Raw genomic sequence first — 144,179 nt, forward strand, 5'->3', positions numbered from 1 at the left:
GCACCATACGGGGCATTATATGGAAGGAAGTGCAAATCGCCACTTTACTGGGATGAAGTTGGTGAAAGAAAGATGCTAGGTCCAGATTTGATAAATGACATGATTGAGATCGTGAAACAAATCCGATTGAGAATCAAGGAGGCACAAGATCGGCAAAAGTCGTATGTCGATGCACGTCGGACGGAGTTGAAGTTTAACATCAGAGATAAGTTGTTTTTGAAGGTATCTCCTTCTAAAGGGATGACTAGGTTTGGAATCAAAGGAAATTTGAAGCCACGTTTCATCAGGCCTTACGAGATTCTTGATGAAGTAGGTCCGGTGGCATATCGTTTGGCATTACCACCAAGCCTTGGGAATGTACACAACGTGTTTCATGTATCTCAACTCCGGAAATATGTTTATGACCCGAAGCACATAACCCACTATGAAGAGGTTAGTCTAACACCAGATTTAAACTATGAAGAGAAACCTATAGCTGTCCTTGATCAAAAGATACAACAGTTACGGAAAAAGTCAATATCAACAGTGAAAGTTTTGTGAAATCACCATGGACAAGAAGAGGCAACATGGGAGTTAGAGGAGAAAATGAGAGAACAATACCCAGAAATGTTTATGTAAGAAACAACAAATTTCGGGACGAAATTTTTTTTGAAGAAGGAGAGGATGTGACGACCCGAACTTTTGATATTATAAATGTAAGAAGTGACGGCTAAATGTGTATATGTCCCTCTTTTTCCCAACTTTTAAAAAAAATATATAATAAATATAAATAAACTAATTAATAAAAGAATATTAATTTATTCCAAGTACAGCTTTGATGAGTCAAGAGTAGGTTATATTAGTCATTTTGTTGACTAATCAAAGCTAAGAAAGTAGGCTTGGTTAGTAAATAGTACGTGTCATGAATTGTACATAAAGTTACCAATGAACACTTATATATATATGATCTTCTGTTACACCTCTTTGATGTTTTAAAAAAAAAGATATTACACCACTTCATAAAATTCACACCTACACTAAAACATACGCCGGGTTTTGAAGTGAAACAAAAAGCAACATAAAGAAGGGAGATTAACGAAGAAAGTAACGACGGAAAACGAAGGATCTTTTCCTAATAGTTGGAAAGTAAATAAGGTGAGCTTTCCATCCTACATATTAATGTGGATAAAAATCGCAAAGTAATTTCGAGATAAGTTATGTTGAAAATCCAAATTTATGTTCGTCAATATTATTGTCCCTTCATAAATGATTTATGCCTATCTGTCTTGGTTATGCCAAATATGTTATAATCGAATTCGGGTTCAAGTAAGGCCGCAAACCTTGCTTGGACTAGTGTACACAAATGGACCGTGAGCCGTTGGCCGGTCATGTGACCGTCGTGGAAGGTGGCCACCTTCCCGGTACACAAATGTTAAGATATGGTAAAGAAACTTAAACCGCGGTTGAACATAGAATTTTAGCAAGCTCGGGCCTTTTAAGTAAAAAAAATCCATGAGTGTTGCTGTAATGACGTGACAATATTTTCAAATGTATAATTGTATCTTTTGGCATTGTGTTCACTGAGTACTCCTGTACTCAGCTCTGTATGTATTTCTAAATGTGTAGGTTGAGCTGCATAACGGTGAAGCAAGGGTGTTGAGAGAAAGTTTTTTTGAGTTTGATCTAGTAAGACCTCCAAGGTTTATGTCTCTATACATGAAACTGTGTTGTTTACTTCCGCTGTGAAAGCTATAACTACTAATCCTATTTTGTATCATAACGCTATCTTTTGATCCTATATTACTCCTACTCAAGTATTCCAGGATGTATACATGATATTTTGATAATCTCCCGGTTGAATCTGTACTTGTTATTGCTCATCCCTATTTCTCATCCCCACTTCTCCTAACCCTTCCCTTTTAGTCACGTTTTCCATACTATACTATCCTTAGGTAGTGCGGGCGTGACAGCACAAGTTTTATAATTTTGGTTTAAAATCCTAAACCTAGAAGAATAACTTAACTTGTGGTAAATTAGAATGATTTAATTAAATTAATCAAGATTTCCAATTTGTAGAGAATTGGTGCCTTCTTTAAAATTGCCAATTAGAATAATTAGCTCAATAATTAATTTAATTTATTAATTAACTGATTTAGATGGATTCTTTCCATCTTGGTAAAGTCAAAATAATTACCATAAGGAAATTCAATATTTGATTGATCTAATTTTTGGCCTATCCATAAATGGATGGAATTTTAAAGAAATATTCTCTCAATTATGCTTTTATAATTTATTTTAATGCTTAATTGAAATTCTCTTTATTTTAATTGGTGGTTTGTGGATTTATTTCCTAGAAATATACCTTGGCAAAAGACATAAGTCTTTTAATTATTTAAAGGCCTTAAAATTTCAAAAATTACATGTTAATAATTGGATAGATTTTAATTGGAATTCAATTCCTAGATTAAAATTTGAATTTTATCTTTAATTTTGTATGAATGTGAATTTATTTCATATAAAGAACGTCAATTTAAATTAAAGCTGTGAGAAATTCATATAGCATTAATTTATTATTAAAATCCTTAATTATTTATTTAAGTTGAATTTTGTCTTTTAACTTTGGTGAAGGTGACTTTTATTTCATCTAGAAAACGTCATTATAAATTAAAGATGTAATAAAATTCTTCTTATCATGTGATTTTATGAAAGCTATGAGAATTTTAATTCTCGAATTTAGTTGGTGTTTTTAAATGGATTTAGTCTTAATTGGATAAATGCAAATTTATATATCCATGTGGACATTATCTTATTAAATTAAAGACTTGGCTAATCTTTTATGATATACACCTAGACATTAATTTATGATAATGATGGATTATTTCTATCAGAGTAAATCCTAAGTATATTAAAAGGTACTAATAATCAAGATACATTGTTTTAATTAATAATGTGTGATTATTTAAGATTAGACTTTAGGTCCTGATAATCTTGTTTATGTGAATGTAGAATTTTAATTCTATCTATATTAGATGTTTAATTAAATAATCAAGTTTTGTCATTATGTTTGTGTGAACTTCTTGTAAGTGTGTTTAAATGTTTTATGATGATTGATGGATATTTAATTGTTTGAGTTGTGATTTTATTTGTTAAAATCTAGTTTAACTTAAGCATTGCCTGTATACTTGTTGTATGATGTGGTTAATGTGCTTTCAATGCCTTAGAAACTTGCATGCATAGCTAGTACATGTGTAGTTATCATTTGAATGTGGATGTCTACCTAATATGCTTAAGTGATAATTGAACAGTAAAATCACAAAATTGATCAAAATACGAAGTAGTGACCGACCTGTCTTTATGGGAGGAACATTACCAGTTTGTAAGTTTAGATTTTTCTAAATAAAGGTTATTAGAATTGGTAAAAATTAGTTTTTCAGTAATATCGCGACTGGTCTTTACCGGAGCAATATTGCTACGAAATTATAAAGACTTGTATTTTAATAATGCTTGGTGAGAGCTATAGGAGGTAATAAGGATCCATGTATTCTGAGATCCATTTCCCAAGGAAAAACTCAAATTGATGGTTGATCTTTCTAATTTTTTGTGGTGATTTTCAATTTTCCAAGCAAACAAAAAGATAAAAATAGAGTCAACAAAATATATTGAATCTAAACTAAAAAGAAAGAAGATTAAGCAATGGATAATGTGGAAAGGGGGATAAATGTCATTGATGGAATAAGCTAAGGCACTTACACCATGCTAACAAGCATCCATGGATAAACCTTCAAGCAATCCACAAGCCTCAAAGTATACCTCTACTTGATTCATACTTGAACTAGCAATTGATGAAAATTTCATTCTTGAACTAGCAATTGATGGAAAAAGCAAACTAGAAAATAAGAAATTGGATTCAAACCCTCAACGGGGAAGAACAAAGCTCACAAGCTACAAATTTAATATTCAACAGAGGAATAAAATGGAAAATGTGCTATTTATAGTTTAGGCCCAAAATTTAAGGAAATGACCCACAAAATCTAAGTATGCGTGATTTCGCCTGGTCGGGCAAATTGTAAGGCGCAAAGTGACCGTCCGGGTGAACTTTTTGCCCAAATGTGCAAAACGCCCGCTCGGGCGATTTCCAAGCCTCATTTCACCCGGCCGCGCGTTTTCTCTAGACTCGTCCTCTCTTCTGCGCGGCTTTAGTAAATCGGCCATAACTCACTCTACCGGACTCCAATTGAGGCGTGCAAGGTACACACACGAAGCTCTTTCGAAGCCGAAGACATTGGTGGCATTTTTATTCAGAGCATTTGGACATCATCTTGATAGGCTGATCACTGGTTGAATGCAGCTGTATGTAAAATCCTCGATGCACGGCTTCCATGATTATATCAGGAGGAATTGCTTGTCCGGTTCGACCTTTCTTTAGAGGAGTTCACGCATAAGTAAGGAATCCTTAGTGCTTAATTTTATGGTTAAAACGCTTTAGCAATATTAGTCAGCCATGCCATTTTTTGTGGTCTCTGGACTATCTGTCGATATTGTGGCCAGTAAACCTAATCAATTTCTTGCATGAATATAACATTGCTTCCTAGTTGAAGACCGTTTGTGCTTGATTTTTATGGATGTAATATGTATGAATTGTTTTGTGGTTATTTACAATTCCATTATGTAAGGATCAGATCACTTAAGATTCACTAATTACCGGGACCTCTTTTGATTTTGTATCACCGCTGAGATGGCCAATCTCAGCAAGAACAATCCAGTTACAAACCCAAGTATTACACTAACACAAACTTGAGACAAATACAAGATTTACAGAAAACCCTAATCTATTGCCGAGTTTGAACCGAATGCAATAGCACCGGATTATTCCTCTGAAATCACCTGCACAACTAGTACACAAGTTAGTAACACAAGGAAATGGATCCCCACGGATATAAGCAACTAAACCGACAACAAATGAAATATTGGAACACAAGGATCAGAGAGTGGCTCAGGTCGCACACACGACTTCACTGGGCCAAGGACCTCCTCTATCTTATCCAACAAGTCACAAGAGAGCACCGTGAAACAATCGGACCCCGAGCTAGGGTTTCCCGATTACTACAACAAGATAAACCGCCCCATGCGTTCAAAGACTCACAACCATAGTCTTAAGCCTCAAGAACACTCAAAACCCACGGATCTATGAAATCAACCGAAGATCTCTCCAGAAAGAACCTGAAACGAACTCAACCGTTTGAATCTCACTCAAATCTCCAGATCAACGCAGGGGTTGAGAGATGACACTCGATCCTCACTAAAATAGAGAAATGAGCCACCGGAGAAGAAGATCGGAAGGCATTTCAAAGAGAGAGAGAAGAGAGTTTAGAGAGAAGCTGGGGCAAAGTCGAGAAGAGAGATAGAGAGTGTACATGAACATACTAAGGAGTCAAGGAGGCACCAGGGAGTGTATAGACTCCAAACAAACACACCTAAATCCAACGATCCAGCGTCATGATCCACGTGGGAGGGCACACGTGGCAGCCATCAGGACAACCATTTAAGTATTTGACCAAATCCGGATTAGATCAACACACAATTGCAAACGGGCCACCAAAATAAACCAACCCAGCTGATTTAATTTAGCAAAGCCCAAAAGTGCAGTCCATCATTTCACATACTCCACCTTGGACTACTTTTGGTAAATAAAGGAGAGCCTTTGTCCACGTGTTGCTTCATCACAACCTACAAGGTTAATTCAAGACACCAAAGAGCCAAGACTCATTAGTCAAGAAATTATCCAGCTTGCCTAACAAGACACCAAATGGCAAGCCAATTAGTCAAGTAGGTCTTTCAATTTTCCTGTGATTGCAGTAGGCCAGAGCCTAGAGAATCCACAAGGTCTTCCCCCGGGACATGCACATGCACATGCTAACCACAATAAAAATGCAATCTCTTAATGCAAGTGAGCAGTTTATCAGCAGGCAAACATTTGGTTCCCATATCAGCAGGGTTATTTTCAGTATGCACTTTATGCAGCAAAATATCTTGTTTTTCAACCACATCTCTAATGAAATGGAACCTAACATCTATATGCTTAGTTCTATCATGAAAGGCAGGATTTTTGCACAATTGTATAGCAGACTAACTATCAGAATACAAAGCTGTAACATATTTGAAGAATTTAAGTTCAGATAGAACTCCCTTTAACCAAATTGCTTTCTTCATAGCCTCTGTGATAGCTATATATTCTGATTTTTTTAGTAGAAAGGGCTACTATGTGTTGCAGTTGGGATTTCCAGCTTATACAAGAACCACAAACAGTAAACACATAAGAAGTGGTGGACTTTCTCATGTCCCTATCATTTGCATAATTTGAATCCACAAAACCACACCGGTTTATACCATCATCACTTTTTAAAAAACACAGACCATACTTAGATGTATGTTTCAGATATCTCAGGAGCCATTTCAAGGCCTCCCAGTGCACAGGTCCAGGGTTTGACATGTATCTACTCAAGCAAGAAACAACATAAGCAATGTCTGGCCTAGTACTAACCATCAAGTACATCACAGAACCTATATCATTAGCATAAGGGACCTTTTTCATAACATGTATATCAAACTCAGACTTAGGACACAAAACCTTACTCAACATAAAATGAACAGCTAAAGGCACAGAGGCAGTTTTAGCAGCAACCATGTTAAACTTATGCAGAATTTTAAGCGCATATGGTTCCTGGTGAAGCACAAGTACAGAATCCTTTCTGTTCCTATGGATATTAATACCCAAAATCTTTTGAGCATCACCAAGGTCCTTCATATCAAAGTTCTCTCATAAAGCAGATTGCACATACTTGATAGATTTAAGACAGGGTCCCATAATCAGCATATCATCAACATATAGCAACAGAAAGACAAGAACTTTATCAAGATTTTTCACATATAAGCAAGCATCAAAGGTACTTCTCATGAATCCAAGTTTTTGCATACAATAATTAAATTTGATATTCCATTGTCTATGGGATTGCTTTAAATCATACAAGGCCTTTTTCAACAGGCAAACATGATTGGGGAACTTAGGATCTACAAACCCTTCAGACTGCTTCATATAAATAGGCTTATCTAAATCACCATGCAAGAAAGCAGTTTTTACATCCATCTGTTTCAGTTCCCAATTAAAATGTGCACACAAAGCAAGCATAAGTCTAACAGTGGTAAATTTCACAACAGGAGCAAATATTTCAGTATAATCTACCCTTATTTCCTCTATAGTATGGGAGTTTATTTCCTCCTATCTATAGTATGAGGTATCGAGTTCGAGCCCTCTTGACTTCAGTTGTAATTTCCTCCTATCTATAGTATGAGAATTTATTTATAATTTTCTCCCTCATATAGGAGTTAATTTGGAAAAAAAATCTACCCCCTCTTGTTGAGTAAACCCTTTGGCCACAAGTCTGACCTTGTATCTCAGGACTTCTACCTCATTTTTTTATCTTATATAACCATCTACAGTCAACAATAGAATCACCAACAGGTAGAGGAACAAGTAGCCAAGAACAATTAACTTTCAAAGACAGTATCTCATCTTCCATGGCTTTCTGCCATTCATTCCAAAACTTAGATTTTACAGTCTGTTTATATGACTGAGGCTCATCACCATCAGATTCATGCACATTAAAAGCTAAAGCAATCAGATTGACCAAACCAGAATATCTATTAGGTTCATTAATGTGTCTTCTGACTCTATCTCTAGACAGGAGGTAATTACTCAAATCTGGACCAGGGTTAACAACAGGTTGATCTACAACAACTTGGTCATCATGATGGATCACATTTTGGTTATCAACTAAAGCAGGTTCAGGCTCAGTTTCAGGCACAGGCTCAGGGTCAGGGGTTATAGGGTTTGAATTCCAGAATTGCTCCACCTCACTTGGAGTATCCTTAGATACCTCCACATCAGTGAGATTATCAGTGGACTCCACCTCACTAAGAGGCTCATTTTCAACACTTGTCGGAGTGGAATCAGGGGCAGTTTTAAGACAGGGAAATTCATCCTCATTGAAGATAACATCTATACTTATAATGACCCTGAAACTAGGCTCACTCCTATTCTAAATCCTATAACCCTTGACACCCTCAGGATATCCAAGAAACACCCCTTTCTTGGATCTGGGGTCCAACTTATCAGTTTTGGTATGAACAAAGGCACTACAGCCAAACACTCTTAATTGTGACCGAGAAATCTTTCTACCAGTAAATACAGATTCATGACACTTTCCCTTCAAGGGGACAAAAGGAGATCTATTAACTAGGTAAGCTGAGGTCATCAAGGCTTCACCCCAAAATTTTTTAGACAAACCACTTTTAGACAAAATGCACCTAACTTTTTCTAGAAGGGTTCTGTTCATCCTTTCAGCAACTCCATTTTGCTGAGGAGTATAAGGGGTGGTGTTGTGTCTTTTAATCCCATACTGAGAACACATTGAATTCATTTGGGAATTACAAAACTCAAGACCATTATCTGTCCTAATTACCTTGATGGTTTTTCCAGTTTGATTTTCAACAAAATTTTTCCATGTTAAAAACTTTTCAAAGACCTTAGACTTGCTTTTCATTAGAAAACACCAAACTTTTCTGGAAAAATCATCAATTATAGACAGAAAATACACAGACCCTGAATGAGTTGAAACAAAGGATGGACTCCACATATCCATGTGTAGGTATTCAATAACACTGTAACTGATATTTTCCGTCACAGGTGTTGGGAAAGACGCTCTATGTTGTTTGCCCAAAACACAAGTGTCACAGAAGGGAAGGCCGTTTTGAAAATCATTTTCAGACAACAACTCATTTTTCTTTAAAATATTAAGACACTTCTCACCATATGACCAAGCCTATTATGCCACATCATGGCTTTATTAACCCTGACCACATTTGAGACATTATTTACACAGGCCAAAGACTGAGGATAACACACATAGAGATTACACTTTTTCACAGCTTTAAACAAGCACATAGCACCTTTACAGATCTTCATAACTCCCTTCCCCCACTTACCCTCTAGCCCATCTAGCTCTAAACATGTACAGGAAAGCAAGTTGTAGCACAGATCAGGCACATATCTCACATATTTCAAGTTTAGCACATAGTCATTACTAAATTTTAAACACACAGTACCAATGCCAAGTATTTGACATTTCTTATCATTTGCCATAGAAACAAAAGTATTTTCAACTGGTTTGAAATCAGAAAACACAGATTTGAATGGGGATATGTAATAGGTGCATCCAGAATCAATTAGTCAGTCATTTATAGTAAAAGAACAACCCAGGGAAGAGTTTACAGATAGAATATCATGGGTCATGAAGCAAACACCTTCAGGATCATTATTCTTGGCCAGGTTAACAATAGAATCCAGATGATTGTTACCATTTTTCTGCTTTTTAGGATTAGGACACTCCCTTTTATAGTTGACCAACCTCTCAACAGTTAAAACATTTCCCATTAGCCCTAGGATTTTTGCTCTTAGACCTGGACCTACTATTTCCTTTCTTTTTCCCATGGTCATTGGAATTACTGTCCTCATTACCCCCTTTTGTTTTAGACCTGCCCCTCACATACAAGGCCTTTGATTAAGCAGATTTAAAAGCATGATTTTCTTTAATTTCAATTTCCTTTGATTTTAAAGAACTGATAATCAGATCCAGAGAGACACTATCCCTACCATACTTTATAGCAGTTTTAACATCATTATAAGAATCAGGGATAGCATTAATCAGAGCAATACTAGTATACTCATCAATAGTTTTGTCACCAGATCTTTTAATATCTTGAACAAGTTTATGAAAAATGTCAATGTTGTCATCAATGTCCTTTGAAAGATCAAGTTTAAATTTAAAAAGCTTTTCCAGCAAATACATTCTTGAGGACATTGAAGTTTCAGTAAACAAGGTATCTAGTTTTGTCATCAATTGCTCCTACTTTCCTAATCACAGAGTCAGAAAGATTTAAAATTATAATTGATCTGGCCAATTCATTCATTTCTACAACCTTATCTTCAGTTTCAGTATCAGGAATGGTTCCTTCTACTTCCTTAAACACTTTTTGCTGAATAAAAATGCATTTTATTTTCTGTTTCCAGATTACAAAATCATTTTTCCAATTGAAGGGCACAATACCAACTGGCTGAGTCATTTTGAGAAAGATTTTTACACACACAAAGACACCAGCAACCCAGAAGGCACAACAAGCAACCCTACTATCACAGAGAGTGGACTTAAACACACAGCAATTAGAGAGTCCACTTAGAACAGTTATGTAGGGATTTTTCATGCAGATATCACAGATGCAAAAAACACAGCAAAGGTACACACACACACAAGAGAGCAATTCACAGAATTCAAAGTGATTCCAAACACAAGAATCAGGTCAGAACTAAGTTCCTCCCTATCTGTCACGTGTACCCCGATAAGAGGATTTGCCAGTTCGCAATCACCCAATGTATGGGGGCGCAGGGGGTCACTCAAGGAGGTTAAGGCACATGGTGGATAGGTAATTCACTCAAGACACAGAGACCAACCTCTGGAATGCACACTTTGAATCCAGAAAAGAAAAGAAAATCACCGAAGAGTCAACGAAAGCAAAGTAAGCAGTAATAGCATCAAGAAGCATGGGAGAAGACATGAGCACATAAACCCTAGGCCACGACCAGTGGCAACTACCAGCGACAACAGCCCAATCCTAGACTAGTAAGCGGTAAAAGTTTTTAGGGTTCACAACCAATATACCAGATCGGATACCCTTCGTTAAGGAATACCCGTCTTACCTCAGGTCCTATTCCGGAGGCCGAGCTTTACTCTGACGAGCCCACGTCCTAATTAATTTTGCGATCTGACGTGCCCAAGTGATCCCCCCGTGGCTCTGATACCACTGTAGGGATAAGATCACTTACGATTCACTAATTACCGGGACCTCTTTTGATTTTGTATCACCGCTGAGATGAGACAAATACAAGATTTACAGAAAACCCTAATCTATTGCCGAGTCTGAACCGACTGCAATAGCATCGGATTATTCCTCTGAAATCACCTGCATAACTAGTACACAAGTTAGTAACACAAGAAAATGGATCCTCTCGGATCTAAGAAACTAAACCGACAACAAATGAAATATTGGAACACAAGGATCAGAGAGTGGCTCAAGTCGCACACACGACTTCACTGGGCTAAGGACCTCATCTATCTTATCCAACAAGTCACAAGAGAGCACTGTGAAACAATCGGACCCCGAGCTAGGGTTTCCCAATTACTACAACATGATAAACCGCCCCACACGTTCAAAGACTCACAACCACAGTCTCAAGCCTCAAGAACACTCAAAACCCACGGATCTATGAAATCAACCGAAGATCTCTCCAGAAAGAACCAGAAACGAACTCAACCATTCGAATCTCACACAAATCTCCAGATCAACACAGGGGTTGAGTAATGACACTCGATCCTCACTAAAACAGAGAAAGGAGCCACCGGAGAAGAAGATCGGACGACATTTCAAAGAGAGAGAGAGTACATGAACAGACTAAGGAGTCAAAGAGGCACCAGGGAGTGTATAGACTCCAAACAAACACACCTCAAATCCAACGGTCCAGCGTCATGATCTGCGTGGGAGGGCACACGTGGCAGCCATCGGGACAGCCATTTAAGTATTGGGCCAAATCCGGATTGGATCAACACACAATTGCAAACGGGCCAACAAAATAAAACAGCCCAGCTGATTTAATTTAGCAAAGCCCAAAAGTGCAGTCCATCATTTCACACATTATATTTTACATGTTTATATTATTGGTGTTTTTTTTCAGATTGAACGAAATGTGCTTACAACTTGGCATATTGGTGTTAAGTAATCTTCCTTGAGAAGAGATAAAAGCATAGAGTAGGGAACCAAGAGAAAATCATCGGAGATTTAGAACATAATCGACAGGTCGCTAGAATAACATTGTTGGAACAAAAAACATCTAGTAGGGTCGTTGAGATTACAACCCTCATACATTTCTTTTGTATTGTGTTCATATCCATTTATGTCAGTTTGATCGTAATAAATTAGTATAGTATTGGCCTTAATTTTTTTTGGTTTGACCATAGGTGTACCGAGCACGCCTTTGGCGGAATCTGAGTATTCCTGCTCGACCGGGTTTGCGAGTTAAGACCGAAAGTCTCCCAGCAGGTGGGGATTTTGAACCCGTGAACTTAAGGTCACCACAGCTCCGCGCTACCGACTGCGCTGCGACCCATTGGTTGGTCTTTGATGAGGCTCATTTCACGCATGTGTTCTGTCATAAAACTACATCAAATTCTGTGAATTAACGTCTAATTTTGAGCCAGGTGTGTATGAAAGTCCGCCATTTTCAGAAAATGAGTTGATCAACTAGGCGAACGAATGGAGCAGAAGAAGGAGTCAAATTTATTTCGCAAACGGATCAAGTTGAATCAAATGGCATAAAGCAGGAGCACCCAATTAGAAGACTGATTCGTTGCACAAGAAAAATTCCCCAAGGGCTAAGGGTAAAACAGAATTTTCAGAGAATAAATGCCCTAAGGATCAAGACCTCACTCCTTCTTATAAATGGAAATAGAGAATGAGGAAGGAGGTAGCTTCCAACCCGTGACGATCATTAGTTTTCAGCTCTCTTTCAGACTTGAAATGGGGCTCCCAACACTCCACACTCCTAAATTCCGTTGCATACACGCTTGGTTCCAGCTTTAGTTTAGTTTAGAAGGTGTTTGGTGTTGGTTTTTGTCATCTTAATCATTTAGTTCTGTTATTCCGCTAAAAGAAGAGGTGATGAAACAATTTCTCTTTTGTTTTGTCTATTTTCCGTTTATGCTTGATGTTACCAACTCTTGTTGATTTAGTTAATTTAGAATTATGATTTCGAATCTCGTTGATCCGTTCTGTTTACCATGCATGATATTTCTGATCTACTTTTGATTTCTGATTTATGATGCAATATCTTAGCTCAAGTGTTTTGTTTCGTTTTGATTTGGCTTGATCTGAGTTTTCGATTTATGTTTCTGTCTAGTTAAGAAGAAAATTATGGATAAACTGTTTAGGAGGTTTAGATCTAGTAGCGGATGTCTTATTTTTGCATGATCATGGTTTAAGTTTCTTGTTCACGTAGGTATAGATTAGATCTTAGGAGTAGATTTAAGTTTACAAGTTGTTATGATGTTTCGTTGCTCGTAATTGTTTAGATCTGCTTTTACTCTGTTTTTCATGTTGATTCTGTGAAAAAGATGAAGTTGTTAGAAAAGTTTTACTTTACCGTACGCTTTGCAGGCGACTGACAGTCATTCACTTTTATTTTGTTTGTCTATTTCTGGAAATTGCATGATGAGTTGATCAAGTAGATTTTAGTTTTGTTTAGTAAGTGGATCAGTTTAATTAGTTTAACTTAACCCACCCCTGGAAAGCGCGGCCGCTGCCATTCCCAAATCGTGTCCGCAAACAAATGTAAAACACATCATCTCTGTGGGATCGATCATTACTTCCCTATTCTAGTGAATAGTATTATGGGTTAAGGTTTTGAAAACACGCTTTTGAACTCTTCTATTCAACTCACTCAAGGCAGATTAAGTCAAGTTGATCAGTCTGAATCTCCACCGGATCCACTCACCTGTGTTCACATGTAGAAGGCGTACAATTGGCCGGCCGGATCAGTTTGACAATCCAACTTGAGCAAGCCACAACGATGAAGCTGTAAAGAAGAAGGAGGGTGAAAGTAAAAAGCGAGCATCTTTCAAATGGCGCAGTTGCCGAGGATGATGGCGTTTATCATACATTTGTTGCATAACACTTTGGTGTGAATATTGTTAATATTTTCTGTTTATTTCTTTTGGTCGTAGTTGAGAGACAGCTCAGGGAAATAACAGTGAAGAATCATGACCTCATTTATGCGGATCGACTGCCTAACCCGCTGGTGTGAACCAAGGGGGCAACTGGAGCGGGGGAATACATAGATGGGCGGAGCGTCTCAGGTTTTGTTAAAGAATTTTAGTTTAAATTTTGTACATATACTCTTTGTTGTTTTTTGTTTACCACAATTTGAAAGCACCGAGTTCAAAAGGCGAACAGAGGAGGGAGTGAAGCCAAACATCGTCCAAGAAGAATCACCTTCCCACTCCACCAATTAACTCGGATGCCAGCAGCAAAGAAAGTCAAGACATCACCTTCGTGAGGCTGTTTGAATCGATAGCCACCCCAGACGAGCAGGAAACCATCATGGTTTGTAATCAGGTAGATGATCTGGAGATAGGTTCACTCTATGCTCACTCGGAGAATGAACCAACACCTGCCATATCTACCACTCAGGAGCAGGAAGCGGTGTATGTGAAACCAGAAGTACTTACCATCTTACCTACCTTTTCGGGAGCTAGTGATGACAGCCCAATTGAATTCCTCAATGAGTTCAACAAAATTTGCAAAGTGCAGAAAAGGCCAAAGAGTTCAAGTGAGAAGGATTTCAAGCTGAGAACTATTCCCCTCTCTTTGAAGGGAGAAGCAGAGATTTGGTTTAGAGGATTGGAACCCAACATCATCAAGACGTGGTCAAATTTCAAGGGGGAGTTCATAAACCAATTCTTTCCAACGGCGAAAATAAATGCACTCCAAAAGGAAATCAGAGAAGCTACCCAAGGGTATGATGAGAGTTTGAGCAAATATTGGCATAGATACAGAGGTCTTCTGGATGCTTGCCCAAATTACAACCTGATGGAAGTGGAGATCTACTCACGGTTCTACGAAGAGATGGATGCAAAGAGCAAGGACCTAGTGAACTCATCAAGGGGGGGAAGTTTCTACAAACTAAGGTTGAGTAAGGCTAAGATTGTCATGGAAAGGCTTCTAAGTGCAAAACGAGAGTACGATGATACATCGATCACCCCATCGCAAAGGAATGTGATGAGTACTCCCACGAAAGACAATGGTAATCTGCTGAAAAGCCGGATTAACAAGCTAGAGGAAACACTCCAGTCAGTGATTGAGTCAAGCTAACCGCAGTTCCTTCCAATCCAAACCCACATCCAGACTGATCAGGAGAGTCGTCGCCAGAATACAGGTGAGATCTGGAGTTTGAATAGGAGTTGGAATCCTGGAGGACAAGCAGGGGTGCAATAATATGAATACCTACACAGTGGAGAATGGGAGAACGGAAGAACCCTACCTCAATGGAATTGGGCAGAAGAGTCCCCACTTTTCCCATACCATACAGAACCTTATCCGACTTCCACCCAAATGCCCACTTGGCCAATGGGATATCCAGATTACCAACCTCACCCTGAATTTCAAAGCCATGAGTTCAGCCCACCGACATACCAGCCTGACTATTCCGGTCATTACCCTTCATTCCCAAGTCATCCTTATCAGGCATGTCCTCCCGATGCAGCAACTCACCTCCCGACATGGTCAAATGAGGATTGGCCAACTCAGGATCCTCAATATTACCAAAGCCAAGTTTATCCTAATCAGCATCAATATCAATCTCAGTCTCAACAGGATTTTGAACCACCCTCAAACAAGAATCAATGTGCAAATTTTGTAGAGGAGAAGAGGGAGGGATGGAACGCTTCACAGCATAATATGAGGAGCTGCATGAGGTTGAATGATGAACTGGTGATGGGGATGCAAACGGCTCACTATGAGCATAAATCCATAATAGCTGAAATGATCAAGCAAGCATCTCTATTAGCAGACATCATGAAGGGGATACAAGAGGACAGAGCAAGAGCTGAAGTGAATGAGAAAAGGGTAGATGAAGAAGGTGTTAGTGAATCCGAGGAAAAGGAACTGTCAAATGATGAGGACAAGTCAGAGGCACCACTGGAGAAGCAAGGAGAGATAGGAGTTGTTGAGGTAGAATCGGCTGAGAATGAGACACTAGCCGAAGAAGAGTTGATTACCACTCCTCTTGATGATAAAGCATCGCAGGAAATTCGGCAAAAGATGAACCTCAAGAGAAAGAAGGGGTAATCAAGCATGGTGTGGAATTCGGCAATACAATATTCTACCTCCAAACAAGAAAAGTGCATGTGCTCAAAAAGAATGTGGAGAAATTCACAGCTGCGGTGGAAGGAGATAATGCACCAGCAGAGAGACCGCCTCCAGTGATCGATAAGCATGATGGGTGTTGCGGAGAAGGAAAGCCAGAGCTGAAGGAGGAGAGACCCAAAAGAAGAGCTGCAAGATTTACCTACTGGGTGCAGCTACAGCCATAGCCTGAGCCGCTTAAGGAAGGAAAGCTTCTTGACCCTGGACTACGCCCCAAGGAAAATAAGAAAGTCCAAGGGACCTACAAGAATCATAAGAAAAAATGGGCACCCACGTTGGTGATGTACCCTAGGAAAAATTGATGGATATGAAGAAGAAGAATTAATTCAGGATCTCCAGTTGATGACCATTCCCCTGAAGGTTTGCCGATTTATGAGCTGATCAAGTTGGAAAAGAACTCAAAACCACTTGATCCACTTAATTGCCAAGGTGGCAACGAGAACCAGAGGATGGATGACCTTGAGGAGGAATGGAAGCTGCCAACCCACAAGCACAGAGGTGCATGGATGATCAACTGGGCAGAAAGTACTACCTCTCAAGTCTCGGTGGAAATTGAAGCAAGTCAAGCTCGGACAAGCATGAAGCGATTAGGAACTCAATTGATCCACCACATTTCGAGAATTACAAAGTTTCAGGGAGTATCCCGCCTTATAACTTTTTCTTTGTTAATCCATCTAAAAAGGAAGATAATAAATAAATCGGCAGTATGTGTAGCAAGAGAAATCCCACTATGCATACTCAGTCTGATCAAGTGAATAAATGGTCACTAGACAATTCTCATAGATTTACTTACTCAACTCAGTACACGTGTGTGAGTAGGGTACTTGATCAAGTGAATTTCGAGAGTTGCCTACAACCTAAAATAAAGATTTTATTGGTCTCTTGTTTTATTTTAAGAAAATTCCAAACAAATTTATTTTTAGAAAATAACAAAATTATTTTTCAAAATTTTTGGATGTATCTGGAAGAGAATTTTAAATTCAACGCAATACTCTTTCAGATCTTGAAAATCCTCTGCCAATTCTTCAAAGAATCATTTATTTTGTTTCTGGTGCTTTATTTTCAAATAAGGATTTGACTGAATAGGTAAGAGAGAGAGAATTACTGAAATTTTATTTTTAACCGGAAGAGGTAGAAAGAGGGGGAAGCTGGAAAAGTTTGAAATTCAAAATCTGGCACTGTAACGCCCGTACTTTTTATGGAAGATGACGCACGTAAATCGAGGAACGGTTGAAGGAATTATATTTGGAACAACACCAAATATTATAATTTTGCGTTGGGCGTTTTTAATCGTTGTGAAGACAAGATAACGAAATTTAATAAAGTTCCCGTGAATTTTTAATTGACGAGGGAAAATACGAAAAAAAATTATAATGTATGAATTTATTTTGGACTTTCCCAAAATAAATTTGAAGTCCAATTAAATACAAAATAATTGGATTCTTATTACTTTTTAAATCCACCAAATAATAGTATGTTATTAATTTGGGCTTCCCATTTATCTTTTAACCCAAACCAAAAATAAATTAATTGAGCCCACAACATAGAAGTGAATTACTTTTTTTTCCAAGCCCAAAAGTTTTCTTCTTCCTCTCTCTCACAAGGTGGCCGACGGTTTTTCCCACTTCATGGGGGGGGGGCTCCCCATTTCCTCCACCTTCTACTTCCACCACTCAAGAGACACCCACTACATCCTTAAACCATTCCCTAAACACTTCACATTACACAACAAAGAAAGGAAAAAAGAAGCGCCGAGAGGAAATTTGCCGAGAGAGAAGGAGGAAGCTTGCACCATCTTGTGTATTCTTCCACCATTTTCAACCATCTTGAGGTATATTATCTTTTCCACCCTCAAAGCATGAGTTTAATATAGCATTTCATATAGCCTTGTTTCATAATTCTTCCATAATCAATCCAAGTAAGAAAACAACTAAGAACTAACCGAACGATCGCCGTATATAACCGAAACTGGGAAAGAACGTAACTTTATAAATATAACGCGCGTAGCGTGACGAATCGGAGTGGTTTCGGTGGAGAAAGACCCGCCGCCGGCGACGAGCAACGGCGGACAGCCGTGCTCGACGATCCGGGGCAGGCGACGGCTCCTGGTGGCGACGGCGGTAGCTCCTCTTCCTCGCGGCAGCGGCGGCGTCGTGGCGATCCCGCAGCGGCGTCACGGCAGCAGCGGCGTCACGGTGACGCAGCAGCTTCCCGACAGCGACTCCGCGACGGCACAGCAACCCCGGCGACGCCAGCTGCGGCGGCAGACGGCTCAAGCAGCGACGGGGGCGAGCCGGAGGGAGAACGACGGTGACGGCAGTGGTGGCGGTCGGATGGCCGAGACAGAGAGAGAACGACGGGAAGAGAGAAAGGGGGGGGGGAGAGAGAGAGAAAGTATGTTGGAGGAAGAAGATAAAGTTGGGCCTCTTTTGTTTTTTTTTTTGTGAAGTGGGCCTTGATTTAAATTTTGTAGTTTGGCCTTTTAATAATTAATTGGAACTTTAATTAATTTTTGGGCTCTTCTTTTAATTTGATGGGCTCACTAATTAATTTTGGAGAAATAAAGTGGCTAAGGAATTTAATCTCTTGGGCCGATAAATAAAATTTAATCGGGGGAAATTATTTCATTAATTTCCGGAAGACCTTTTGAAGAAGAATAATTTACCTAAGTATGAAGTGATACTTTTTCAACGGTAAATAATTACGAAAAGTTAAGCATGCGCTTGAATAATTTTTTAGAAATTATTCCGACGACATGGAAAATACGAGGAGCCAACGAAGGAAAAGAACGAGCGTAAGCGGCCGACCGGCGTCGCACGCGACGCCTTGGGTGGCCGCCGAATAACTGAAAATGTACGAAAACCGAGAAAACGAATTAAAAGATTTAATTAGAGTGCATGCATTCTAAAATGGTTTTTGTTACCGAGATTGATATGAATTTTATGTATTTTCCGAGAAGGTGGTTTGCACGCACGCTAAAAGTCAGAACGAGGAACTTTTTACGGAAATCCTAAGCTTTTGAGGTGGGCTTTATTACTTAAACTCTTTTATTTGAAATGATATGTTATGGTGAAATAAGGGCGGTTTAAAATAGTATGTCATGCCGTATTTTATGTTTTGAATTGCCTATCTGATTGTCTACTAGGATAATGTCCTACTAGACTTTGATGGTTAACGAATTCGGGTCTGACTAGGGAGTGAGTCCCTACTCGGACTAGTGCACTGATGGGGATCGTGAGCCGTCCTTTGTGGTCGGCCGGTCCAGTGATCGAGTTTGTGGCCACATTCTCGTTTCACATGATGGTTCAGATATGGTATATGATGGAGGATGATAATGATATGTGTCTGCAGACACCTTTTAAGGAATGATTTAGTGTTTCTCGGCCTTTTAAAGTAAAACCCGAGTTTCACTCAATGATGGCTTGACACATCTTAACGATGAATGTATTCCGGGCATGAGTTCACTGAGTGCATCAAGTACTCAGCCCCTGCATATGTTTTCCCTATGTGCAGGTTGAGCGTGGACGGGGGACGGAGGATGTTGAGCATTGGACAGAGACAGTATTCAATAAATGATCCGGTTGCTATTGTGTCTTCATACATAGTAGTAGCTAATTCTCAAATGCTTCCGCTATGCCAAGTTTAGGAATTTCTTTGATTTCCTTTGAATTGTCAAACTATGTCATTCACGTTATGTACCTTCGGGATTTGGAACCCTGTTGATAAATGAAATTTCGTATTTTGACCGATATGTCGTACTTCTTTGATTGTTTCCCTTTCTTCCCCGCTTCTTAATTCCCCCACTAGTCACGATTCCCCGTGCTTCCTATCCTTAGGAAGCGCGGTCGTGACAGGCGCGGAAGTCGAATGGTCGCTGATATCATAGAAACTGTTCCCTCTTCTCCTTCTACCTCTATTTATCAAACTCTCTCCTCTCTCTCTCACCTTTTCACATTTCAGCAAACCCTTAGCTTTCTCCAACTCCAAAAATTCCTATTTTTTTGTCTCTCAGATTCAGGCAAAGTCATCCCACACCACCACCCATCGAAAAATCTTCCTTATCTGGCCAAACCTAAAAGTCATCCATAGAGCGACGAGCACGGTTAATTCCATCGACTCCCGTCCTAGGAATAATGACACCGCCAACTCCTCAGTCAATGGTAACACCGACTTCAGATACATCTCAACCAACAAAGATGTCCGTGGGCAGCACGTACTTGAAGATTCTTGAAGACGTAATGGGGAAGTTCAGCCTGAGCAGCAAAATTACTGAAGTTTTCTCCAAGTTGGCCGAGAAATTTAAGGAGGAAGAAGAACAGCCAAACCATATTCCCATCGGATTTCCAACCGGGAAACTAGTCCGACGGAACCAGCGGAGCAACCCCTCAGCACACCAACTACCTCTCAGACTCACACCCTTGTGTCAAGAACCACCAGATCTGCCGATATTCTTGAACAAAAAGCGGAGATCGAAGAGGAGGTGGAGTACGGCGAGGAAGGAAACAACCGAGAAAAAATTGAGACCGGTGGAGAAAAGGAAGAAGAGATTCGGAAGCAAGTTGGGGAAGAATGAATAGGAAAGGCACTAGAAGTGGTGAATGTGGAAGAAGGAGAGTCAGAAAATGACAGGGAAACCCTAAGTGAGAGAACGATTAGGATGAGCTTCCGTACACAGAGGGGGCTGGATAGAGAGGAACTCATAAGCATGCACGAAGAGGCTGCAGTCTTGGCGACCGCGAAAAGAGAAGTTGCGGAAAGGAAGAGAAAGGGGAAACAATTGATGATCCCTAACAAGATTAGGAAATCAAGATCGGCATCATTAGGGGTAGTGATCCGGGAAGCTGATACAAGTCCTGCCCGAATAACTCGCGACCAAGAAGAAGGGCAAAGGATCGGGGCATTTGAGAGGATGGAAGTTGAATTAGACCAAAAACTGCTGGAGGGTATGGTCCATTTCGACGACCCAAAGTTGAGGAAAAACTGCGCTGGGAGAATATCGGCGACGAGACCAGCACAATCAGGGAGGAAGGTGCACTATCCGTCCCTGCTGATGATAGGGGTTAAGGATCAATTCCTTAAATACGTCAAGACCATTGGTTTGAGTGGTTGTTGGAGCATGCACCATGTGAGATGCCGGTGAACCTTGTGAAGGAGTTCTTTACATCCTTCCACTTTGAGTATACTACTGATTTGGACAAGGAGTCCATATATTTCCGAGTTTTCAATTAAGAGAATGGTCATTGAGGTTAGGCCTGCTGAGCCTGGAGGAGGACAAAAGAGGGGATTGGTCTTTACGGGAAATTGGCCAACCCAAATGTACTGAGACTTTCAACGCTGACGAGGCGTGGAATTTGATCGGAGCCAGAGGTGCAGGCCCCTTCAAAACTAGTATGTCTACATGGGAAAAGATTGCAGACCCTGTTTTGAGAATAACGCATTTCTTTTTGGCCTACAATCTCCTTGGTCAATTAAACACTACGATTACCACGATCGAATTATATTTTATGTAGTGCATGATCATGGAGGTTAAAGTGCATTTAGGCTACTAGTTGGCTCATTCATGCCACAAAATAGCCCACCACCCCGTCCGCCATCTATATGTCTGCCATCTGCTGGGAGCTTATCTGATCAGGAACATAATGCCAAGGATGAGGAATACCAAATCCTCCATTGTGATGTGTGAAGATCCAGAAGGGTTAGATACAGCCTATCTCATCAGCATTGGAGAAAAGGGGGTGCAGTGGTGTTTTGTGAGGCTGGGCAATCGGAAGAAGAAAGCAAAGAGGACAGTGAACCCGGGGAGGAGGTAGAAGTGAAGACTCCTTCAACAGAGAGACCACCTCCTACCGAGACAAAGCCAGGAACTCCAGAGGTGAAACCACACTCAGCCGAGAAGAGGTCAGAAGGCAATAAAGAGAAGTGGCAGAGGCTAATATAATTCATGATGAACAAATTTAGTGAGGCCAATGAAAAAAAAACAGGCGTTTCTTGAACTCCAGAATGAGAACATGACCAAAGCCCTCTCTTTGATTGAGAGGATGACCAATCTGGCAGAGCAGAACAATCAAATTGCCCTTCAACTCCTCTCCGCTACTTCTACCTTAAAGGAAGCCACTCCAGACATAACCTCTACCAGGGTATTAAGAAAAAGGAAAACTACCACCACCGCTAGCCAACCACCAACTGAGATACCTACGTCATCATCAGCAAAGAAGATCAAGCTGGAGAGGCAGTCTGGTTCCCAAGGGAGCCAGAAGAAGAACTAAACTAGCAGAACCAAGTAAATTTAGTTTATAGTTAAGTTCTAGTTCTTTTCAGCTTGAGCATGATCCTTATTGTTTGTATATACGCCTTGTTTATGTTCTATGTGTTCTTCTCCCACTTAGCCCACTGCATGGTCTAAGTGTGAGAAGTTTATGTGTAAACATGCTGCCATGTTCTTTATGATGATATATGTTGACTATGCTTCTGCTGCATGTTTACATGCTTTTGTTAGCTTATATGTGTTCTTCTCCCACTTAGCCCAGTGCTTGGTCTAAGTGTGAGAAGTTTGTTTTCTTCATGTTGATATGTAGGTGTTCTATATGTTTTGTTTGCACTTCTCCCACTTTGCCCACTGCATGGTCTAAGTGTGAGAAGTTTCTCTGTTTTCTTTTCTGTCCTGTTTGTTCCAGTATGATGTGTTTACCTTCTCCCACTTATCCCACTGCTTGGTCTAAGTGTGAGAAGTTTGTTTTTCATTTTTGACACTAACAACCCTGTTTTCCACTTCATCAAGTTCACTTGAGGACAAGTTAAAATGAAGTGGGAGGGGGGAAACAGTGGTGTAGTTAGTGTCAACATGGTGTGTTTTGATTAGTTAGGAATCTTCTTTTAGTTGTTTGAATTTATGTGTTTTTAGATATGAATTGGTTTAAGAAAATAAAGGCAAGATTCCCTTAGTAAGAGTGATTGAAGAAAAGATACATGTTGATTTGTGAGATTCCCTCCTTTAATAAGCCAAAATTTGTTTGGAGGATGTGAGAAAGATAGAAGTAGCTTTACTCTAATCCCTTTGTGAAGCCCTCTAAATGTGAGTTAGAAGGCAAAGTAGAACACTTTCTACTAAAATAAAAAAAAATAAAGAGGTCGTCATTGATGCTTAGGGGGAAATGACATAAGCTAGTGAGGACTAAAGGCAATAGGAATAACCATTTGAGCTTAATTCTTTCGAATCATGTGAACCTGCCTCATTATAATGGCATCCTCTAGTAACACCCTTTGAGCCTGAACTGTAATTATCCCTTCTTTTTGAAATCCTCAGCTTTCATGTCATGTGAACAAGGGGATAGATTGGGGCAACTCACCATTCGGGATAGGAAATAGGGTGTGAAACATGAGAATATGAAGCAGAAAGTTAGAAAGAAAACGAGCAGGAAACATTGTAACCTGACCCAAAAAAATTTTAGAAAATGTGCATAAAGATTGTATAATATGACCCGCAAAAAGAGAAGAAAATGGAAAATAGGTGGGTAGGAAATGATGTAACCTGACCCTAAGAAAAAGTTAGATAAATAAGGCCAAAATGGCCAAAGGTATCTTCAAGATTGGGAAAGTCTCAAATTGTACATAGGGAGGTTGTTCTAGTTTTGTACCTAAGTTCACATGTCCTTCATATTTCTGTATAAACTATGAACTTAGAACCCATAAGAACCTCACCTTTATACATTACAAACCTTGCCCTATTACAACCTAAATAAAGACCTTAAGGAGTTAGCTTCTGTCAACAGAACTCGAGCATCAATGGTATGACAAAATGAATGAGTAAATGGTCCTAACAATTCTGGTGAGGATTTAGTGACTGAGTGAATCCAACAGTTGGAAAGATAGAAGCTATCTTGACAAACGGACAAGCATAATAAGGTAGAAAATGGGAGGGAAAGGAATCTGAGACTGTAGACAATTGGATTGACCTTAAGCTTCTGGGGACGATTGCCAAATAACATAAACCGAATCTGTCTTTTCTTTTACATGGAAATGTGTTTCTTTACTTATGTGTTTTTTTCTTTTTCGTAGATTCTTTACATGCTTATTTCTGTTTACAATGTTTTGAATAAGAACCATGCTTTGAAACTTGCCTCTTTTCTTTTTCTTTTCTTTCATACTTGAGGACAAGTATGGGTTAAGTGTGAGCAGTTTGATGAGGCTTGTTTCACGCTTGTGTTCTGTCATAAAACTACATCAAATTCTGTGAATTAACATCTAATTTTGAGCCAGGTGTGTATGAAAGTCCGCCATTTTCAGAAAATGAGTTGATCAACTGGGCGAACGAATGGAGCAGGAGAAGGAGTCAAATTTACTGCGCAAACGGATCAAGTTGAATCAAATGGCATGCAGCAGGATCACCCAATTAGAAGACTGATGCGTCGCACAAGAAAAGATCCCCAAGGACAAAGGGTAAAGCAGACTTTTCAGATAATAAATGCCCTAAGGATCAAGACCTCACGCCTTCTTATAAATGGAAATAGAGAATGAGGAAGGAGGTAGCTTCCAACCCGTGACGATCATTAGTTTTCAGCTCTCTTTCAGACTTGAAATGGGGCTCCCAACACTCCACACTCCTAAATTCCGTTGCATACACGCTTGGTTCCAGCTTTAGTTTAGTTTAGAAGGTGTTTGGTGTTGGTTTTTGTCATCTTAATCATTTAGTTCTGTTATTCCGCTAAAAGAAGAGATGATGAAACAATTTCTCTTTTGTTTTGTCTATTTTCCGTTTATGCTTGATGTTACCAACTCTTGTTGATTTAGTTAATTTAGAATTATGATTTCGAATCTCGTTGATCCGTTCTGTTTACCATGCATGATATTTCTGATCTACTTTTGATTTCTGATTTATGATGCAATATCTTAGCTCAAGTGTTTTGTTTCATTTTGATTTGGCTGGATCTGAGTTTTCGATTTATGTTTCTGTCTAGTTAAGAAGAAAATTATGGATAAGTTGTTTAGAATGTTTAGATCTAGTAGCGGATGTCTTATTTCTGCATGATCATGGTTTATGTTTCTTGTTCACGTAGGTATAGATTAGATCTTAGGAGTAGATTTAAGTTTATAAGTTGTTATGATGTTTCGTTGCTCGTAATTGTTCAGATCTGCTTTTACTCTGTTTTTCATGTTGATTCTGTGAAGAAGATGAAATTGTTAGAAAAGTTTTACTTTACTGTACGCTTTGCAGGCGACTGATAGTCATTCACTTTTATTCTGTTTGTCCATTTCTGGAAATTGCATGATGAGTTGATCAAGTAGATTTTAGTTCTGTTTAGTAAGTGGATCAATTTAATTAGCTTAGTCGCTCAAGTCAAGTAGTTTAACTTAACCCACCTCTGGAAAGCGCGGCCGCTGCCATTCCCAAATCGTGTCCGCAAACAAATGTAAAACACATTATCTCTGTGGGATCGATCATTACTTTCCTATTCTAGTTAATAGTATTGTGGGTTAAGGTTTTGAAAACACGCTTTTAAACTCTTCTATTCATCTCACTCAAGGTAGATTAAGTCAAGTTGATCAGTCTGAATCTTCACCGGATCCACTCACGTTCACAGGTAGAAGGCGTACAATTGGCCAGTCGGATCAGTTTGACAATCCAATTTGAGCAAGCCACAACGATAAAGCTGTAAAGAAGAAGGAGGGAGAAAGTAAAAAGCGAGCATCTTTCAACCTTCCTTTTAATGTCTCTTTGACTCAAAATACGAAGTAGACACAGTTAAGAAACTTTAAGACTAAAAGTAATCATGAGATATTACATGGTGGATATTGACATGTAGTAGGAATTAATCTAAATCCTACTATGCATGTTAATGAGCAGAATCTAAGAAACGTGAACAACCTCTGACCTTTGATTATAACAGGGAGCTGCCTAAGACATTGGGAGAGCGGATTTTGGAAGCAGAGAGCGAAAATTTTGGGACACTTTCAGGTCTCTATTAATTGTCATGCTGTATTGTAGCAAATCTAACAAAATTGGACTTGATCATGTTGCGACATTTACATGGGGAAGGAAACTACGCTTGCTAATGTCTTATCCCATCATGCAACCATGGTCCAAATAGGCATTCATATGCCGGAAATTCTACCTAAAAGGCATAGTATTTAACTTTTGTACGATAGATTTGGTTTTTTTTTTTGAATTCGTTAATAGTTTTCTTATGCTTTTTCTAGCTTTCGTTGTACAATAAAAGATCGTTCATGCACTTGAGATTCCATGTACGAAGCTTGGTATTTGACTTTTGCACGATAGACTACGTGATTCTTGCTTTCGTTAATAGTTTTCGTAGCCTATTTTCTTGTTACTAAAAAGTAAATAATTAAAACTTTGATTTTCTATCGTACAATTAAAATGAAATAAAATAATCTTCTCCAAATCTGTCTTAAGAGCATCTCCAATGGAAATAGGCCAGCCATAGGCTAGCCACAAACTCCTTCTATCACATCATCAGGACAAGCAATTGGACAAGCAATAGGCTACCAATAGGCTAGCCACAATAAACAAAATTATAAAAAAATAAATAATTAACAATCACACAAAATACAGAATTAAATTTACGACACAGATACGGAAAAATTCAATAATGAAAGTAAAATTTAAAAAAGTGCATTAATTAAAAAAAATTACATTAATTTAAAAAAAACCCTCTTCCACACACGAGCCCCCGCCTCACTCCTCGTGGTCGTCGCCGCCGTTGTCGCCGCCATTCGGGACCCCCAAATTTGCGGCATCTGAGCCCGCGTCTGAGCCCCCCAACTGTGCCGAGGTGGCATCCAAATCGACCCGCATATTCTCGAGCATTGAGTGAAGAAACCTCTTCTCCACGGGGTCAGTTGCCGCCCTCCATTCAGCTAAGATCTTGTGCATCTGAGCCCGCGTTTGTTGACGCGCGAAGAAGGCGAGCTCGGTTGGCGACTTGCCAGGGGGGATGCCGACTGGACCTCCTGGGACCCCTGGGCGACCCCTCGCTACCCGTTGCGCCTGCCTTTGACCAACCGGGCGAGTGCGGCGAGTAAACGATGGAGGGGACGAGAACTCCTGAACATCCTCGGGGAGGTCGTGGGAACCGCCGCTGCTGCCGCTGTAATCACCGGCATAGTTCAGTCGCTGCTTCTTCGGCCAGCCAGCATCGACACCGGCCCGAAACTTCTCGGAGTCCATCAGCACCTCATAGCAGTTCCAGTAGGTGAACTCCTTATAAAGCCCGGGCACGGGGAAGACTTTCTCCGCTATCCTCCTGCAGTCCTCGTCAGTTTGGCCACTAGTCTGCATGCGGAGGGCGTTGGTGTACACGCCCGAAAATCGGGAGACCGCAGCCCTGATTCGGTCCCACCCCTTTCGGCACTCCTCCCCGCTGTGTGGCCTCCCCTCCGGGCAAAATGCCTTATAGGCTGCTGATATTTTAGCCCACAAGTTGACGATCCTCTGATTGTTCGAATGAAAGGGATCATTGCAAACACTCACCCAAGCCTTGAACAGCGCGACGTTCTCCGCATCCGTTCACTTCCTCCGTGTCGGGCTGTCGTCATTAGCCGGCTGCGACGACTCGCCGATCACCCTTTTGCCCTTCCCCTTGCCGTTCTTCTTTTTTGGTGCGCCCCGACCCCGCCCTACTCCCCCCGTTTGAACGGGAGTGTCCGCATCCTCGAGATCTATCCCCAACTCCTCTAAGGAGAAAGTATCACACCCAGTGAACTGCGTCTCCGATGGGGTCGATGTATGCGAAGAAGCAGTCAAAAAATTAAGACTGGGGCGATAGACATTGTCCCCCCCGGCGTCCCCTGCATCCCGGGCTACATCCCCGGCTGCCATCCCGGCATCATCTGCATCCCAGGTTGCATTCCCGGTACCCCGTGCCCGCCCTGCATCCCCTGCCATCCCGGCATACTACCCCCGACTGTCATCCCGAGCATCATCTGCTGTCAAGGGTACATGTTGTAGTACCCGGCCATCGGACCCCATCCACCTCCCACGGGTACCGTGGAAGTTTGAGACCCGCTGAGTAGACTCGTTGTTGTTCTCTATTTTGTTTTATTGCTCTTGTACAGAAACTAAGTGAGAGATGAAACTCGTTAAAATAAGCGGTGCGAATGAAAATGACGTGCAAATTGCGTATATATAGTGTTTCGAAAAGAAAAAAAAAAGTGTTGGCCGATCGCTCGCCGATCGCCCGCATACAATGGCGGCCAGCCGATCGGCGAGCGCATCGGCCAATGCTCAAAAATCGGCGTGCACTCGCCGTTTTTCCGCTCGCCGCCTACAATGGTTTGGCTAGCAGACAGGCCTGCGCCGGGAATCGGCTAGCCGGTCCGCTAGCCTCCATCGAAGATGCAATCCAAACCCATGATTTAAATTTTTGTTCCGTCTGCGCACATATATATACACACTGTATCTCATTCTCATACACTCGCACGATTTCTTAGACCTACTCGCATTTGCTAGAGAGATGGAGCATCAGCAGCACGAGCAAGACGACGACGTTTACGGCGGTGACCTGCCCGACGAGGATTACATGGAGTCCGAATTTGACCCTTCTGCCGACGCCGACGCCGACGCCAACGCCGATGCCGAACCCGACCCTGATGCTGAAGCCGCCTCCGAATCCAAAACGCAGGTATTGGGCGCCACTTATTTAATTAATGGTTATGCTTAGGGTTTACTTAATTATTGGTTTAGGAATTCAACGAGTTGGATTTTGTGTGTGATATTGTCGATGTTTTTCGATTCTGTAGGAGTTGGAGAGTATGAAGAAGCGGCTGCAGGAGATTGAGGAAGAAGCAGGCGCACTTCGTGAAATGCAAGCCAAGGTTGAGAAGGAGATGGGGGCGAATCAAGGTATTGTCGAAATTCGCTTACATTAATTTTTTTATACTTTAAGAGTTACAATCTGGGATCTATAGCTTTTAAGTAGTTTTTTTTGTTATATAGCAATGCATAGTTTAAACTTTTCATGGTGAAGATATTGGAACTGCCTATAATTCATTTTTACCCTAACCCTCAATATCAGTAAAGTAAAATGCACAGCAACCTTAGTCTAGGATAAAAGGCTTATGATGCTGTCTTGATATGATTGGAAGTTGAAGGAGAGTATATGTTTTCATGTGTTTTAAAGGCTAGGAGCTAGGGTGGACCCTTAAATGAAACCTAAGTGGTCAAATTTTCATATATGTTTGGCCTAGCTTACAGGGTACTTGCATAATTTCTAATCTCCAATACCTGGATCGGGATCTATAAGGGGAATATATATACCATTAATCTGAACCAAACGGGACCAAGATATTTGGGTAGGAACTAGGAAATACATGAACTGGAAAACCGATCCACAGTTTTGTACTTAACTTCACTAATTCAATAGCCCATACTCAGTACAAAGAGTAAATATACAGATTTTACTAAGATCAGAACCATTGGAATTCAGTGTTGCATAAATAGTATATTTTTTTTTTAAATTTGCAAGCCTAACTGAATTAAGAGATTCCCTGTTCTACCAAAAATCAGAGCAATATTGCTTGGATGTTGCTAAAGCTGTAGTTAGAAAACCAAAGGATAGATTCCTGGTTACTTGTGGCCTATCCTTTCTGATTTATATTCTTTAGCTGGCCTATCTGTTCATTCTACCTGTGCTTGTAAGACATTCTACACAATGTTGTAATCTTCCTAAGGCATAACTGAGGCATTTATAAGGCGAGGTGGTTTGATGCGTATGCCTTAGACTCATTGTCTCCCCCTTGTTTTGCTCTTCCCTAAGGGGTTGCTTTGATACAAGAGCATAATGCCCACAGGAATGTCCATGAATTTTATCATCATCTTGATTAATTAACTTTTAGGTAATAGGTATAAAGCATTTCTATTACATCATGTTGTTTGTAAGAGCTCCCATCCTTCCACCAGATAGTCTGGTTTTTTTCATGGATACTCGGGTTTAAATACCCTTGGATTCATTGTTTGCATACTGGCTTCATATAATTCAAAAAACACTAGTTTTTTGGGCCCAAAAAGTAGACCCAGAAACCATGTAATAGCCTAAAATTTCTTCTTGTGACTCGGCATCTTAGCGGACCGAGGCGTGTGCCAGTCCGGCAAGGTGTTAGACTCAAACCCACCCAGCAAGGCATGTGCTTCGATGCATTTTCTGGCCGTCTTGAGGCATATGGCTCAATCACTTTTAACTTTGTTGAATGTTTTTGGCCTGCTTCTAAGACATCAGCAGTGTGTTAGGAGTGCAGGGTACGCACCCCATAAATCGGGGTGCAATAACAGTTACATAAGAATTTGAATCAAATCTGGAAGAATTTGAGCCAAATCAGGAAGAATTTGAGTTTAAAGAACAACTGAAGTGAATATGCCTTGTTTTTACTGGGGATGTGTTATTGAAGTAAAATGAAAGGAGAAGAAGAAATAAATTATTTGTATAGATGCGGCACTGGTTTTTGGAGCAATGGCAGTTCAGTGAGATACGATTTAAGGGAGGAAATATGACAGATGTCAACATTTATTGTGTTTTAAGTTATTTTAGGAAAAAAATATTTTAGGTTTTTAGGGATTTAAAAGGCCTTCCCCGCCTATTTTAGGGTTTCAGTATTTGAAAAGTCACAGCCACCCCACCTGCGCCGCAGACGCCTCTCCCGCACCCCTTTCATCTCGTTCTCCCCCTGAGGCAATTCCGTTCGGCCAGCGCCCCTAGCACACTTTTAACAACACAGGATGCCAGTTACAAGTCGGACTTTGACAAAATCCTATCCTTTTTATGGTAGGTGAATCTCACATCGATTGATTGCCCATCAAAAACTGGATATGATTGTTCATTATGCGAAGTTTATGCAATTTGATATCAAAATTAATTATTTCAGCAATGCCATTATGTCTTCACCTTTCTTCACAGCTGTAGTGCAATATTTCTTTCTTTTTCTATTAAGTAAGAAGTGTGAATGAAAGCTTTTGTTCCTCTTCCTCCCACTTTAAGCACTTATGTTATGTACCAGTCACATATAGACCTTTGATACCATGCATGTGGTGTCTTTTCTGCCCTTTTTGAAAATTTTCATGCTCTCGGTCATCCATAAGCAATTTAATACAGTAAAAGGAAATTTCAAATCAAGCTTAAGAGGACTTACTTTCTCACCAATTAATGTACTCATTTCTTTGTAAGACACTATTTCTTTATTCGGAAGGGCAAACGGTCATGAAGGGTCTTAATGGTATGCATTCATGGTGCAGAAGAAGTATGCTCTACCTACATCTTTAGCATATTCCAGATTTTCAACTTTCTTAATAACCCTATTTTTCTGATTAGATCCGAATGGCAGAAATTGTGCCTAAGTTACTTTTCCTATGCATATCCAGTTATAGTAGGGGCATACCCAGTTATAGTAGGGAAATTAGGATTAGGACAGAATTTTGATGCAGCTCAGCTAGTAAAGTATATTTCTTGATATATATGAATTGATAAATTTATAGTGATAAATTTAATAATGCAGTGAGTTACTGCTCTATTTAAATTGTTGGGTTTCTGCATTTTTTAAGAAAAAGTTACTCTGTTTATTTTTGTTGATGAATTTTGGATGCTAGCCAAGTCTAAGTTAATATTTAGCAGCTAAAGTTTCATGTGAAGCTGGACACATTTTCTGTTGCTTAAATATTCTTACTGTACTCAAGCGATAATATCTCTGTGAAACAATTAGACCTACACTATTTTCATTCCGTGTGCCTAATTTGTCCCCAAATACAAATTGATCATAATCAATTAAAAGAAAAGTAGAGGCTATTGCCTGGTTGGCTGATCACTTTGCTCTTATATTCTGACCAAACCTTTATATTAATTCTTATGTAGTTACTTTGGAAGTTTAAGCAAGGAAAAGTTTAAACCTTTCCTGGTGAAGAAATTGGAACTGCCTCTGATTCATTTTCACCCTAACCCCTAATATTCAGTAAAGTAAAATGCACACCAACCTTAGTCTAGGAAAAAAGGCTCAAGATGCTGTCTTGAAATGTTTGAAGCTCCGAACCTTGATATGATTGGAAGTTGAAGCAGAATATATGTTTTCGTCTAGGGTGGAACCATAGACGAAACCTAAATGGTCAAGTTTTCATATTTGTTTGGCCTGGCTTTCAGTCTACTTGCATGACTTCTGATCTCCAATACATGAATTGGGATCTGTAGGAAGAATATGTACACCATTAATCTGAACCAAACAGGAACAAGATTTTGCGTAGGAAATGCATGAACCAGAAAACAGATCCTTAGTTTGTACTTGACTTCACTAATCCAATAGCCCATTACTTAGTACAAAGAGTAAATATAAAGATTTTACTAAGATCAAAACCATTGTAATTCAGTGTTGCATAAATATATTTTTTAAAATTTACAGACCTAACTAAATTAAGAAATTTCCTGTTGTTCTACTGTAGGATGTTGATAAAACTGTAGTTAGAAAACAAACGGATAGGTTCTTGATTACTTGTGGCCTACCCTTTCTGATTTATATTCTTTAGCCTGCCTCTCTGTTCATTCTACCTGTTTGTGTAAGACATTCTACACAATATTGTTATCTTCCTAATGCGTAACTGAAGCATTTCCAAGGCGAGGCGATTTGAGGCTTATGCCTCAGATTCATTGTCTCCCCCTTGTTTTGATCTACCCTAAGTGGTTGCTGTGTAACAAGAGCATAATGCCCATGGATTTAACTATCAACTTGGTTAATTTATTTCAAGATAAAAAACATTCCTATAACATGTTGTAAGAGCTCCCATCCTTCCACCAAATAGTCTGTTTTTTCTTGGATACTCAAATTTAAATACCCTTGGATTGATGGATTCATTGTTTGCTTACTTGCTTCATATAATTCAGTAAACAATAGTTTTTGCGCCCAAAAAATAGGCCCAGAAACCATATAATAGCCTAAAATTTCTTCTTGCTACTTGGCGCTCGAGGCGTGTGACAGTCTATCATGGTGTTAGACTCAAACCCACCCAGCAAGGAGCGTGCTTCGAGGCATTTTCTGGCCTCCTTGAGGCGTATGGCTCAACTGCTTTCAACTTTATTGAATGTTTTTGGCATGCTTTTAAAACTTAAGCAGTGTTGTTAGGAGCGCGGGGCGCACTGAGGCGATTAGGTAAAAATCTGGGGCACGGGGCAGTAATAGGTAAATAAGAATTTGAATCAAATAAGGAAAAAAATTGAGTGGATGAATAAGGAAGATTTGAGCCAAATCAGGAAGAATTTGAGTTTGAAGAAAATCTGAAGTGTATATACCATGTATTTAGAGAACTGTGGATGTGTTATTGAAGTAATATGAAGCGAGAAGAATAGATAAATTATTTGTATAGATGTGGCGCTGGTTTTTGAGCAATGGCAGTTCAGTGAGATAAGATTTAAGGCATGAAGTCTGACAGATTTCAACATATATTGTGTTTAAGTTATTTCAAGAAAAAAAATGTTTTAGGGTTCAGGAATTTGGAAGGGTCATAGCCGCCTATTTTAGGGTGTCAGCATTTGAAAAGTCACAGCTGGTCCACCTTAGCCTCAAGTGTCTCACCTGCGCCCCAGGTGCGCGCCCCCGGCATCCCACTCGCCCCATCCACCCTGGGGTGATTCGAGCCTCGCCCCGGGCATACTTTTAGCAACACTGGACTACGTCAGACTTTGACCTATCCTTTTTATGGTAGGTGAACCTCACATCGATTGATTGCTCATCAAAATCTGGATAGGATTTTTCATTTTGTGAAGTTTATGCAATTTGATTACAAAGTTGATTATTTAAGCAATGCCATTACATCTTTACCTTTTCTTCACAGCCGCAGTGCAATATTTTTTTTCCCTTTTTAGTAAGTAAGAACTGTGAATGCAAGCTTTTGTTCCTCCCACTTGAACCACTTTTCTTATGTACCTGTCACATATAGTCCTTTTATACCATTCAGGTCTCGTGTCTTTTTTCTTCCCTTTTGAAAATTTTCACGCTCTCGGTCATCCATAAGCAATCTAATACAGTACAGGGAAATTTCGAATCAAGCTTAAGAGGGCTTACTTCCTCACGACTTAATATTCTCATTGCTCTGTAAGACACTATTCCTGTATTTGGTAGGGCAAACAGTCATGAAGGGTCTTATTGGTATTCGTTCATGGTGCAGCACAAGTATGCTCTACCTACATCTTTAGTAAATTCCTGATTTTCCTTTTATCAAATTATTATGTGGGGTTGTATTTTTATTTCTCCAATTGCTTTATCACCTCCTCAACTTTCCCAGTAACCCTATTGTTCTGATTAGATCCAAAGAGCGAAATTGTGCGTAAGTTACTTTCCTATGCATAACCAGATATAGTCGGCATATTAGGATTAGGATGGAATTTTGATGCAGTTCAGCTAGTAAAGTTTATTTCTTAGTACTATATAGGAGTAGTAATTGATAAATTTTCACTAAAGAATCAATGAATATTACTTTCCTTTTTAATGTTGATGGTAATGTTATATTTTATTCATCCCAGGTTTCATAACTTTTACTTTGTGTATTTTCTCGCTCCTATATAGTGATATAGGGATAAAATTTAATAATGCAGTCAGTTACTGCTCTTTGGAAATTGTTGGGTTTCTGCATTTTTTGAAGAAAAAGTTAATATGTTCATTTTTGTTGATGAATTTTAGATGCTAGCCAAGTCTTGGTATTTAGCAGATAATATTTCATGTGAAGCTGGATTCATTTGCTACTGCTTAAATTTCTTGCTGTACTCAAGTGTTAATATCTTTCTGAAACAATTGGACCTACACTATTTTCTTTCTGTGTACCTAATTTGTCCCCAAATACAAATAGATCATAATCAATAAAAAGAAAAGTAGTTGGCTATTGTCTGGCTGGTTGATCACTTTACTCTAATACTATGATTAAGTTTATATTTAGAGGCAACCACATGTTGCTCGTGGGAAGAAGGTAGATGAAAGAAAAATCGTAATCTTCATATTGTGAATGCTCGACTAATTTGTTGAAGATCTGCTTGGAATTTATAACTAAATACAATTTTTTTTTCTTTTGGGCCTTCTTAGAAGAAGGTGGTTCATCTGTTAGCCAGGCTGAAAAGGAAGAGGTGGATGCTCGATCCATATATGTTGGTAATGTAAGTTTCTCGGTCCATTTTCTGTCTCGAATTTATTAGTGGTCTAGCTTGCTATAAATTTTATGTTCGTTATTTTGCTTTGTGCAATGCCACGAGTTTGCAGGAAAGAAGAATGTCACTCCTGTTGTAATATATATCACACATATTGTTGTGACTTAATATGTCATATCTTATACCGAAATATGTAATGCATTAAATTACCACTCTGTTTGGTGGGTTAGATATATCTCCTATAGTTCTGAGCTCAAGTATGTAGTCAGATATCTACAATACATAATTTCAATATGATTTGCAGGTTTATTCTTTGAGCTAGTTCTGTACTTCTATATTTTGTTGATGTATCATTATATTTATCTTCTATAGCCTAGATGTTTTCTATACACCTCTGATCAGTTTTGCAACTAATGCATGTGTCAAACTAATGTGTAGATATGTAGGATCTCCATACTTTTATAACTTGTAACTAAGAACTATATATGTGAACTGAGTGCCTTTGGGCTTGAAAGTATTTCCATGACCTAAATGCTAAAAAGATAATTTTATGCTATGGGCTGAATCAAACTTTATGTTGTTTGTGCTAAAGAGTTGCATACAAGTTTATTGTCTGATTATCAGATGTTTAATGCCCTGTATGTTTGTAATTTTATCTATGGGTTCAGTAGTTGATTGGTGTTGTAGTTAATTGCATGATTGCTGTGGTCATATCTATTTGCTGCCTGATTCGAACAGGAAAATGTTAATTACATCTACTATGCTACCCATATATTTGATTTTGAAAGTGTGCTCTTGCTGTATGTTGTTTGTTACTCCCTCCGTCCGCCATTAGGAGTCTCATTTCTTGGCGGCACGAGTTTTAAGAAATGTTAAGAAAAGTGGGTGGAAAAAAGTTAGTGGAATAGGGGTCCCACTTGTATATATTGGTTTTAAATGAAATGTGAGTGGAATGAGTGGAAGGTGGGACCCTGTTACCATTTATAGTAAAAGTGAACCGGGACTCCTATTCGCGGACAGAGGGAGTACTTAGTTTATGTCCTAATTGCAAGCATATTATGTATCTGCTTGGCTTAATTGAGCTTTTATTCGTTTTTTCTCCAAATACAGGTTGACTATGCCTGCACGCCAGAGGAAGTTCAGCAGCATTTCCAGTCTTGTGGGACAGTAAACCGGGTAACTATACTGACAGATAAGTTTGGCCAACCCAAAGGTTTTGCTTATGTAGAGTTTGTAGAGGTTGAGGCTATTCAAAATGCTGTGCTGCTAAATGAATCTGAGCTGCATGGCCGCCAACTGAAGGTTCTTGTACTTACCTTGGTCTGGTCAAAGTTTTGGGGAATGTATGCTGATCACTTCAAATCATGTGTATTGTTGTTTAACAGGTCTCTGCTAAGAGAACTAATATTCCTGGAATGAAACAATATCGAGGAAGGCGTCCAAATCCGTATTTTGGTTCAAGAAGGCCTTTCATGCCTGGTCCTCCTGTCTATCCTCCTTTTAGTTATGGGTGAGCAAACCAAATGCCTGTGTTTTGGCTGAGCAATAATGGATAGTCATAAATTGCATTCAATGTTTTCATTCGCCCATTGTGCCTCCGGCAGCCCTAAATTAATTTACAGAGTTCTTCTGGAAAAGAATTTCTAACTGCATAAAATGTGTATATACACTTGTTAATTTCAACTTCCCCAAGTGCATAAAAAATTGTTAAAAACCAGGCAATCACAATGTATTTATCTGACCACTATGGCATGAGTGCTTTTACCTAAAACTAACTGCAATGTCATCTGTTTTACGACTCAACCACAGTAAAGCAACCATTGGCTTTGTATCTCATTAGATGAATATTCCTTCATGCCTAATCTCAATACTTGCATGTGCAGGAGGGTTCCAAGATTCAGGCGCCCAATGCGCTACAGGCCGTATTGATGAAGATTTTTCAGCAGCCTACCGTGCGGCTGAGGAATAACTTGGGTTCAAGCAACTCCATTAAATTGTACCTTCATATGATATACTTATCCAGATAGCTATATGTGGTTAATGGCTAGAGTTATTCAAACTTCTTGTAACTTTTTATTGTAACTTGTGTTAATTTATGACTGCTTATAGGCAAAGGAAGAGAGAAAAGCTGATAGCTAAGGGTCTTCTTATAGTCTATAGTTTTCTAAGAATCTCACATGTTGGTGTGCAGTGTAGCCAACTGTTCAGTGATTACATCTATGCTAGCTGGATATTTGTGACATTATAATTCTCAATCTCATACTGCATGCATTAATGTTGATGCCATTTGGAAATTTTAGTTCGGAAATGAGATAAATCTCTAGAATCATGACTAGCTGCAACTATAACTGATTAACCATTCCAGTCCGTCTGCCATTTGTGCCATTTGTAGTTTTGGTTCACTTTTTTTATTATAAATAATAGGTAGATTCCACTTTTCACTAATTCATTCCACTCACATTCTATTATAAAACTAATTTATAAATATGGGTTACATATTATTATTATTATTATTTTTTCATCCATTTTTTTATATCTTTTAAAACTTGTGAAGAACTCAAATGGAATTCCTAATGGTAGACGGAAGAAGTATTCTTTTATGGTAACGGGAATCCGAGCTGCCATTTTTAATGCCCATCGAGTAAACTCACGTTCCTAAGGGCATCATTAACCCCGTCCCCATTTCCGGCCCCAAGTCCCCTCCACGTCATCATTCCTCTACAGTTGCGGCCCAGGCCCCAACTGCTGTAACCCTGCAGGTTGCGGCCCGGGCCGCAACTAATAAATGACACTATTCACAACTTCAACCTATTTTATTCGTAAATGCAATACGTTGAACAATTCAAACCGGGAAAATACATTGTTCAGTCGAAAAAAGAAAATTACAAATCCTAGAAAAAAAATACAAATCCTAGAGAAAAAAAATTACAAATCCTAAAAAAAAAATATTAAATCCTAAAAAATAAAAATTACACGTCCTAGAAAAAATATTGAAATAATTTAGAGGATAGAAATGGAGAAATTGGTGGAAGAATATTGAAGAAATGGGTATAAATGGACAAAAAAATAAAAAAAAAATACATTTTGGGGGTTTGCGGCCCGTCCCGCACCGTGTAACCCTAGGCCGGGCCGGGCCGCGGGATGCTCACCAGGCCGGGAACGCGGCCCCGGGAGCGGCCTGGGCCGTGACTCGCCTCCGTGTAACGCATGGGACGGGCCGGGACTCGCGATTTGCGGCCCGGCCCCTAGCGTTACCGATGCTCTAAGAAATGGATGCTATTAAATGCATTAGTGTTACTATGTTCTTGTCATTAGGTGTTCCAGTTTATCATTTTAGTCCGTTTACCATTAGGCGTTACGGTTCATTTTTATTATAAATGGTAGGTAGATTCCACTTCCCAATAACTCATTCCACTCACATTCTATTATAAAACCAATATATAAAAATGGACACCACATTCCACTATCTTTTCTTATTTACTTTCTTTACATTTCTAAAAATCTGTACCGAACTCAAATGGGACTTCTAATGGCGGACGTAGGGTGTAGAAGGTTTTTAGCAGGCTCACTACTACTCCCCCGTCCGCGAATAAGAGTCTTGTTTTTCCTTTTTAGTCTATCCAAAATAGGAGTCCCGATTCATTTTTACTATAAATAGTAATATGGTCTCATATTCCACTAACCCATTACACTCGCATTTTATTTGAAACTAATATATACAAGTGACCAATATTCCACTAACTTTTTCCACTCACTTTTTTCTAAAACCCGTGCCATCAAGAAATGTGACTTCTAATGATGGAAGGAGGGAGTGCGACCTATTGGATGAAATTGTTGAGATGGTTAAAGCCACTAAGGAAAATATTGTACTACTTCCGTCCCAATTAAATTGAGTCGTATTCCTTTTTGGGATGTCCCAACTAAGTTGAGTCATTTTTTGACAATAAATAAAATATCCAATCACTTTTACTTTATTCCATCACTTACTTTACTCTTTCTTTATCCTTGCTACTTTATTTCTCTCTCCAACTTGTTAACACAATTTCTTAATCTTTATTCTCAATAGTTTTGACTAAACTTAATTTGGATGGAGGGAGTACCTAAAAAGGTGAAGAACTATGTTAAAGGACAAAATAGGTGGGGATTGGTTCAAGAAACTCTTCTTGAAGTCGGCAATTATAGTGGCTTCAGCGTGTGGTGTGTGAAGCCAAAAATATTGTATTTGACTAAAGACTTGGATGATGTGAAAAACATAAACTGGAGCAGGTATCTGTTGTCGGTGCGATCTAAAACACATAAATTGGCTGAAGCACACAACAAGCACTTTCAGTTGGCCTTTGCATTTCATGGTTGTAACTAGTACTCCCTTCATTCCAAGAAAGATGACCTCTTTCTTGGGCAGTACAAGATTTTATGCAACTTTATTTTCTGTGTTAAGTGGAGAGAGTAGAGTAAGAGTAAGAGTAAGAGTAAGAGTAAGAGTAAGAGTAAGAGTAAGAGTAAGAGTAGAAATAAATGTGTTTCCATTTTATATAATAGGTCATCTTGATTGGGACAAACTAAAAAGAAAGTGTTTTATCTTCAGTGTGACGGAGGGAGTACTATTTTAATGCATGATGTTGATATATATAAAGAGGGGGGGGGGGGGTCATTGACATTGTTCTAATATACTAAATTATTATTTTTTGTGCAGTTATTCTATGTGGACCGAGTTGTTCATTGTAAAATATTGTCGTACGTGAATATCCAACCATGATGGGTTGGACTAATGCACTACCATGAAAAATTAAAGGCAGATGAATTTGGCATAAGATTTTCAACACCACAATTTGAAGTACCCTTCTCTGTGTATAAGAAATTAACCACGTCAAGCATATATGTTGGTAATGTGAATAAGATTAAGAAGAAACAGAAAGATAATGGTGAAGGTGAAGTGAAATTTGTTAATGATGTTATGAATGCTGCAAAGATGATGGCAGATGCTACTACAAATCTGATAAATTTATTGAAGCAAACGCCAACTGAAATACGGTAGCAAAACTAGTTCAAAATAATTTGTTGTAGCAACTGGGAATGATAATCCAAGACTTGATGCTATTGTGAATCCTATTTCATCTTTATCACAGTCAGTGACAAGAACTGGAATGATGCATTGGAATCCTTAAAAACAGCCCAAGAATGAGAGTTACTAGACAATTGAAATGAATTTCCAAGCTTCAGTCTAATTTTTTCTAATAGTGAAGTAACTATTAGGTTCATTTTATTACTTTGTCATTTAATAATTGGTTTGGTTTGTCAAAATTCTCAAGAAGAAAATGATCCTGACATTATTGTCAAGGACTTGAGTTTATACTCATGCTGATGAGTATGTGAGCAATAAGACAAAAAAGTGTTGGTAATGTAAATTAGGAAAATGTTAAAACTATTTTCATTTATATGATACTCCCTCCGTCCTCCAAAGTTTGTCCCAATTTGACTCGGTGCAGGTTTTAAGAAATTATTTAACTTTGTATTAAATGAAGGTGTGTAGTGGAATAAGGGTCCAACATTGAGGAGATTGAGGGTGTATTTAATGTATATTTTTGGTAAGGTTCCAAGTGGGACAAACTTTGTGGGACGGACGAAAATGGTAAAATGAGACAAACTTTAGGGGACGGATGGAGTATTTACTTCTGACATTACTAAGGCATTGTGTTTATATTTCATTCTTATTACGTTGATACGTGCAGGCAAAGATAGATAAAATATACAAGGGAAAAACATTGGACATGCCCAACTAGGGCTGCGTCGATACGGTATATTGTACCAAAAAATTTGTATCGTTATCGTATCGGAAATATCGATATGAAAGAATTTTATATCGTTACCTTCGAAAGTTTCGGTATACCGGATTTCGATATACCGAAATTTCGGTATGAATAATATCTATACCATTAACGTATCGAAATTTCGATATATCCTACCGAACTTCGGTATACCGTTCTGAACGGTAAATCGAGATTAAATGGATATCTATTTATGATTTTATGGTTTCCAATAAATATTTTTTGAATATATAAATAAATTAAATGGATATCTATTTATGATTTTAAACTTTTAATCTTAAAAAAATAAATTATACTCCTTCGTCCCCAAAGAGTATTAACTATTTCATTTTTTGTCCGTCCCTGAAAAGTATGAACTTTCTAATTTTAAAAAAGTCAAACAACTTATTACCCCTACAAGTCATTTTATTTACAACTTATATCATTATTATTAACAACTTATACCACTACAATAATGTGGACCTCACTCTCCACTAACATTATTTACATTACCCTTTCTCTCTCTATCTCTCTTTTCCCCTTATTTATTAAAACTTGTGTCGAACCCATTGTTCATATTCTTTGGAGACGGATGAAGTATTATTATTATAATCAGTATAAACAGTTTTATCGATAATTCAATACGCATTGATTTTCGATATATTTCGGTATACCGATAATATGGATATATATCGTATATTCGATATAAAATGGTATACCGCGGTATAAAGAAAATTCATATCGTTATCGTATCGAAAACTTACGATACGGTATTGTATGGTACCGAACATTTCGGTATGCTGAAAATTCAATATTTTTCAGTACGATACGATCAATATACCCTTTTTCGGTATATTTACCCAGCCATATGCCCAACAACATTGATATGGATAAGAACACGATTAATTTTTCATTGTAGTGACTCTAATTCCAACCTGTTATTTGTTGAGAAAATGTAGTATATAATTATTTAGTAATTTATTATTGAAAAGCAAAAGTAGATTTTTTATAAATTTAAATAAATTAATACTCCCTCCGTCCCGGCTAAGATGACACATTCTTTGGTCGGCACGAGATTTTAGGAGTTATTGATTAAAGTATTTAATTGGAGTGAGAAAATGTGAGTGTAAGTATTAAGATAGAGAAATAAAGATTAATATTTTAATAGAAGTGAGAAAAAGTGGTTGAGTGTATTAATTAGAGAGTGAAAGTTTCTAAAAAAGTAAATGTGGCATCTTAGTTGGGACAAACTAAAAAGAAAAACATGTATCAAATGGGACAGAGGGAGTAGTAATATTATATTCTTGTAAGTAAATTTATGTTATACATAGGTATCTTAAAATTTAAAGGAGTATAATTTATTATTCCGTATTAGTACTATTATAATTTATTATTCCGTATTAGTACTATTTAGCTAGGGAAAATAACATAGTTAATGACATACTCCCTCCGTCCCAAATTAAAACTCATATTTTGTCATTTCAGTCCGTCCCATAAAAAGAGCCATATTTCACTTTTACCATAAATGGTAAATGGGTCTCACATTCTACTAACCCGCTTCACTCACATTTTACTATAAAACTAATATAAAAAAATAAACCCCATGTTCCACTAACTTTTCTAGCCCAATATTCTTTAAATTTCTTAAAACCTTTGTCCACACCAAATGTGACTCATATCTTGGGACGGAGGGAGTAACAACGATTGTAAAAGAATCCAATTTAATCAAACAGTTCGTTGGTATGCATGATTAGGCCTGCGATTGGTAACATAGCAGCCCCAAAAATAGTCAGATCAAAGCCGCAAGTATGGATCAGTAAAGGAAGCCGAGATACAGGCGATTCAAAGTACAACACTAATATATAGGTAAACCTAAAACATAATGAGCATAAGTTGTCAAAAGGTGCACTCCAAAAGGAACTTCGCAGGAGACTTCTTCACTACTAATGTATGCAGAAGAAATGCATATATATTGGCTGCTTACTTGTGTGTCCAAATGCGGGATGCGATCTACATTTGTAGAACTTTTTGGCTCTATTTTGTCTCCCAATCCTTCATCTTTTTGCTTCCTTTAGGTTTTTCTATAGGTGCATTCATTCCAGCCATTTTTTGATTGTACTTTGCCCGAAGAGGATCATTGTAGGTCCATCTGCATAATCAGCAAAGACAATAAGTCAAGATCTCATTACTGTAATGACAAGTGAATTTAGGATGAGAATCATGAAAACATCAATTTAACCTGATAAGATAATCTACATGAGTTAAACCAGCAGATACATCATATTTATCAGAATATTATAGCAAAACATGATTTGGTTAATGATTGTTTAGCTTTGGTTACAAAAGCAACATAGTGCAGACACAATAACAATATAGCGCAAACATAGCATTGCTTCAAATATTCAGGATCAATAAAGATCCTCCACATATATAAAATGCACCAGCAATTAATGTCAGTCTAACTACACTTGTACCCTAGTCAGCCTAAAGAACACATAGGTTCTATAGAAGAAGCCAGAATATAGTGATGAGCATTTAAAATAAACTGATGAAATGAAGACTCAACAAATCAATGATTGAAAATAATTTCAAGGATGTTGGATAATTCGAGGCAAAGATAGAAACTTGAAGGGGAAACATGAACATTAGTGATTTTGTGTCACTAGCAGACAGGAAATGCAGTACTACTATTATCAGATAACATCTATAGGAGCAGCAACAACTAACAACATAACTCAGCATATTAAATGCACAGATCACCAATCTCAAATATCATAAATTCATTAATCCTCTAAAAAACCTCTAAAAATAAACTAAGAACACAGAGTCTCACTTGAGAAAGAGGTTAAACCAGCATTCGTAGTCCAGAAGGCACAAATAGCAGTTGCAGTTTTGTTTAGACTTTTCTGGATAAGATACGAATATGATAACCAAAAAAAATTGGATAAGGACTACACATAGGTGCTATGATGGTCCTTCATGATAGAACAAGCATGTAAACCAAGAGTTTTGGAAGTTGCATTTTAAAAATAAATCACAACAAAAGTCTGTTCTATAACCAATGATACATAGACAAGCTATGATTTAGCATTTTGTACAGTAACTAGTAACATGAATTGTAGAGTAGACTCATCAAGTAGAAATCAGACACACCACAAAACTGACTTTCCAAAGAGACCCATAGTAGTACACATTGTGGCCATTATTGAGCATACGGTATCATATACACATCACAGTGATCACACAAAAAATCTTTATGCATAGTGGGCCTCTAGACTTGCATGTTTCAAGAATTATATACCAGCCAACTCCATAATCTTCATAACTTATTAGGTTCTTTGAACTTTCATTGAGCTATCACCAATTCACCATATAGCAAAGTTGCAAACCATATAATCCCAGGATTAAATTTAATCCCCAACAAGTTCAATTAGCAAATCCAATCAAATAAAACTGTGGTCAGCATGAACTTGGGAACTAATATAAAGAAAAACTCCAGTAGCTCATTTAGCAGCAAGAAGTTTCATATTAGTCACCCATCGTTCATATCACCACCACCAACATTTAGTTAGGTAACCATTTATATTGGGCACAAACACATTAAAGAGATTCCAAAGCATAGACAAGTACTTACGGAGTATTCCAGTCAGTCGTATCCTCATTAACAAGATGAGTCCATTTCGTCCTCCCACTTCGGCCAAAGTGCTTAACCTGCATGACTTTCGGCAATATAGTCTTGTCCATCTTATCTTCTCCAGTGGGATCGGAGAAATCACGAGTGTAAATGGAATGAGCCCCAGCTGTCCCGGCATGATCATCAGCATTCGACTGGAAGAAAGCACCCTTATGGTAGTATTTCTGCATAAATCTCCACTTTTGCTTGGACTGCGACGTAGGTTTTGGATTCTTCCTCTCCCACTCTCTCCTCTCTTCCTCCGTCATGTTCCTGACCCTCTCAATCTCCTCTTTCTCTTTCAGCATAGCATCCCTGTCCTCTCTATCCCTCTTAATCCTAGCAATCTCTCTCGCTTTCCAAGCCTCGTACTCCTCTGCCTCATTCACATCATCGTCGGTATCCACATCAGCAATATTGGCATCCAACTCCATGTTCCTCTGAACCTCAAGATCCTCCTTAATCTTCTCAACCACAATCTCCTTCGTTTCCCTCTTCCTTTCCTCGATCCTCCTCTTCGCTTCCTCCTCAAGCGCCCGCTCCTCTTCCTCCAGCCTCTCACGCTCCGCAATCGTATCCCTCTCCGACTTGGGAACAAAAACAGGCTTCACCATGGCAATGCCAGTGGTCTCTTCCTCCGAATCAGTCTCATACTCCGACGACTCCTCCTCTTCCTCCTCGACCTCATCCTCCTCCTCCTCCGGCAGCAGTGCCGCCTCCTCCTGTTGCCTTAGCAGCAGCTTCTCCCTAATTTTCCTTCTCCTCTCCTCCAACGCCTCATCGTCCTCCTCCTCAACATCCATCCCCTCCAGCCTCCTGCTCTCCTCCTCCACAGTCGAAACAATCTCCGCTTGCCTAATCCTCCTATGATCTTCCCTAACCTCATCGCGATTATCAATCCGACTCTGAGCCAGACGGCGCAACCTAGGATCATCCTTCCGCGCAGCGTTGGAGGCGTCGTTAGAGGGGAAAGCTTTCTCGAGGGCAGCCGACCTCGCCATCCGGATGTCGCCGCCTTCATCGTGGTCGTCCGCCCACTCCGGAGCTTTTCCCGGCCAATACCTTTTCACTTTGGTCTGCCCGATTTTACCCCTGAGCTTATCCCTAACTGCAATCACTGTATCGCTAACCCCCGCCGTCACCGACATGGCTACGGATTACTGAATCTCCTTGCTCAATGCTCCAATTTCAATTCTTATTTTCGTGTTCAGTCGAAACCCTAAACCAGAAAGTCGGAGTAATTTAAGTGTGGATGATAAACTCCAGAATTAGAAATGAAGGAGCAATATAATTGAGAGGAATTGGAAAACAGAGGAGATTTACAAATTTAAAATATTACTACTATCAAATTTAGTTGAATTCAAAAATTAAATAAGGAACAAAAGCAAATGAATGCTACATCTATGTATTCTATTTATTTTTATATTTTATAAAATTAAATGCTCTCTTGTCCTAAAAATTTACAAATTTAAAATACTACTACTATCAAATTTAGTTGAATTCAAAAATTAAATCAAGGAACAAAAGCAAATGAATGCTACATCTATGTATTCTATTTATTTTTATATTTTATAAAATTAAATGCTCTCTTGTCCTAAAAATTTCTCACCCAGATTTGAATATGCAATGATAAAGTAAGAGAAAAAGTAAGTAGAGAGAGAGAAAAGACAACGAGTGCTAGTAAATGATGAGATCTACATTTATATTATACTCCATCCGTCCACGAATAGGAGTCTCATTTCTATTCGGCACGGATTTTAAGAAATGTTAAGAAAAGTGAATGGAATAAAGTTAGTGGAATAGGGGTCCCACTTGTATATATTAGTTTTAAATGATATGTGAGTGGAATGAGTTAGTTAAATGTGTGGTCTCTTTACCATTTATGAGTATTATGAACCGGGACTCCTATTCGTGGACGGACCAATATGAAAAAACGAGACTTCTATTCGTAGTACATGATTACTCCATCCGTCCCTAAAGAATATGCACTTTAGGTTCGACACGGTTTTTAATGTAAAATTGGTAAAGTAAGAGAGCGGTAGAGAGAAAAAGTAATTGAAGTATTGTTAGTGAAGAATGAGTCTCACCTCATTAGAAAGAAAAGACTTTTCAAAATTAGAAAATGCATATTCTTCTAGGACGGACTAAAAATGAAAGAGTGCATATTCTTATGGGACGAAGACAATATTATTTATTGAAAACTCTCCATATTTGGATTTGGTATAATTTTGACCAGTTGCTTAAAATAGTAAAATTAGTCTATTTTCTAATTAAAATAAAAATATTAAACAAAAACATATATTAGAATCTGTTTGTATTAAAGTATTTTAATTTATGAACTAAATTTGACAAGATTATAAATTACTTCATCCGTCCCATAATAATTATCACTCTTATTGTGAGTACAAGTTTTAAGAAATGCAAAAAAAAATTGGTTGAAAATGTTAATGGAACGTAAGACCCACTTTTTACTTGGTTGCATAATAAAATGTTAGAGAAGTGAGTTAGTGGAATGTGAGATCTATTTATCATTTATGATAAAATAAAGTGTGATAATTATTATGGAAAAGATTGAAATGGAAAAGAGTTATAATTATTGTGGGACGGAGGAAGTATTTAATGTAAAAATATCCTATAATTAAAACAATCTTATTAAACAAAATAAAGAAAAAAGAAAGGTTAAAGCTGGGCTTAATGCACATCATCAATTGTTGTTTTTATTGGTGCAGTAGGAGATCTTCCTAGCAAAGCCACAAACTCAAATTGTAGTCATTTTCAGATTGAATCTGGGCTGGGCTTGGCTGGGCCGGGTTAGGATCTTCATGACTCTGGTCATTTTTATTTTTTAGCAAAAATAATTCTTCTTTTTACTTTATTCTTTCTTCATCTCTCTTACTTTATTCTTTCTTACTTTTTCTATCATTCATTTAACACACTATTCTCAAAGTTCGTGCCAAAAAGAAATGCATCTATTAACAAGGAACGGAGGGAGTAGCTAAATAGATTTCGTATTCTATTAACTCATTTCTATTAATTCATTCAACTCATAATTTAGTGAAATACACTTCCACTAATTTTTATACTCTATCCGTCCACGAAAAATATGGCACATTTGTCATTTTTGGTTATCCACAAAAAATAGGGCACATTTGAAGGAAAGTTTTTAACAACTTCTCTCCAACTTTTTTCCCTCTCTCTTACTAATAATATGGACTCCACATTCCACTAACACTACTTCTCTCTTACTTTTTTCCCTCATCTCTTATTTTTTCCCTTCTCTCTTACTTTATCAATTCTATATTAAAACTCGTGTCATTCACAAAGTGTCATATTTTTCGTGGACGGACGGAGTATAACTTTATATTTCTTCAATTTCTTAAAACTTGTTAAAATGGACTTCTAATTATGGATTGATGGAATAGTATTACTCTCCTGTCTACCAATAAATATCTCATTTGTCATTTTCGTCCGTCCACCAATAAATATTCCATTTACTTTTACTAGTCTTTTGATAATGGACCACATATTCTACTAGCTTTATCTCACTCATATTTTATTATAAAACTAATACTACTACGTAAAAGCAGAATCCACATTTTACTAACATTTTTCATCCACTTTCTACTATATTAATTCTTAAAATTCGTGTCATGTCAAATGTGACTTATTATCGTGAACGGAGGGAGTATAATATTAATAAATATCGCACTCATTTAACTCAATTATGTGATTTTGTGATAATTTTAACTTATAAATCAACAATTAACATATTTATCAGTACCAATAAATTATATTTATTGATAATTTTAATTAGCAATGATTTCAGTCATATAAGTGGTGTGCGGTCGACCAACTCCATTGTACGTCAATGGATGCTGCTGAAAAACTTCATTAATCGACTGATGACCCATGGCAGTTTTTTACTACCATGTAAAATTAATCTACTAAGGCTCCGTTCGGTTGCCTGGACTGTCCCTGACAACAGCCCTTCTTCCTCTTTAATCCCATGTTCGGTTGACGCAATTGATTGTTTTGTCGGCCTGTGACTAATTACGGCCCGCATCAAGGCCCGTCTCGACAATAGGTTTTTGGATCGTATCTCGCGACTACCCATCTGGCTCCGACCCCTCCGATTCTTTTAATCTCTTCTCCTCGTCTTTGTTCTACTTTCTCTCTCTCGAGATATATATATATGAGCATACAATTTGCATTTGTATAAAATTACGACGTGGTCATTAATTTTGTCCAGCAATAGAGAGAGATATGACTAAAGTTACAACATTGGAACTTGCAATTACATATTATGACAGTATATTTTATTTTTAAATAGGGAAACGGAATAGTGTAATGCTTCAACTAAAAATGGGTATTATTGTTCTAAATTAATGAGGTTTAAAATCTATTGCTTCACAATAACCATATACTGTAAGTTATAGGAGTAAATGATTTTGTTTGATTAAATAATAATTATTTTATTTAATAGTTAATCATTTAAATAAAATAGATTTAAAATGATAAAGTTATTGTTTACTAACATTTTACTACTAATATTGTCTTAGATATAATCTTAACAACCAAACAACTATATAAAACCCTATACTAATATAGTCTTGGATAAGGCCCATCTCACTCTATCTAATATTGTATCTCCGTATTATTTAATCTCATGAACCGAACACCACCTAACTGGAATTGAGCGAGTTCTTCTTTTATAATTTTAACTTAGCCAAATCAACATAGAAAACAGAACAAAGAACATATTTGAAAAGCTACGGAAGATGAAACATCATAACAACTCATAAAATTAAATCTACTCCTAAGATCTAAGTTATGATCACGTAAATGAGAAAACTAACACATAATCATGCAGAAACGAAAGATAAACTACTAGATCTAAACATCCTAAAAGCTCTCAAACATGAAACATCAGATCTGACCAAATCAAAACAGAACAAGACACCTTTGAGCTAAGACATGCGAGATAAGGATGAACCGAGACACAGATCAGCAATATCATGCATGGAAGCAGAACACAGCAACTGAAAATAAAAACAGAACTTCAAATTTTACTAAATCAAAACATCAAGAGTCATTAACTTCAAAAGTAAACTGAAAATAAACAAGGAAAGCAGTAAATTGTTTCATCACCCCTTCTCGGAGTGGAATAACAGAACCGAAAGATAAAAGTGCAAGAAACTACCACCAAACTACCAGCTAAACTAAACTAGAACAAGACCAAGTGTGTTTGTGGGACGAAATCAAGAACATGAAGTGAAAAGAGCTCCGATTTCAGCCCTAGAAGAGAGTTGAATTCCTAAAGATGTTCTAACTAAGAAAGCTTATGAGACCCCCCCCCCCCACCACTGGCTGGGACTCCTTTTTCTTCTTGTGCCGAGCTTCCTTTATATAGAGAGGCGTAGGGCTCTGATCCTAGGGTACCATCCTCTCTGAAATGTCATTCATGCCCTTCACATTTGGTGGTGGGTCTTAAGCTCTATCTCCCAATGCAGAACTCCTGCTGGCTCCGTTTGATTTTTGACTTGATCAACTCAATGCTGCAGTTTTTGCCTTCTTTTCTTGATCCGTTTGTCCGCCCTACTGATTTGTTCCTTTATCTGAAAATGACAGATTTCACACACACCTGGTTAAAAAATGGCTGTTAGTTTACAGAATTTGATATAGTTATGCTAGAAAAGAGCATCATCACATCCATAGCATCAAGACATTATAAAAGGCAAATTGATATAACAGAAAATGGAAATTAAAATCGTGAAAAAACAATTGGGTTCATTTAATGTAAATGAAAATTTTTATTGAAGGTGATAAAACTACAAAAAAGTTATAAAATATACTTATATGATAAAAGGTGTAACTATTACTACTCCACACCACAAAAATATATAAAATAAAGTTAGCAACAAGATAATTTTATTAGTATTATTTGTGGGAAGCCGTAGAATTACATAAACAGAAATATAAGTATTGATTTAGATTCTTGCAGCCGGCAAGAGCCATGTTGAGGCCTCTATATAAGCAAGGGTAATGAATGGGTTAGCTTCAGCTGGAGTAAGCTTCTTAGCAAACGCGACTCGCTTCTCCAAGTTGGCACCCGGGCCTCGGTTGTTAAATTCACCAAAATATACAGTGCTGCACAAAAATAAAATGATTATAAAATATTGTAAATTCGGTATGAGATTTTATTTAGTGTTGTTTTGTGAGTTAATGGAGAGAGAATAAAGTAAGAGAGATGAAAAAGTAGAAATGACGTTGTTTCCATTACCTGTTAGTTTCGGGATGGAAATTGTTGGACCATCCTTCAGGAATGATAACACTGCTGATATCACATAAGGCAAAGACAACCCTTGGATATGGGAACCATGATCTGCCCAACACAGCATTTGGGGCCGTCCCGGTGATTGAGCAGTGCACGAAACTGAAGCCGGTATCCTCTTTCGCATCATTTCGAGCATGTGCTGTGATTATCGCATTTCCATCTCCGGGAATCACGTGTATCTCGCAATTCTGCACTTGCAACAAATGGTTACAATTCATGAATTTGCATTTTTATCACTGCTTCAACTAACCAGGTACAGAGATCTGGCGCTTCCGAAAATGAAATCAACAGTGCCCTCTATGTAGCAATCTTTGAACAAATGTCTCCCCTTGTAATCAAATACGGTATCTTGATATCCATAGAATTTGCAGTTATAGAAAACCGATGCATCTCCGCCTGCTCTCACAGCTGCTGCCTGAGCTCCCACCATCTTCCCGTCCGGCCTTGGCGCAGAATTCTTACAAAAGTATTGCTAGAATTATTACGCAGCCACATGAATAATTTAATGTATATGACTGTCTTTTAAGATGCCCAATTAAGATGATCTATTATCGTTTAATTCATGGCTAAAGTGATTCTCTATTTGTTCATTTGTTGAGAGATGAAATTAATACTCCATCTATCTCACTAAAAATGCAACATTTTTCTTCTTGTGTTGTTCCATTAAAAATGAAACATTTCCTAAATTGTAAACAACTTTATCTCTACTTTTTCATCTCTCTTACTTTATTCTCTCATCATTAACCCACAAAACAACACTACATAAAATCACGTGACGAAAAATAAATGTTTCATTTTTAATGGGACGGGGAGAGTAGAAAATAAAGTATCTTATATTTGGTCCTCATAAGTCAAAGAATGATTCCGTATTTTTTGTTTTCTCTGTATAGTATATTGAGGAGAATGTCCATGATTGTCTGGAAGACTACAACCAATTCAAAGTCACATCAACTTAAAATCATTCCACAGAGTCTGATATGCTTCTGCTTTACAGTTTATATTTTACTCCATATCTTGGTTTATCATCACAGAGATTAGGTTTTGTGAACATACCACCACTTTCAAATTGACGCCCATAAAATGGTCGGACTCGGCGGTCAGGGTCGCGCTATCCACCGTTCCGTACTTGGCTGCCGTGCCGGCAAAGACCAAAACCGGCATGTTTTTGGGGTCTCCATACAAGGTGACGAATGGCTTATTACTGGGGATGATGATTTTCTCTGTGTAATTGCCAGGCGCAATCGACACCACGACGGGGTGCGCGTTGCCAACGGGAATGCTATTTATGGCTTCAGTCACAGTCCTGAATTGGCCGCCTCCGCCGACCCTGATCACCTTAGGTGGACCACCTCCACCCACCGCCGCTGGCTTCTTCACGGCCAAGTTCTTGTCGAACCAGCTTCCCAATTGGGACTTATCGGCTGGAATTGCATCGTCGGATCGAACGATGATCGGAAGGGAAAACAGGATCACCACCGCAACTACAAATGACATTTTCATTTCTACTTTCTAATCTTGCATGTTTGAAAGGAGCTTGTTATGCAATAATTTGCATGGAAAAAAGAAAAAAAAGTGTTGGAAGAAAAGCATAAAGAAAGGGATGGACAGAATTAGGTTTGATGAGGTAGTGGTTTAGAATTTGTATGTCATGGCTAGGACAATGTTTCATATTTTAGTTGGTTGGGTCAATTTCTAACTTTATATAGTGTTTTCTTTTTTTGGTGTAATGTGGTTTGGACATGTATGGTTGATATGGTTTCAACGTTCAAGAGATTACTTTTTAACTTTGGATGAGAGAAATAATTCAATCTATGCTTTAACGTGTGCATAGCATAAATTTTTAATGTCCAAATATTTAAAGTTGTCATATTGATATAATGTATTGATTAGTTATCAAAGTTAATATATGAAACTAGTTATCATTTTATTACACTAGTCTTACATCTATTATATAGATGTATAGAGTTGTGATCATATGATAACCCCTAAATCACGTAATAATTCTATAACCAAATCTGAACCACACATATTTTCTAATCTTGTGGTTGAGATTCAAACTTAGATTTACTTCATAAAAAAATGCGCGGGGGTAAATATGTCATTTCCCTCATTTAATTTCTGAATTTTGCCAAATATCACGTAAAATGATATATGTTAGGTTTATTGCATAGAATGATAGTTTTGCCGGATAAAATGATACTCTGAGTTGATAAAATGATAATATGTCATTTCCCTCATTTAATTTCTGAATATCGCCAAATATCACATAAAATGATAAAATGATATATGTTAGGTTTATTGCATAGAATGATAGTTTTGCCGGATAGAATGATACTCTGAGTTGATAAAATGATACTTTTGACTGACTGATAAAATGATAAAATGATATATGTTAGGTTTATTGCATAGAATGATAGTTTTGCCGGATAAAATGATACTCTGAGTTGATAAAATGATACTTTTGACTGACTGATAAAATGATATATGTTAGGTTTATTGCATAGAATGATAGTTTTGCCGGATAGAATGATACTCTGAGTTGATAAAATGATACTTTTGACTGACTGATAAAATGATATATGTTAGGTTTATTGCATAGAATGATAGTTTTGCCGGATAAAATGATACTCTTAGTTGATAAAATGATACTTTTGACTGACTGATAAAATGATATATGTTAGGTTTATTGCATAGAATGATAGTTTTGCCGGATAGAATGGTACTCTGAGTTGATAAAATGATACTTTTGACTGACTGATAAAATGATAAAATGATATATGTTAGGTTTATTGCATAGAATGATAGTTTTGCCGGATAGAATGATACTCTGAGTTGATAAAATGAAATTTTTGACTGATAAAATGATATATGTTAGGTTTAATGCATAGAATTATAGTTTTGCCGGATAGAATGATACCCTGAGTTGATAAAATGATACTTTTGACTGATAAAATGATAATTAAATAAGATTTTACGTTTTTAAATGAGCGAAATTTGTATATCATGGGAAATAAGATTTTACGTATAACTGAACCTCATACATACGTGTAACTGAACCTCATACATCTGTATATCATGGGAAATAAGATTTTACGTATTTAAATGAGCAAAATTTGGATACGTAAATTTTATCATGAGCGAAATTCAGAAATTAAATAAGCGAAATGACATATTTACCCTCTGCGCCTTTTTTATGAAGGAAAGCTAAGTTTGAATCTAGACCACGTGATTTTAAAAATGTGTGGTTCAGATTTAGTTATAGGGTTATTACGGAAATTTGGGTTATCATTATAATGCACCCCTAGATGTATATGTGTGTTAATTTAGAAATTAACAAAAATACAGCTAGGAAATTCATATTTAGAGTTTGGGAGGAGGCATTAGCCATGAAGAAGCATTTATAAAATCAAGGCTGATAAATGGCTTAGCTTCTTCTTCTTTAAGCTGCTTAGCAAATGTTACACGCCCCTCAAAGTTTGATCCAGGTCCTTCATTTTTAAATTCTCCAAAAAACACAGTTCTGCACACATTTAACATAGATTGCATTAGTTTCATTCTTTTTTGTTAGGTCCAAATCTAACTCCATATTGTTAGAAAAAGGAAAAGATATTAGCTTGGAGATCAAGAAACGTGTTAGCTTGGATGACAAGAAACATATTAGCTTGGAGGCTAAGAAATACATTAGCTTGGTGCCCAAGAATACTTGAAGCACAAGTTTTGTAATACCTTATATATAATGGTGTCATATTATTGAAGAAGCTAACCAAGTCATCTATCAAAATGTAGTCTTCAAAGTTCTTCGAGGTTCTTTAATTTTAGTATTTACATTTCCGCATTTCAATTCTATTATTCAATATGGTATCAGAGCAGGATCGATCACGGGATTGATCGTTGTCTCTATAGCCAAAGCCAAGATAATTTCAAAAAATAAATAAATAAAAACCTTGAATTTCAATCCCAATAGCCAAAACAAAATACCAATATCTAGCCATATCTATCCAAAAAAAAAAGGGTCTAATCTCTCCAAATTTGGAATTTTAGTTTGTGTTTTTATTTAGTTATGTAATTGGGAAATTTGGTTTTTTCTCAAAATGGATGAATGATGACCGGCTCTGTTTTCTACCCTAAATCAAAACAAATGTGTAAAATTCATAGAAGAGTTGGAGATTGGCACCATCGAGAAGATGATGGAAACTTCCAAGGAGAAGCCCGTTTGAGCAAATTCCGCTGAGAAAGAGGCGGAGAAACCCACTGTAGGGGAAGGAGGCGAAGTAGTTGACAAATTTTCCGGCAGAGGAGGAGAGGAAGTACCCTGCCGGACGGGATGGAGCCGCCAAGAGGGCGATAAGATCATAGAGGAAATACCCTACTGGAACAGATGGAGTCGCCAGGTTTTCCCAAGCCACGAGAAGAAGGCTGACTGCAGATCGGGAACGCTAAGAAGTGAGAAGGCTGAGAAGTGCAGCTGATGGGAGGAGTAGTAAGGGTCGCTGCTGAAGAAGTGTTGATCGGCGCAAGAAGCTAACGATGGAGGAAAGAGGAGAAGGCACACCGAGAAAAGGCAGCGCTAAGGAACGTCCGTCCGAGAGGGAGAATCACTACAGTGACGCCGCACAGCCGTTGAGGCGAGGGAGAGAGAATGTCGATGAAGAGGAACTCGCTGCCAAAAGATGATGTTGAAGGAACAACCACAGAAAAAATCCAATGCTGATCCTCGAGAAAGAGTGAGGAATCATCCAGCCGAGGGGGAGAGAACTGCCATAGCCGAATGATTCCAACTAAGAAGAAGACTGCACGTCGTCGATAGAAGAAAAGCAAGCAGGCACCGGTCCGACAGAAGGTAAGGCCAGAGAGGCCGCATGTCATCCGCCGATATGGTGAGAAGATGAAAGGCCAGTGGCCAACCCCGAGCAACCACGCCCGGAGAAGAAGGCTAACTGTAACCGAAAAGAAATCAACAGTTGTCATGATAAGAAGAAGTTCACGGTTTGTCCGGCCGAGGGGGAGAGGAAGAATGCGACCGAACAACTCCTCTCCAAATCTATGATGGTCGTGAAGGCCAAAGGCCAAAGATGACCGATGATGAGAGGGCGAGAAAGCTGCAAAGGCGCAACCCACACGTCGATGAGTCGCTATGCCTTGATAGAAAATTGATGAATCAATTAATGACTGGAGAAGTCTCACCATTAGGAAGTGAATAGGCGTCGGAGGGACGAGAAGATGCCGCCGGAGGACAGTTTTTCCTCGGGGACGAGAGAAGAGGAAGGAGACACTACGTCTTCTTCATTGTCAGGGTTTCCCGAATGGAAAAGTAAATTTGGGCCTAGTGGTTATTAGGCTCAAGAAAGAAAAGAAATGAAAATAATGGGCTCATAGTTTGAGCTGGAATGGGCCGAGAATGGTCTAAAAAAGGCTCCTGGATACGAGCTAAAACTATCTACGATAGCTCCTGGATATGAGCAAAAACTGTCTAAGATGGCTCCTAAATACGAGTAAAAACTGTCTAGATTAGCTCCACGACAAGATTCAAAACTATCCAAAATGGCTCGTGGATATGAGTTAAAACTATCTAAGATGGCTCATAGATACGAGCTAAAACTGTCTAGGTGGCTCCCGGATATATGAGCAAAAATTGTCTAAGTTGGCTCTTGACACGAGCAAAAACTATCATAAAAAAATTGAAGAGCTCCTTGATAAGAGCCTAAACTTTCAATGAAGAAAAATGAAGCAGCTCCTCAGACTTGAAAATTGAAGATCGTGCAAGTTAAGTATCGAAAGATTCGATACTCAACTTGAAGGGGAGTGTTGGAATGAAGAAATCAATTAAGAGAAAATTAAGGAACCAAGACAGTCAACTCAAGAAGCTTTGAAGATGTTCTTTGTAAATTGAGTATCGGAGATCCCACTACTCAATTTGAGGGTAGTGTTAGAAAAAGGAAAAGATATTAGCTTGGAGATCAAGAAACGTGTTAGCTTGGAGGACAAGAAACATATTAGCTTGGAGGCTAAGAAATACATTAGCTTGGTGCCCAAGAATACTTGGAGCACAAATTTTGTAATACCCTATATAATGATGTCATATTATTGAAGAAACAAACCAAGCCATCTATCAAAATGTAGTCTTCAAAGTTCTTCGATGTTCTTTAATTTTAGTAATTACATTTCTGCATTTCAACTCTATTATTCAACACATATGATATAATCTTGTATATATGCCTTCATGATACAATAAGTTACACACATACATGTTCGGCCATATATCATGATATAGGTCTAACTGTTTTGGGGTAAACATTGTAGTTTTTGCATATGACATTTATAACTTAATTATACCATAATACTTTAACTATAAGTACCCTTAATTTGAGTATGCACACAAATTTTCGAAATTTACCCCAAAGAACCAAACACACAAACTGAACTTGAAATTCATGGATAAATCACAAACCTAAAATTTAAAAGACAATAATTCATTCCGCTCACATTTTATTATAATGTAATGGTACCTGTTATTGTTGGGATCCTTATTGTTGGACCATCCTTGAGGGTTGACCACGTCGCTGAGAAAGGAGTTAGCGAAGACCACCCTTGCATAGGGATACCACGCTCTACCTAAGAATGCAATTTGGCCTGACCCAGTCACAGAGCAATGGACGAACACATAACCCGTTGCCTCTTCATCGCTCGACCTCTGTTGTGCTGTTATGTATGCAATTCGATCTCCAGGAATAACATGTATCTCCGAGTTCTATGGATACCAAATTATATATATAGTCATATCTTTATCAATCAATGATTGAGAAGTGGTTAACTCTTACTAGATAAATAGATTTGCCGCGTCCAAATATGAAATCGATAGTCCCCTCAATATAGCAATCTTTGAAGAAATGTCTCCCTCTATAATCGCATACAGTGTCTTGATATCCATAGAATTTGCAGTTATAGAATGCTGAAGCGTCTCCGCCTACTCTCACGGCCACCGCCTGAGCTCCCTCCCTCATTCCGTCTGGCCTTGGTGCAGAATTCTTGCAATTACAATATTTTGTAAGAGTTTTAATGCAAAACTGGTAAAATATAAAAAAAAACAAATGTAATTGATGTAGTATTGGTGAAGAGTGAAACATATATTATTACTAATGGAATCTGTGGTAATAATAAAGATTCCAAAAATAGAAAGTTGACTAATTTTGTAGAATGGACTAAAATAATAAAGGAAGATAGAAGGAATATTAAATTTTGATATATACTCCTTCCGTCCCAATAAATATGAAACATTTAGTTTTCAATATGATTTTTATGTAGTATTGTTTTGTGAGTTAATGAAGAGAGAGTAAAGTAAGAGAGATGAAAATGTAAAGAGTGTTGTTTCAATTTTAGCAAACATTTTATTTTTAATGGGACAATTAAAAAAGGAAAACATTTTATTTTTAATGGGACAGAAGGAGTAGCATACTAACCACTACTTTCAAATTGACGCCATAAAAATTGGCGGCATCGGCGATCAAGGTTGCGGAATCGATGGTGCCGTACGTTTTCGCAGTGCCGTTGAAAACCAAAACCGGCATGTTGTCGGGGTCTCCCAGCAACGTAATGAATGGCTTATCCTTACCGATAGTTATCTTTTCAGTATAATTCCTGATGGGGTACGTACTAAACAAGCCCAATAGCAGTGACGGCCCATCAGCCCAAAGCCCAAGGAAGAGTATCAGTTCGGCATTACCAAAGAGTTCGGCCCCAGCCTACAGTTCGGTAAAAGCCGACCAATCAAGCTCTACTCTCAGATCGGCAAAAGCTGCTCGGCAATAGTTCAGCAGTTCGGTCTCAGTATTCAACCGAACTGGGAGATAGTGGACTCATGCAGAACCTCCACGACCTCCACTACACGATCTATTTAGTGGTGTCAACTCATGCAGGATCTCATGCAGAATAGCGGACCAAACAAAGAGATAGTGGACCCATGCAGGATCTCATGACCTCCACGACATCCACGACCTAATTAGTGATGATGTAAGCCACGACCTAATTAGTGATGATGTAAGCCACGACCTAATTAGTGATGATGTAAGCCACGACCTAGTTAGTGGTGATGCAAGCCACGATCTTAGTTCAATGTATAAATAGAACTTAGATCAGATAGACTGGAGGAAAAAAAAGCTCTCTAGACATCGAAGATCATATAGCAAGTCTGTATTTGTAAGCTGTAAACCAGATCAAGCAATACAATCTTGCCCTCCTTTCTTCCCGTGGACGTAGATTTACCTCAGTAAATCGAACCACGTAATTCCTTGTGTCGTGATCTATATTTTCTTTTATCCGCATTTGTCACCATCAAAAATTCGCCCAATCATCACTGGCGCCGTCTGTGGGAAACAGAGAACCAAATCTGTGATAAAAGCGAGTTTTTGATCCTCTTCCACCAAAAAAATGCATACCAGATCACATAACACCCATAATACCGTTCGTGATAACCATGAGGAAGCTAGTCCAGCCCGCAGGTCTGGAAAACAGCCTCGGGAGAAATCTACTTCCAGTTCTCACGGAGAAGGAACAAGCCGCTCAAAGACTCATCGCACCGAGTCTTCCCAGCAGCCCGATTTGAACGAGGCTGTCAAGTTGTTTTTGGCCGAGAAGCAGGAAGAGTTCTTAATTTTCCTGCAAAAGGGCCAAAAGCCGGAGACGAAAACGGTGGATTCTCCCTCCTCATCCAGACATGAAAGTCACTACCGCAAGTAGTGCCGTGTCTTCCAGGAAGAAGAATCCTCAACCCCGACATGTTCATGTTCCTCCTCGGTACCGGAATCACAGGAGAACTCCATCTCCTCCATACCGAAGAGATGTCGGGTTCGCCATGTACGGAGCATTGAAGACTCCGTTCTCGGACGATATCACCCGAACTCCCTTGCCACAGAACTACCGAACTCCGTCGATGACTTATGACGGGTTAGTGAATCCTCATGACTTCCTGGGACGCTATCAGTATAACATGGCGAACCAGGGTCTCAATGAGGTCCATATGTGCAAGCTGTTTCCCGAGCTGCTTATCGGGAACGCAAGAAGGTGGTTCGATAGCCTCCCCCAAGGCAGCATTAGATCTTACCGAGATCTAATGGATGCTTTCCACAGGAGGTTCTTTCAGAAAGCGGAAGCCCGAATCACTTCGGCTCAGCTGCTTTCTATACGTCAAGGTCGCGACGAAAAGATCAGCGACTTTATGACGAGATTCCACAAGGAATGCCTACAAGTAGATGATCTCAATGATCTACTTGTCATTTCGGCATTCCAAAATGGAATCCTGCCCGGAGCTCTCTACAGAAAGCTCGTGGAATGCAGTCCGCAAACAGCTCAAGAGATGTGGGACATTGCGGACCAGTTCTCCCGTGCCGATGAGGCAGACCGTCGCAAACGGTCTTTAGACAGCTCATCCCGAGGAGACAGGAGGAAGCCCGATCATAGCGATCAGGGACATCCTCGCCGAACTCCTTTTGGCGATCAGGGACATCCTCGCCGAACTCCTTTTGAAAGGATTCAAAGGACTCCGGTGCAAGACCGATTGGGGCCACGTCTCAATCCTGAGAAGCCGCCCGCTCAGTTCGTACCATTGAACAAGTCGAGAGCGGAAATTTTCGAACTGCATTCCGATATGTTCGAAAAACCAAAGCGGATGGCAAAATCGGCCGCGCGTCGACCTCAGGATCAATATTGCTCCTTCCATCAAGACCACGGTCACGATACCGAGGAGTGCCGACATTTGGCTGCAGGTATTGATGCTCTTGTGAAAGCAGGGACGTTAAAAAAATACCAAAGCAAGCAGCCGAAAAAGAACAAAAAGCAGAGAGGTGCGAACTGCGCTCCTCAGGATCCGAAAAAGCAACAGGACCCCGAAGACGATGACGAGCTGCAATATGATGGAGTAATCCTGACTATTGATGCTCTCCCTGCCGGGAAGACTAAATCGTCCCTGAAGTCAGAGCGCAGAGGCTTCAATCGAGAGGAGCCAACGCATAAAAGGCTGAAGCAGGACGAAGTGATTACATTTTCAGATGCAGATCCCGTCCCGGCCATCTCTCCTCATCAAGACGCTATTGTCATCCAAGCCGGAGTGGCAAACAAACTGATCCACAGAGTGTTTGTGGATACCGGAGCGTCAGTCAGCATTCTTTTTAAAGAATGTTTCGATAAACTAGAAGTAGATCCAGCTCGGCTCAGTCCGGCTCCACTTCCCCTGAAAAGTTTCGCCCAGGAGGACACCCGCCCTGAAGGTATTATCAGCCTTCCGATCACGGTGGGAAAAGCGCCTACAAGCTCCAGTACGATGATCGAGTTCTTTGTGGTAAAAGCTCGGTCCCCGTACAACATCATCTTGGGAAGAGACTGGCTCAACGCAGTTCGGGCCGTTTGCTCTACTTATCACCTCACCATCAAGATTCCCACTAAAGGTGGGATAGCGGTCATCCGAGGTGATCAAAAGAGAGCAAAAGAGTGTCTGCAGATTGCGCTTAAAAGTGCCGAGCAATCAGATCGGCATCATCAAGCATAGCAATCACAGCAGCCGGAGTCAGAGGCAAGCGAAATGACCGAAGTCACACTAGAGTCGAACTCAATGACCGTTCAGTTATACGAAGATGATCCATCCAGAATGGTCAAGATCGGTTTCGCGGGAACGCCTCTACTCCGGGAAAAGACCATCCAGCTCCTCAAGGAGTACAAAGATGTCTTTGCATGGTCTCCGTTGGACATGACCGGAGTGCCCCCTGAGGTAATCACTCATCGGTTAAATATTGATCCTTCAGTCCGGCCTATAAAACAGAAGCAAAGACTCTTTGCGGCAGAAAGAAATCAAGTCATCCATGACGAAGTCCGCCAATTACTGAAAGCGGATGTATTATTCGAGGTGAAATATCCTTCTTGGGTGGCCAATCCTGTGATGATCAAGAAAAAAGAAGGAGGATGGCGGATGTGCATAGATTTTACCGATCTAAACAAGCACTGTCCTAAAGATTGCTATCCCCTTCCGAACATAGATAAAAAAGTAGAAGCTTTGATCGGCTTCGAAATTTTCTGTTTTCTTGATTTATACAAAGGCTACCACCAAGTTTTAATGGATGAGAATGATGCTTCAAAAACGGCTTTCATTACTGACTTCGGCATCTTTGCTTATAAAAAGATGCCATTCGGTTTAAAGAATGCCGGAGCCACATATCAAAGGATGGTAGATAAGCTTTTTCGGCATTTGATCGGAAAAGAGGTTGAAGTGTATGTTGACGACATAGTCGTCAAAAGCAGAAGCACTTCAGAGTACGAAGACAACCTCAAATCCACTCTCGACGTGCTCAAAAAAGCCAACCTCAAACTCAATTCCCAAAAATGTACCTTTTTGGTAGATTCGGGAAAGTTTCTGGGTTGTTGGGTTTCAAAGGACGGACTCAAGGCAAATCCCTCAAAAATTCAAGTTGTTCAGAACATGGCGATGCCGAAGTCCATACATGATGTGCAAAGGCTAACTGGATGTCTAGCCGCACTGAATAGATTCCTTTCCCAAGCAGCCGAAAAGCAACTGCCGTTCTTCAAAGTGTTGAAAAAGGCACCAAAGTTTGAGTGGGGAGCCGAGCAGAAAAAGGCTTTTGACGAGCTCAAAAGTTATTTAGCCAAGCTTCCAATTCTCTCTGCTCCAACAGATGCCGAAGTGATATTCTTATACTTAGCGGCATCAGATCAAACCATTAGCGCGGTGCTTGTACGAGAAGAAGGCCTAAAGCAGCTTTCCATCTACTTTACAAGCCGAGCATTAAGAGGTCCAGAAACAAGGTATCAACCTCTGGAAAAAATTGCTCTGGCGTTAGTAAATGCAGCAAGGAGACTGCGGCTATACTTCTATGCTCACAAGGTATGCGTCTTAACCGATCTGCCACTTCGGCAAGTTTTGACCAAGCCAGAAGCATCAGGCAGAATCGCCAAATGGGCCATAGAGTTGGGAGAACACTCAATCGAATACCTACCTCGGAAAGCCATCAAGGGACAAGCCTTGGCAGATTTTCTTACAGAGGCAAAGTTCGATCAAGTAATCCCTGTCATTGCCGAACAGAAAAATTCTGCCAATACCGAACTAGCACAGCCCCTGGAATCCGAAGTAGAGCCGCCGGATTGCTGGAGCGGATTCGTAGATGGAGCTTCAAATAAAACGGGAAGTGGAGCTGGTATTCTACTTATCGCTCCCGACGGACACGAGGTAACTTATTCACTTCGGTTCTTGTTCCCAACCACTAATAACGAAGCCGAATACGAAGCTCTCCTTGCCGGACTCCAGCTAGCGCAAAGTCTATTTATCAAGTCTCTCAAAATCCATTGTGATTCACAAGTCATAGTGAATCACCTCTTGGGTACAAGTGAAGCCCGTGATGAGAGGATGAGGAAATACTTGGACAAAGCGCAAAGCATTAGCCGAAGTTTCTCTTATTTTCGGATAATCCGCATTCCCAGAGCGGAAAACAGCCGAGCAGATACTTTAAGTAAGTTAGCCTCATATCCAAGCTCAAAGGTGGAGGAATTGATGCACCGAAGCATTGATGAAGCTGAGGTACATTCAGTAGCCAGCTCGCCGAACTGGATGACGCCGATCTTACAGTATCTAGATCAAGGACAACTGCCCGAGGATAAGAGAGAAGTTCGGAAAATCACATGCCGAGCACTTCGGTACGAACTTCATGGAGGAGTCCTATACAGAAAGTCCTACCTTCAGCCGTTATTGCGATGTGTAGGGCCAGAAGAGACGGACTACATCCTTAGAGAAGTTCATGAAGGATCTTGCGGTAGCCACATCGGAGCTAGAGCTTTAGCTAAAAAAGTTCTGAGATGGGGGTATTATTGGCCAACTTTGGTACAAGAAGCAGTGCAGCTCGTCAAGACATGTACGAAGTGCCAAATCCATGCAAATATCCCAAGGATGCCGCAGACCGATCTATGTGCTATGCAAAGCCCTTGGCCTTTTATGCAATGGGGCATAGACATAGTAGGACCACTACCACAAGCTCCTCGGCAAATGAAATTCCTTATCGTTGCCGTGGATTACTTCACGAAGTGGGTGGAGGCTGAACCATTAGCTACGATAACGAGCTCGAAGGCATTGGATTTCGTCTGGAAGAACATAGTGTGCCGATTTGGCATACCCCACATCCTCATTTCGGATAATGGGACTCAGTTCACCGACAAGACATTCAAGAATTGGTGCCAAGAGCTGAATATTCAACAGCGGTTCACTTCGGTCTCCCACCCACAAGCAAACGGACAAACGGAGGTAACAAACCGTATCTTGGTAAAAGGGTTAAAAGCTCGGTTAGAACAAGCCAAAGGACAATGGGTAGAAAATCTCCCTCAAGTCCTATGGTCCTACCGAACTACACCCAAAACCTCCAACGGTGAAACTCCGTACAGTCTGGTGTACGGCACTGAAGCCGTGATTCCGGTTGAGATCGGCGTACCCAGTCCCCGAACTCTAAATTTCTCCTCAGAAATGAATGATGACGGACTAAGAGCCGAACTAGATCTGGCCGAAGAAAGAAGAGAATTGGCCTGCATAAAAGCAGCCAAGTACAAGGAGCAAGTAGCCCGGTATTATAACCAAAGGGTGAAAAAGCTGCAATTTCAAGTGGGAGATCTCGTCTTGAGAAACAACGAAGTAAGCCGAGCAGAAAAGCTGGGCAAACTCGAACCCACATGGGAAGGTCCGTATCGGGTGTCAGAAGTCCTCGGCAAAGGGTCTTACAAATTGACTCACGTGTCAGGAGAACAAGTACCCCGAACATGGCACATTTCCAACCTCAAGAAGTTCCATTTGTAAGAGACAGTCCGGTCAGTCAGTCTTGTGTCTAGTTCGGTCCTAGAGGTATATGCTTTCTTTGTTTTTTACTTGTTCTTTGTGCTTGTTTTATAAAAGTTTAAAATCTTGTTCGTCCTTTTTATTTGTCTATGTGCGTTTTGTCTGTCTATGTGCGTGTCGTCTCTTACAAATGTTACTGAGGTATCTTGTTCTTCGAAGGCTGATCCCCTTTTTAGAACATATATAAGCCAACGATTGTGAGTCCAAGCTTCTAAGGAGGATACAAGACCACAATTCAGCTTAAGAAACAAGCAGTTCGTCTGAAACGAACTGCAACAAAGGGAAAGTCCGATCCACGCGATAAAACTCGCCGAATTAGGACAAGGGAAAGTCCGATCCCCAAATTAGGACAAGGGAAAGTCCGATCCGAGCGATAAAACTCGCCAAATTAGGACACAAGCTTAGTCCGGTCAAAGAAATTTACTTCATAAGACCAAAGACGAGTCCGGTCAAAGAAGTTTACTTCATAAGACCAAAGACGAGTCCGGTCAAAGAAGTTTATTTCATAAGACCGAGGACCAAGTCCGGTCAAAGAAGTTTACTTCATAAGACCAAAGACGAGTCCGGTCAAAGAAGCTTACTTCATAAGACCGAGGACGAGTCCGGTCAAAGAAGTTTACTTCATAAGACCGAGGACGAGCACGATGAAATTTTTCCGCTGAGCTGTAAATACGCAGTGATAGAAGCGAAATGAAAATTTCATTTATTAAATCTTGTTCGGCATATAATTCTGCTGCCCTACGAGAAGGCGTTACGCCATTACAAAGGACTATTCTACTGTCCATGGTTGCTAAAGTTGAGCCATCTATTCACAAAGTCCTCGTGAAACCGAGTTCGGCCATTCCGGGCAGCTGAAGAATAAGCAGGTCGATGAGATGCTCTAATCGACCTACCGCTTCTTCCCTGAGCCCGGGAAGCTCTAGCACCTCGGCGGCGAAGAGTCTCTTCACGAATCATTTGCCGATCTTGCTCACTCATAGTCACCGCTCCTCTGCGAACTTCAGTCCGTCCTCATCTTGACGTCTCCGGTTGTTCCTGAGTTCGTTGCTGACTTGGAGTAGGGTTTTGAGCAAGTGAATCAGAGGTTTGAGCTGGAGTGCGACCATCTGTTGGCGGGAAATGCCTAAGGAATCTCTCGATTGAGGGACGCCGGGAAAGAATGATGTCGTACCGAGAAGCCCAGCGCCGCAATGATTTCACGACTTGTTGGCAAGCCGAGCTCTCCAGCGCATTGTTCCTCCGGAGTACATGATATTCCTCCCACAGTTCGTCAACTCGTTCCTGAACTTCAGAGATGGTCATTCCCACGCGCCTGCAGATGAAATCCTCATACGCAGTCCTCTCAGCGACGGCAGTATTCAGCTCGGCCTCCAGATCCTTCCTTATGGACTCTAAGTCCTTATTGTCGGACTCCAGCTTCACTAAACAAGCCAAGAGTTCGTCATTCTTCATCTGGTCAGCTATGGCTTTTTTCTCAGCTTCGTCTAAAGCGGAAGAGTACAGCCGCTTCCAGTGAAGTACCTCCAGCTCCTTAAGAGTTAAGAATACAAAGCAGCTATGTCAGTTCGGCATTTCAGTTTACTGAGCAGGTAGTAAACCACAACAGGAGTAAAAGAGAGTACGAAAAGCTATACGAAGACACAAGTGTAGAAAGAAGAATTTTTTCATTCATAAGAAAAAAAATTTTTACACGAGGGCTTCAAGGCCATTTTACAAGAAGGAAGAAACTAAACTAAGAGAAGGGAGGCGAAATCATACTCCGCCAGCTTCGTCTCCGGCTCCTCGGTGAGTTTCAGCTTCCTTCTCCTTGTTTGCCTCAGCTTCAGCCTCGGCCTCCCTGCTCCCCCCAGCCTGCTCGGTGCCCCCATCACCGATCAGCAGCACCTCTTGCTCGGCCTGCCCGTCTCCGGTCTGCTGATCAAGCTGCTCGGTCTCACCCTCTCCGTGGAAAATTGGAGCGGGTGAAACTGGCCCTAAGGAGGCAAAGATAGCCTCCATATTCTCGTCCCGGTCAGCTCGGCAACTACGAACTCGGTCAGCAGAAAGCAGGACCGAGGACGAAGCAAGCTCCTCAAGGAGCGGCAGACTCTGGAGACGAGCTGCTATCTCTCGGCCGTACAGCGGCAGGACGACTTCGGGCCCCTGCTCGGCATTATCGGTCATCAGTTTCAGCAGATCACCGACAAAGGCCGAAAATTGATTGCTCAGAAAGAGTTTCTCCGCGAAAGCACGGAGAACCTCCCCTTGGGCAACCACGGCGGCAGCATCCCTCCGTTTCGTCTGCTCTCGCTGGATGATGAGCTGGTTTTTGGCAAACTGGGCTTCATCCTGGGCCGAGATCCTAGCAGCTCTGGCCTTCTCAAAGTCTGCCTTAGCCTGTTCGGCCTGGTGACGAGCAGCCGCCAACTTCCTCTGCATCTCAGCATAATCGTTGGACGCTTTGGAGAGTTCAACGGCGACGAGCTTGGAGAGCATATCGTTCCTCTGAAAATGGAAAAAGGAAAAAGTCAACCGAGGGGCCACAAAAAATACAGGAAAAAAGCAAGGCCAGAAAATCAAGAAGAGAATTCACCTCGGCGAAGTCCGTGGGCCATAAAAAGGGCTCACAGATATGTTCCGAAGGAGGCGCCAAGACCACGTCTTTCTCTGGCGCTCTTGGGGGTTTCTGAATCCTCCCCTTCCCCCTTGCCGAAGTCGACTCCGGCTTCTTTGGATCCGAAGAGGTCTTTTGCCTCTTCGGATTCTTCTCGGCATCAGGCGCCGAGCTGGTAGCCTTCTGTTTCTCCGGCTCCTTAAGCTCGGAGGATTTGCGGCTAATCTTATTTAGCAAGTTCACTGCCAAAAAGCAAGAAAGCAAGGTTAGTTTTCGCCACAAAAGCAGTAAGGCACAAAAAAGAAGTCCTCACCCTCAGTCTCTTCGTCCGAAGACGAGGAGTCGAACACGAAGTCGCCCTTGACGAGCTCAGACTCCAGGTACTGCTTCCTAATCATAGGAATCTTATTGAGCTCGCCCTCGAGCTCGTCCAACGGTTCTAACCGAGGATGAGGAATAACGGACTTCGGCCCTCTCCAGGAAAAGTCCGAAGCCGAAGTCCTATTATAAAAAAAGAAACGATTTTGCCATTTCGGCCATTTGGTTTTACAAAAGGCTCTAAAGGGCTGTAAAGGGATCAAGTAAAACCAAGATCCCTTCCTCTTAAACTGGAAGAAATTAAGGATTGCCCTCAGAGACAGATCCTTATCTAGCCTACGCAGTTCGGCAGCAAAGGCCGATAAGTGCCTCCAAGAATTCGGAGTCACCTGACCTAAAGGGAGTTGGAAAAAATCAAGAAGCTCTACAAAAGGTGGGGGAAGAGGGAAACGAAGCCCGCATCCTAAGCAGGCTTCGTAAACGGTGGCATAACCCTCCGGCGGCGAGTTAGCCCTATGATCGTCGTCGGGAATCACCACCTTCCCCCCGGGAAGAAGATATTTTCCGTGTAGGGATATCACAGTGTCCTTACTCAAGATGCTGTGAAAGTATTCTACGGTCTTCTCCCCGGACTCTTTCCGGCTAGAAGATCCCTTACCCCCTTTCCTACCACTACCTGACTCAGAAGAAGAAGAAGAAGACATGGTTCTTACTCTTTGAAAGTCTGAAGAAATTCTGAAGAAATTCTTGAAAGCGGAAGGAAATTTTTACGCAAAAGAGAGAGAATGCAGAAGAAGCAATAGCAAAAGTGTTCAAATGATGAAGAAAGGACGTATTTATCAGATTCGGAGAAGATTTCAAAATCATCGCACCGTTTCGAATCCCACCTTTTCAGGATTCAACGGCCGGATTTTACTGTCGCATTTAATGCAGTCACGCGCAAGGCACGTCCCCTGACGTCAGCCTCCCCCGTACCTTTATCCAGAATGCCGAAGTGACTCGCTTCGCCGAAGTGATTCACTTCGCTTTTCGGGGGGGTAGTGATGGGGTACGTACTAAACAAGCCCAATAGCAGTGACGGCCCATCAGCCCAAAGCCCAAGGAAGAGTATCAGTTCGGCATTACCAAAGAGTTCGGCCCCAGCCTACAGTTCGGTAAAAGCCGACCAATCAAGCTCTACTCTCAGATCGGCAAAAGCTGCTCGGCAATAGTTCAGCAGTTCGGTCTCAGTATTCAACCGAACTGGGAGATAGTGGACTCATGCAGAACCTCCACGACCTCCACTACACGATCTATTTAGTGGTGTCAACTCATGCAGGATCTCATGCAGAATAGCGGACCAAACAAAGAGATAGTGGACCCATGCAGGATCTCATGACCTCCACGACATCCACGACCTAATTAGTGATGATGTAAGCCACGACCTAATTAGTGATGATGTAAGCCACGACCTAATTAGTGATGATGTAAGCCACGACCTAGTTAGTGGTGATGCAAGCCACGATCTTAGTTCAATGTATAAATAGAACTTAGATCAGATAGACTGGAGGAAAAAAAAGCTCTCTAGACATCAAAGATCATATAGCAAGTCTGTATTTGTAAGCTGTAAACCAGATCAAGCAATACAATCTTGCCCTCCTTTCTTCCCGTGGACGTAGATTTACCTCAGTAAATCGAACCACGTAATTCCTTGTGTCGTGATCTATATTTTCTTTTACCCGCATTTGTCACCATCAAAAATTCGCCCAATCATCAATTCCCGGGGCCAATCGACACCACCACGCGTTCCTTGTTCCCCGAGGGGATGCTGTTTAAGGCATCGGTTACCGTCTTGAAATCGCCACTACCGTCCACCCGGACATTGATCACCTTCTGAAAGCTTGAGGCATTGCCTACTGTGGTTTCGAACCAGCTTTCCCTCTGAGATTTATCGGCGGGAATCATGAATTGGCCGTCGTCGGACCAAACGATAGGAATGAAACAGAGAATCAAGAGGAGTGTATTCATGATAGTAATAGTACTATGCGACATTTTCATTTAGATACTATCTGCATGTCTTAGACAATTTTATTTTTGTCGTTTGGGTTAGTTTATAAGATATTTATATACTAGTGTTTTGTTTTTTCCGTTGAAAATTAGCATTTATGAAAATTTACAAACATGCATTTATCCCATGCAAACCATGGCAGTCCGTTTTTGAATTATTATTTACAAAAAAAATTCTTGAAAAATTGTATTTAAGATTTTTGAATCGAGGAAAAGCTACTAGAATGTATGGAGTAGTATTAAGCTTTGAGTCAAGCGTATGTATCTCATCGCCACTACTGCCACCGACTATATGCCTTTCGTTACAAAACCAACATAATATTGGAAAGTAAAATGTGAAAAACGAAATAAATAAAAAGTTTTATGGACTACATTGTATTAGACTAGAATGATTTCTCAAAATGGTTACACAATCTCTTAGAGCATTAGCAATAGAAGGGCCCTATCTTCCTTCAATGGAATGGCCCTCCCATTTCCATTTCATTTCCACAGCATCATTTATTTTGTTTTAAATTTGTAGCACTTATTTTTAATATGTTATCAAATTAAATAAATTTAAATACAAAAAAATATTAATATAGAAATCGTCGTTGTATTGCAAGAATGGAAAATAGAATACAACGAGAAAGGGAAAAAGAACCTACATTAAAAAAAATAAAATCACAAAAAAATAACAAATAAAAACCTAGAAATGATCATCATTAAAAAACACAAATACGAGTCAGACGTCGTCGTCGGCGTCGGAATGCAGACCCGGCTGTTTCTTCATCCTATTGATAGTTTTCCAGATGTTCGTCTTCACACGATCATCCAGTTCTTCTCGATCCAGCCTATAGAACTTATACAGCTGAGCGTAGCCGGCAATTATTACATCACCCTTCGGGTCCCCATCGGTCGACTGGGAGACGCTCCCCTGAGACTTCCCCTTCGCCGCTGCCTTCGCCGCTTTCACTCCCATTGGGCGCCGAGTAGTGGGTTGAACTACCTCAACCGACTCGGTGAAGTCGGTTGGTGTCGGACCGCTGCCGCTCAAACTCTGGGATCCAACGAGCTTCGTCCTCCTCGAGCCTTTCGCCACTGCCGCCTCAATTCCCACCCGAAATTTTTCTTGATCCTTCAGTTTCATGTAGGCTTCCGAGTGTTGGAACCCGGCGGTGTTGACGGTACTTAGTGTTGCCCACGGTTCCAAAGCCGGCGGTTCACGGTTCCAGTTCCGGTTTGAACCAGAACTGGACCGTGAGGCTATTTCACGGTTCCAGTTCCGGTTTGAAAACCAGCGGTTCTGTTCCGGTTCGGAACCGCCGGTTTTCCACCGGTTTACACTGTTCCGGTTCGAAAACCGGCGGTTTCACGGTTCGTTTTTTTTTGTAATTTGAAATTTGGACTTGTACAATAAATTTGAACAAGACAATGGATAATTTAAATTGAAATAAGACGAATAAGGTGAAAATGATATCAATTTTATTGAATTTGAGTTGTAACGGACAACGATACATTACAATTTACAATACATATACAAGTATACAACATACAACAATGTAATATAATTTACAAGTGTCGTCGGAACGTAAATATAAAAACATGAAATAGGGGGAAAAGGAAAAAAATTGAAAAGGGCTTGAGCTCAACTTAAACTTTAAAGTTAAACTTTTCAAATTTAAGTTGAGTTGCCTACGTATCCACAATTTTATTGAGGAATCAAAGCTCAGTAGTTCTCTTACCTTGCTTACCTTTTTGGTCGGCCGTGCTCACCATTCACCACCCCCTCCCCCCGTCATTGCTATTGTTGAGGGCTCTCGCTTCCGACCTCGTCATCGCCATCGGTGGAAAAGTCTTCACCATCACTCTCTACACGGAAGTCGAAATCCGGCTCTTGTGCTCTCATGTCCGCATTTGCCCAATCATCAAGTAACATAGTGGCTTCCATATTTTTAGCGGAGAGATTGCTCCTTTTGTCGTCTAGAACACAACCGCCGACACTAAACGGTGGAAGCGGGAACGGCAAAAATCTCCTTAGCCATTATCGAGAGTATCAAAAACTCTTTGTCATGTGTTCCCCACCAATTAAGGACGTCAATTTGTTGAGTAGGAGGACCTGCATCTTGAAAAATAGAGCGCGATTCCAAATATATATCTAACTCACTAGTAGCTCTAGTCCTATTGGTTGTAGTACCGTATAGATCTTGCAATTGTGATACTACGTCTGGATCAATCATGACATTGCTAAAGTTCCCGCCACCAAAATCAAATGTAGAAGGACTAGGAGGAGCACGTACCTGGTGAGCGGTGTTACACCGCATTTCATATTCCGCATAGAGAGCATGAAGTGCACTATCTAACCTTAGTTTGATTTCATCAACATTCGGAAAACTTATTTCGAAGCATTCTCCTCTTGTCAAGCCCATTTCACGAAGTTGAGAAAAATCCAAATCGTGCAAACAACCATAGTACATGTCTAAAATTTTATGAACACCATGCAACTTCCACTTTGGATCCAAGCATTTTGCAATAAAAAACACATTTGGAATACGGGCAAAATATTTTAACCATTTTTCAACCATATAAAACAAAATAGCCTTCAACTCTATGAATTGAGTATTTTTCATACACGTCTTAAAACCAATTGCCACATACATGCAATGCTCTAAAACGCGCACAGAAGTAGGATAATAAACACCAGATAACTCAACTGTGGCATTTTTGAAAGCTCGGAATAATCGAAACAAATCCATATTGTGGTCCCAACAAGCGGGTATCAAAAGCAAATCAGAAGGAACATGAGGGCAAGTTCTAAAAAAATCACATAAATATTCAATGTGGTTCAACGTTGACTCCAACATATCGTACGTTGAGTTCCAACGAAGTTGAAACATGCAAACGAAAATTGGTGTACCTGCACTGCTTGCTATGGCAATATTTCTTCCAAGCTCTACCAATAGGAGCTTTGTTATGAATCGACTTAACATCAGTTCTAATAGGATCAACATACTTTTGCCACAAATCGATCGCATCTCGAACACACAAATTCAAAATATGGGAAGTACATCGTACATGAAAATATTTGCCATCAATAACAGGAGAACATGCACTTATTAGTTCATCTATACTAGCAGTGTTAGTGCTTGCATTATCAAAACCAATGGAAAAAATTTTATTGATCAATTGAAATTCATTCAAAACTTGAATGATCAATTGAGCAATTGCTTGTGCAGTGTGTGGTGCGGAAAATTCCCGAAATGCAATCAAACGTTTGTTTAAAGTCCAACTGTGATCAACGAAATGCACAGTGGTGCTCATATACGAATTTTTGCAAAAACAATCAGTCCACACATCAGAGCAAATCGAAACTTTATGACCCAAGTTAACAATAAACGTACCTAATTGCGCATTCTTTTCCATGCATTGTCTAACAACAGCTCGAGTCATAGAAGTTCGACTCAATTTTCTTGCAGCGGCATTATAAACTTGTCGCATACTCAACTCAAACGCATCGTTATCAAAAGCATTGAACGGAAAATGTTTCATCACGGAAAATCTAGACGTCACATTAAGAACATTTTTGTGATCATATTTTAAAAGAGTATTGCTACACATACCTGATGTTTGGGATGAACCCGTCCCACTCCGGGTCCCGACTCCACGTTGAAAGTTGAGTTGAGTTTGGGTTGGAGTGATACCAAACTCGACCGGATGCGCTTTCTTCATGTGACGGGTAAATGTACCATATCCTCCACCCTTTCGGAATGTGTATACGTTTTCGCAATAGTTGCAATACACATTATAAGTGTCCGGATCGGTACTATCTTGTACCTTCTTGAAATGTTTCACCATGATGTTTGAGGTTAAAGACCTTTCAATTGGTTTAGAAGGTAGAGGAGGGTGTCCACGACCACAACCACGATGGCTCCTTGGTGGTGGTGGGGTGGCATTTCTTGAACCTCTTCCGCCTCTTCCTCTTCCCCCTCCTCCTCGTCATCATCATCATCGTCGTCATCAAGATTCACATGGGTTGGAATTTGTTGAGAATAGGCACCGCGACCGGGAGCACCACTACCGGTACCAACATAAGCATCGCCTTAGGATTGAGAGCGAGAGAGAGCAGTAGCATTGGCCATATCTTGTTCTTCTCGAATCTATAAAATAATATTTGTATTGTAAATATCAAATAGAATTATGAACAATAATGTAATGTAATTCATAATTAATTATATTAGTAGATAATAATTATTAACCTGCCACGCATCCATGTTCCTTTGAGAAATCTCATCAATAACAGATCTTCGACTTGGCCTCTTGGACTTTCCTTTTCCCTTTCCCTTATCAACACGACCTTCTCGGGATGAAGATATCTTGATAGTAACAAATTATGTAGTAGAAAACTAGAAATATGGAATAATATATTTTTTTTGTTTTAGCAATTGAGAAAGAAAGACAACTTATAGAACTACGGGAACAAGTATAAGTGTATAACAATGCGTAATAAGAGTAGCACTTGAATAATTCAAATGTAAGCACAATAGCACAAATGAGAAATGAGAGACAAAGAGAGAGAATTGAGAGATTGAAGAAAGAAACTCTTATTAACACAAAAGTGGGGTGAATGTAAGTGAGGATAGAGGGGGTATTTATAGATAAAAATGGGGGGAAATGGATGAATTTGAATTCAAAATCAGAATTAAAATAAAAATTGAATTTAAAAAAACCGGCGGTTTTGTCCGAAAACCGCCGGTTTCACCGACAAAACCGCCTGTTTGGTCAACAAACCGGCTGCAAAAGCTGCTATGTGTCAGCCTCGTGTTCCGCACCGCCACCGAAAACCGTCGATTTCACGGTTAACCGCCGATTTTCGGTCCAAAAACTGTCGGAACCGGCCGCCCCAACCCTCCTGAAAAAGTTTCCCTAGATGATGCCTCGGTTACCGTGCCTGAACCATGAAACCGCCGGTTAACCGGCAGTTCGGTGACGGTTCCGGTTCAAAAAATCTTGAACCTGAACCGGACCGCGGTTCCAATTGCGACGGTTTCGGTTCGAGGAAATTACGACGGTTCCGGTTCGGAACCGGAACCTGTGGGCATCTCTAACGGTACTCGCGAATTGGCCTAGCAACAAATCCCGCACATCGTCGTAACGCATATCGCTCGTCATCATTCGACAATTGTTCTCGTATATGCCATGAAACTTACCGATGTGGAACATGACACGCTCGAAATGCTTGCGAAGCTCCGGTGCCTTGTGAGACGGTGCCCCTTTAGGCTTCACTCCCTCCTCATTGTATCGTTGCGCGATGCGGGTCTAGAAACCAACCTTCCGTTGGTTGTTACTTACAACAGCATCCTCGCCGATATCGATCCAACACCTCGCCAGAGCAAGCGTCTCAGCTGGCGTATAGAAGATTTGCGGCCTCCTAACCTTTGGAGCAGGCGCCGACGGCTCCGCGGCCTTCCTCTTCGCTTTCGCCTTCCTCTTCTCCTTCTCCTTCTCCTTCTCCTTCTCCTTCTCCTTCTCCTTCTCCGGCTCCTTCTCTTTTGGAGGTGATGGATGCATCTCCTCCACTTCATACTCTTCCGTACTGAAGCTCGGATCTGTGACTGGAATAGTTGTAGATCCGTGAGTGTCGGGTGTAGAACTCATCATCTCTGGGCGGTACACCGCGTCCCAGTAATTTGGGTCAATTCCTCTTCCGATGCTCTAGTGGAACGCCTGTGGGGTAATTGGCCTACCAGTACCGACAAAGGTGCTGCCAGAGAATTGAGAGAAGGCCGCGGGTTGGTTCCCGGTAAAGTAAGGAGTGAATCCTCCGCTGAATATGTTGCCACCGGGAACTTGGTTGAAGAAGGGATTTTGCTGAGATGGTGGAGGGTGGTTGAAGTAGGGATTTTGCAGAGTGGGTGGAGTTTGGGTATCAGGAGGAATTTGGGTTCCACCCATGTATGGGCTTCCATCGCCGGATAATTGGAGAGAGTTGTCGGAATCCATTTTCTTGAGAGAGGAAGTGTAGAGTGAGAAGATGAGTGATGGAAAGTGGAGGGGGGTGAGTGAAAGTGATAGGAAATGGAAATATATAGAAAATAAGAAAAAATTTGAAAAAAAATATATGAGAGGGCCTTCGATCGGCCCTTCCTCCACAATGGAGGGCAGATAGAAGGGCCCTTCTCATCGGCATAGGCTGATATATCGGCCATTTGGGGGGGGGGGGGGGGGGTCAAAGATCCTTCCGCTGCTATGGTGGATTGCTAATGCTCTTATAACTTATAGGCTCCAATTCTAACTATACTTGGAAAATATAATTTTTATAATCTTTAATTATTTTCCTTCATTATTTTTGCCAAAACTTCATCTCTTGATTTCTTGTTCTCCTATAAACTGATTTCTTCATTCCAACACATATATAGATTGAGTTGTAAAAATTTTAAATTTACTTTATTCATATTTGTGTTCAATATACACATTTTGTTTAATTATATTCATATTTTGTATTTATGTCAGCATAAAAATATTTATATCGTTCTATTAAAACTTTTGCTTAGTGCCAAAGGAGATGGAAGAAAAGAATTTAACAAACACTATAGAGATTAATAGTACTAATAGTATCGATGTATAAACTGTATTGTTGTCCAAATTTTATACTAGTGCTTTTCAATAACAGTTTGAAACAAAAGTGAATTAAACTGTAGCATGATACACCCCACCGTCCAACAAAAGTAGTATCACGTTTCTATTTCATTCTATTCGTACTAAAATTTTAAGGATTCTTTAATTTATTACTCTATTTTAATTCACCTTTTCTTAATTCTCTTACTTTACCTATAATTTTCTTTCTCCTATTTTTATCCAATTTTTTCCTCACACTCTTACTTTATCTATTTTATATTAAAACTTGTGTCGCCCATCAATGAGACTATTTTTATGGACGGAGGAAGTATAAAGTATAATATTCAATAATTATTTTGAAATAAAATCAAAGATTAGTAACCAATTATACATAAATGTCATAGTTTAGTAATCATTTACTGTTAAATTAACTCTCGTATATAAAGAATTTGCATAATGCATTAATACTATTTTAGAGTGTACGTTAAAATTGGTCTGTGAAAAATACTATATAGTGTTTACACATATTATGTCATTGTACTCGAAAGAATCACATCATGTCTATAGAAATTTTAAAATATCATTTGAGGTAATTTTCCTTTTTTATCCCTCAATCCTAGAAGAGTGTAAATATCTCTCTCTTCCCTCCTTTAATACGTGACTCTATTTGTAGTATTTATATAATCTGCCTCTTTAATTAGTTCTACTCTAAATATCATACATATATTTTAAATTCACATTTATATCATTAATTGTCGTTTTTGCTAACTAAACTATTACGATTATCAAATGTTTGATAAAACGTTGAGTATTTTATTTTTACGTGAATATAATGTGATATAGGAACTCCAAAAAATAATAAAAATGAAATGAAATACTCCATATGTCTCACGTTACTTGAGTCACTTCTTTTTCGCAATCGTTTTGGAAAAATGATAATAAATAGAGTACTTAATTAAAGTGTAGAAAAAGTAAAGTAAGAGAGAGAATAATATAGAGAGTAGTATTCTCTATATTATTTTCTCTTTTTACATTACTTTGCTTTAGTTATTTAATAATACTGCGTCGATAATTAGTTATTAGAACAACATTACATTACATAAATTGTGATGCTTAAATGTAATTAACATTTCCATTATTCAACTGAAAAGAAATTAATATTGTCTACTCATAGATATCTCCAGTACAATATGCGTAAATATGACTCATCCTCATCCAAACCGCGTCTCGATTCATTTTGCAACGATCAACTGATTCATCAATCATTTTAACAGTGAAACACGCATCTGGAAGTTGATTAATTTGAAGGCAGCAATCATGCCCAGCAAGCCCATCAAGTGTGGGTCTAACTTTTTCTTGATAGTCCTGGCACAAAGCTTCGAGAGTTCTCTTTAGACACTCTGGATCCATAGTACTATAACAGTTCTCAGCCAAACCTAAATTCAAGAATAAAGCTTTATTCAATAGGAGAAAAAACATAATCTTAATCATCATCTTTGATTTTGAGTCCATGTTCATTTTTATTTTATGTTGAGTAAGATTGAAGCTATTAGAACCTTTATAGTACGAATGTTATATAAATATCCTGCATTCAGTATATCAGTTAAAACTCATTAAATATGATATTTTAATAGAATAAAGTTACAATTATTTTATAGAAATCGTTTATAAATATATGAATCATTAATCATGGGTCATGTTCAAAGTAAGCAGTACTCCAATTCACAACTAAGACCAATCCTGTTTAAAAAAAAAAACTAAGACCAATCCTACACCATTAGATCTTAAAATGAGTGGATGAGATTAAAGTTTGCGTATTTCAATAAATAGTATACAAAACATCAACAAAATGGTAAAATAGTCAATCTGTTATAATATACTACTTTTGTCCCATTAAAAATGAAACTTTTTCTTTTCAGATTGTCCTATTAAAAATGAAACATTTCCTAAATGGAAACAACTCTATCTCTACTTTTTCATCTCTGATAAGACCTATTTCATGCATCGGTTTAGGGGTAAAATGAAGGCTACTTGATCAGTTTATCGTGCAAAGCGAGTGTTAATTGTGCAGGAATGCCGCTTGACCAAGGGCAACAAGGCCAAGCTGATCAAGCTGGCGCAGGAGGTGAAGAAGGCCAAAACTGGTGGGTTGATCAAGGTGGTGATCAAGCAGTTAGTCAGGGGACCACTGCATTCTAGAAGGGGGACACGTGAGGCTGATGCGCTGGAAAGCAATCCTCATTCGGTTATTGAAGAACCACTGCATTCTAGAAGGAGGGCACGTATCAATTGAAGAGGCGCGCAATCCCAGCAAGGACGAATATTCGCTGCCGAAGTCGTTATCCTAGCTGGAGATTGTTGCGACGAGCCTATAAATAGAAGACGCAACACCATAATAAAAATCTTCTTCTTCCTCCGGTCCCTTAGTTTAGTTCTCGCCTGGTTCCAAGTTCTTCCACGTTCCAAAACAGCCTAGGTTAGAGAGTAGAAATGGTCAATTAGAAGGAGAGCGACCGAATGGAGCGCGACAGAGAAACCCAGATCCGTTCGGCGTCGTCTCAAGTTTCCGACCAAGAGCTTCTCGGCTTTATTCGCTTTCTTACTTTCTAGTTTTAGTTGTTTAAGTTTAATTCCGTGTTATTGTGTAGTTAAAGAATAGTTCTTGTTTTGTATTTTGCATGTTCACAGTACTGTTTTGAGTTCTGAGTATAAAAATAAAAGTTGTTTGCTTTCGGAATTCTTGTTTACTGTTCCAGCTTAGTTTCGTTTTGAAATCCCAGATCGAGTGCTTGAATCTTCATTATGTTGAATGACGAAGTGGTTTGTAGTTTCGTAGCATGTTTAGGTAGTTAAGTTGTTATTTCAATTTGTTGTTTACTTGGTCCGTTATTTATTTTCCAGCATGATGAGTAACTTGATCCAGTAGTTAGTTTACATTCCGCCTAGGGATTTCAATCGGGCCAGCCCACCGGGTTTCGGGCCAACCCTATTCAGGTTGCGGGTCAATCGGGTGCGGGCTAATCGGGTTGTTATTTTTTCGGGTTATAAAAGTTCAGCCCTAACCCTAAAAGCTCGGGTTTCGGGCTAGCCCATCGGGTTAATCGGGTTGCTACCGATAAAATTAACATGCAATCAATTCAATAAATAATGGTGAAAATTAGTTATATTTATAAAATGTAAAATATTTAATTATGATAAATTTGAGATATATGCGTAAACTCAAATATTAACATGATCAAATACTAATATTTGAGATTTATGCAACATAAAACATAAACATCAAGAAATTTTAAAGCATGTTTAAAAATTTAAATATATTTTTTTAGTGAATTTGAAGTTTCTAATTCATTTATCTATTATTATATTAATAAAAACTTAATATATAATTTATATATTTAATATATAAAATGGAAAGTTATTTTTTCAGTAATCTGTATTATATAATAATCAATGAAGTGTCGAATTAGAGTCAAACAAATAGAACAATATAAATTTTATCGGGTTTCCGGGCCAGCCCATCGGGTTTTCGGGTCTGGCCCTAACGGGTTGCGGGTTAATCGGGTGCAGGCTAATCGGGCTGTAATTTTATCGGGCTGGAAATTTTCAGCCCTAACCCTATAAATTCCGCCTAGCTTAATCCAGTAGTTAAAACTCCCAATTTAAAGCGTGGCAGCAGCCGAACCCTGTTCACTAAACATACACTCAACGCACCAGCTTCCCTGTGGGATCGACCCCGTACTTGCCACTTTACTGTTAAAGTATTGCAAGTTAGGGAGTTACAAATATTTTCGTGAAAGAGAAAGCGCCTTGATCAAGTCGCAACGACTATTGCAAACTGATCCACCCGGTTCAGTTATCTTCCCATATAACTTGATCCACGCGAAATACCTTTCGCCAAATGGCGCCGTTGCCTGGGATGCATGGTGTTATTACATGGATGTGTTTAATGCATAGGTGTAAATAGTTTTATTTCCTTCTTTTTCTAATTTGTTTTTCTTTCCTTTTATGAGAAGGTACCACCACGGAGGACACTGGAATCATCCTCTCATCTACAGAAACACAAACGCTCAGTGGCGAGTTCATGAGGCTGGTGTAGTAACCACTCGTTACAGAGCTGCGTTAGAAACAACCGCATCGTCATCTACTGCTGAGCAACTGGCCAGTGAGGAGAAAGGAGAGTTGTCCGCGCCGATTAAACAGGAAATACCATTACTCGACGAAGCAGAAGCAAAAATGGCCGTCGTAGACAACGATTGGGGAATTGGCTCCCTACACGCTCATGATGAGAAGGAGCCCACTCATGCCATCATAGTTACCCCAGGGATATGGGCAATCACAATCAAATCGGGGGTGCTAGCGGTGTTGTCAAATTTCTATGGACTCTCGAAGGAATGCCCTTATGACTTTTTGGAGGAATTTTGCAGATATTGTGACATTCAACCAGTACTAGCTGGATCCACGTCAGAAGATTACAGGCTCAAGGCGATACCCTTTGTTTTGAAAGGTGATGCAAGAATCTGGTTGAGAAGGCTGCCAGAAGGCTCGATTAGAGCCTGGGCCGAGTTCCGCATGATCTTCCTGGACCGCTTCTTCCCAACATCAAAGACAAGTGCCTTGAAGAGAGAAATTACAGAGGCGAGCCAGGAGTACGATGAGCCTCTCGGGCAATATTGGGACAGATTCCATGGACTGCTGCAAGCGTGTCCTAATCACAAAATAAGAGAGCGGGAGGTCTATTCAACCTTTTATGGTGGGTTGAATGTGGACAGCAAAAACGACCTCAATCTAGCTGCCCAAGGGGATTTCTCCAAGACCCCATTCAGCCAAGCGAAGAGCATCCTGGAGAGATTAATCGAAGCAAAGAGATCGTATGAAACCTCCCGCGGCCAGTACAGACGAGGAGCGGTGCACGCAGCAGAGGCACGAAGCGACGAGAAGCTGGAGGCTCGATTTGAGCAGATGGAGAAAAAGCTGCTAGAAGCAGTAGAGAAGTCCAGAGCGCCTCCACCGCCTGCTCCCAAGGAGAAGCCATATGTGCCACCACCGCTGGAGGAGCACCATTACTATTACTGCGAGTTCCCTCCTGAAGCAGAGCCGCAAACTCAGGTGAAAGTCGTCGGCCATTGGAATCCAAACGGCAACTGGATCCTGGGAAAGCAGAGGGATGCTCAGTGGAAAGATCATCCCAATTTCAGGTGGAGTGACCAGAGCAAAGGCCAGCCGCCTCAACCATCCACACAGCAAATACAACCTATGACTCATCCTCATCCAAACCGTGTCTCGATTCTTTTTGCAGCGATCCACTGATTCATCAACCATTTTAATAGAGAAACACCCGAATGGAAGTTGATGAATTTGAAGGCAGCAATCATGCCCATCAAATGTGGGTCCAACTTTTTCTTGATAGTCCTGACACAAAGCTTCAAGAGTTCTCTTTTGACACTCTGGATCCATAGTACTATAGCAGTTCTCAGCCAACCCTAAATTCAAGAATAAAACTTCATTCAGCAGGAGAAAAAATATAATCTTAATCATCATTTTTTATTTTGAGTCCATGTTCATTTATATTTTATGTTGAGTTAGATTAAAACTATTGAAACCTTTATAGTGCGAATGTTATATAAATATGCTATATTCTGTGTGTTCGTTAAAACTTATTAAATAAGATGAATAAAGTTACAATTCATTTATAGAAACAATAAATAAATATATGAATCATTAATCACTATATAACAAGATAGGGACGGATCTGGTACGAAGAGAACACATGACCTATAACTTGATCAAACTTTTCGTACATTAACTCATTAGTCCAACAAAAGTCATTTACTCAATTTGTTTACTGAGGCTCAACACTAATTAAACCATTTCAACCCAAACACCAACAATTACTTGAAACTTCAAATCAAAACAATACGGATCATTTCTTCCCCAAATTTCTAAATCCCTAATTGAAGATAAAAGTTTCTCCCCCTCTTCATCAAACCGTCAGTTTCTCTCCCTCTCCTTCCTGCTCACTCTTCCGTCGTCGCTGAAAGGCTAAGAGCTAACTTCTTTATCTCTTTGTTATCAAATTCCTACTTGAGTTCTTTCCATTAGGCAGTAGCAATGAGAAATATTTACTTGACTATTGAGGACTATTTGAATTTCTTTGGCCGATTTGTGATTGCTCAGGAATGACGCATATTCATTTATTTTTTACTAATTTTTAAAATAGATTTCACATTCCACTCCTATTTTATTATAAGTTAATACTACATACAAAATGACGCACATTTCATAAATATTTTCTTTGACATTTTCAGACAATGGTTTCAATTATTTATTTTGTGTTATACTTATGACTTATGAATTGTTTTGATATTTTGATAATTTCTATTTTTCACTTTATCTCTATTCACATGAATTACGTCTACATTTATATTATTTGATATATTATAAACATTAGAGTAATATATTTATTTGATTTAATATTAAAAGGCAAAAAAATTAGCCTAGATTAGTGGGTCTCTCGACCCAGTCGACTCGTCGACCCGCGACCCGAATTTTCACCTTATCGACCCGGTGCGACCCTCGACCCTAACAACACTGGTCCAGGCGGGCAGGGGGGACCGGGGATGCAACCCCCTATGCCATTGATGCTGGGATGGACATCCGGGATGCAGATGACGCCAAGGTACCCGGGGATGCAGGGGACGCGGGGGGGGGGGGGGAACGTCTATCGCCCCAGTTTTGATTTTGTTACTGCTTCTTCGCACACATCGACCCCAGCGGAGACGCAGTTCACTGGGATTGAGACTTTCTCCCTAGAGGAGTTGGGGATAGATCTCGGGGATGCGGACACTCCCGTTCAAACGGGGGAGTAGGGCTGGGTCGGGGCGCGCCCAAGAAGAAGAAGGGGAAGAGGGTGGTCGACGAGTCGTCGCAGCCAGCTGGTGACGATAGCTCGGCACAGAGGAAGTGGACCGACGCGGAGAACGTTGCGCTGTCCAAGGCATGAGTGAGTGTTTGTGATGATCCTCTCGCCTCGAACAATCAGAGGATCATCAACTTGTGGGCTAAGAGAGCAGCAGCCTACAAGGCATTTTGCCTGGAGGGGAGGTCACGCAGTGGGGAGGAGTGCAGGAAGGGGTGGGACCAAATCCGGCAAGGGGTCTCCCGATTTTCGGGCTTGTACACCAACGCCCTCCGAATGCAGTCCAGTGGCCAAACTGACGAGGACTGCAGAAGGATGGCGGAGAAAGAGTTCCTCGTGCCCGGGCTTTACAAGGAGATCACCTACTGGAACTGCTACCTGGTGCTAATGGACTCCGAGAAGTTTCGGGCAAGAGTCGATACTGGCTGGATGAAGAAGCAGCGCCTGAACTATACCGGTGATTACGCCGGCGGCAGCAGCGGCGGTTCCCACGACCTCCCTGAAGATGCTCAGGAGACCCCGTCCCCTCCCGCTTTTACTCGCCGCACTCGCCCGGTTGGTTAAAGGCGGGCGCAACAGGCTCGCCAGAGGTCCGAGGAGGTCCAGTCGCCATACCCCACTGTTGGCAGCCCGACAGTCGACCTCGTCTTCTTTGCGCGTCAACAAACGCGGGCTCAGATGTACAAGGTCATATTTGACTGGAAGAATGCCACTGACCCCGAGGAGAAGAGTTTTTTCATGCACTGCTCGTGAGTATGCGAGCCGATTTGACTGCAGCCGTGGCACAGGTGGGGGGCTCAGACGCGGGCTCAGATGCCGCAAATTTGGGGGTCCCGGATAGCGGCGACGATAGCGACGACGACCGCGACGACGGCGAGGCATGAGGCGGAGGCGGGGGCTCGTGCGTGGAGTAGAAGTTTTTTTAAATTAATGTAATTTTTTTTGTTAATGTATTTTTTTTAATCAATGTACTTTTTAAAATTTTAATATTATTATTGAATTTTCCCGTATATGTGTCGTAAATTTAATTCCGTATTTTGTGTGATTGTTAATTATTTGTTTTTAATAATTTTGTTTATTGTGGCTGGGCTATGGCTGAGCTATTGCTTGTCCAGTTGCTTGTCCAGATGATGTGGCAGAAGGAGTTTTAGTGCTGATGATGTGGCAGGAGGAGTTTATGACTGGGCTATGACTGGGCTAATCTTATTGGAGATGCTCTGAGTACTCGATCAATGGATATATATTGGCTTCATGTTGCAGAAAAGTCCTCCTTGGAGACTTTAATTAAGGAGAACTGGTATTATGTGAAGTTTCAAAGTACTAGGTTGTAAGAGCAATCTGTTTTTGTTGTGGCAGGTGGTGCATAGAGAGATTGCAGGGATTGACTTGCCTTGTTTGGTGAGTCTTTGGTCCTTCATTACTAAACAAGGGTTGTCTCACTTCTTATATTAGGGCTTTTTTTAATTTCTTTTATCCTTAGTTATTAACTCTTTTTGGTATCTTGCAGGTGGTATCCATATGAGATAAAGAGCTATTGTGCTGACTGCCCTCGGCACGGGCTGAGCTGAATGTGGCCGAGATGGGTGTGGTTTGGGCCTGGGAAGGAGAAGCCCAGACTGTATATTATGCTTAACTTTAATATTTGTGATTCATAGGTATATTAATGTATAAATAATCACTTGTAAAGACACATTATGTACTTATATTTTGTTTACTAAAAGCAAAACACAAATCCGTTTTAATTATGTTCTTCGTCCCCTTTTTATTTGAAATTCGCGATTTAATAAATAGTCGATGACAACAAAGCAACATTTCCTCAGATTAAAGGTAACTAGAAACAACATGCGTTCCTTATTTCAATGAAAATTATAAAGATACGTTACTTATGAGTGCGAGAATTACATTATCATAATAAAGTATGTGGATAATAAAGTAAGACAGAGAATTTTTTGCAAAAAAAAGAGAAATGACTCACTTATAATGGGACACCATAAAGGAATGTGACTCACTTATCTTGGGACGGATGTAGTAATTAAGAAGCTGAATTTAACCGAAAACTTTGCCTCTTCATTCATTAACAGAAGATAGAAATCAAAATCCAAAGGCTATTGCAGAAAAGAATGCCAGCTGAAGAAAGTGCATTTCCGTGGCATGTCGTTGCAAATGTGACATGTAAACAATAAAATGCAATATACATTTATAAAAGTTGTAGATGGATTTCGGAAGATTGCATTTTAGTTATAGGCAGAATGCATTTTATATTGCAATTTAATCTCAACATAGTGACGTTTTCTTTTGTATCCTAATTTATGATAATTTTTAAAAAATTCAAACGCCAGAAATTACATTTCAATTTTTATGTCCTAAAAGTATAAGCTTTTTGTAGCGTTTTATGACTAAGGTGTACAAAATGAAAAATAAATGACTTAAAAGTAAAAATAATATTTTGCATTTTCCATAGACTTGCGAATTGATTATTTCAAAATCAGTGATCTAAAAGATACAACCGACCAATTTTAAATTGTACTTAATATATGAAAATTATCCCTTCCAAAAATGGCTCCCAAATCTCAACTATTCCGTAATTGCTTTAAGTTTAAACTTAAATACGTATGATACTCCGTACAAAAACGAAACAATCTGTGATTAGTTGATATAGATTTACAATCAATCGAGTGCAACTAAAACTTTTAACAAGTAATATATAGTGATTCAATCATTACAAACATATTTTCCTAAGTGAGTATATACAGTACTAAAGCTTAGTTCTGATCATACGTGGAAATGATTCTTTATCAAAGTTTAACATTGATTTCCCGCTATTTTAAATCATGGTTCAAAACCTTGTGTACTTACATATACATCTATATAGATGTATATGTGTGGATTTAAAAATTAATAAAAATACAGCTAGTAGAGTTTGGGAGGAGGCATCAACCATGAAGAAGCATCTATAAAATCAAGGCTGATGAATGGCTTAGCTTCTTCTTCGCTAAGCTGCTTAGCAAATGTTACCCGCTTGTCAAAGTTCGATCCCGGGCCTTCATTCTTGAATTCTCCGAAAAACGAAGTCCTGCACACATTCAACATTAATTACATTCTTGTTTATTATAAAAAAAAATACGACTCAGCTACAATTAATATGAATTTAATGGTACGTACCTATCATTACTAGGATCCATTTTGTCGGACCAGCCTTCAGGGTTGACAACGTCGCTTAGAAAGGTGTTCGCGAAGATCACCCTTCCGTAGGGAAACCACGATCGGCCTAAGTATGCGGTTTGGCCTGACCCAGTCACGGAACAATGGACGAATACAAAACCGGTTGTTTCTGTATCGCTCGACCTCGCTTGTGCTGTTATGAATGAAGTTGGATCTCCAGGGATAACATGTATCTCCGAGTTCTTTAAATACGAAATTATAATCAAATCAGAGCGAAACTAAGAAGTGGTTAGTTAAAAGTGATGGGACTTACCATATAAATAGAGGTGCCGGATCCAAATATGAAATCAACAGTCCCCTCAATATAGCAATCTTTGAAGAAATGTCTCCCGTTGTAATCGAAAACTGTGTCTTGATATCCATAGAATTTGCAGTTGTAGAATGCTGAAGCGTCTCCGCCTACTCTCACTGCCGATGCCTGAGCTCCATCCTTCTTTCCGTCTGGCCTTGGTGCAGAATTCTGGTTAAGAAAATGATATTTATTGAATTAAATAAAGATAATAAAGTAATAGAGAAAGTGTAAAGTAAGTTAGAGTAGATGTTTTTTTTTTTTTTAGCCAAAAATGGAAATCAAGGACAAAATGAATCGCATATGGTGGGACGTAGGGAGTACTAACCACTAGTATCAAATTGACACCGTAAAATTGGTCGGCATCGGCAGTCAAGGTGGCGGAATCGACGGTGGTGTACGTTTTGGCCGTCCCGTCGAAAACCAAAACCGGCATGTTGTCGGGGTCTCCCTGCAGTGTGATGAATGGCTTATCCGTACCGATAGTTATCTTCTCGGTATAATTTCCTGGGCCAATCGACACCACCACGCGCTCACTATTCCCCGAGGGGATGCTGTTTATGGCATCGATCACCGTCTTGAAATCTCCGCTGCCATCCACTCGGACATTGATCACCTTAAAAGAGCTCGAGGAGTCAGAAACATAGCCCACCGTGGTCTCGAACCAGCTTTCCAACTGAGATTTATCGGCGGGAATCATAAACTTGCCGTCGATTGAAAGGAAACTGAGAATGAAGAAGAAGAGTGCTTTCATGAGAGTAATAGTATACGCCATTTTACTTTGTGAATGTGATAAATTCGATAGAGATTACTGGGTTATATATTTAAGAGTTTAGATATCAAGGAAAATTTAGAAACATGCAGTTAATAGCCATGCAAACCATGGTAGTCTTTTTTGTACTATTATTTACAGAATCAAGCTATTGATTTTGTTAATTAGATTTTTTTATAAACCAACTCTGATATTGTACTATATACTTTCGAATATAAAGTGCTTGTATTTGGATATACAATTGAAGATCTTCATTGACTTATTTATAGAGAATCATACCTTAGAATATTCATTGGTAGTATCAAATAATCTCATTTTTTAAAATTATTTGAATTGTTGTGATGTTTATATGGCAAAGATTATTACCGATCGCACAGTTAGAATGTATACTGGTATTGAATACTTACTTGACTATTTTTTTATTTTTAAGTTATACTAATGTATAGTACTCCATTGAATAAGTATATTTTTAATATGAATATTATGTAAATTACTTAACTTGGACTAGAATTTATTTTTGTACTTTAAAGTTTAAAATTTACCTAATAATTATATATTGATATTTCATTTTTATTTGATTTTATATGTAATTTTAATAATATGCCCTTTCAGAATCGTAGGTGGCCATAATAGCAGGTATGCCAATGCAGCCCGCAACCCGTGGGTTGGCCCGAATAGCCCGCAAAATTTATAGGATTAGGGTTGAAAATTTATAGCCCGATAAAATCACAGCCCGATTAGTCAGCACCAATTAACCCGCAACCCGTTAGGGCCAGACCCGAAAACCCGATAAAAATTTTATTGATCTATTTGTTTGACTCCTAATTGGACACATTCGTTAATTATTTTTATAATATAGATAACTAAATAAAATAACTTTCAATTTTATATTAATTATACAAATTATATATTAAATTTTTATTAATATAATAGTAAATAAATAAATTAGAAACTTCAAATTCATTAAAAAATATTTAAATTTCTAAACATGCTTTAAAATATTTAAATTTATGTTTTATTTTGCACAAATATCAAATATTAGTATTTGATCATATTTGTGTTTGAGTTTAAGTATATATCTCAAATTTATCATAATTAAATAATTTATATTTTATAAATGTAACTAATTTTTGCCATTATTTAGTGGATTGATCGAGTGTTAACGTTATCGGTAGCAACCCGATTAACCCGCTGAGCTAGCCCGAAACTCGAGCTTTTAGGGTTAGGGTTGAATTTTTATAACCCGAAAAAATCACAACCCGATTAGCCCGCACCCGATTAATCCGCAACCCAAGCAGGGTTGGCCCGAAACCCGGTGGGCCGGCTCGATTGACATCCCTAATTAGCATGCTTGTAACTTGTAAGTAGTTGTAACCATGCAAAGGCCTAATAACTTAGCATTCATAATATTCTAGTTTTTTTATTATACTTTTTTATTCACCATTCGACCTAGTAAAGATAACTCAAGAAAATTCAAGGAAGATCTATCACTATATTTAACATGTAACTCTTTATAAAAGATGTCACTGCCGCATTTTGCTAAGGATAGCGAAAGTGGATAAACCGCGACTAATAAGAAGGGTTTAAAGAAACGGGAAAAGAAAAGGGGCAGAACTTGAGGAATTTCACAAAGGCCAAGTCGATTGATATCATAAAATAGAAACCACGTATTCAATTACATGGTCTTGGAAATAGAATAAACATTCCATCAATAAATTCGTGTTCGATGGTGAGATTATGAAATTTTCACTTCACAAAAGTACATCGGAATAGGTCATTACTAAACGACTTCGTGTATGAAGACACAAATTGTTGGAAGATCCACTTGATTATTTAATAACATCGACTCTGATCATCACTCCATCCTCTTGACGTTCAACCTGCACATTTATAAATACATGCAGGGCTGAGTACAGGAGTACTCAGTGGACACGTGCCAAAAGCAAAACATACATTATATACAGTTGTCATCATCACAGTAACACACGGGGTTTTTCTTAAAAGGCCCGAGCTTACTAAATTCTTTTGTGAGCTAAAAGTTCGTCTGTAGACCAAGTTCTTTCATCATTCATCATTCCTCATTCATCATTCTTCATTCCTCATTCACCATTCCATTCATCATTCCGCATTCATCATTCATCATTCATCATTCATCATTATGTTCCATTAATCATTTATCATTCCATCGTGCCGGGAAGGTCGCTACCTTCCGCGGACACCATAGCCGGCCAACCCTCTTGGATGGCTCATAACCCTCGCGCGCTCTATTCCTAATCGTAACGTTTTGGCATAGCCAAAACCAACAAACTTACAATCCAACAGATAGGGAAAAATCGGGTTTCTGGGGCACTTTACATTAAAGATAATATAAATGTACCCATTTTATTATCTATTCCACATATGGGAAAAACGCCAATGAAATTGGCGTGTCTTTAAGTAAAAACGCCAATATCAATGGCGTGTTTACACGTAAAGACGCCAACGTAGGTGACGTTTTATACTTGTGTCCTATTTTGGGCGTATTCTCTCCAATTGCAATTACGTTGAAAAACGCCAACTTGGTTGGCGTGTATTACTGAAAAAACGCCTTTGTAATTGGCGTGTGTATTGTTGTAGAAACGCCAAACAGATTGGCATGTTTAAGCAAAGACGCAAACACGAGTAGCGTGTTTACTGAAGTCTCGAAAAATGCCAACCTGAGTGGCGTGTTTACTTGTTTTGCGAAAAACGCCAACTTGAGTGGCGTGTTTACCAAGTTGCGAAAAACGTCAACCTGAGTGGCGTGTTTTCACAGGCTGATATGCCAGCCGTGCCTCCCCCAAATCGCAAAAATCTCACAATACACACACTTCGCGATTTCTCCAAGCTGCGCGCCCCCTCTCCGCGAAATCGCCCTCCTCTCCGTGATTTCGGCCTACATTCATCAATCGGTGCTATTCTTTCCCAAATTCATCTATTTTCTTCGGTTAGTATGCTTACCTTTTACATTATTAGAGTAGGTGGTGGATAGTTAGCTACAGTTTGTAATAGGTTGTGAATTGAGTAGAAATATTATGCATTTTGGATTGGTTGAATGACATTATTGTTGATTATTATGTTGGATTGTTTGGGTTTAAGTGAATTTGTGTATAAATTTGATTATAAACCTAAACCCTAGGGTTGTTATAGCTAAAAAATTGGGCAAATTGTTTTGGTTTATGTGGGTTTTGGTTGATGTATGTTGATTAGTTTGAATTGTTAAATTTGTTTATATTGTTAGGTTTGTCAAATTGAAATTGGACAAATTGAAATTGTTAGGTTAGGCAAAATTGAAATTGAGCAAATTGAAATTGTTAGGTTAGGCAAAATTGAAATTGGGCAAATTGAAATTGTTAGGTTGGACGAATTGTTAATTTAAATTGTTAATTTTGTGTAGGTGAATTGGATTATGATTTTGAATGTGCAATGTTGTGTAGGTGAATTATTTGATGTTGGTGTTCAATTTTGTGATATTGGATTAAATTGTATCTAATTATTGAAATGGTTTATGGTTGGTTATTGTTGAATTTGGATTATGAATGTTGTGTAGGTAAATTATGGCATCATCTTCAACCTCTCGTCGTCGGCTTGCATGTGGTCCTGCGGATCCATCTGTATTATATTTTCAGAGACAACACGTCTCTAACAACATATGGGCAGGAGTTCCATCCGAATATGTACGCTGCCGACGATATGAAGGAATAATTTGGGATGTTCCCATCCATCAATATGTCTTGGCAATAGTGGACCAGATGGGGTTTGGGGGTATATTAAGGTGTGGTAAACCAAAAGACATTGACCACCATCTTAGCACAGCTTTGATTGAACGTTGGAGGCCAGAGACTCACACGTTTCACTTTCCAGTCGGTGAAGCGACTGTGACACTGGAAGACGTGGAGGTCTTATGGGGCCTGAAAGTTGATGGAGAGGCTCTGACAGATTACATCCCCCCGACGAAAGCGGGATATTGGAAGGACATGTGTTTGGATTTTCTAGGATTCATACCGGACGCATCCGAGTTGAAGGAAATGGCTTTTAAGCAGACAAGCTTATCGCGTCAATTGAGGATTGAGCTGTCTGGTGACCACGAACACAACATATATGCTCAGCGGGCTCGTATCTATTGTTTGCTATTACTTGGTGGTCTGATGATCCCCAACGGCTCCGGAAATAAAATTCCGTTCTTCTACCTACACTTTTTCATGGATATAGAACGGTGTTCTACATATAGCTGGGGTGGTGCGACGCTTGCTTGCTTGTACCACAATTTGTGTGAAGCGGCCGTTGCTAAGAGGACGGATGTAGGGGGAGCCTTAACTCTATTACAGCTTTGGGCTTGGGAGAGAATCCCAAATATTAGACCGAGGATGCTAGATCCCGTGCATACAGACTATCTACCATGTGCAAGCGCGTAAGTTGTTCACTAATTCATTTTTTGTTTAATGTTCATCAATCTTCGTGTTCTTTGCTCATAGTTTAAATTTTTTAGATGGAATGGTCCGGCGTCATATGTAAAAGCACCCGGACATTGTATTGAAAATTTCCGAGATCAGTTCTCCATGATGCATCCTAATCAGATACTTTATATACTTATAAATTGTTTTTTGTTTTTTGTTTTTTTTGAAATTATTTTGAAAAATTTGTATCACATGTAGTTTATTTGGAGGCCTTATCTCCACCGAGAGTTGCCGGAAAGTTGTGATGCCGGTCGTCCTATATGGATGTCGATAACAACGCTTATTTGTTGGAATCTGGCTGAGCCACACCTGCCACACCGAGTGTTGCGCCAATTCGGGATTGTCCAACCGTATATCCCGGATCTCCCCCGGTTCCACGGTTCTGATTTTTTGAAACAAGATCGCCGTGGAAAATCTGGTCGGAATTGGGTTCAATGGCACGCCAATTATATATAGGAGTGGGACAACATGCACTTTACGATACGGACTGATCTGGAGGACAGTACTGAGCCTGTTGCAACGGAAGAATATATGAATTGGTTTCGCCATATCACTGTGGTGTATTTAACTAAACCCGGCGTGCATGCTGAAGAGGGATTCCACGAAACGGCATCGTCTCATAACTTTACGGTACATTATTTATACTTAACTAAACCCTGATTACTTATTTAAATTCATATTATGATATGTACTTAACTTAGAAAAATTGTAGGTGCAGACGCTTCACAATATACGCCACTTTCTAAGTGGCCGAGCTGCGACAGGACATTTCTGTCCGGATATGGAAACCATTTCGAGGATGGTTGAAGAAGGACTGCAGATATCCGGGGAGGCTCAGCTAATGGACTACCGTCCTTCGCAGCGCTCTGCAATGGACGTGGACGTACCCGTAAGGCAAAAGGCAAAACGACGAACTAAAAAGAAAACCGCCTGCGGAGAGTCGTCATCTCAGTTCGTACACAACTCCGATGACGATTTTGTGGAACCACCTCCACCGAGCTCTGCACTTCGAGGCCGTCATTCTGTCAGCCACACCGGTGGTACCGGAGAAGATATTGGCCTCAGTGATGTCCCCGCTTCTCCACCGCGGTCGTCTGTGCAGGATGATTTTTTTGGGGTGGATCTTGAGAACGCTGTTGTTCAAGATACTCCTCCCTCAAGGATCCCTAGATCTACATCCAAGATTGGGAAGGGGATACGACGCCTGTTTATGTGGAAAAGTCGTGATGATTGAACTAATTTGAACTCTTTACATTAGTAATTGGATACATTCTCTTGATATTAGTGTTTTTTCATTGATTTTAACTCTTTATATTAGTAATTTGATATTGGTGTTTTTTCATTTGCTTTGAACTCATTGATTTTAAGTCTTTATGCTTAAGTCTTTGGATGTATGAATTATTATTTCGTAGTTGAAATGAAAACTGGCAAATAAAGATATAGAGGAAATAGCGACATTCTGAACAAACGCGCCATTTCCATTGGTGTCTTAGGTAAAACGACAATGCATATGACGTGTTTTGTGAAAAACGCCAATGTCATTGGCGTGTCTAAGTTAGAAGAAATTTTGGCCAGTTTTTTCACGACGCATTCTGAACAAAAACGCCAGTCCCGTTGGCGTGTTTTATTAAAAACACGCCAGTCCCGTTGGCGTCTATTGAAACACGCCATTGGCGTGTTTCAATAAAAAACGCCACCCAAGTTAGCGTTTTTAGCTGATCATTTGATACTTAAAACGCAATTTTACTCAATATATAAGTAAATACAAATATTACCCAATACATAAGTCCAAATATTACTAAATACAGAAATCCAATATTACACAATGCATAAGTTCAATTGTCTCACCTTTTCCACGTAAAAAAGCTACGGATACCCTTCCCGATTCTGGCGGTTGAGAGTCTAGACGGAGGAGTATCTTGCACAACTACATTCTCTAAATCAACCCCGAAAAAATCGTCTCGCACAGAAGACCGAGGTGGAGAATGTGGGACATCACTGAGACCGATGCCTTCGCCTGTACCATCAGTGTGGCTGACAGAATGACGACCTCGAACTGCAGATCTTGGTGGAGGTAAAGGCATAAAATCGTGATCGGCATCATCAGTGAGACTGACAGAATGACGACCTCGAACTGCATATCTTGGTGGAGGTGGAGGCATAAAATCGTCAGCGGCATCATTTACCAACTGAGTATCCATCCTTGAAAGAGCATTCGGGCAGTTGCGCCTGTCGTGACCTGGTTGACGACAATGTTTACATCGGCGTCGGGCTCGTGGCTGGTCAGATTCACGGACATCCATCTGATTAGGAATCCTAGTAGTACGGTATCGACCGCGACTTTTAGGCATTAACTGAGCTCCTGAACATTGCAAAGTCCATTCAGGCACGACCCAATAATCTTGGTGTCTGGGTGGATTGAACACCGTAGAATATTGGTCTACCCAAACACTTATGCGGTATACGGGATCAACAAGCGACAGCATGCTGTCGTTTCTAAACCGCGCAACTGCCGCTGCATGTGAACATGGAAGTCTCCACATCTGCCACTTTTGACATTTGCAGTGCGACTCCAAGTACTTTACCTTCCACTTATTAGCGCCCTTTCCACCAATTCGACGCTTTGTTCGAACCACATAATGGCCTGCAATTGTGTTGGGTGCTCTCACATTATGTAATTGACCTTTTGCATCATTTTTGCACACCTTTTCATGCGCCCACGGGGTAAGTGGTGTGGCACACTGTGTTGATGCAATTGACCGGTCATTGAACCATTCTATTGTCCTCCATAATATCATATCAATGCAAGTTTTAATTGGGAGTTGTCTTGCGCCTCTCAACACATTGTTGTAAGATTCCACCAGATTAGTGGTCACCTCACCCCATCTTTTGTGTTTGTCATACGCCAGAATCCATTTTTCTAACTCCACGGCATCAAGGTACTGCAAAGCCTCGGTGTTGACGTTTCGAAGTAAACGACATCTGATCTTAAACTTGCGCTTCTTGGTAGCAATACCAATTTTCCAAACAAGTCTTTTGACCATGATACCTTTGTGATTCTGCAAAACATTCTTTCTAACATGTACCAAGCAAAATCTGTGATGACCCACATTGGGTTCTTCTTTCCATATGAGAGAATTCATTGCATCTATGATTCCCACATGCCTATCAGATATGACACATATTTCATGTTTTGCTACATGAAGTCTAATGCGTTCCATAAACCAATTCCAACTTTCTTTGGTTTCCTCATCAACAATGGCATATGCAACAGGCAAACATTTCTTATTAGCATCAAATCCAACGGCAATAAGAATTTTACCTCGACATCGTCCACGTAGATGAGTTCCATCAACCGTTAAAACTGGTTTGCATAGTTGAAAAGCCTCCACAGCTGGTCCAAAAGTCCAGAATACGTACTTGAATACCTTGTTCATACCATTGCTTAATATGTCATCGTGCAACCATTCCACAATTGTGCGAGGATTTTGTCTTTGCATTTCATTCAAATAAGCTGGTAACACTTTGAACGACCACTCCCATCCACCGTATACAAGCTCAATCGCTGTCCTCCGAGCATACCATGCTTTCTTGTAACTAACTTTGACATGAAATCTATTTTCAATATCCGCCACAATTGCTTTTACCTTGTAGCAAGGATCGTTTTCTATCTGATGGCGAACACTCAACGCTATCATACCCGACGAAAGACTAGCGTGACCATTATAGTTACGATCCCCCATGCAAGTATGAGCAGTGCTAAACACTCTAATTTTCCAGTGTTCATCATGCTTCCTCAGTGTTGCTCGGCACTCCCACAAGTATGGCGGTAAGGACTTATCTTTCGGATTTCCTTGTGGCCACTTACAAACTGCATGCCATCTCTTTCCTTTACTTTCAGCAACTGTATATTGTCAGATTTTTTCCAAATGCCAATGAGTCACAGCTGCCTTCAATTCCAACTTCGTTCTAAATTTAGTATGCAAACCGACATTGCTAGGATCTTTTTCACTCCAATAATGCACACTGGGATCATCACGCTCAAAGTTTTTGGGATCAAAACTATCATATGGACCTGGTAAGGTGCGAAAATAGTTGATTCCATGCTGTGGGAACTGTGGAACTACTCTTCCTCCAACTGCCCTTCCACCAACTGATGTTTCTCCAACTGCTGTTTCTCCAAATTGTGGATCACCAAGTGGAATGGATGGTCTTGAAGCAACAAATTGTTCATCATCTGACGGATCACCATCTGAGTCTGTACTAACCGTGTCGGAATCTTCAGAATAATAAGGTGATTGTGGATCAAGAAAGTAGCTTTATCAGGACCTATTATGTCCTCAACCACATCACAATTGTCACATTCCCCTAAATGCATGCCTCCGACTTCAAAATCTTGTGTTACAGTAAAATATGGTTCTTGGGCTCTCGTAGACATACCAACATCAAAATCTTGTGTTGCAGCAAAATATGGTTCTTGGGCTCTCGTAGACGTGCCAACATCATAACTTATGACATGATGACTATGATGTTGAGTAATTGCCGAATACTCAACATATAATTCAATTACACCTCCAATAACTATACTCTCACTAAACATTAGTTGCATGCATACTTCTTCTAGTTGAACACCTATAAACGTGACTCCGGATCCAAAGCATATAGTACGCTTCCATATTATTTGAATTTTGTTTTCATATATGCTTATCCCCATCCTTTCACAAATTTTTTCCACAAGTTCATCGTACGAAATTGTTTCATCCAACATAATGAATCCTTTAGCAAAAGGAGGATCATACGAAATAACTGCTCCGGGAATTATCTTTCCACCCCAATATAAATTGACACACCACGTCATACAATCTGCAATAATGTAAAACACAAATAAATATGTATTATTTTTACATTCATCATTATGTAGAGTGACCCAAAAATTTGACAAAATATTTCTATTAAATACACTACAATATATATTATCATAACAATCCATTAAATATTGGTAACAAAATTAAATATACTACAACATATAATAGCATAACAATTGGTCAAAATATTTCTATTAAAATATATACTATCATAATAATCCATCAAAATATTAGTGTGCCCATAACAATTGGTCAAACTATTATATTAATTACACTACAATATATATTATCACAACAATCCATCAAATATTGGAAGACTACTGTTTAGAAGAATGAGTCTAAAATTTGATATACTAACCGATTAGAAGGACTAATGTTTGGAAGAATAAGCCAAAATCGAAATCTCCACACTCAAATCCACCACCAGGTCGACCCGAGCGAAAGGTTTTTCCGCCTTGGGAAGGGTTTTCGTGTTTTGGGGAGGGAAAGTGTTTAGGGTTCGCGATGTTGGGGGAGATCTGATTGGTATATGGTTCAACAGAAACACGCCGACTAGGGTGGCGTATTTATGTTAAACGCGCCATTCGAAATGGCATTTTTTAGATTAACACGCCAACTACATTGGCGTTTTTAAAATTAAACACGCCAACACAGTCGGCGTTTTTCTTGTAACACGCCAATTAAGTTGGCGTTTTTTATGTAGCTGTATTTGGCGAAAATACAGCTAAAATACGACGAGATTATAAAACGCCAATGTTTTTGGCGTATTTACTTATAGAAACGCCAATGCGGTTGGCGTTTTTCCCATTTATGGAATAGATAACAAAATGGGTACATTTAAGTAATCTTAAAGGGAAACTAGCCTAGATACCCGATTTCCTCAACAGATAGTCCTCGAAAACAAACATATTATGGCATGACAACAATTTAAAAAAATCATAGCTCCATTTGAGAAAAATGTGACATTTCATAATTTCACAAGTATTTGATTTATATTCACACTAATGTGCTGGATATTAAAAGAAAGCTCACCTGATATGCTTATTCATCAATTCAATTACTCGTGTTGGCCTCACTTGCCCTTGAGCAATTTATCCTTTGAAAAATAAATAGAGTAGCACGTTAATTAGTACTTGAACTATTTCTCTTGAGAAAGAATGCATCCATCCTATTGGATAGCACCTATATCCTAGCCTCGGCTTATAGGATTCTAAATCCTACCTCGGCTTCAGTACTCTGCAGAACTTAATTATTCACTTCACTAACTTTGGAGAAATTCAATTTTCTCTAAAATAAATATTTGGGCACTTATTTAATAAAATATGGATTCTTGGAAAATCCCTTCTTAAATCCTTTTCTTCGGATTTTTCTTACAGCCGCCCATGGCGTCACGGGGCGATGCTGGTCGGCCTATTCGCTTCTCCAACTTCAATATTTTCCATCTTCGAAAACTTAGTAAATTATTCGGGAATTAATTAACTCCACTTTCTAGCTCCAAGCTCAAATCCTTAAATCAATTCCATCTCGACCGAATGAATTTCCAAGCCCGGCGAAATAAATCTCGGTCCCAACTAATTAATTAAATGGGACTAGTCCCAAAAGTTAAGTAGTAATATTCCATCACTACATATAATTTATTTAGGCCCAAACTATAATTAACTTGTAGTCCGTCAACAATTAGTCAAGTCCGGCCATCATGCTAAATAATTTTCGTCCCAAATCCTTCATTAGCTCACTGGCCCAAATGTTCCATTTAATTTCTTGGCCCAATTTAAACAAAAAAATGGCCCATCATAAAAATATACTCTTAATTAACGAAGCAGCGGCGCTGATTCCTCTTCTCGCCTTTCTCCGGCGAGTTTTCTCCGGAATGTAGCAGCTCCGCCCCCCTCTCGTTCTCCGGCGTCCTCTGGCGATTCACGCCCGTCGGAGCACCAGCCGCCTCTCGGCTCCCTCCGACGAGTTCTCCGTCGCCGTCACTCGCCGTTCGCCGCTGCCTCCTTCGCGAGGCAGCCTCGACACTCACCGGCTACTCGGCGTTACCGCCGGGGCCCCGCTGCATTTCCTACGTCGGCGAACCGTGTCAGCTTTCTCCGTCGTCGTCCCGATCGGACAGCCCCACGCTCTGAAGCTAAGTCCTCTCCCCTATCCCCTTCTACTCGATTTCTTTTGAGTTATGGCAGCAACTATGTGATTTAAAAGCATTGACTATGGTTGCGATCAAACCTTAATCTTGTGACATTAATTATTGTATCTGTTCTTTTGGGTTCATGGTAGAAGTTTCCTATTGTGAAATTTGCCAGTAGCCGTGGCACTTAACTCTAAGTTCTCTAAGTTTTTGTTCTGGGCTATTTACTGCGTTGGTTCTACATGATGCAAGAGAGGGTGTTGTGGTGATGAGGGGATTACCTCACTTGGTGAATCCTTGGTTTCTTGGCTGCCCTCCTTGCTCCTCCCCCTTCTGCTCTCTTCTTATGATATATTGTGAAACTTGTGGTGATCGAAAAGTGAGGGGGAAGAGAAGGGCTGTGGCTCCTTATATAGCTCTCAACTGTTGGCAGCTTGTGCCCGGAAACTTGGGGACAAAGCCTCCTATTTTGGGGCTGTAAGCTCATCTCTACATGTGCTAATCCAAATGTTGTTACCTATTTGGTGAAATTTGGGGAAATAGATTCACTCTCTTGGCTGTAACCTTTAGGCTGCTTCCTTAGCCTCGATTTGGTGGCAATTGAGCCAGCCTGCTCCCCTTTTTGGGCATTGGCGATGACTTCATCTCATGCCCTCCTTACTGTCTCTACTCCTTTTTGGGAGATTGAATGAAATCTTGGTTTCTGACCATCTTTTGGTCTTTGGCGATGTTGCTTTGCACTCCTCACTTTACTACATTTATGAAAGTCTCAACTTTTGCTCCTTTTTGTTGCTTTCTAACCCCTTTTGGCTCTAACTTGTAGGGACATGGGTTGTCATCTTTTGGAGCTTGTGGAAGTGGAATCGAGGAAGAGAAGAAGTGTAAAGCCCGTACTTTTTATGGTACTTGGAACAACACCAAGTTACTACGAGACAAAATAATAATTTGTCTAAACGAAAGAAAACGAACAAAAAATAAATATAAACACTTGGGCTCTCAAATAAATGAGCCCAAACAATTTAATTAGAGTTGTGGGAGATGTCTTTGAGCCCAATTCTTTGTCTTCTTCACGTGAATAACTTCAAGATCTGCTTTCATCCTCCGTAAATTCCTGCCGCAAAAGAAATCGGTGCAGTTTTCTTCTCTACACTCCCAGCCGTTACCTGCGCAATAAAACACCCACATTAACCCTCATCATTAGGATTTATCACCATTTATTTATGCGGCCACTAATTGCCATTTAAACAACCCATTTAACTTCCTGATGGTGCTCCCTCAAATTCTCGACTGAACCACCATTTCCATCACTTTCACCTTCTGCAAACACATCCAAATCATACACTACCACCAAGTTGTTCAAGGATAGAGACGAAAAGTTCCAAGTTTTCAAGCAATCATACTCTTAGGTAATGCTATTCTTTTATTCCATGTGATTTGTTTCACAATTCCTTATTCAAATATGTACAACCACAGTGGGTGCAGATAATAACCAAGGAAGACACTTAATTCATATTTCTTCCACAAACCTCAATTGGCCGAAGGTATACTCAAATTGCTCATTCATTACATATACATGAGGATTTAGCATATTGTTCACAACATATCATTCACACATAAATCTCCCACACAAGTAACTTAACCAATCGAACATCACGAATCGAAACCCCCTTGCTGCGTTTTGAAAACTGAAAACGAAAGAACATAACTTTGTAATGAGAACTTATCTTTCGGGACGGTTCGGAGTTGTGCGGGGCTGTTCGGGTTGGTTTCGGGGCGTTTCGGGGTTGGATCGGTGAGGAACGATGGCTGTCGAACACGTTCGGGGTAGTACAACAATCAAGAGGCGATGACGGATGACGGAGACTATCTGGGAGTGTACGGGCTGCTGAACAGCGGCCATCGGGACGAACTGCTGCTGATCGCAGCATTTGTGCACAGCAGCGACAACCAAGCGGTGGTGACTCCAAGGAGGTGGTGGTGGTGGCGAATCGGAGAAATTGCACCGGCAGCGACTGCCCGTCCCCCTCGCTGCATCGGCGTCTTTCCGCGGAGGAGACGACGGTGGTGGTGTTCGAGGATGGTGACGGAACGGCGAAAGGTCGCCGGCTGGTAAATGGAGACAGACGGAAATTTCGTTTCCGCAACTGAGGACGTTTGGACTTCTTTGATTTTGGGGATATCGAATTGGGGAAGATGAGATGTTAGACCATCAGCAGTGGGGCGCCCTAAGGCGGCTCTATGGCGCGCCACGTCAGCATTTTTATCCTTCTCCTTCTCCAACTGCAGTGGGGTGCCCTAAGGCGCGCCCTATGACGAGCCGCATCATCATTTTGTTGTTTTGTTTAATTAATTTAACTGTTTTCAAATAACACGTAACGAGTAAAAAAAACGACTAAATAACAAGCGGCAAAGTTTTAATAATAAAAAAAATTACACCATTCAACTAAAAAAAGAAAAAAACTAAGTCGGGCCAATTCCCAACTTCCTACGCAACTCATCGAGTAATGCACGGAGATACTCGGCTTGTTCGGGGTCGGTGCACTTCTTGAGAGCCTTGTGCATCTGCAACATCATCCTTGCCATCGACGCTGTAGCTAACGACGCAAACGCGGTGGCCGTCTGCGTCGGGAGCTCATCCGGGTCCGGAACAGGGGTTGCAGCGGTCGACGATGACGTCGCGGTCGCCTTCCCCTTGGCCTTCGCAGCCTTGATGCCGGGAGGACGCCGGGAGGACACCGGTGTGCCGGAACTCCCTTCATCCACGTACGTCCGGTTGAGGTCAACCGGGTTAGTGCCGCTGCCGCTGCTCGTGTAGTCACCAGCTTCGGTGACCTTCGTCCTCTTCGGCACACCAGTGTGCAGAATTCCACCTCTGCTTCTCCCTCAAGAGCGCTCAGATGGCCTCGTGCTTGAACTCGCCGAACATCGACCGGTACGACAACATCGCTTTAGAGCGCACGTCGTGCACGCTCTCGCTGCTCCCCTATGACCGCGCGCACTTCTCGAACTCCGCCGAGTACAAGTTCACTTGCTTGTTGATTTGATCCCAGTGCTTGCGGAGTTGCTCACTCTTGCGCTTGTACGCGGTTGGCGGCTTCACCGAATTGTAGAGGTCCGCGATGCGCTCCCAGTACGAGGTCTGACTCTGGTTGTTGGCGAATATCGGATCTTCCGATATATCTACCCAACACCGGGCCAAAGTGAGAGTTTCGTCGTCGGTGTAGTTCGTACGGCTGGGGGAGTACTCATCGCAGTCACTGGGAGGCGGCAACTTCTGCGCCCGCTGCCGGTTCCGCTTCGCCTTCCCCTTGGCGGCACCGGTCGCTGCGGGGGCGGGATCGGCCGATGCGGTTGGGCGATGCGGCAACGGCTCTATATCATACAACCCATACGATTCTGTACTGAAATCGGGATCGTAATGGGTGTTGTCGCCGAACGAACGATAATCGCCGGGTTCTGTACCCGGCCAATGCGCCTCTCCGCTAAACGTAGGGCTATTGGGGCTTGAATCCATTTCGTAGTAATTATGTAAATGTAAGTTTCGAAGATGAAATCGTGTGAAATGAAATGTTACAAATGAACGCTATTTATAAAAAAACAAAACCGCGTGCCATCGTCCGCATCCTTCACAATGGGGCGGACGATGTCGCGGATGATGGCCATCGTCCGCGACCATCGTCCGCGACGTCCGCAATGGAGCGGATGACGCCATCGTCTGCGGTTTAAGTCGCGCCCGAAGCATAGGCCGCGACTATCGTCCGCGGCCTATGCCACACACCCACAGTGGGGGCGGACGATGAATGGCGCGGACGATGCGCGCCATCGAGCGTGCCATCGTCCGCCCATTGAGGATGGCCTTAAGAGAGAGAGGGAGGAGTTGACCGATAGTGAAGGGAGTTGGGGGATCCTTGTTGAATTCCTTTTTGGGCTTCCTCTTAAAAATTTTTTTTGGGCCACCTAATTTTTTTTGGGTTGGACTCATTGAATAAAATGGGAGGGATAAGGTGGGCTGGAAATTAAATAAATCTTTGGGCTGATAATTATATTTATCCTAAGTCTGAAATAAATATAATTTTCAAAGAGAAGCAGTGGCGATAATTTATTTATGAGCTTGATTAATTTTGAGGTCCTGTAATTCGATATCGCGGAGAGAAAAAAAAACGAGGAGCTAACGGAGGAAGTATTGGTGTAAGCGGCCGACCGGCGACGCCTTGGGCGGCCGCCGAATAATAAAAAATACACGAAAACCGAGAAAACGAGATAAAAGACTTTAATTATAGTTAGGGATGTCAATGTAACCTGAACCCGCGGGCCGGCCCGAATAACCCGATAAAAATACAGGGTTAGGGTTGTAATTTCGCAGCCCGAATTTAAAATCGGGCCATTCGGGCTGACCCGTTCGGGTTGTCGGGTTATGCGGGCTGACCCGATCGGGTTACGGGTCGGCCCGTCGGGTTGAAGGCTTCTGCACAGTTAGCAGTTTTTGTAACGGTCATAACTTTCTCTACAAAGCTCCGATTGAGGTGTGCAATATATCCACGCGAAGCTCTTTCGAAGACGAAGAGAATGATATGTATTAGAGGTTTATCAGACTTCAAAATTGCGAGAAACATTGACTCAAACAAGGCTGCTGCACATCCACATATTTTGTGTACATTTTCTAATCTATTTTCTATCATTTCTCAACAAACATGTAAACATACCAAAATATAGAAATATAATCAAAATCATCCAAGACAACCCTTTAAAACCATGCAAAATCCAAATACGTCAACCGACTATAAAATATCACGAAAAAAATCACTATGTGGTTCATGGATTCATAAATACTCGTATATAAAAGCTTTCTTTTAGTATATTTCCAATATAATAGTGCAAAGTGTTTTGACGCCGCTTCGTCATTTAATTATGCGTACTTTGATGATTCTTAAAACAAAGATAAATTATTATTTGACTTATTTACAGCTGGAATAAATTAAATTTGACCAATCATAATTCAAGAAAATTTAGAGTTACTCCAATTAGCTAGCATCTTGATAATTCACTTTTTAACAATTCAAAATATTTTTGTTACATCTACGATGTACCTCTCACGTTATGAAAATTTATTTAATTTTCTACGAATTGATTTATGTTTGAATTTTGAAACAAAGTGTTGATTTATATTTTAAATACATAAACATAAACATAAACATACTATTGATAGATATTTTGTAAATAATTATGTAATGAATAAGTTATTTAAATTTAAATAACTTAATCTTTTTTAAAAATATTAAAGAAAATTAAAAATACATATTTCATTGTTAAATGATTAATTAAAAATATGTATATAATTAAAGAAAATTTAAAATACGTATTATTTTTTTGAAAATATTAAAAGAATTAAAAATACGCATTGACCCGAATAACCCGGTGGGTTAGCCCGAAACCCGAAGGGTTAGGGTTAGGGTCGAACTTTTATAACCCGAAAAATCATAACCCGAATAGCCCGTACCCGAGTGGCCCGACAACCCGAACGGGTTGGCCCGAACCCGAACGGGTTGGCCCGATTGACATCCCTAATTATAGTGCATGCATTCTAAATGTTTTCTTTCTTGAGATTGATGTGCACTTTAATTTTCTTAAAAGGTGGTTCGCACGCTCGTTAAAGTCGAATCAAGAAGTTTGTTAAGGAAACTACTAAGCTTTTGAGGTGGGCTTTATTACTTAAACTCTTTATTTGCAATGATATGTATATGGTGAGATAAGGGTAGTTTAACTGTTATGTCATGCCGTATTTTATGTTTTGAATTGCCTATCTGATTGTCTACTAGGACAATGTCCTACTAGACTTTGATGGTTAACGAATTCGGGTCTGACTAGGGAGTGAGTCCCTACTCAGACTAGTGCACTGATGGGGATCGTAAGCCGTCCTTTGTGGTCGACCGGTCCAGTGATCGAGTTTGTGGCCACATTCTCGTTTCACATGATGGTTCAGATATGGTACATGATGGAGGATGACAATGATGTTTGCATGCGCATGCACCTTTTTATGGAAATGATTTTAGTGTTTCTCGGCATTTTTTTTAAAGTAAAACCCGAGTTTCACTCAACGGTGGCTTGACATAACTTTATTGATAAAATGTATTTTGGGCATGAGTTAACTGAGTGCATCAAGTACTCAGCCCCTGCATATGTTTTCTCTATGTGCAGGTTGAGCGTGGACGGGGGACGGAGGATGTTGAGCATTTGGACAAAGACAGTATTCAATAAATGATCCGGTTGCTATTGTGTCTTCATACATAGTAGTAGCTAACTCTCGATTGCTTCCGCTACGCCAAGTTTTAAAACTCTTATGTTTCCTTAATTTGTTGAACTATTTTCATTCAAACTATGTTGCTTCGTGATCTCAGACTATAATTTGATAATAAAGTTTCGTCTTTTGATCTACATGTCGTACCCCTTGATTGTTTCCCCTTTCTTCCCCGTTTCTTAATTCCCCCATTAGTCGCGACCCACCATGCTTCCTATCCTTAGGGAGTGCGGTCGTGACAAGAAGATGAGGGAAAGAGGAGGATTTTTATTCCCACACTTAGATTTAGTTACTCTATTGGTCTAGTATCCAAATACTTTAGTTTGACATCTTTGAAATGCTAGTTGTAGCTTCCATTTTGTATTTCAACATGTAGCTATTGTGTAAGCAAAATCACACACATCTCAATAAGATTGTGTAGTCCTTTTCCATTATATGTAAATCCTCTTCATAAAGTATTGTACTAATTTATTCTCTTTTCCATTGCATGAATAATTTTTTATTCTTTATTCTCCAAGATCGAGCACTTATAATTTTAAAGGTCGGGATTACAACCGAAATTCTCCGATCACACATTTTCTAAACGAAATTAATTAAGCTAATAAATCCGATTTATCTCAAGGAATGAAATTTCGGGGTGTCTCAAAAGATGTACTGTAATAAAAAGTTTATATTAATACACTGCTGCAAAAATGAATGAATACTAGTTTCTTGTCTTGACTTTTATCTTAATAGGAGTATTATTTTTCTAGTTGATGATATACTTGACTGTTTAATTCTTAGTGTTAAATAAGTTGTAATGGTGGGACGTAATGATAAATTGATGTACGTGAGTAATAAGTAGATGACAACTTTTGATAAATGGAAAGGGTCATATATTGGGACGAATATAAATGGAAAGAACATTTTTCTTATTGGGACAAATGGAGTATATTGATTGAAAATTATATGATATCATAGAATCGCTAAAGATTTTGATAGCATATGCATGAATTTATAATTTCACATACTGACATACATTGTGGTACATCAATTGATCTATTTCTGTTTCCAATAGTATTTGATTGATCTTATAAACTCTTTATAACTTCCTCTATCTTGAAATTATATGATTTAAAATAACTTAAAATGTGATGTTTATCATGTTATTCCTAAGAGTATATGTTAAAGTAAGGTCGTATAGTATCAAGGTTATTCAATCTTGGAAAGTTTATATGAATTTCACCTTAGTTTGCGCAGATTAAAAACAAATCGAAGCAGCTTACTTTAGTATTTGAAATACTACCTCTTTCATAAATTACATGCACATCAGCAAATGATTGATTTTATATCTTTGCATAGCGTTATTTTACTTATTCAGTTGTAGTTTGAAATATTTGATGGAGAAATTTTTACTACAGCCACAAAATAATTCAGCCATTTAAAAACACAAGAGGAGTAGATGCACATAATCCACAAGCAAACTTAGTTCGCAACATCAGAGATCAGAGAGATGAGGCGAAGCGATTGAGAGTGACTATGCCAGAAAGCGCAGCCTTGTTTCGTTCTTTGACCTTCACCTGATAAATCACACTGCAAATTCCAACCACTTGTAAGCATACCAAACTAATTCATCCAATATAACTAGTAAATGTTAAAATCATATTTACCTCAACCCTTCAATCCACATTTCTGTTATCAATTTTTCACCTGGGTATACATGTAACAGAAATCTCCCAGTTATGTTGCGGATCATGTTTTGGTCTCCCCTACAGATGCTATTAATGATGGCTCTAATTGCAAACCCAAGAGTGCACAGTCCGTGCAAGATTGGACGAGAAAATCTGATGTGTCCAAATTTAACAACATGAATAGACATGAACGATACATCAATTCAAGGTTTTGCATTGAATTTTAAACAAACTTATATGCTAAAGTTCTTGTTCCAAAATTTTAGGGAAGTTTAATAATATCAGTATCTGGGACTGGGATTGCTGAAATTTCGAATAATAAAGACACTGGGAAACCGGAAAAAGCACAGAGTAAGGGAAAAAAATTCAGTTTAATAGGTACCCGGCTATTTCGGCAACTCTAGGATCTGAGTGCAATGGATTGTAATCACCAGAAAGCCTGTAAAGGAGGGCCTGCATCATTTACTGAAAAATTCAAAAACTACAAGCATATGCAAGTGACTAGATGTGATGAGTTATTTAATCAACATGTAAGTGAACAACAAATTATCAAAAAATCATAGCCAGCTTTCTAGTTACTGGGAAAAAATAATAAATCCAACATTGTGAAATTTCTCAATTCTCATTCATCAATCAGTTTAGCACAAAATATTACTCAGAGTTGCTTTTACATATCAAAACCCCAAGTTAAAGAAGAGAGAAATCACTTGCTTTGTTTTATACTTGAAAGCATATGTCCACTTACAGTAACCCAATAGCACATCATAAACATATATCAAACCAAGTGGCAGGTTATAAAAAGAATTTGTTTCCAAATCAAAATATAAGACATGATTTGAGTGGAAGCCTGGAAGGTATTTGGTATCTTATTTATAAACAGCAATTTGACTGGCTGGCACATAACTTTTATCATCAATTTATATAAGAGGTTAGTTTCTTTTTCTCTTTTCACCATTTTTCGCTTTATTGGGATGATAAGTCATGAAGATGCTAGCTCGAATAAACAGAAAGATCACCACCAAAAAGAAGTGACAACAGCGAGACACAATCCAGCTAGCCATGTATTTATGATAAATGATGATATTGATCACTGCTACTGGCTGATATATCTTTGATTGTTACCATTTCTCTATTCCTATGCACCCATGTGCTTCTGAGCTAACAACCATATCTGGTCCTAAAAATAAAATCCCACATACCTGTGACGGATGCGTGCATTCTTCAAACACAACAAATGGTTGACTTTTAGGAATTTTGTAAGTTGATATTTGACCGGAGGGGTATTTTGTATAAGAGTAAGGCTGGGGTGATTGTGAGAATCCACCAGCACCACGCAAATAGACAGCCGCCCTGTTAAACAATATAAATATATATCAACTTTCAGGATAACATAAATTAAAATAAATTATTAAAAAGTCCAGTGGCATAGATGTATATGGGGTACAGAGAAAACCTTACCGTTGCATGCACAGCTGCACACCAGACTCTTTTTCATAACTTAAAATCTCAACCTCGAGAACCGTTGACTTACCTGAAAGGAGATCCCAATATGAGCTTTCTTTTATGAAACATTCAACCATGAGGAAGAAAGTAAAAATCATAAACAACACAAAAGCATACTATTGCCTGAAAATCTTAATCCCAATAGAGGCTTAGTGAGGACAATAAATTACAAAATGTATTTTATAAGATACAACAATTCATACTTTTTCAACCCACGTGGACTTCTAAAAAAGGTTAAATCCTGAGAAGAGGATCTAATTATTGTTTATTTAGAGTGGCACCTGGCGTTTCTGGGAAGGCATATTTTTTGTTACCTTAAGTTGGCGCTCACTATTGCAAAACGATATAATCAATATTCAATATAAGTTCTAAACATGATTTTAGCCTGACTCATTCATCGTAAGGAAAAGGATATAAGAAATCTCCCATTGAGGGTACGGTCAATATTTGAAGTAAACCTTTATCATGCAACCCAGAAACCGTAGCCTTATTAAGTATCTGTATCAAAGTAGACATAAACTAATCAGCTCAAGCAAGCAGAAAAAACTAACAATCCAAAATAAGATGAGTGAGAACCTTACACAGCCATTAGAAGGAAGAGGTTTGTATATCTCTATGTACTGTTGCCCATGTAATAGAAGACGAGGGTCAAATCTGGAATTGAAAAAATTCCAGAAATTACTTAAAGCTAATATGCTCGACTAGCCATTTCCAGAATTGTATGCTTAATGTCAAAGCACACAGATGTGCCAAGAAAATTGACATCATTACTCACACCAAACCAGGCATCTCTATAATCTGTGACTGAAGTCCAGCAGAAAATAAACTAGCAAATGTTGGCAAAACCTGTGGATGTACGAAGGATAAAAATTAATATATTTCTTAACCAGCTCAACAGCACACAAAATTCGTATAAAGAAAATAAACTTTCTCAATTTCTTGCTTAAACTTGATTTCATTTCCCATATGAAGGGGGTGAAATCAGATAAGTCATACAAAATACAAACAAGATACTGAGTAGGCCAAATTCAAGTCCGAATATAATTATAGTCATCATATTTAATCTTTCGGACTTGCTTATGATCACCTGCAAACAGAATCAACAATCAGCCACAATTGGCCATATATCTTTATAATAACCAACCAGCATATATTGGAAACAAGGACAAACCTACAAGGGCACACATGAATATAAATTTTATTTTTAATCATATATACAACGGTAAGATATCCCTAATGAAGTAACCTCAATTGATTGTTGCCCATCCTGATGGTAAACATATTTCAGCTCATTATCATCCACCGGATCTCTCGAGCAAGCTCCAACACCAAGTGCATATAGTGCAGCGTCCCTGGCAATCAACCAACACCGTCAGTTTTTTGCTCTTTTTTTTACTGCTTGAATCACATACTGAGCAATAAACATAAAAAATAGCATTTTTCTCAACTTAGATAAATTCAGGCCGGCATACCTTTCAGTATAGCTGTAGGTTGACTGATGCGCATTTTCACCGCCAAAAAAGAAGGATAGATCGAAAAAACGAAATTAGGAGGAAAATCAAGATTAAAAAAGAAAGTGAGAAAAAGTGCGGAGAAATCTACCTCAGGAAATTTGTATGAAATAACCAGTTGGGGATCAATCTCCGCTGTTCCAGCCATAGACGATTCCGATTGGCAAATTTGCAGATAATATTCAAAATTAAGAGAGATGTTTAGAAAAGGGGTATGCGGATGGGAACGGATCCTCTGCTCTGGAGGAAGCTGCTGTGCTTAATACGCAGCGTTTAATCCTCCCCGAAACGGCGTCGTTTTGCTGATATCTCAATTCAATCCCAAGGAAATTCCTTCTCTCTTGGTCTTTTCGTCAAGCAATTGGCAGACACTGCCTACATCTCAGAAAGACATCTAACCCAAGCATACCACTGTCCTTATACATATAAATCAAATACTACATGAAATGCAACACACACTATAAGGATTCGTTTGGTTACTATGTTTCACACAGATTAGGATTCGAAACCATGGTGAATCCTGTGTTTGGTTGCCAAATGAGTTTAGTTCAAAGCCCGTGTTTCCAAGCGAGGCCCGCACTGTTCAGTTGGTTTAGTCAAGATCCGGAACTCACTCCATACCCCCAGATTGAGTCCATCTAACCTCGATTTCTGTGACCAATAATTCAATTTCTTCTCTTTTCCCCTTCTTCCTTCTCATTTCAAATTCAGCTTTCCCCTTCTTCCTTCTCATTTCAAATTAAAGCAAAGCTGAATTGACTTCAATGAAGAAGACCCCTACACCACAAGCTTCCCTTAATCGGAGGAAGAAGAATTGACCAGCAACAGGCGACAACGACGGTCGAGGTGCGACGGAGAAATCTACGGTTAGTTTTCATTTTTTTCTCTTGGGTGAATGTTTTGCTTCTCCCTTTGATTTTGTAGCTTCTAACTTCGTTACTCTCTCCATCCAAAATAAAGTGAGTGCTGCCAGTTTCTACATTTCGTTGTTTTTTTTTGTTTTTTTTCGCCTGCATGAATGATACACTTCGTTACAGAAGTGGGATGAAAACAAGGTTAAAATTGAATAAATTCACATATGCATAGAACACTTTCCAGTTTTGATGTTGGTATTTGCGATGCCTGATGTGTGTGTACGAAGCAAATCTGTTATTTATAGTGTGATGCTGTTGCTTTGTGTTTATGTTGTTGTTTTATACAATGGTTGGAACACTTGCGTTATCGCATTTGTAAATGGCACGGCAATGTACATAGTTCGTTGTTCTTCAGGTACTTACCATAGGTTTGAATAGTGCTATGATTTATGTATCATTTTCCCTTTTTCTATACTTTTATTGGATGAATTGTCTGATAATTCTCAAATCAAATGAAGTAGTGAGGTGTTGAGGTGATAATGAACTCAAAGTCAGTCCTTCGAGTTGATTAGTTTGCCTTGCTATCTGAGTCTTTGGTGTTTGAATAGATAAATGTTGCAAATTCGTTCAGTCAGATATATGGTGGACATGCTTCTCTGATTGTGATGTTCAGATTCAACTCAACTGTGTTTAGAATAATGAATTTTATTTCATTTTTTCTGTGCAGAAAATATCACTCATCGACTTTGTATGTTTATCATTCATGGCACCTCCGTTATCTACCTCTATATCCATTTACCTTATGGTAGAAGACATAATGAATCTTTTCCATATGCAAACTACCATAATCTTGTATTTTTATTTGAGGCAAGGTAGACGTATGCGTAGACGTCATAGACGGCACTTGATTAGGCATTACTCTCTTATAGACCGGATTCCACCACAAGTCCGGCATATGAACAGACTTGTATCTGTTAGCGACATTGACTGCTTAGTCAACCTTCGAATGGATAGGAATACCTTCGGGAGATTGTGTCTTCTTCTAAAGGAAGTTGGGGGGTTGTGAAATGGTAGATATGTATATGTGGAGGAACAGGTTGCCATGTTCCTAGGGATACTTGCACATCACAAAAAAAATCGTATAATAGGTTTCAACTTCAAGCGGTCTGGTGAAACTATATCACACTATGTGCACCTAGTTTTAAGAGCTGTTATAAGGCTACACATAATTCTCTTACCTAAACTGGAACCTATCACAGATGACATTGGCGACCTAAGGTGGAAACATTTTAAGGTACTTTATTCATTTTAAGAACACTTTGTTTATGTCAGATTGCTTCTGAGTTAGACTTAATTATTTCTCTCCTTCCAAACCCTTGGTTTCCTGTCTTATAATGATTCATAGGGATGTATTGGAGCTTTAGACGGAACATATATCAACGTTCTTGTCAGTAACACTGATAAGCCACGTTATCGCAATAGAAAAGGTCAAATCGCAACTAATACCCTTGCAGCCTGTGACCGCAAAATGAGGTTTATGTATTTTTTACCTGGTTGGGAGGGCTCAGCCGGTGATGCTAGGGTGCTTCGAGATGCAGTGACTAGGGAAGATGGTTTAAAGGTGCCAAAAGGTTGTTATACATATAAATTCTTAGAAATTATGTATATAGGTTATGCCTTTTAATAATATTATGTTGTTGTATACTAATGAGAATATGGTTGTACGTCTTGATCTAGGAAATTACTTTCTATGTGACAATGGATATGCAAACGCGGAAGGTTTTCTGACTCCCTTTAAATGCATTCGTTACCATTTATAGGAATGGGGTGAAGGCACACAAAGACCACAGAACGCACGCGAGTTGTTCAACTTAAGGCACAGTAAAACACGTAACATTATCGAACGTGCTTTCGCTGTTCTCAAAATGCGATGGGGTGTGCTTCGGAGTACTAGTTTTTACCTTATAAAAACTCAGATTAGGATGATCATGGCATGTTTTCTCTTGCATAACTTTATACGAGGTGAAATGACACACGATCCAGTTGAAGATGCACTTGAGATTGAGACAAATGAGGAGACAGATAACAATGACTACGATCACATGGAATTTGTCGAACAAGTTGAACCAAGCACTGATTGGACTCGAATGCGGGAAGACATGTCACAATCCATGTGGTTGAATGTGTGTATTTTGACATTAGATAGTTATAAATCTAGTTTCATACAGATAGTTAAGCATGTCATATTTTGCTTGTTTCATTTGGTACTGTTTTTTGGTATTCGATTGTGCGTGTTTCTAACAATTTGATTTTGTTATGCAGCGAGGCAATGTCGACATCAACTGAAAATGGTGAACTAATACCAGAATGCACTTGTGGGCGTGGGAAAATGAGGTTATTATGTGCAGGGAAAGAGGCAACAGTGGCCGATTTTTTTACAAATGTCCGGCAGGCATGAAGCATCCTGGATCGTTTTTGTGGTGTGATGACTTCCATAGCCAACAAGATGGGGGCCGTATACCAGATTTTGTCTTGAATCAGGGATATCGTCCAGAGAAACCTGTTAGCAACATGGTGACTTCCAAAAATACAAGTGTGACTCCAAGTGAAGTAGGTTGTAGATCATGCGGTCGTTGCCGGGCTGAGGCAAAGATGAACATGGTTTTAGCTTTCATTGGAGTAATGTTGTTTATTCTTGGGGTTATTATTGGGAACTTGCTTTAGGTTATTGTGTCGATAGGTTGTTGGCTCGGCTAGAGCGTTACTGACGAACCTATCTATCTATGTATTTGCTGTCAAACAGGTATCTTTTGTAAACACTTTTGTAGACCCAATTTGGTTGGTTGTATTTGTATGCTTTTCTTGAAATTTTTCATGTAATGTTTGTACAGTGGATAGCGAATAGGATAAAAAAAAGGAACTGGATAGTGAATAGGATAAAAAAAAGAACACAAAAGAATGGGAATCAATTGGTCATTAATCATTAATCAATACAATTAATAGTCCATGGTTCTAATTTTGAAGTGTATTCATTATTTCAACGTCTTCTTTTACTCAATTTGTACACATTCTCTTTCTGGTATGAAAATGTAATGAATATTGCGGTATTTATATATACCAAAGAAAGAAGAATATTGAAGGAAGTAATTTGAAAATGGCTGAAAATGTAGACAGTATATGCTTTTGTAGTACTCCCTCCGTCCAATTCAAGATGTCCATATTTCTTTTTAGTTTGTCCCATTTAAGACAGTTAACTTTCTATATTTGAAAATAAATCCATCTCTCCTCTTGCCTCATTACAATATTCACTTATATTTTTTTCTTTACTTATTACACCTTATAACTCTTCCTAAAATCACATGCCACCCAAATGGTAGGAGGTTGGCTTAGCATTTATTCAATACATCCATTTTTTTGGACATTCAAATAACTCTTCCTAATCTATGCTTTTGTAGTACTCCCTCCGTCTAAATGGTAGGAGGTTGGCGTATCATTTATTCAATATTCAATAAATCCATTTTTTTCATATTTGGACATAGTAGGAGGTTGGAGTAGCATTTATTCATGAGCATAAAAAGGAGTGATTGGATTAGATATAAAACTACTCTGTTAAATGCAGCAATGCGACCAATTCCAACTTGTATTATTTTAATCAAAATTTTTTGGTAGCAAGTAGCCCACAAACCCAAATTCGGCTATATATATACACACATATATGTCATAAGCTCACACACCGACACACCCTTCTGCTCTCACAATCACACAAAATAAACCCATGGCTCACCAACTTCCCCCACAAAGCTCGTTCTTGTATTCGTCCAACTGGACACCCGCGCTAGATTCACTCTTGATGGGCATCATGATAAGGCTGAAGAGCGAAAATAATTGGGATGGTGGGACGTACCCGAGCTACTTCATCCTTGAAGCCCAGTCGGTGATTCAACACGAACTAGGTCTCTCTTTTGACTGGGCTGTTAGCAATATTTGGCAGTAAAATATTGACAGTAACATAAGAGCATTTCGTTCATATTCCTCTCGCATAATAGGGTCTATTTTCGACTACCCAATGGCACGGCAAAATAATATACGATGCAAACAAATCCAACACAACAACAAAATGTAGATAACATCTTGCAACACGAGATGCACAGATGATGATTCACAAAATATCTAAAGCACCTCATTCGTGTAATTAAAGGCGACGACCATCTTCAAAATCTAAAATCTACCACATACCTTATCTATCTGTAGTTTAGGATCGGTAATACTTGCAGTGATTTATTGATGGCCAATCGCCACCGAGCGTTGAGGTCTCCGACGGCGCCAAAGTGTGAAAGCACTCCCGCCCAAATTTCAGCTTGGAGAGGGAACGAAATGAAATTATTTGGGTTAGGTCTAAAAAAAGGCTGCAATTGTTTATATATGAGTCAATTAGATTGGTGTAAACTCACGTACACAACTCCTACCAAACATCAGATGGGCTTTTTATCTACATGCCAATATAAAACCAAACATTAGTTATGTTACCCCCATCTTGGCCCAAGTTCCCATCTAAGTATGATAGGAAAATGTTAACCATCTAGTGAACCAAACGAGTCCTGTGTTTTTCTTTCTCATAAACAACATCAATTCTATAACTCCTCTACAAATACTTCTGTACAAGTCTTAACAACATCAATTCTATAACTCCTCCATTTCCACTCCAAAATCAATACTAAAAATATTAGTATAGGAAAACAAACAACAAAAGCTCCCATTCTCAAACTTTTTACACGTACCCTCTTCCACCTTACTTCAACAAATATAAGAAATAAAACAAAGGATGCAAAATACTCTCATCCCAGAAACCGTCGTTTTCCTTCTCTCTCTCAACTCCCTCTTTCTCTCCAGAACAGAACTCGCCCAAAATTCCATCACTCTCTGGCCCTCAATTCCTCTCACAAATTTTAGCAAAACAAAGATCAATCAATAGATGAGAGGCTTCCTTTGGGCTACTGGGGTAAGTACACCGTAAGTACCAAAATGTTTCACAATATTTTAATTTAATAGTAGTATAAAAAGTTTTAAGTTATCATATACTTGCTCCGTTCCTTAGTAGTGGTGACATTTCTTTCGTCCACGGAAATTAAGAAAATGATATAATGTATTAAATTAAAAGATAATAAAGTAAGAGAAAAGAAAAAATAGAGTGAATAAAGTAAGAGAGATGAAAAAGTATATGAGAAGAAATGTATTGACTTTTACTAAAAAAGAAAAATGACACCACTAGTATGAAACATACCAAAATGATAAAATGACTATAATACTACGGAACAGAGAGAGTATAATATCATACAAAAAGTTTGATTAATATAAAAAAATTAAGTTCTCATATATACAATATTATACAAAAAGTTTGATTAGTACATTTAAAATTTCCAACACTATTACTTTTTCTTATTTTTCACCAGTACACTCTAAAATTAGCTACCAATATCAGCTGAAATTACATGCGAATTCATTGTTTGATAAAAGTCTATATGGCAATACTTGGGTATTAATTAATGAAAATAATATTATGTTTTTGCACTGCATAATTTTGGAATGGATAGGATGAAAAATAAGAAAAAGTAATGGTGTTAGTGATTTTAGAAGGAATATATTTTTTTAACAGTAATCAAACATTTTGCATGATACTTCCTTCGTCCCACTTTAGAGTCTCATTTGAGTTCGGCACACGTTTTAAGAAATGTAAAGAAAAGTTGGTGAAAAAAATAGTAGAATCTGGGTCCTACTTTTATATATTAGTTTTATAATAAAATGTGAGTGGAAAAAAGTTGATAAAATGTGAGACCTATTACCATTTATGAAATATTATAACTGAGATTTCTAAAGTGGGACACCAAAAAAGTTCATAAAATGTGAGACCTATTGCCATTTAAATTTTGTATTAAAGATTCATTAATTATACTCTACTTAATAGTAGTGGATTTAATTACTACTACTTCCGTCCAATAAAAATAGAAACTATTTTAAGTTCGATTGAATAGTTTAGTTGCATCTTATATTTAAGTGAATCTAAGCACTACTAAATTGTTCAATTATTACTAAATTCAATTGAATAGTTTAGTTACATGTTATATTTAAGTGAAAATAAGCACCGTTGAATTTTACTCATTCAATATAACTCATTAATCTCACCCACATTATTAAGTAAACATTTTCAGATGACGACGCACTAAAAATGGCTCCATTATGTGTTAATGCTGGCGAGAGAATAATGTCACATCTTGCATAACGTAAACTGATCCAAATCAAATTCACGATTTTCAGATAAGATACATAAGTTCATGAAGTAATCTGATACAAATCGAACGCTACTCACAAATTCTTCGCATTAATGACTTGCAGAACGACGGAGCTCAATAAGTTATAAAATACACATCTTCTTACTGTCTGCAAAATCTATAACCACACAACATTGGGAACATCAGTCTCCATTGATTCAGTAGCCATCGACAAATCTGAATTGCCACAGCCGATTCGATAGATCGATTCAGGATAGGCAAACAAATTCAGCCACAACTGATTAGAAGCGGTTTCGCCGGGAGGTTGAAGTGAAGAATCGAATAATGGGGATGTTTATTGTATTGTGATTGTTCTCTCCTAATTACAGAGTTTGTAGCCTTTTTAATAGGCCAATAACCTAATTTACATAAGGTAATACAACCAAGGATCCTAATCTATTTCCGAAGAATGTTCAATTAGGATCAATCACATTAATGTGTGATTTCTTTCCAACACTCCCCCTCAAGTTAAGTAATGGGATTCCCAATGCTTAACTTGCCCAATACTTCTCTGAATGACTTGGAGTTCACCGCTTTAGTCAGAATATCTGCCAGCTAATCTTCTGACTTAACAAATGGCAACTCAACAATCTTAGCTTCAATTTTCTCCTTGATGAAATGCCTATCTACCTCCACATGTTTGGTTCTGTCATGTTGAACCGGGTTCTCGGAGATGCTAATCGCAGCCTTATTATCACAAAATAGCTTGCACGGCTCGGGTGTGTCAAGATCAAGCTCTGTCATGAGCCTCTTCAGCCAAAGTATCTCGGTGAGACCACTCCTGATTCCTCGGAATTCTGCTTCAGCACTTGAAAGAGCCACCACTTTCTGTTTCTTGCTTCTCCAAGTAACAAGATTTCCCCCAACAAAGGTAAAGTACCCGGCAGTGGATTTTCTGTCATTCGGGTTCCCCGCCCAATCTGCATCAGTAAAGCCATTGATTTCCAAATGCCCATGTTTCTCAAACAATATTCCATGTTTAGCAGTGCCTTTCAAGTACCGGACAATCCGTAGAGCAGCCTCCCAATGTTCTTCATGTGGGGAATGCATAAACTGACTTACTACCCCTACAGCATATGATATATCTGGTCTCGTGTGGGACAGATAGATGAGCTTCCCTACTAGTCTTTGATATCTCCCCCTGTCTTTGAGTCTCGCCCCTTCAAGTATCTGCAGTCCGTGATTCTGTATCATCGGAGTGTCGGCTGGCTTGCAATCTATCATCCCGACTTCAGCTAGAAGATCAAGAATGTACTTTCTTTGGTTGATGAAGATCCCTCGTTCGGATCTCAAAACTTCAATTCCTAGAAAGTACTTCAGGAGGCCGAGGTCCTTCATCTCAAACTCCTTGAACAAGTTCTTCCTCAGTTCTTCGATTTCTTTTTTATCGTCTCCCGTGATGATCATATCATCAACATAGATGATAAGACAAGTGATCTTCCCATCCCTCTTCTTGATGAATAGTGTGTGGTCCGAGTTGCTCTGTTTATAGTCATACTTCTTCATTACCTCGGTGAACCTACCAAACCAAGCTCTCGGAGACTGCTTCAATCCGTACAACGTCTTCTTGAGTTGACATACTTCCCCAGGCTGGAATTCCTCTACAAATCCCGGGGGAGGGATCATGAATACTGGCTTCGGCAGCTCACCATGTAGGAACGCGTTTGTAACATCAAACTGGTGGAGGGGCCAGTCTTTGTTTGCCGCGATGGAGAAGAGGACTCTTACTGTATTGATCTTGGCCACTGGTGAGAAGGTCTCTGCATAATCAACTCCATATGTCTGAGTATATCCTTTTGCTACAAGTTGTGCCTTGTACCTCTCAATTGAGCCATCTGGCCTTCGCTTGATTGTAAACACCCATCTACATCCGACTGCTTTGACCCCTTTTGGCAGCTCTCCCTTCACCCATGTATTATTCTTCATCAATGCTTTCATTTCAGTGAACATGGCTTCCCTCCAATGTTTCTGCTTCATTGCCTCTTCTGCGGTTTGTGGAATTTCTTCTTCCTCATAGAGTGCCGCCTCGAAAGCTCGAGCCATTTTAGTCAGATTTCCCTGTACAAAGTTCGCCACTCCATATCTGCTCTTTGCACCAATCTTCTCGGGGGAGTACCTCTTCGGGGGAATGCCTCGGGTGCTCCTAGGTGGAAGAATGTATCTCCCAGTATCACTATCCACAGTGTTATCCACATCTTCTGCATCGTTAGTAACAACTGTAGTAATCTCCTCAGTCTCAGATTCAGAATTTACCTCGGATATTCTTGGAGGAGGATGCGGAGGCGATGGACGAGGAGACTCTCTTGGGGAGGCGTGCTCGGCGGTAGTGACGACTGCCTCTGTTTGATCCTCAATTGAAGGATTTGGAGGTAGCACAAACCAACTTAGACAGTCCCCGTGATTAGTTTTAGGATTTTGCTCCCCCTGACTGCTAAGGTGGTGTGGGTAAAAGTACTCAGTTTCAAGGAAATTACAGTTTATGGTAGTGACAATTTTCTTAGTCGACGGATCAAAGCATCTGTACCCTTTCTGGTTTACCCCATACCCAACGAACACACATTTGATTGCACAAGGGGAGAATTTGGTTCTCTCGTGTTTAGGAACGTGGACATAAACTGTACATCCAAAGACTTTTGGTGTCATGCTGAGGGATTCGGGTATTTTGGCTTGGGTGGATAGAATATCGAGGGGAGTTTTCTTGTGTAGGATTTTTGTTGGCAATCTGTTGATAAGGTAGACGGAGGTTGCTATAGCTTCAGGCCAAAGAAAGGTTGGAACTTTAGATTCAATCATAAGGGCACGGGTAACTTCGAGGATGGTACGGTTTTTTCTCTCAGCCACCCCATTTTGTTCTGGTGTATAGGCACAAGATGTTTGATGAATTCGTTCTAAAAAATTCAGACATGGTGTTGTTAACGAATTCCCTCCCATTATCTGACCGAAGAATTTTTATGGTGGTTTGGAACTGAGTTTGGATCATATGGAAGAAGAGGATAAATTTGTCGGGCACTTCAGATTTGTGTTTTAAAAAGTAAATCCACGTCATCCTAGTGCAATCATCAATAAAGGTAACGAAATATTTGTAACCATTCCCCCCAATAACAGGTGCAGGACCCCAAACATCAGCATGCACTAGATCAAACATAAATTTCATACGAGTATCTGAGGGTTTGAAAGATTGTCTGTGGCTCTTGGCCAAAACACATGTCTCACACGAAAAATCTTTAGGAAGTGTGAAATCAGGAAACAAAAGTTTAAAATAACCAGGGGATGGATGTCCTAGTCTTCTGTGCCACAGCCAAGTCTCTTCTTTCGTGGATCCGTGAGCCAGCATTGCACTGCCATGGTGAGCTACCCCATCCACGTAGTAGAGTCCTTGGTTCTCAGTGCCACGCCCAACGATCCTCCTCGTCCGAATATCATGCAAAACGCAAAAACTCGGATGCATTAGGAGTGTACAGTTCAACTCTCTCGTCACATGACTTACAGACATCAATCTCTGAGATAAACTTGGAACAAATAAGCAGTTTGATAATCGAAGATTTGGTGAAATCTCAATAGTTCCAGTCCCGGCCACTGTAATTAGTTCCCCATTGGCAGTCCGAATAAACGTTTTAGTAATTTCCCCAAAGTCAATAAAATCAGTTCTCTCTGGAGTCATAGTATCTGTGGCGCCACAATCGAAAATCCAACCCTTTCTATTTATCCTATCCCCATTTTGTACATTAAACGCAGCGGAAATATTCATCAGAGGTGCAAAACGATTTCCGATCCTAATTGTATCTTTTTCTGGGGCTGACTTGATATTAAAAAATCTCGTGGGTGGTTTATCACGTTTTAAAAAATCAGGGGGCTTATATGAAAAGTGGGGTGTCTGGTGCAATTTAGGCAAACATGGAGGACTTAATTGAAATAACTGAAAAGTGGTAGGGTTTGGTGGGTGACCAAACCCTTTACCTCCATTGTTCACGCCGCCTCCCCAATTCGTCGTCCCCTCCGCTCCAGTCCGTTCCACAAAGTTCCCGACCCGGATTCCACCGCCTCCGCCGCCGCCGTTGTTCACGCCGCCACCTCTAGGGTTGAATTCGAGATGGTGGTTGTTCTCTCGTTTGTTCCCGTCGCCAATCGTCCCCTCCCGCTGGGCGATTTGGGCGTTCTGCCTCTGGTCCGCTTCCGCGATATTGGCAGTGGCGAACTTTGCCTGAGCCCGTGCTCTCTGTCTCTCGTCCCACCAATCCGGGTATCCCACCCGTAGAAAGCAATTCTCCCTTGTGTGTTTGTTTTTCCCACAGTGTGAGCACCATAGCTTGCTTTTGTCTTGTTTTCCTCCGTTCTGGTGGCTGGCTCCTCCGGTAGGTGGAGGTCGCGGTCCATTCCGGTTGTTCGGTCGGTCTTTTTGCGCTCCAAATCCGTAACCTATCTCCCCCGATGATGCATCGGCGCTTCCCGCGCTAGAGAGGTCTCCGGTGATTGAAGAGGACGCCGGTGGCATGATCTTTCGTCGAGCCGCCTCCCTCTTCACAATTCCGTAGGCCTCTTCGACTGAGGGGTACGGCTCCAGCTTGAGTATGTCCCTCCAAATCCCGTCGAATTCCTCATTCAACCCGGTGAGAAATTTGATTAATCTCTTCTCGCTGTAGAACTGTCGGAATTGCCTAACTCCTTTATCGCAGCATGTTACTGGCGACTTCTGGGTTCGGTCGACACTCACCCACAAACCGTGGATTCGACGGTAATAGGTTTCGAGATCCATATCTCCTTGTCTAATCGAGATTACCTTGTCTTCCAGGTCGTATATGAGATAAGGGTCAGCCTTGCTCTCGTAGGTGACTTGTAAGTTGTCCCACAACGCCTTGGACGTCTGATGATGGGCAAAATCCGAGAGAATATCAGTTTCGATATTGTCGACGATCCATGAGAAAACCACGAGATCGGTTTCCTCCCACTCGCGGTATCCCTTGCTATCTGGTTCGGGTGGGTGGTTCGTCGGTGATATGGGAGTATCCCCTTCGACTCCCTATCGCGACTTTCATTAGTTGTGACCACAACGGGTAGTTCTTCCCGTTCAGTTTGAACGCCACGGTAACATTCCTGGTCGTTCTCAATCTTGATTCGGTTGTAGGTTTTTCCTCCTCGGAATCTGACATATCTGTGTTTAAGGGTAAGGGTTGGTACTGTGTTTGATTTTGGTCTCTTGGTCGAGAATTAGTTAGGCGATGATGAAAGGTTTCTGAGCCAGAATCTCTCCTGCTCTTGATGCCATGAAGAATCGAATAATGGGGATGTTTATTGTATTGTGATTGTTCTCTCCTAATTACAGAGTTTGTAGCCTTTTTAATAGACCAATAACCTAATTTACATAAGGTAATACAACCAAGGATCCTAATCTATTTCCGGAGAATGTTCAATTAGGATCAATCACATTAATGTGTGATTTCTTTCCAACATGAAGGATGCAATCAGAGATTGTGGTTGGGTTCGAAAAAGAAAATAAGGAAAATATCGTGATTGAAATATACAAAATACCCAGCTGAAAATATGGCACCAAATCTACCTAACCTTTCACGATTTTTGAATATTTTTAAAATATAATACAGTATGCCACGTGGTAGATTGTTGCTCCATTCGAATGTAGTATCAAACGGCTGTAATTGGTGGTACATTGTCATTTTAAATAGAGTTGTCAAATTAACATAACCCTAGTATGATACTCGATATGTATATATATGCTTAGACGTCCCCAAATCGAACCAGAACCGGAACCGGAACCGTCGGCGACGGTTCGAACCGTGTCCGGAACCGCCGGTTCCCCCGGGCCGATTCAGGCTCCAATTGTGTGCAAACCGTATCCGGTGGTTTTGAACCGCAGGTTTCGTCGGAACCGGCGGTTCGGCGGTTCCGACAGCTTTTCAGGCCTATTTCCGACCTACACACTAGACTTTTCAGAAACCGTCAGCGGAACCGCCGGTTTTCGTCAGAAACCGTTGACGAAACCGGCGGTTCCGTCCAAAAAACCGCTGGTTTTTTTTGCTTGCAAAAGTTTTGGATCCAAAATAAAGACTAGTTGGTACTTTAAAAATTTTATATTTTTATTACAACAATTTGGCTTCTATTGATCTTGAACCACTCCGAGCTTTGCAATCGAATGACGAGGACGACGACAACAACATAAACCTAGCCCAAACATTCCAAATAAACCTCCCCCACCTCTCAACCCTGCAAAGAAGTTTTGAGTTCGACTTGCGGGCTCTATTTCACGATAACAAAGCCAAGTACAACAGTACCCACCAAGTGAGACCTAGACCCCCCGTCAAACACATAACTTTGGCTTCTTCCAAGTTGATGACCCCGACGCCCAATCCCAATTGGCGGACCTATACGGCTACAGCAGCGGAGGAAGGACGGTAAATTCGGCAAGTGAGTTAGATTTATTTTGACTTACACTTTTCTTTCAATGATGAAGAAGGAGGTCCCGTTCCCCAACAATTCGACGTCCTAGATTGGTGGAAATCACACGAGAAAGATTTTCCCATCCTTGCATCAATGGCCAAGGAGATCTTTTCGGTTCCGGCTTCCACTGTCGCCGTCGAGTCCACCTTTAGTGTTGGAGGCAACGTCTTGGACGACAGAAGAAGTGGACTCACCGAGCAAAACATGGAAGCCACCATGTTACTTGATGATTTGTGCTCCGCCGAAATTAGAGACCAAGAACTAGATTGAGACAATCAAGTAGTACAACCCGACCAAGACTACTTCCCCGACGAAGAGTAGGCCAATTCCTCCGATCAAGCCAAATAGGTAAGCATGGTAAGAGAACTGCGTGGACTTTGATTCCAAAATGCAATTGAACATTGAGGATACGTAGGCATCTCAACTTAAATTTTAAATTAAGTTGAGTTCAAGTCCTTTTCCTTTATTTCTTTTTGCTCCCATTTGTTTCGAATATGTAATTTGTTAATCAAGACTTTAAGTCTTTTGTAATTTATAATTTTTAAGTTGTAATTTGTAAATTTTAAGTTGTAATTTGTAATATAGTTGAAATTTGTATCAATAAAACTGCATTTGTACATCGCATTACTCTAATTTTATTTATGCAAGTATATTTACATTTTATTTATGCATTTGTACATCGCATTATGTAATATAGTTCCGGACCTTGATGTGAACCGCCGGTTCACGGTTCAGGAACCGGAACTGTCCAAGCTAGGACGGGCCGGTTCAGGTTCAAGAAAATCATGAACCGGAACCGGCGGTTCCGAACCGTGAACCGCCGGTTCCTGAACCGTAGTGACGTCTATACATGCTACGTATATATTTGTCAAACGAATTACTTATACAATGACAGTAATGATATTTTATTTTGATTCGAAAGATAATGGAAGGTTTAAGTCATAGAAAGTTGATGAAATTTTAAATTATATATGGGGCATTTAAAATTTCCATATTACTCAATTCGTCCACCAAAAATAGACAAAATTATGAATTACACATGTTTTAATGTATAAGTGATAAAGTAATAGAGTAATAAAAAAAAGTAAGATAGAGTGAGGAAAAAAGTAGTAGAATGAGTGTTAGTGGATTGTTGGGTTCATATTATAAATAATGTGTAGAATTATTATTTTTTGAAAACTTTCCATTTTTAGACTTAGTCTAATTTTGATGGACACCCCAAAATAGTAAAATTAGTCTTTTTTTATGGACAAATGGAGTAAATGATTCATTTAGTCAACACGTGTGGAGTGTATTCTTCCAGTTGGACATGGGGCCCATATATAATTACATTTGTCAAAATATAATTCGTGGGGCATACCACATCATTTTTCCACCTTGGTATACCTAGACCACAGAATATTTTCTTATTAAAGTAGTTTTAGTGGATAGTAGGACACACATTAACATTATTATTATTATTATTGTTATTATTATTATTATTATTATTATTATTATTATTAGGGCATGTTTGATAATCTAGATATGTCTAGAAAAGAATAGAATTGAATTTTTATCTGCACATTTCCTTCGGTTTGGTACAAAGTAAATGCTTAACTGGAAGCCAGAGAATTGGACTAGGCCCATCGAGCTAATTTTCCTTTTTTCTACTCAGTTACGTAACTCACCATGTTCACTCTCTCCCCCTCTTCCCCTCGGCAGCCCACCTCTCTTTCTATCTCTCTCAATTTCTGGTTGAGTTTGCAAGTTCGAGCCCGAGGGAAGTGTTTCCAAGGTCGACGGTAGTATTTCCAAGACCGACAACTCTTTAATTTACCATCATTTCTCCCTAATTGTTCCGGCGATTCCTTCAGCATAGTCGGCGCATCAATCTTCAAATGCGGAAGATATGGTTATATTGGTATTTCATTTTGCTTTAAACCTCATTTCGTGGCTTTGACCACCGGATTCTCCCTCACGATCGCTTCCCGGTTGGCTGATTTGTAAGCATAGCTTCTGTCATGCCTATCTTTGTACCGATGATCGGCGCAGAAAAGGCATGTGGAATAATGGACTCCATTTGGTCTTGCTGTTTAAATCTGCTGGGCTGATTTATTGATGGCCCAATTACAAGTATGGCTTGATCCATTCTGGACTTGGCCCGTTACTTAAGTGAGCTACCCGATGGCTACCACGTGTCACCTCCACGCGGATCATGGCGCTGAGCCGTTGGATTTGAGGTGTGTTTTCTTGGAGTCTTTATTCACCTCCTTGACTCTTCACTCTCTCAATCGATCCTATCCACTCCCTCTCTCCTTTGAGTCGGCTCTCTGGCTTCTCTCTAGAAACCTCTCTCTCTCTCTGAAACTCTGGCCGTTCTTCTTCTCCGATGGCTCTTTTCTCTTCTTTTCTGTGAGGATCTAGTGAGATCTCTCAACCTCTGAGTTGATCTGGAGATTTGTGTGAGTTCGAACGGTTGAGTTCGTTCTCTTGTTGTTTCTGGGAAGTTGTTCGGTGGTTTTCTTAGATCCGTGAGTTCTAAGGGTTCTTGAGGTGTTGTGGTTGCCTCGGTGAGTGGTTGGACGCGTGGGGTGGCTCTGTGTGGTAGTAATCGGGTAACCCTAGCTCGAGGTTAGATTCTTTCCACGATGCTCTCTTGTGACTTGTTGGATAAGACGGAGGAGGTCTTTGGCTCTTGTGAAGCCGTGTGTGCAACCTGAGCTATTCTGTGGTCTTTGTGTTTCAAGTTTCTTTTGATTACGGTATAAGTGTTGTTTAGATTCGAGAGGATCTGTCACCTGTTATTACAAACTTGTGTGTGAGTGTGCAGGTGAATTACGGTGTAGGAACCGGTGCTATTGTAAGCGGTGCTATTGTACTCTACTTGTCTGGTTGTAATATCTGGTTCCATATTTGGCTTGTTCTTACTGAGATTAGTCATCTCAGTTGTGATATAACAAAGAGGTCCCGGTAATTAGTGAATCCTAAGTGATCTGATCCCTACAGTGGTATCAGAGCCACGGGGGGATCACTTGGGCACGCCGGGTCGCAAATTAAAGGAGGTGGGCTCGTCAAAGTAAAGCTCGGCCTCCGGTATAGGCCGTGAGGTAAGTCGGATATTCCTTAACGAAGGATATCTGCTCTGGTATATTGGCTGGAACCCTAAAACTTTTACTGCTTTCTAGACTAGGACTGGGCAGTTGTTTCTAGTAGTTGCCACTGGCCGTGGCCTAGGTCTATGTGCTCTTGTCTTCTGATATGTTTCTTGATGCAAATACTGCTTAACTTGCTTCCGCTGTTCTCTCTGTGATTGCTTCTTCGTTGTTTGGTTCAAAGTGTGTGTTCCAGAGCTTGATCACTGTGTCTTGAGTGAATTACCTATCCACCATGTGCCTTAACCACCTTGAGTGACCCCCTGCGCCCCTATACATTGGGTGATTGCGAACTGGGAAATCCTCCTGCCGGGGTACACGTGACAGTGACAAACACAGATTTTGCATGTTTTTAAGGACTAGATTTGACTCGTTTTAAATGTCAATCATACAAATTATGTTCTTAAATTGCATATGTTATACATTTGGTATTTTTGACGTGTTTGTTGATAAATGATAGAAAAAAATAGAAAAAGTTGAAAAAAAAAGGCCAAAGTGCAGCAGCCTCTGTTCGAGCCCATTCTGGAAGCGATTTTGAAGTCCAATCGGTGCCTACTAGATACCAGTCTCTTCGTCTTCGAAAGACCTTCGTGTGGATACCTTAAACATCTAAATCGGAGTTTTGTGGAGAAAGTTATGGCCTTTTTACAAACATCGCGCAGTGCAGTCAAAATCTGGCGGAAATTAGGCGGAAATTCACGGAAGAAAAGAAATTATTATATTGTGAAGCCAAATCTCTCCTATTTCTTGTAGGGCACGAAATTTATCAAAAATTAACCTTTTTCCAGCCTATAAATACCTCTGAACCTAATTCATAATCTTTATCTCAGAGTCTCCAATCCTTTTCCATCTCTACACCTCTTTCCAATCCATAATACACACATAATTCATCCATCTTCCATTGGAGCGGAGCTCTGCAGATCCAGGCAAGAGAAGACTGAAGATTGAAGATTCAACCTTGGGTTTTATCAATTTCTTTCATGTCTCGTACTTTAATTGTAGTTTTTACTTGTCTATGAGTAGTCTTTTGTAGAATTTTTGGTATAGATATTCGATTGAATTTCCTTGTTAGCTCTTGCAGTTATTTGATTTATCTGGTGCTTTCTATGTTCAATTGATTAGATACCTCTTGAATACATGTTAGAGTTGATTAGAGTACTCGGGAGACGAAATAATTGACTTGGAAAAATGGATAATTCACACCTTAATTCAATAGAACTCGGGAGAGTTGAGGTTTTGAGTGAGGTCTTTGATCTTATATGCTTTTAGGAGTTAGGGGTTTAAGGGTTAGAAGGGGACTTCAATCCTATCACCTAATCTACAGGTTTCTCACCTCGGGAGGGGGTTTAATCTATAATTGTAATCGACTTAATAGCTCTAGAGACCGTAATTCAAGGAAGTCGATTGTGTTTTTGGATCCTAAAATTATACATTCTTAAGCCTGCTTTTTATTATTTCTTTTTATGTTTTCCATTTTTTTGTTTATTTCTTTCAGTCTAGTTTAATTAATCAACCCAAAAATCACATGTCTCTGGATAGTATATGACGCTTAGTATATGGTAGTCAGTTGCAATCTTATTCCCTGTGTTCGATATCCGGTACTGACCTTTAGCTATACTAGATCTACCCTGTATGCTTGCAGGTATTTTTAGTGCTACTAAATAGTGCATCAAGTTTTTGGCGCCGTAGCCGGGGAATATTATTGCTTTAAGTTGATATTGTAGAACGGTTGATAATACTAATTTGGAGTGTAATTTTTTGTATAGTTTTGTTTTAATTGTTTTTATTTTATTTGTTTTGCAAGGAGCACGAAGTACAATAGTGAATTACTCTGCGCTCCTATGGAAGATGCAATTATCTGCTACAACATTTGATATACTCCGTAGAGTGTGGGTGAGATATAAAATATGCTTGCTCTCTTGTTTTTGTTATTTTTTACCGTTGGTTTTCTCCTCCGTAGAGCTTATGTTAAATAAAATAAAAATAAAAAAATTATTTTCTTTTTTTTCCTTTTCCGTTTGAATTTTTCCTTTTCTTTTTTTTCTCCTTTTTTTAACCTTCTTATTCTTCATTTCTTTTAAAGAAAATCTTAAAAAAAAACTAGAACCTCTTTCCCTTTATTTTTATTATTTTTTTTTCTCCACATAAATCACCCACTCGCACTTCACGTTCACATCACTTAAGCAAATTTTTTTTACTCTACCAATTATTCATGTGCTTAGCTGTCAATCAACACAAGGTACGTTCTCTTTTAATTTCTGAGCTTTGATCTTGAATTCTTTCATTGAATGATTTTGTTGTTGATATATATATATTGGGAGTTTGGATAGGAGTTTGATGAGTGACGATTTAATTTGGATTTATTTTTGGTGAATTTGTTAGTTTTGGATATTTGCAAGAAATAGTTGTTGGGTGTGCTTGGGTATGTTTGGTCTTTGGTGGATGAAAATTGAATATCACTTTGGCTTGATTGTTGATACACATAGTTCATGTTCATAGCGTTGCGAGGCTATTTTATCTTGCATGAATTGTGTTTTTAGGAGCTTAAATTGTTTTGCGTGATCTTGGTCTATTGTTGAAATTTTTTGCAATTAATTGGGGGATAGAGAATATTACGGGGGATGAAAAATGAGCATGTTAAGGTAGATAATTTGATTTGCATATTTCATGCCTTGATATGATTAAAGTTTAGGGGATTGCCACATGTTATGCATTGTACTCTACTATAATTTTCTTCATTTTATGCTCACATTGCGAAATTGTAGGTACATAAGGCATCCCAAAGAAAATTCCGAGAATGGGGGATATTTTATGAGCCTCAAAGAACGTCAAGCTAAAGACGTTAACCAAGCGCTTGTTGGGAGGCAACCCAACATTGGTATTTTTTTAATTAAGTTTGATTTGTTTTCTTAGTTTACTCACATCTCCACAGACTTTGCAAACTTATTCTTAACGTAGTTTTGAATAAGTTTGGGGTGATGAAGTGGTGGACCGTGAGTTTAGTTGTTTTTACTTATTTTTGTTAGTTTTTTTTAATAATCCCGGGGTGAATCTTGTCATGACCATAACATAGAAAATTTAGAAATACTCATGTTTAGGAACATCAGACTGAGTTGCCTATGATTAAAAGTTCGTTTATGTGTTGATTGAGTTGACTTGATGCATTGATTTGAAGGTTTAGTGAAAATGTGCATAAATAATGAATTACTTGTTTGCCTTGAATCTTGCTTATACATTGTGAGATTTGAGCCATAAATTTATTTCTTGTGTGATTTATCTGTATTCATGTATTTGTTTCTAGAACTTGCTCCTAGTCTGCTTAAGTCTGCAAAGTGTTTAAATGATAAAAGAGGACGTTAGGCCATCCTTCTTAGCTACTTTATATATCCAATTTATTGACCTTACTCAAAATATTTTTCCCTAGCTAGCCATTTTGAGCCTTTAAAGCCTTTTTCTTTGGAAGCTAAATAAAGGGGGAATATTCATACACTCTTGGAGAAAGTTAGTTCATATTTTGTGAAAAGAGTTGGAGAGATAAAGTAGAAAGAAAAGTAGTGTGCTTAGTTGTGAAAAGTGCATAGACATCTGTGGTTTGAATGAGATAATTGGTTGTGCATAGAAAGAAAAAAATGTACAAAAAAAAATGAAAAGAAAAAAAAATCAAAGGAATTTGGGAAGTGAGAAGAAATTTAGACAAAGTCTAGAATTTACTGAGATTCGAATTGTTGGTGCAGTGCTATGTTTGATGTAGTAGAAATTGATCACTTTGCTATGTTTGGGATTAGTCACTTTTTAGCCATATTTCCTCACCTTACCAAAGAGCCTACATTATAACCGAAAATAAAGACCTTTCGGATTTTTTATTTTAATCACATAAAGTAGATGAGAGATTAGACATCGAGCAAGCCTATGGTAAACTTTGCATGTTGCATGATCTGAGAGCATATATTCTTTACCTTATACACTTTGAGAGTGAGTGATAAACACATTCTAAACACTTGTGAGTGCATGTACTTCTAGGTGATCAACGAGCTAGTAATGAAAATGCACTAATAAGCTTTGCTTGATTTGATTTGTATTCTTGTCAAACTCTTCATTTCTTGTTACAATTTTCGAGGCAACTATGAAGTCTAGTTCTTAGCATCCGTATTTCTTTAGTAGTTTTTCTCTTGTTTTGTTTGAGGACAAACAAATAATTAAGTTTGGGGGAGTTGACAAACACAAATTTTGCATGTTTTTAAGGACTAGATTTTACTCGTTTTAAATATCAATCATGTAAATTATGTTCTTAAATTGCATATGTTATACATTTGGTATTTTTGACGTGTTTGTTGATAAATGATAGAAAAAGATAGAAAAAGGTGAAAAAAGGCCAAAATGCAGCAGCCTCTGTTCGAGCCCATTCTGGAAGCGATTTTGAAGTCCAATCAGTTCCTACTAGATACCAGTCTCTTCGTCTTCGAAAGACCTTCGTGTGGATACCTTAAACATCTAAATCGAAGTTTTGTGGAGAAAGTTATGGCCTTTTTACAAACATCGCGCAGTGCAGTCAAAATCTGGCGGAAATTAGGCGGAAATTCACGGAAGAAAAGAAATTATTATATTGTGAAGCCAAATCTCTCCTATTTCTTGTAGGGCACGAAATTTATCAAAAATAAACCTTTTTCCAGCCTATAAATACCTCTGAACCTAATTCATAATCTTTATCTCATAGTCTCCAATCATTTTCCATCTCTACACCTCTTTCCAATCCATAATACACACATAATTCATCCATCTTCCATTGGAGCGGTGCTCTGCAGATCCAGGCAAGAGAAGACTGATGATTGCAGATTCAACCTTGGGTTTTATCAATTTCTTTCATGTCTCGTACTTTAATTGTAGTTTTTACTTGTCTATGAGTAGAACATCTTTTGTAGAATTTTTGGTATAGATATTCGATTGAATTTCCTTGTTAGCTCTTGCAGTTATTTGATTTATCTGGTGCTTTCTATGTTCAATTGATTAGCTACCTCTTGAATACATGTTAGAGTTGATTAGAGTACTCGGGAGACGAAATAATTGACTTGGAAAAATGGATAATTCACACCTTAATTCAATAGAACTCGGAAGAGTTGAGGTTTTGAGTGAGGTCTTTGATCTTATATGCTTTTAGGAGTTAGGGGTTTAAGGGTTAGAAGAAGACTTCAATCCTATCACTTAATCTACAGGTTTCTCACCTCGGAAGGGGGTTTAATTTATAATTGTGATCGACTTAATAGCTCTAGAGACCGTAATTCAAGGAAGTCGATTGTGTTTTTGGATCCTAAAATTCTACATTCTTAAGCCTGTTTTGTATTATTTCTTTTTATGTTTTCCATTTTTTTGTTTATTTCTTTCAGTCTAGTTTAATTAATCAACCCAAAAATCACATGTCTCTAGATAGTATATGACGCTTAGTATATGGTAGTTAGTTGCAATCTTATTCCCTGTGTTCGATATCCGGTACTGACCTTTAGCTATACTAGATCTACCCTGTATGCTTGCAGGTATTTTTAGTGCTAATAAATAGTGCATCAGACAGATAGGGAGGAACTCATTTTCTGACCAAATTCTTGAGTCTGGAATCACTTTGAGTTGTGTGAAGTTGCTTTCCTGTGTGTATGTGCTTGTTCTGTGTTCTTGCATCTGTGTTTCTCTGCATGAAAAATCCCTACATATCTGTTCTAAGTGGACTCACTAAGTGTGGTGTGTTTAAGTCCACTCTCTATGACAGTAGGGTTGTCTGCTGTGTTTTATGTGTTACAGGAGTCTTTGTGTGTGTAAAAATCTTTCTCAAAATGACTCAACCAGTTGGAATAGTACCCTTTAATGGGAAATTGATTTTGTCATATGGAAACAGAAAATAAAATGCATTTTGATTCAGCAAAAGGTTTTCAAGGCAGTAGAAGGAACCATTCCTGATACTGAAACTCCTGATAAGGTTGCAGAAATGAATGAATTGGCCAGGTCTACTCTAATCTTAAATCGGTCTGATTCTGTAATTAGGAAAGTTGGAAACATTGAATCTGCCTCTGAGCTTTGGACAAAACTTGACACTCTGTTTACTGAAACTTCAATGTCCTCAAGAATGTATTTACTTGAAAAACTTTTCAAATTTAAACATGATATTTCAAAGGACATTGATGATAACTTGATACTTTTCAGAAGCTTGTCCAAGATATCAAAAGGTCTGGTGATAAAACCATTGATGAATACACTAGCATAGCCTTAATGAATGCTATCCCTGATTCTTATAATGATGTTAAAGCTGCTGTAAAATATGGAAGGGATAGTGTTCCCCTGGATTTGATTATCAGTTCTTTAAAGTCAAAAGAAATTGAAATCAAAGAAAATCATGTTTTCAAATCTACTCATTCCAAGGCTATGTATGTAAGAGGCAGATCTAAATCTAGAGGGGGAAATGAAGATAGTCATTCAAAAGAACATGGTAAAAAGAAATGAAAGAGTAGGTCCAGGTCAAGAAGCAAGAATCCAAAAGCAAATAGAAAATGTTTTAACTGTGGTGAGGTTGGTCACTATAAAAGGGAGTGTCATAATCCTAAAAAGTAGAAAACTAGTAATAATAATATGGATTTCCTTGCTAACCTGGCAAAGAATAATGATCCTGAAGGTGTTTGTTTCATGACTCATGATATTCTGTCTGTAAACTCTTCCCTGGGTTGTTCTTTCACTAAAAATGACTGGCTGATTGATTCTGGATGCACCTATCACATATCTCATTTCAAATTTGTTTTTTCTGATTTCAAACCTGTGGAAAATACTTTTATCTCTATGGCTAATGACAAGAAGTGTCAAATCCTTGGAATAGGTACTGTGTGTTTGAAATTCAGCAATGGTTATGTTTTACACTTGAAAGATGTGAGATATGTGCCTGATTTGTGTTACAACCTGCTCTCTTGTACTTGTTTGGAATTAGATGGGCTAGAGGGTAAGTGGGGGCATGGTATCATGAAAATCTGTAAAGGTGCTATGTATTTGTTTAAAGCTGAAAAAAGATGTAATCTCTATATGTGTTCTGCTCATCCTGTGGCCTGTGTTAATAATGTCTCAAATGTGGTTAGGGTTGATAAAGCCATGCTGTGGCATAACAGACTTGGCCATATGAGTGAAAAGGGTCTTAATATTTTGAAGAAAAATGAGTTATTGTCTGAAAATGATTTTCAAAATGATCTTCCCTTTTGTGACACTTGTGTTCTAGGCAAGCAGCATAGAGTTTCTTTCTCAACACCAGTGTCTGAAAATATCAGTCACTATGTTATTGAATACTTACACATGGATGTGTGGGGTCCAGCTTCTGTCTCAACCCACTCTGGGTCTTAGTATTTTCTGTCCATAATTGATGATTTTTCCAGAAAAGTGTGGTGTTTTCTAATGAAAAACAAATCTGAGGTCTTTGAAAAATTTTTAACATGGAAAAATCTTATTGAAAATAAAACTGGAAAAACCATTAAGGTCATTAGGACAGACAATGGTCTGGAGTTTTGTAATGCCCAAATGAATTCAGTGTGTTCTCAGTTTGGAATTAAAAGACATAGGACCACTCCTTATACCCCTCAGCAAAATGGAGTTGCTGAAAGGATGAATAGAACTCTCCTAGAAAAGGTTAGGTGTCTTCTGTCAAAAAGTGGTTTATCCAAAAAATTTTTGGGGTGAAGCCCTTATGACCTAAGCCTACCTTGTAAATAGATCACCCTCTGTTCCCCTAAAAGGAAAATGCCCAGAATCTATTTTTACTGGAAGAAAAATCTCTTTGTCTCATTTAAGAGTCTTTGGCTGTAGTGTTTTTGTTCATTCTAAAACTGACAAGTTGGACCCTAGATCCAAGAAAGGGGTATTTCTTGGATACCCTGAGGGTGTCAATGGGTTATAGGATTTGGAATAGAAGTGAACCTGGTTTCAGGGTCATTATAAGTAGAGATGTCATCTTCAATGAAGATGAGTTTCCATGTCTTAGACCTGCCCCTGATCCCACTCCTCTAAGTGTGGACAATGAGCCTCCTAGTGAGGTGGAGTCCACTGATAATCTCACCGAAGTGGAGGTATCTGAGGATACTCCAAGTGAGGTGGAGCAATTTTGGATTCCAAATCCTATCACCCCTGAGCCTGAGCCTGAACCTCAACCTGAGCCAGAAACTGTTTTACTTGACAATCATGATGACCAAGTTGTTAACCCTGGTCCAGATTTGAGTGATTATCTCCTAGCGAGAGACAGAGTCAGGAGACACATTAATGAACCTAATAGGTATTCTGGTTTGGTTAACTTGATAGCCTTGGCTTTTAATGTGCATGAATTTGATGGTGATGAGCCCCAGTCATATAAACAGGCAGTAAAATCAAAATTTTGGAATGAATGGAATAAAGCCATGGAAGATGAAATGCTTTCTTTGAAAGTTAATTGTACTTGGTTGCTTGTCCCTCTACCTGTTGGTGCTTCTGTTGTGGATTGCAGATGACTGTATAAAATTAAAAATGAGGTAGAAGGAATTAGGTACAAGGCCAGACTTGTGGCCAAAGGATTTACTCAACAAGAAGGGGTAGATTATACTGAAATTTTTGCCTATGTTGTCAAATTCACTAGTGTTAGACTTATGCTTGCTTTGTGTGCACATTTTAATTGGGAACTGAAACAAATGGATGTAAAAATAGCCTTCTTGCATGGTGACTTAGATAAGCCTATCTATATGAAACAGCCTGAAGGGTTTATAGATCCCAAGTATCCCAATCATGTTTGCCTGTTAAAAAATGCCTTATATGGTTTAAAGCAGTCCCCTAGACAGTGGAACATCAAATTTAACTCTTGTATGCAAAAACTTAGGTTTATGAGAAGTACCTTTGATGCTTGCCTCTATGTGAAAAATCTTGATAAAGTTCATGTCTTTCTGTTGCTATATGTTGATGATATGCTAATTATGGGACCCTGCCTTAAATCCATTAAGTATGTACAATCTGCTTTATGTGACAACTTTGATATGAAGGATCTTGGTGATGCACAAAAGATTTTGGGTATTAATATCCATAGGAACATAAAGGACTCTGTGCTTGTGCTTCACCAGGAACCATATGTGCTTAAAATTCTGCATAAGTTTAACATGGCTGCTGCTAAGACTGTCTTTGTGCCCTTAGCTGCTCATTTTCTGTTGAGTAAGGATCTGTGCCCAAAGTCTGAATTTGATATCCATGCTATGAGAAAGGTTCCTTATGCTAATGCTATAGGTTCTGTTATGTACTTAATAGTTAGTACTAGGCCAAACATTGCTTATGCTGTTTCTTGCTTGAGTAGATATATGTCTAACCCTGGACCTGTGCACTGGGAGGCCTTGAAATGGCTTTTGAGATATCTGAAATATACATCTAAGTATGGTCTGTGTTTTATGAAGAGTGATTGTGGTGTAACTCTATGTGGTTTTGTGGATTCCAATTATGCAAATGATAGGGACAAGAGAAAGTCCACCACTTCTTATGTGTTCACTGTTTGTGGTTCTTGTATAAGCTGGAAGTTTCAACTGCAGCACATAGTAGCCCTCTCCACTACAGAATCAGAATATATAGCTATCACAGAAGCTATGAAGGAAGCAATTTGGTTAAAAGGAGTTCTTTCTGAACTTAACTTCTTAAAATCTATTCCTGCCTTATATTCTGATAGTCAGTCTGCTATTCAATTGTGTAAAAATCCTGTTTTCCATGATAGAACTAAGCATATAGATGTTAGGTTCCATTTTTATTAGAGATGTGGTTGAAAAACAAGAAATCATGTTGCATAAGGTGCATACTGACAAGAATCCTACTGATATGGGAACTAAATGCTTGCCTGCTGATAAACTGCTTACTTGCATTAAAAGGTTGCATTTTGATTGTGGTTAGCATGTGCATATGCATGTCCCGGGGGAAGACCTTGTTGATTCTCTAGACCTTGGTCTACTGAAATCTCAAGGCAAGACAAAAGTCCTACTTGACTAATGAGCTCTGTCTCTTTGGTGTCTTGTTAGGCAACCTGGTTAGTTCTTGACTAATGAGCTCTGTCTCTTTGGTGTCTTGTTCTAACCTTGTAGGCTGTGATGAAGCAACACGATGACCAAGGCTCTCCTCTGTTTACCAAATGTAGTCCAAGGTGGAGTATGTGGAATAATGGACTCCATTTGGGCTTGCTGTTTAAATCTGATGGGCTGATTTATTGATGGCCCAATTACAAGTATGGCTTGATCCATTCGGGACTTGGCCTATTACTTAAGTGAGCTTCCCAATGGCTGCCACGTGGAGCTCTTTCTACTTTTGTTCTAGCCGAGTAATGGAATTCCATTATAATGAAGGAGATTAGATTTCTTCCCAAAGAGGGAGTGACGCATAAGAGATATGCGTCGTTCCTTAATGACGCACAACCCTTATGCGTCTTTCGTTAATGACGCACACTGGTTATGCGTCGTTTAAAGACGCATAAGGGTTGTGCGTCTTACCCCAAAGACGCATAAGGGTTATGCGTCTTACCCTAATGACGCATAACCCTTATGCGTCACGCTGGTAAGCATTCCCGCCTGTCACCCGGGTGACCCGGGTTCGATCCCCGGCAACGGCGCATTTTTTAAGTGATTAGTATTTGATAAAAATGAGTTTTTCTAAACATTTGTTTTTGGCAAATAGATATTACTCTTATAAAAGAATTAATTAAAGAAGTTAATTGGAATTATAATGGATCAAAAAAGATGATTTCTCATTCCTTTCACTCTTTTACGAAAATAAATCATAATCTACAAGAATAGTCACTTTTATATGCAAGTATAATAATAAAATGAGCATATAAGTACAAAAATATATTTATATTTACTATAAATAATTAAATTAAAATTACTTTAGAACACAAAATTCATCAAGACCACGACGTCATTTTGGTATAATTCTATTATACTAATATTAGAATAACTAAACATGTAAGAATACTACCGTAAAAAAGAATAACCATACAAAGCTAAGTAATCCGATCTTGGAAATGTAATCATAGAAAGCTAATTAAACATGAAATGCAATAGTATGATATTAAAATCGTACTCAATTATTATAATAATGCATTACTATAATTGTAATACTAATAATTCAATTTATAATTAACTATTTATTAATATAATTATTATGTTATCACTTAATCTTATTAAGAAAATTTTAAAATAATTATTAAAATTTAATTATTAATTCAACTATCATATTAATTCATAATTGATTAAATTTATTTATCAAATACTAATCACTTAAAAAATGCGCTGTTGCCGGGGATCAAACCCGAGTCACCCGGGTGACAGGCGGGAATACTTACCAGCGTGACGCATAAGGGTTATGCGTCACTAGGGTAAGACGCATAATCCTTATGCGTCTTTGAACGACGCATAACCCTTGTGCGTCATTAACCAAAGAAGCATAAGGGTTATGCGTCTCTCTATTAACGACGCATAACGGTTATGCGTCACTCCCTGAGTCGGAATACAACTAATCTCCTTCATTAAAATGGAATTCCATTAACATGCATTACCAAAAATAGAATTGTTCCCTGCCACGTGTCACCTCCACGCGGATCATGGCGCTGAGCCGTTGGATTTGAGGTGTGTTTTCTCGGAGTCTTTATTCACCTCCTTGACTCTTCACTCTCTCAATCGATCCTATCCACTCTCTCTCTCCCCTTTGAGTCGGCTCTCTGGCTTCTCTCTAGAAACCTCTCTCTCTCTAAAACTCTGGTCGCTCTTCTTCTCCGATGGCTCTTTTCTCTTCTTTTCTGTGAGGATCGAGTGAGATCTCTCAACCTCTGAGTTGATCTGGAGATTTGTGTGAGTTCGAAAGGTTGAGTTCGTTCTCTTGTTGTTTCTGGGAAGTTGTTCGGTGGGTTTCTTAGATCCGTGAGTTCTAAGGGTTCTTGAGGTGTTGTGGTTGCCTCGGTGAGTGGTTGGACGCGTGGGGTGGCTCTGTGTGGTAATAATCGGGTAACCCTAGCTCGAGGTTAGATTCTTTCCACAGTGCTTCCTTGTGACTTGTTGGATAAGACGGAGGAGGTCTTTGGCCCTTGTGAAGTCGTGTGTGCGACCTGAGCCATTCTCTGGTCTTTGTGTTTCAAGTTTCTTTCGATTACGGTATAAGTGTTGTTTAGATCCGAGAGGATCTGTCACCTGTTATTACTAACTTGTGTGTGAGTGTGCAGGTGAATTACGGTGTAGGAACCGGTGCTATTGTAAGCGGTCAAGGCTTAGCAATAGATTAGGGTTTCTGTAATTCTTGCTATTGTACTCTACTTGTCTGGTTGTAATATCTGGTTCCATATTTGGCTTTTTCTTACTGAGATGGCTATAACAAAAGAGGTCCCAGTAATTAGTGTATCCTAAGTGATCTGATCCCTACAAGGCATCCCATCGGAATTTGGACTGACCTACCTTCTTTCGATTTTCTCGTTGATGAATCTGGGTTCAACTCCCTTTGATTGCATTTCGTTTTTTGAATATATACAAAATAGTTTTCATCTTTGATAAATATACAGTACAATGTGTTTTAAATTTTTTAAGTTTCATTGGAATTTGCAATTTGTGTAGATAATGACTTGATAATAATTAATAATTTAGTGAAAGTTACATAATGTGAAAATGAAAGTTACAGTTCAATGGAAATTGCAGTTTTCATTTTATAATAAGTAGTAATTAATAAATTATTTTACTAATCCAATAATTCCTAATCTAAGTTCATAAGAAGGAAATACGTTCACATCTCGAACAACGATAATTAAATCTTATAGGTGTATATCTAAACACAAAGCCTATATTTCGTATCTTGATGTGCATATCTTCACATATCTTACATTTCTTATCAAACAGACCCTTATAGTTAATTGTCAAGTTTGTGGAATGAATGAATGGAGGTTGAATCTCCATTGAAGGAGATGAAGAAATGTTTACAGAAAAACAGAGTAACACTGTAAGAAAGAGGAAGGAGAGAGATAGGAGTGGAAAGAGGAAATTTCATTAAGGACTACATTGTGGAAAAGTTGTTTACAAATTACATTAATTTGCCTTATATATAGGCTGGAAATAAGCTAACTAACAATACTCTAATATTAATATAGTCGCATTCAATTTAGTCTATACACTTTTTTTCGAAGTATGATTTCTTTCGATTTATAATTATACTTGGAATGTAATTTTTAATCAATATTCTATGGAGTATAAATTATTTTTAGCTTTTAGATTTGTAGCGATCGAATTTAATTAATTACTTCATATCACGTTTCAACTTGCGTTGGAGTTGGAAAATAGAATATAATTCTAAATTAGTGTGCAAATTATAAATTAACGTAAATTTTGAATTATGAGAATAGAAATATGATTGGCATAAATCTGTCCGTCAATATGAAGGTTCATGGCTTAGTTTTAAGAAATATAATAGATATTAGAACTAAAAATGTTAGATATTAGAACTAAAAATGTTAGTGAAAGATAGAGTTCTATTTTTATATAGTACTAGTTTTATATTCTCTCAGTTACACAGTAGTAGATTTATTTCATTTTCTGCACTCGTTTTGAAAAAATAATTATAAATAGTTAAAGAGAAAAAAGAGTATAATAAGAGAGATAATACTATAGATAAACTTCTTCTTTACATCATTCTCTCAGTTAGTTAGCTCTCTCTTCACTTTAATTGTTTATTACTATGTGAAACAAGTATCCCATTTTAACTGAAAATGACGAATAAGAAATGATGACATTCTTTTTATAGTTAAGGAGATAGGAAAAGAAGACCGGAAGGTTTATCTAAAGAAAATTTTCTTATCCCTTAATTTTCTTATATTACATTTTTATTATAGTTTTCTTATATTTTATTTTATTTTATTATATTTCAAATCAAAAGTCACCTGATTATTTAAAAGTGAGAATTGTTACTGAACTATACGATTCTTGATCGCATAGATTGTTGTATGTGAGTGTGAGTGATAGTTGCTCTAGCGCAAAAGGTCTGACAAATTTTTGATCCGATACGATAATTCGCCACGAATCCATATGAAGTTTGTTAGATTTTATATACTAGAAATCACCTTTCGAGTGATTGAATACTGTGAAAACTCTTATTTTATTTTCCAAGGAATAAAATAGATTATTTTTATCATAATGTTGTTATGTTTTACATTTAATGGATGTTTATTGCATATTTAAATGTATAAGCAACTTAACAAAGTCTAAGTCTTTGTTTTAGTAGACCGGTTGTGGGCGTCGATCACTTTAAGGTAACACTGTCAGTTCTGAACAAAAAAACAAAGAAGAATCTCACAACCTAGATGGGCCTAGACTACCTATCGTGAAAGGTTGCAATGTCAGTCTGCATATTTCTAAGCCTTACTGAAATAAGATGACATTGGTATGGTAGAGTACTGAACGAATCTAACACTGAGACAAGTCTTTATGCTATCTACTGAAAGACGAGGTTTTGATAAATGTTTACTTCTTAATCAATGTATGTTAGCATTGAACATACGGTATTGATTATGCACTACTTTGACTTATCAAATGGTGCGGGTTTTTCGCAACCCAATAATCCTGAAATATTGGGTAGTGGTGATTAATATCTAGCGGTGCTAGGATTACTATTATGTTGAATCGTGCATTATGTGAGTCTCGTTTGATAATGTCCTCAAGAGGAGTGCGAAATAAGGTTTTATTATTCGGAACCTAGCTAGTTGGAGTTTGATTACTCTATGAATAATAAATAAGTGTTTCATACTAAGTCCACTCTTTGAATAAATAAGATACTAATTAATGAAGTCCATAGCAGACATTAATTAATTAATGGACATTTATATCTTAAGCGCGGGAAATGAACAACAAAATGGAAACCTGAATTACTTGTAATTTCGGATTTTGATGGACAATGCAATATTACTTCTGTAGTGGCTGCTCGTAATATTCCAATATAAGCTTATATTAAATTGGGGTTCAATTTAATTAGTAAAAAGCTAATTGGGGGAGACTATATCCAAAACCTTTCATAGATCTATGTCTGTGCCCAATATGAACTTAATATAAATAGGAGAATAAATGAGACAGAAAATACACTTTTTTCTACTAAAATTTTCTTCCCCCTCTCCATATAGAAGAGGACGATTTTTCTCTTCAGCTCTCCCTCATGAGATTGAATTTTTATGTCCTATTTATTCAAGTCCTAGTATCCCGGTAAGATCAGCCCACACTGATAACGGAATACAGTTCGGGAACCAGCCAGAAGGTCCGTGGTCGAGTACTCGACATCTTCACGAGTAGAAGTAGCGAGCAATCGTCGATTCTTTAGAGAATCATCAAAGTATTATTCGTACTCCGTAGAAAAGCATGTTTTAGGTTTCAATTATACTTAAAGCATGTTTAATTCAAGTTATGAGCATGATACATGTGTAAATTACGTGAATAGATTTTGTCTAAATAATCTGCTAAATAGATCGTAATTATTATCTGATTTATTTGATGCACGCTTCCGCTGCCAACCCCTTCAATTGGTATCACAGCCAGTCTTTGGCTCTTATTATTTGGATTTAAATTTCGCGAAATTCATGTATGCATGTGTTATTTAATTTCGAAGCATGTTCTTGTTTTTAGTTGTTATTTTATATGCATGATGAACCAAAGAACTATCGAATCAAAGAACTTGAATTGTTTGAATATTTGAGACGTGCGATCCGTCGGCGCTTGCACCGATACGGATCGCGCTACGTATATTCAAATTGGGGATGTCGAAATAGTGGGAGTGAAGGGATGTGATCACACGGCGACACGCAAACGAGCAAGGGCTCGCACGCGTCGCCGGAGAGAACGCGAAACCCTAGCCTATTCTGGAAACTATGTCGCGACAGTGGGAGCATGAGGTATGCGATCACGGACCAACGCACAAACGAGCAAGGGCTCGTGCACACCGCCGGCTGAGACCGCGACACCTCAGGCGGTTCCCGGAGCTACGATCGACAGAGGGTACGGTTGGTGACGCCACTAGAAAACCCTAACCCTAGGAAGAACCCTAACCCTAATCATGTTTCATGTTGTGCGACGTTTGGTCGAGAGTAGCACCACCATTGTGTGGTCGCTGTTGGTCGATAGTAGTCAGACCGCTACGGAGTAGACCGCTACGGAGTGGCGCAACAGCTGCTGTGCGGCTGGGAGGCGGGAATTAAGGGTGCATTGCGACGATTTTTTGTCACGAAAGGGAGCCAAGATCAACCGTGCATGATGCGGTCTTATGGCCAGAAGCTGGATGACATTACGCCGTTCCAGCGATGACTTCGCCGGTGTTTGTCGTCGTCATCGATTCGTGCGAACCTCGATCGACGAGATAACGATGAAAATATTATTTTTATGATTTTTAATTCTAAAGAAGTCATTAAAATATTGTTATTTTATATTAGAATATATATTTGGAAAGATTTCCCTAGATTTTAGGAATATTTTAATTATTGACTATATCTGTGGAAATAAATATATTCCAAGATGATATGGACAAGAATAATTTAATAGTTTCCTAAATATTATATATCTTGAATCCTAATTAGGATAGATATGTAGGAATACATTAAATAATATAATTATTCTCTTAATAATCTTGAATACGGAATTAATTTAAATTTAATTTTTCAGTGCAAGATATAAATAATTCAATTTATTTTAGATACATCTTATAGAAGACATGAATAAGAATTAAATTTTAGTATGTTAATATAATTTCCTTAAATAAGATACCAAAGATAATAAAAGTTTTAATTATCTAGCGAATTAAATACCAAAAGAATTTAATCAAGCCTTTACTGCCTTAAGGCTTAGGATAATTATTGAAAAATCATAACCAAAATATCTAAGCTATAATTACAGACTTTGTTTGTATATGGTCTCCGTCGATTGGTCTGCCAATTTATGAAGCTAGTTTCTAATTTATCGCTACCCATATGTGGAGACAATAATTGATGCACTTTTTATTTGCACTATAAATACCTGCATGTATACTGAGTAGGAATAGTAAGCTAAAGGTCAGTACTGGATATCGATCACGGGGAAAACAATCACAGACTATCTACCTTCTACTAAGCTTCGTTCACTATTTGGAAAATCGAAAGTTTTGGAGATTTTGAAAACTAAAAACAACTTGAAAGCAATAAAACAACTAATTTCAAATAATCAAAGAGGTAAAATATGAGAGATAAGAGAATTCCAGGGAAGTACGTTTACAGTATGGTTATACAAATTCCAACTACAATACCCTAGCACAGTTTATGCTTCGATAGAACGAGTCACATAAGTTTTGCTCATGCGGCACAAGCGTAGATT

At 39.2% G+C, this 144,179-nt stretch overlaps 8 protein-coding genes across 13 annotated transcripts; 2 read left to right on the forward strand and 6 right to left on the reverse strand.

Annotated features, from left to right (window-relative positions):
* Positions 1-6,151: 6,151 nt before the first annotated feature.
* On the reverse strand, positions 6,152-6,784 carry LOC121810493 (secreted RxLR effector protein 161-like). The gene has a single exon (XM_042211255.1). The coding sequence runs from the start codon at positions 6,782-6,784 to the stop codon at positions 6,152-6,154; it is 633 nt and encodes a 210-aa protein (XP_042067189.1).
* Positions 6,785-28,477: 21,693 nt separating this feature from the next.
* LOC121811456 (polyadenylate-binding protein 1-like) lies at positions 28,478-37,425 on the forward strand. The gene is made up of 6 exons (XM_042212316.1): positions 28,478-28,700; positions 28,819-28,921; positions 35,122-35,192; positions 36,294-36,485; positions 36,569-36,693; positions 37,067-37,425. Exons 1-6 carry the CDS (start codon positions 28,533-28,535, stop codon positions 37,110-37,112), a joined length of 705 nt encoding a protein of 234 aa, XP_042068250.1. The 5' UTR covers positions 28,478-28,532; the 3' UTR covers positions 37,113-37,425.
* A 5,348-nt stretch (positions 37,426-42,773) lies between these two features.
* LOC121742054 (microfibrillar-associated protein 1-like) lies at positions 42,774-46,006 on the reverse strand. Its single transcript, XM_042135082.1, has 2 exons — positions 44,622-46,006; positions 42,774-43,136 (listed from the first exon to the last, which is right to left on the reverse strand). Exons 1-2 carry the CDS (start codon positions 45,806-45,808, stop codon positions 43,022-43,024), a joined length of 1,302 nt encoding a protein of 433 aa, XP_041991016.1. The 5' UTR covers positions 45,809-46,006; the 3' UTR covers positions 42,774-43,021.
* Positions 46,007-50,253: 4,247 nt separating this feature from the next.
* On the reverse strand, positions 50,254-52,583 carry LOC121740946 (pectinesterase 1-like). 2 transcript variants are annotated; one of them, XM_042133610.1, is made up of 5 exons: positions 52,048-52,583; positions 51,245-51,451; positions 50,941-51,182; positions 50,624-50,807; positions 50,254-50,301 (listed from the first exon to the last, which is right to left on the reverse strand). In XM_042133610.1, the coding sequence occupies exons 1-4, from the start codon at positions 52,492-52,494 to the stop codon at positions 50,648-50,650; spliced, it is 1,056 nt and encodes a 351-aa protein (XP_041989544.1). In that variant the 5' UTR covers positions 52,495-52,583; the 3' UTR covers positions 50,254-50,301; positions 50,624-50,647. The 2 variants fall into 2 exon arrangements, with proteins under 2 accessions (XP_041989544.1, XP_041989543.1); XM_042133609.1 differs by lacking the exon at positions 50,254-50,301 and having other exon boundaries at positions 50,572-50,807.
* A 1,771-nt stretch (positions 52,584-54,354) lies between these two features.
* On the reverse strand, positions 54,355-69,785 carry LOC121810494 (pectinesterase 1-like). Its single transcript, XM_042211256.1, has 5 exons — positions 69,539-69,785; positions 58,452-58,630; positions 57,813-58,019; positions 57,501-57,742; positions 54,355-54,514 (listed from the first exon to the last, which is right to left on the reverse strand). Exons 1-5 carry the CDS (start codon positions 69,783-69,785, stop codon positions 54,355-54,357), a joined length of 1,035 nt encoding a protein of 344 aa, XP_042067190.1.
* A 16,456-nt stretch (positions 69,786-86,241) lies between these two features.
* LOC121810495 (putative pectinesterase 63) lies at positions 86,242-87,617 on the reverse strand. Its single transcript, XM_042211257.1, has 4 exons — positions 87,171-87,617; positions 86,807-87,013; positions 86,494-86,735; positions 86,242-86,404 (listed from the first exon to the last, which is right to left on the reverse strand). Exons 1-4 carry the CDS (start codon positions 87,615-87,617, stop codon positions 86,242-86,244), a joined length of 1,059 nt encoding a protein of 352 aa, XP_042067191.1.
* Positions 87,618-106,685: 19,068 nt separating this feature from the next.
* LOC121810944 (enoyl-CoA hydratase 2, peroxisomal-like) lies at positions 106,686-110,348 on the reverse strand. 2 transcript variants are annotated; one of them, XM_042211691.1, is made up of 11 exons: positions 110,153-110,348; positions 110,023-110,045; positions 109,797-109,902; positions 109,326-109,396; positions 109,132-109,204; positions 109,009-109,048; positions 108,506-108,578; positions 108,247-108,397; positions 107,430-107,500; positions 107,027-107,066; positions 106,686-106,949 (listed from the first exon to the last, which is right to left on the reverse strand). In XM_042211691.1, the coding sequence occupies exons 1-10, from the start codon at positions 110,207-110,209 to the stop codon at positions 107,063-107,065; spliced, it is 669 nt and encodes a 222-aa protein (XP_042067625.1). In that variant the 5' UTR covers positions 110,210-110,348; the 3' UTR covers positions 106,686-106,949; positions 107,027-107,062. The 2 variants fall into 2 exon arrangements, with proteins under 2 accessions (XP_042067625.1, XP_042067624.1); XM_042211690.1 differs by having other exon boundaries at positions 107,027-107,200.
* Positions 110,349-110,519: 171 nt separating this feature from the next.
* Positions 110,520-113,721, forward strand: LOC121810945. Of its 4 annotated transcripts, XM_042211692.1 has the most exons (4): positions 110,520-110,927; positions 111,643-112,209; positions 112,321-112,546; positions 112,653-112,760. In XM_042211692.1, exons 2-4 carry the CDS (start codon positions 112,018-112,020, stop codon positions 112,733-112,735), a joined length of 501 nt encoding a protein of 166 aa, XP_042067626.1. In that variant the 5' UTR covers positions 110,520-110,927; positions 111,643-112,017; the 3' UTR covers positions 112,736-112,760. The 4 variants fall into 4 exon arrangements, 1 of the variants encoding a protein (XP_042067626.1); XR_006052487.1 differs by lacking the exons at positions 111,643-112,209; positions 112,321-112,546 and adding an exon at positions 113,238-113,721 and having other exon boundaries at positions 112,736-113,098; XR_006052485.1 differs by lacking the exons at positions 110,520-110,927; positions 111,643-112,209 and adding an exon at positions 113,238-113,721 and having other exon boundaries at positions 112,322-112,546; positions 112,736-113,098.
* Positions 113,722-144,179: the final 30,458 nt, after the last annotated feature.

Source organism: Salvia splendens, chromosome 7 (genome assembly GCF_004379255.2).
Source record: "Salvia splendens isolate huo1 chromosome 7, SspV2, whole genome shotgun sequence".
NCBI classification, from domain to species: Eukaryota; Viridiplantae; Streptophyta; class Magnoliopsida; order Lamiales; family Lamiaceae; genus Salvia; species Salvia splendens.

Bases quoted from the DNA above. Each gene is read 5' to 3' on its own strand.
- LOC121742054 (XM_042135082.1), bottom strand. From the start codon at position 45,808: ATGTCGGTGACGGCGGGGGTTAGCGATACAGTGATTGCAGTTAGGGAT. The intron at 43,137-44,621 runs GTAAGTACTTGT...CTGATTATGCAG, and splicing joins ACGACTGACTGGAATACTCC to ATGGACCTACAATGATCCTC.
- LOC121810944 (XM_042211690.1), bottom strand. From the start codon at position 110,209: ATGGCTGGAACAGCGGAGATTGATCCCCAACTGGTTATTTCATACAAA. The intron at 110,046-110,152 runs GTAGATTTCTCC...AATGCGCATCAG, and splicing joins TTTCATACAAATTTCCTGAG to TCAACCTACAGCTATACTGA. The intron at 109,397-109,796 runs GTTACTTCATTA...GTACATCCACAG, and splicing joins ATGGGCAACAATCAATTGAG to GTTTTGCCAACATTTGCTAG.
- LOC121740946 (XM_042133610.1), bottom strand. From the start codon at position 52,494: ATGAAAATGTCATTTGTAGTTGCGGTGGTGATCCTGTTTTCCCTTCCG. The intron at 51,452-52,047 runs GTATGTTCACAA...TACTTTTGTAAG, and splicing joins GCGTCAATTTGAAAGTGGTG to AATTCTGCGCCAAGGCCGGA. The intron at 50,808-50,940 runs GTAATGGAAACA...ATTTTTGTGCAG, and splicing joins TTCCATCCCGAAACTAACAG to CACTGTATATTTTGGTGAAT.
- LOC121810945 (XM_042211692.1), top strand. From the start codon at position 112,018: ATGTTCCTAGGGATACTTGCACATCACAAAAAAAATCGTATAATAGGT. The intron at 112,210-112,320 runs GTACTTTATTCA...AATGATTCATAG, and splicing joins TAAGGTGGAAACATTTTAAG to GGATGTATTGGAGCTTTAGA. The intron at 112,547-112,652 runs GTTGTTATACAT...GTCTTGATCTAG, and splicing joins TGGTTTAAAGGTGCCAAAAG to GAAATTACTTTCTATGTGAC.
- LOC121810493 (XM_042211255.1), bottom strand. From the start codon at position 6,784: ATGAAGGACCTTGGTGATGCTCAAAAGATTTTGGGTATTAATATCCAT.
- LOC121811456 (XM_042212316.1), top strand. From the start codon at position 28,533: ATGGAGCATCAGCAGCACGAGCAAGACGACGACGTTTACGGCGGTGAC. The intron at 35,193-36,293 runs GTAAGTTTCTCG...CTCCAAATACAG, and splicing joins GATCCATATATGTTGGTAAT to GTTGACTATGCCTGCACGCC. The intron at 36,694-37,066 runs GTGAGCAAACCA...TTGCATGTGCAG, and splicing joins TATCCTCCTTTTAGTTATGG to GAGGGTTCCAAGATTCAGGC.
- LOC121810495 (XM_042211257.1), bottom strand. From the start codon at position 87,617: ATGGCGTATACTATTACTCTCATGAAAGCACTCTTCTTCTTCATTCTC. The intron at 87,014-87,170 runs GTTAGTACTCCC...TTTCTTAACCAG, and splicing joins GTGTCAATTTGATACTAGTG to AATTCTGCACCAAGGCCAGA. The intron at 86,736-86,806 runs GTAAGTCCCATC...TCGTATTTAAAG, and splicing joins CCGGCACCTCTATTTATATG to AACTCGGAGATACATGTTAT.
- LOC121810494 (XM_042211256.1), bottom strand. From the start codon at position 69,785: ATGAATACACTCCTCTTGATTCTCTGTTTCATTCCTATCGTTTGGTCC. The intron at 58,020-58,451 runs GTTAGTATGCTA...TGTAATTGCAAG, and splicing joins GCGTCAATTTGAAAGTAGTG to AATTCTGCACCAAGGCCAGA. The intron at 57,743-57,812 runs GTAAGAGTTAAC...TGGTATCCATAG, and splicing joins GCGGCAAATCTATTTATCTA to AACTCGGAGATACATGTTAT.